This window comes from Manduca sexta, chromosome 18 (genome assembly GCF_014839805.1).
Source record: "Manduca sexta isolate Smith_Timp_Sample1 chromosome 18, JHU_Msex_v1.0, whole genome shotgun sequence".
Lineage (NCBI taxonomy): Eukaryota > Metazoa > Arthropoda > Insecta > Lepidoptera > Sphingidae > Manduca > Manduca sexta.
In genome coordinates, this window is record NC_051132.1 from 13542214 (window position 1) to 13661292 (window position 119079).

General features: G+C 40.0%; 6 protein-coding genes and 2 long non-coding RNA genes across 22 annotated transcripts; 5 read left to right on the plus strand and 3 right to left on the minus strand.

Annotated features, from left to right (window-relative positions):
* Nucleotides 1-4352: 4352 nt before the first annotated feature.
* LOC115444517 (adenosylhomocysteinase-like 1) lies at nt 4353-37644 on the minus strand. Of its 3 annotated transcripts, none has more exons than XM_037439965.1 (11): nt 29753-30237; nt 14169-14297; nt 13683-13885; nt 13328-13466; nt 12985-13155; nt 12334-12466; nt 11987-12113; nt 11411-11488; nt 11055-11234; nt 10438-10605; nt 4353-9987 (listed from the first exon to the last, which is right to left on the minus strand). In XM_037439965.1, the coding sequence occupies exons 2-11, from the start codon at nt 14263-14265 to the stop codon at nt 9829-9831; spliced, it is 1455 nt and encodes a 484-aa protein (XP_037295862.1). In that variant the 5' UTR covers nt 14266-14297; nt 29753-30237; the 3' UTR covers nt 4353-9828. The 3 variants fall into 3 exon arrangements, with proteins under 3 accessions (XP_037295862.1, XP_037295861.1, XP_037295860.1); XM_037439964.1 differs by having other exon boundaries at nt 29680-30237; XM_037439963.1 differs by lacking the exons at nt 14169-14297; nt 29753-30237 and adding an exon at nt 37113-37644.
* LOC115453438 lies at nt 30545-36743 on the plus strand. Its single transcript, XR_005112526.1, has 3 exons — nt 30545-30629; nt 30755-30843; nt 32441-36743. It is a non-coding gene; the product is annotated as an uncharacterized LOC115453438 (long non-coding RNA).
* Nucleotides 37645-38142: 498 nt separating the features above from the next.
* On the plus strand, nt 38143-50034 carry LOC115453434. Of its 4 annotated transcripts, none has more exons than XM_030182122.2 (8): nt 38143-38252; nt 40374-40516; nt 42053-42234; nt 42445-42548; nt 42747-42898; nt 42981-43055; nt 43387-43502; nt 43604-50034. In XM_030182122.2, the coding sequence occupies exons 2-8, from the start codon at nt 40384-40386 to the stop codon at nt 44738-44740; spliced, it is 1899 nt and encodes a 632-aa protein (XP_030037982.1). In that variant the 5' UTR covers nt 38143-38252; nt 40374-40383; the 3' UTR covers nt 44741-50034. The 4 variants fall into 4 exon arrangements, with proteins under 4 accessions (XP_030037982.1, XP_030037983.1, XP_037295766.1 ...); XM_030182123.2 differs by having other exon boundaries at nt 38144-38252; nt 42071-42234; XM_037439869.1 differs by lacking the exon at nt 38143-38252 and adding an exon at nt 38387-38883.
* Nucleotides 50035-50833: 799 nt separating this feature from the next.
* On the plus strand, nt 50834-53148 carry LOC115453437 (40S ribosomal protein S21). Of its 2 annotated transcripts, XM_030182126.2 has the most exons (4): nt 50837-50937; nt 51010-51068; nt 51957-52148; nt 53085-53148. In XM_030182126.2, the coding sequence occupies exons 2-4, from the start codon at nt 51019-51021 to the stop codon at nt 53092-53094; spliced, it is 252 nt and encodes an 83-aa protein (XP_030037986.1). In that variant the 5' UTR covers nt 50837-50937; nt 51010-51018; the 3' UTR covers nt 53095-53148. The 2 variants fall into 2 exon arrangements, with proteins under 2 accessions (XP_030037987.1, XP_030037986.1); XM_030182127.2 differs by lacking the exon at nt 53085-53148 and having other exon boundaries at nt 50834-50937; nt 51957-52152.
* Nucleotides 53142-57084, minus strand: LOC119189715. The gene is made up of 4 exons (XR_005112567.1): nt 55013-57084; nt 53954-54109; nt 53381-53502; nt 53142-53241 (listed from the first exon to the last, which is right to left on the minus strand). It is a non-coding gene; the product is annotated as an uncharacterized LOC119189715 (long non-coding RNA).
* An 880-nt stretch (nt 57085-57964) lies between these two features.
* LOC115453436 lies at nt 57965-60849 on the minus strand. Of its 2 annotated transcripts, none has more exons than XM_030182125.2 (8): nt 60526-60849; nt 60130-60285; nt 59735-59902; nt 59342-59621; nt 58992-59186; nt 58701-58861; nt 58464-58551; nt 57965-58243 (listed from the first exon to the last, which is right to left on the minus strand). In XM_030182125.2, the coding sequence occupies exons 2-8, from the start codon at nt 60252-60254 to the stop codon at nt 58019-58021; spliced, it is 1242 nt and encodes a 413-aa protein (XP_030037985.1). In that variant the 5' UTR covers nt 60255-60285; nt 60526-60849; the 3' UTR covers nt 57965-58018. The 2 variants fall into 2 exon arrangements, with proteins under 2 accessions (XP_030037985.1, XP_030037984.1); XM_030182124.2 differs by having other exon boundaries at nt 58965-59186; nt 60526-60846.
* A 2414-nt stretch (nt 60850-63263) lies between these two features.
* LOC115453327 (F-box/LRR-repeat protein 20) lies at nt 63264-82276 on the plus strand. 2 transcript variants are annotated; one of them, XR_005112542.1, is made up of 12 exons: nt 63264-63490; nt 74419-74532; nt 75361-75444; nt 75574-75779; nt 76000-76066; nt 76791-76893; nt 77265-77350; nt 77930-78112; nt 80190-80291; nt 81401-81514; nt 81793-81917; nt 81998-82235. XR_005112542.1 is itself a non-coding variant. In XM_037440003.1 (12 exons), the coding sequence occupies exons 1-12, from the start codon at nt 63461-63463 to the stop codon at nt 82103-82105; spliced, it is 1296 nt and encodes a 431-aa protein (XP_037295900.1). In that variant the 5' UTR covers nt 63264-63460; the 3' UTR covers nt 82106-82276. The 2 variants fall into 2 exon arrangements, 1 of the variants encoding a protein (XP_037295900.1); XM_037440003.1 differs by having other exon boundaries at nt 81427-81514; nt 81998-82276.
* Nucleotides 82277-92078: 9802 nt separating this feature from the next.
* Nucleotides 92079-114559, plus strand: LOC115453328 (protein quiver). 7 transcript variants are annotated; one of them, XM_030182023.2, is made up of 6 exons: nt 92079-92435; nt 97681-97883; nt 102470-102529; nt 103836-103883; nt 109029-109175; nt 109485-114559. In XM_030182023.2, exons 2-6 carry the CDS (start codon nt 97859-97861, stop codon nt 109697-109699), a joined length of 495 nt encoding a protein of 164 aa, XP_030037883.1. In that variant the 5' UTR covers nt 92079-92435; nt 97681-97858; the 3' UTR covers nt 109700-114559. The 7 variants fall into 7 exon arrangements, with proteins under 7 accessions (XP_030037883.1, XP_030037881.1, XP_030037887.1 ...); XM_030182021.2 differs by having other exon boundaries at nt 92079-92282; XM_030182024.2 differs by lacking the exon at nt 92079-92435 and adding an exon at nt 92454-92514.
* The last annotated feature ends 4520 nt before the right edge of the window (nt 114560-119079 follow it).

Sequence of the window (119079 nt, forward strand, 5' to 3'; positions counted from 1 at the left end):
TTATTCGTTTTTTTAACCGTTTATTATTAAAACATGGTAACAATACCCTTAATTACGCTACATTAAACTATACACATCCAGGCAGACGAGAGACGGACACTTTGTTGTTCTTAATTATAGTAGCGTCGTTTATAGTTTAAGAGAAAAAGACAATGCGTGTGCCGTTAGATGGCGCTATGTTCAAGTTGCTATAGTTAATAAAATCATTATTTATCGTTTCAAAAATCAGCTATTTCTATCTCTCAAGGCGATTACATACCGTTCCAAGCATTTCTAAATATTATTAAGATATAACTTCTGAAAATTTTCGCCTCAATGGTAAGTTATAAAAGTTAGAGATTCATGAAAACCATGTAAATTTTGAACACACAGCCGAACAGACCCCAACCAATAGCGCAACAGTTCAAAAAAGGGATAACTTATTCTGACGTGGTAATCGATAGGGCAATAGGTCAAATGCGGCAAAGCTTTTAATTACTGGTTTGGAATGTACGCTAAACAAACTCTTTACTATCTAGATTTGAGACATTTACGTAAATTATAAATTCATTTTCTTGTTTGATAAACAGCAGGAAGAGCGATAAGATAATCTAGATAACCATATAATATAGTAGACCTGCGTTTTCTGACTCACTGCCCTCTCGATTACGACGGCATGGGTTTTTATATGACCACGATCACTAGATTCATCAGAACGTCGAAGTGACTGTGAAAAGCGGTTGGAACGACATTGAAGTGCCCTACATATTCTATAGTCGTTATAAACTATACCGTTTATACATGTATATATTTGTTGGAACCTCACTATTTAGTCGGTATTTCAATTTCCAATATAGTTATCATTTTAAACGGTTCTACTAAGTGTTCATTTGAATCGACATGGTCCTGCCCGCGCCCGTAACCTGCACTGATATATACTCAAAGCTCAAACCCCAACATTCGCAGCCCTGTCTACAACACACGGTGCCGTCACCCGCCTGCCTGCACGTATTCACCTAGAATCAGCTGTTTAGGCGTTTCGCAACAATACTCACATTGTATCTAGGATGAAATTCAGACTGGGCCGTTTTAGCGACAGTTACCCTATATCCCTTTCACTTAGTCCTTCACACACTACCCTTGCTTCAGACTCGCCGCAATATCCAGTAATAAGGATAAAGTTATATAAACTTTCTTTCGAAGACGCAAAAGTAACAGGAGCGTTATATCGCAAATAAAAATTTAAACCAGCCTAATATAAGAGTATCAATGCATAATATATGTGTATAGACCAGGCGGAGGCCAAACCGGGTTTATTTTAATTATATCACACTCAATAAAACTACAAGGAATGACCTGTTTATTTTGTAACATGATAAATACGCTTTCTTAAATCTGTTGCGTTTGTCGCTAAACACGGCTCGTCATCAAATAAAGCTTGAATGCAATTCTCTAGTGGTATAATGGTGTTCACGATAAAATTTAGTCTTGAACGATATTAATACACGCACATAACATTCCGGATTTACAATGCCGCCACTGTCCAAACATGACGCTGTGTTTCAGGGTACGTTATTATAGTAATGACTAGGGGTCGCATACCGGTATCCCGGATTTCGAAAATACCGGAATGCCGGACCAAATTAAGAACTTCAAAATACCGGTATTGATTTTACGAAAACCGGGATTTTCGGTATTTTCGGTATTTTATAAAAATAAAATTCAGTACAAAATGTGTGTATAATTATTAATTTCTCGAGATTTTAATCGCAAAAATTTAAGCTGCTTGCAATTTCATTCATTCGTATAGGCGTATATTCTATAAAGAGCGACCAAAATACATGGCTTAGGTCTATATTGCTACTTTTGTTTTGTTCTAGGCATAGCGGTGTTAACTGTTAATTGTTATTTTTATAAGAACTTATTAAAAATATTTTTTGTTCTTTAAAGTCTATCCTCATTATTCAAAGACGTTATTTATCTAAGGACGGAGCATTGCTGTGATAACAAGTCTGTTTCTCAGTGCTGACGGCATGGCAGCCTTCGCAGTGCGTAGACGTAGGGCCGTTGTGATTGGCTAATATTGTGATACAACTTGAATCTAGTTGGCTGTCAGATTAACAAAGCTGAACAAACAGCAAGCTGTCAGATAAACAAAGCTGAGAAACATAACAGGGGGAATAGATGTAAAATACAACCTGTTTAAAAGCCTTGAGCTGCCTACAATGAAGGCCTGGTATTTCATGGCAATTCCGCGAGGTTTACCGAAAGGCCGAAATTTTCCTTATTTATCCTATCTACAGCTGCGGACACGCAATCGACTTGCTCCTGAGAATAAATTTGCAAATCATCAGCATACAGGTGGTACGCACATTGAAGATTTTGTGTTAAGAGGTTTATGAAGATAGTGAATAATAATGGGGAGAGTATGCCGCCTTGAGGGACGCCACGGTCTATATCGCACCAGCTAGACGAAGAATCGTCTAGGCGCACCAACTGTTGGCGTCCCTGAAGATATGACGAGAACCAATTTAGTGCCGTGGGCGAGATCATAAGGTGGAAGAGGTTTGCAAGCAGAATGTCGTGACTGACTATATTGACGGCGTTGGAGAAATCAACCAAAATCAAAACAACGACTTGGGAATCCTCCATGCCCGCCCTAATATCGCCAGTCACTTTGAGGAGTGCAGTAATAGTGCTATGGCCAGGCCTGAAGCCAAACTGGAGTAGGCACAGTAGGTTGTTTCAGTGCACATGCTCAGACAGTTGCTTGTGAGCACAGGCCTCGAGCACTTTCGAGAGAAAAGGAAGAATGGATATGGGACGGAAATGCTTAGCAAGTAATGGGTTAGAGATTTTAGGAAGAGGGATAGCAATAGCTCTCCGCCACAAAGACGGAAAGATACCAGTGCTGGGAGGCGTTAATGATATGGGACATGATTGGTAGAAGTTGGTCCAGGATAGGGATTATCATGCGACGACTGATGTTGTCACAGCCAGTGGCACTGGATTTAATGGACAGGATGACTTTTCTAATTTCACCCAATGGCACAGAAGAAAATGAAAAGTATTAATGTTAGGCCTGGATAGACCCGCTAAGAAATCCATGGTACGACGCCTAGTTTGGTGATCAATCATGGTAACAGATGTGAAATGTTTATTAATATCATCCAAACCAATAGTCGCACCGTGGAGATCTATATTTTTAACTTTGCCAATACCCAGAGTTCCGAAGAATCTCCAGATACAGGCTGACGAGGAAGAAGAAATATTACTGAGAATGTGTCGGCGTTTAGCATTACGTATCATCTGGTTACAACGATTCCTTGCAGTCTTAAAAAGGCACCAGTTCTCCTCCGAACGATAACTTCTGTACTGGCGAAAAGCCCGATCCCATCGTGTCATCGCCATCGTAACCCCATTTGTAATCCATGGTGTAGGAGGACGTTTTAATTTAATTTTCTTTAAAGGGGCATGGGTATCAAAGAGTGAAGTGACAGCGTGGTTAAAAATTGCGACTTTATCGTCAACAGAGGTGGCTGCCAATTGGTGATCCCAGTTAAAGTTAGCAGCGTCTCCTTTCAGCTTATCCGCATCAATGCGACCAAAACTACGCAAGTGCAATATCTTAGAGGGGAATTTGGGAGGTTTTAGGGCGTAAGACATGTAGATGAGATCATGGTGAGAGAAGCCAGGAGCGGAAAATTGACCGTGGGAGAAAACAGGGAAGGAGCAGAGGTGAGGATAATGTCAAGCCAAGTATCGTGACCATCCATATTATGGTGGGTGGCTTGCAGTGGTAGGACATGCAGTTTATCAGAATCAAGGACAGTAAGGAGTTTACGAGATCGGGAAGAGTGGCTGGCACGTAGATCAGTATTTAAATCACCCATGATGATGTGATGAGCATATTCTGATCTTATAGATTCCAGAACTGTTTCCAGGCTGGAGAAGTAATCAAGAGATGGGGGACAGTAAATAACAGCTAGTAAGGTTTTCACTCTCTTGACCCAAACCTCAAGAAACAGAAATTTCGCATAAGCAGAATAAGAAGCAGAGGAAGATATTACAGTTTTATATTTCAGGTCGCTACGTAAATATATAGCGACTTCGCCCCCTCTCCTGTCAACTCGATCATTTCTAATCAAAATGAAACCAGGGAGGGAGTAAAGGGTAGAAGGAAGGTGAGGTTTGAGCCAGCTCTCAAAAATCAGAACGGCGTGAACGTTGGCTTACGAAAATAATCTCTTTTCATTCAGCCTTTAACTAATTACTAAGCTGTCATTAAAATTTGACATTTAATTACTAACTTAAATGTAAGTATATTTCCTATTTTTCTAATATTTCTTCAAATACCGGAAATACCGAAAATACCGGAATACCGGAATTTATTTTAGGTCAATACCGAAAATACCGGTTTTGAAAAATGGTCCGGTATTGCGACCCCTAGTAATGACTCGTCAAACCGCGTCCTCTGTATTCCATACTTATGTACTCTGATGACAGTAAAAATAAACTTGTATTGTTTATTGTATAAAGTGTGATATACACTTAAATAATTTCTCGCACAACAGAGGCAAGAATGTTCCAGAAAATTATGGCGTACCATTCTCACTACCATTTCTTGATTAATAGAGAAAATAAAACGGATGACATAGAAACATCATTAGCACTACACGTCCACGGTATATTTTTGTCATATTCTTATCTCTGCCTTTCGAGAAAACCTTTTTGTGTAAATTAGTTTTAGTCGCAATATTTGGACAGTATCGTTATTGTTTTAATAGGATAAAATCAACGAACCAAAGAATTTAACATAAAAATATAATTATATTAAAAAATGAAACCCCGCAGCATGCTCTACCTCTGATACAGTAACAATGATGGGAGAATCACGGCGTTTTATGTAAAAAATATAAATGAAAGGATGATCTGAGACCAAAAATCCTTTTATCTGTAAAAACTTTAAATGATTTGAGCTGTTTATGTTAACCTCTATGTTTATTCTAAAGGAGTAACATACTACATTTCCCGTTCAGAGAATAAATAAATACAATTAATTCCACACACTTAGTTCTAAACCCTCAGTAACATATTTCTTACTGATGTGAAGTGAACAATAAATTCAGAGAATTTCTCATAACACTCCAACTCAAAACAATTTTTTGTGGGTTTCACAAACATATATTGTGATACAATGTAATACGTGTGTAGAGAAAGCACAGCGCGGAATCTCCTTTCACAATAAGTTGTGCTGTGAAGGCTTTCAAACTACAACGTGTTATAATTTTATTAACGTGGTATGTTCCTCCAAATAATTATGTTTTTTTTGCATCCACAATACTGTATCAGAAGCATTCTCCTGCCTCCACGCGTAGTTTCACAAATAAATATAAATCATTATTAATATAATTTATTGCCTTTTACATCAATTATCACCAATAAAAAATATAAATAAAATTATAATAACAAAATAAACTTTTTAAATTAATACTGAAATAAATATTTCAAACAATATCACAAACAAAAACACCGCTTGTCTATAAACATTTTAATCAGTGTTTTAATTTACCACTGTTTTTTCGCTGACTACGTACATTCGTCATGACAAATGCTTTCAGATAGAGAGGAACAAACTCTACACAGTTAAACACTGATTAAAAAGTCCGTAAATAAATTTTGGTATACACAAGGAACATATCTCGCAAAATAGAGACAACCACTTTACACGAAAATTGCTAGCTAGACCACATTAAAATAAAGAAGCGAGATCTATTTACTATGTGGCCTCCTTAAGGAAAAATCTCGTTATGCCCTTATCTCTATCGTGCGGAAACTTTATTTGTGTAAACCAAGCTCAAGGGTGACAATCACTCGGGAAACAGCGCTGACTAAATGAGCTACCGTGCCTACTGCGCTGTCTCACCGCGAGTAGCCGAGCGTATGCTGACGTGTAGACGACATTAGACGACCCCCTGTGCTGCGCAGCATTGTGCTCCGTCCCCCCACACCAGCGTATACTCAGCCGTATTGACAATAATATGGCAAGATTTGGTCGATTCTAACAACTTCAGTCATTCCTACGTGTTCGAGTAACGAATAATAAAATAATCGTGTTTGTCTGTAAACCCGACTATAACTCTGCACTACATTTGTCTTACATTAACAGTATTGTACATCTTTCTTAAGCATTATGCGCTGGCCGGCGGTCGGTGAACATCGAACTCTATGGCACAACATTATTTGTCATCGTAAACTTCTACCATGTTTGAAACCAATACACTGTCGAGTGAGGCGTGGGTAACAACGTAGTCACCACCCATCTGACAATATACGGGAACGACAGTGTGATGTCGATTGTACTGTAGAATCGAAGCCTCACTCGAATGGATTAATTAGACCAATACCATCAAAAAATATCACAAATTGAATCCACCATCGTCTTTTATATCCGATGGTGACTGCAATGTTAAGTACAGTTAGAAAAAGGTTTTGTATTAATCAAAACTGCACCAATGACGATGACACAAGGTCCATCCGCTGTTCACCCCCCCGCCCCCCGCCGGCCGCCCGCCGCCGCCACTACTCGCCTCACTCCCGAACACTGAAGCGGCAAGCTTTTAATCATTTACTAAAATATCTCCTCTTGCTTATTTTAACTGGACAGATATTTTAGTTCTAATATATGTTTGTGTTATAAATAATCACATAATTAATACATTTTGTGTCGAGGGACTTTAACGCCCAGATCCCACACAAATATTTGTCTTTGTCTAGGATCGAGACTGCGACCTCTCGCTTCACAGCCGCTACACACAATACACTAACAGCAAATGCCAAATGGGAATGTTATTCTTTGTTACAATAATAAATTTTGCAATAGTTTAGTAAAATTACAATTAAAATTAATAAATAAATAGCACTTATATATCGGTGGTTATATGAAAAGCATTATAGGTATTTTCCCAATTATAATCAGGCGCAGAACAAGGAAGAGTCATGGGCGCAAGTACCCTATAGTCAAAAGAAATCTTACATTATATTGGAACATAATTTGAATTATCCCTTACTCAGTATCTAGCCGCGAAATTCCTCTCTATGTCCCTTATAAATCAAGCATGCAAACTCTCCCTTAGCGTCTGATTATAACTGACGCAAAACAATGACATCACACAGGGTGCACTAGGAACGTTCACAAACCAAATATGTCCAGTTACAATAATCAATATGTGGACATCTGCGCCCTTCAAGAAACAAGACTGCGACGCCTCTACGCGATACACACAGCACTCGTGGGAACGGTGATCCTTATAATATAAACTATTCAAGGCGACTGAAATAAATTGATTAGGGTATACAAAAATCCTTGTGATGATGGTATGCTAATCTTACACTTTGGCTTCAGATCTCAAAGCCAAAATTTAAACGATAAAAATATTTATTACATTGACACAAAAACACACTTTCCAAATTACTCGTTTTCATTTCCTACATTTGTTCCTACCACAGTCCGTATGACCAGACCGCTTTACCGAGTATACAAAGTTTTACAGATTTTATAGCGAGCACTTTTATTTTTATTTTTATCCATAACAATACAACAGTTATCTCGGGTATTACAATTAGTTTTAAAATCACGTTACAATACACAATGAACGAATTTAAAACATTTTAAACTAGTAGACAGTGTAGCAAGTCGTCAAACGACGGACTCATACTATGACGTCAATGCTCTTACGGAGCATGTGTACGAGCGAGATAGGGATATATTTCCATGACGCCAATATTTAAAATATGTATCGCTGCCTCATTCAACCACTTACAATGTTATATTCGCATGGTTTCTTATCATATTGTAAGTTGTAGCAAAATAAATAATATAAAAATATTTAACTAGGGATATATAACTCCTGTCATTTGCACATTATCATTAAAATGTATCGTCGTTGTCATTTAAGAGTTGCTACGCGCCCAGGTCCTACAAATATAAAATTGACTGTGCATCGACTAGTCTAGATTCTCCGCTCTAAATCTATCAGGAATGCCGCAGGTTGTTTCTTGAAGTGAATAATGCTAGTATTAAATACTCTAGATGCGCGTCGCGCTAACGATCCGCCGCCGTTTCAACATACATCACAAATTTGACACTTGGTACGCGATATAATTAAGCAACACCTGTGACACTTATATTGTACTTATTGACAACCTGCCCTGACACTTGACACAAATACAAACTTAAGTATGACGCCATTAAGTGCCATTTTATAATATGAGATGTATTAATCAAATGACAGCTATTGTTGATGTGTTTACTCAAATTTCTCACATTCCAAAATAACACTGGTAGATGTCACGTTTTGTACATGCCTTTATTTTTGTGGATTGACTGGTGTCATAAAATATTTTTACATTACTTAAACTTGCTAATATTCGAGCAAATAATATGAATCAATTTATAGCTCTACTACTGTTATAATACTTCAAATAATATACGGCACTAGTAGTAAACATTGGCATAATATATTGTATAACGTATCATGTTCACTAAACAGCGCCTATAATGCATTTTCTGTGACTTCATATTATATCACAATCTATGGATCACTCCGCCACCCAAAATTATTATAAATAATATCAGCATGACAAATTGGAGAGCAACCCTTAGAGAGTTTGAAGCAACACTGTGTAAGGAACTACAAAAATCGGGTAAAAACTACCAATTTCGACCATTAATTCCAATTAGGGTCAGGTTGTAAAATTATTGTTGAATTCGATGTCATTTTCACAGGTTTTTTTACGAGGGGAAGCGTGAGCAGGCGAATATAGTATCACATATACATCTTGCGCAACGCTAGCAACATCTGTCATAAAAGTTGATTAAAATTTCATTCCTATTATTTAGCATTCCTTTAGGCAATAATTGAATTATTAATTTCTTTTCAAGGATGAAAATAAGATTTATAAAAATGATCATTTTTAGTCGACCTGCAACTATGGTAACGGCAGGCGGAGCGCCCTCCCCCGCACCGACAATAGTTACAGAGGCACGAGTCGTGAGCACACTCGTGATTGGTCGGTTTGATGTCCAACGCGCCGATGTCCAGTGCGATTGGTTGCCACACAGCTATTATACCCTTCGCCTAAGTTGTACGCCTGCTCACTCCCACCACTGTCCCTCTACGCTCATGACTTGTGCCATCTACTATTCATATATAATATACAAGGTATACAACAATCAGTGCGAAGCTGTGCAGTTGCAACATCATGACGGACACAAATGGATGGTGAGCGCGTACTCCCCTATTATTGTCTATGTTGCGAGGAATGTTCACAATCTTGTTATCTGTGGTTTTACTACAAAATGATTTTATTTATGTCCAAAGCTGGGTTTCCTGCGTCCACAATATTTTTGATTTTTTTTTAGTCTCTAATATATATTTTTTTGCAAAGACAAGCGTGGCCTAATAACTGCCTACAATTGGCTAATGTATTGTTAGATAAGCTTTTTTAATAAAAATATTTAGTCAAGGTATTGTCGCAGGAGACCCGGCTGTAGGCTAATTAGGCACATTTCGGAAAAAGGCATAACAATATACATGGTGTTCTGTTGCTAAAATAACATAAGTACGACACTCGAGCATCATCAATTAATACTTTTTTAATTAATTGGGAATGGTCACGAATTGTGTTGTACGCTCCGACATCGTTGCGTGATTAGTGAACTATATTACTATTATTGCTCGTAGCTGTGCATCCCCCCTCCCCCCCTCGGCTCCGCGTTTGTGGTCAAGTGTCAGGTGATCATTAGCGGCGCGTAGGTCAGCGGCGCGAGTGTCGCCGGGGCTGGTGCTAGTACCTGTAGTAGTTGGGTTTGAAGGGGCCCACCTTGTTGAGGCCGAGGTACTTGGCCTGCTCGTCGGTGAGCTCCGTGAGGTGTGCGTCGAACGTGGGCAGGTGCAGGCTCGCCACGTATTCGTCCATTTTCTTCGGCAACAGGTACACGTCCGCCTGCGGAGTTACATTCAAATATTTAGAAAATTGTTGGTGATAGGATATTTGTATCCATTTGGATAAAGACTACTGTTCACAAGATGTAAAGCCACGAGTGTATAGCGTAGAGTAGACACAGTACCTTGTACCTCTGGTGCGGCGCGTTGTAGAGCTCGATGAGTGCGAGCGCCTGCGTGGCGACTGGCGGCCGTGACCGACACCACGAGTGTATAGCGTAGAGTAGACACAGTACCTTGTACCTCTGGTGCGGCGCGTTGTAGAGCTCGATGAGTGCGAGCGCCTGCGTGGCGGCCGTGACCGACACCACGAGTGTATAGCGTAGAGTAGACACAGTACCTTGTACCTCTGGTGCGGCGCGTTGTAGAGCTCGATGAGTGCGAGCGCCTGCGTGGCGACTGGCGGCCGTGACCGACACCACGAGTGTATAGCGTAGAGTAGACACAGTACCTTGTACCTCTGGTGCGGCGCGTTGTAGAGCTCGATGAGTGCGAGCGCCTGCGTGGCGGCCGTGACCGACACCACGAAGGACGGCAGCGAGGAGCAGCACAGGTTGGCGAGGCGTCCCTCCGCTAGCAACACGATGCGCTTGCCGTGCGGCCAGATTATGTGGTCCACCTGCACACCAACAAACTTGTTTAGACTGGAGCCGGGGCGACAGGTAGGTGACCGTGTTTGCGTGTGAGTGTGTTTGAGTGTGAGTGTGAGTGAGTGTGAGTGTGTGGGTGTGAGTGTGAGTGTGTGGGTGTGAGTGTGAGTGTGAGTGTGAGTGTGTGTGTGAGTGTGTGTGAGTGTGAGTGTGAGTGTGAGTGTGAGTGTGAGTGTGAGTGTGAGTGTGAGTGTGAGTGTGAGTGTGAGTGTGAGTGTGAGTGAGAGTGTGAGTGTGAGTGTGAGTGTGAGTGTGAGTGTGAGTGTGAGTGTGAGTGTGAGTGTGAGTGTGAGTGTGAGTGTGAGTGTGAGTGTGAGTGTTTGTGTGAGTGTTTGTGTGAGTGTGTGTGAGTGAGTGAGTGTGAGTGAGTGAGTGAGTGTGAGTGAGTGTGTGTGAGTGAGTGTTAATGAGTACTGGCCTGGCTGCGCACGCGCTCCCACAGCAGGTCGGGTGTGCGCAGCGCGTGCACGTCCACCTCGGTGTTGCTGTGGCCCATGTTGCATACGACGCAGCCGTTCTTCATCCGCTCCATGTGTTCTCGCGTCACCACCCCCTTGTTACCCGTCGCTGTTATCACAATGTCCACTTGCCTTATCACCTGCAACCGCAACACACGTTATAATAAACATCATAAGAAGCTATCAATCTGTAACTGTATTGGAAACACCACCTAGAAACATTTCTGAATCAATCACACACACGAGCACAAGTTGTCGATACGTACGTATAATTGTCATTATTCTACCTTTATAAAAAATTATATAAGGCACGTACCTCGTTTAATTTGACGACTCTGAACCCGTCCATGGCGGCCTGCAGCGCGCAGATGGGGTCTATCTCCGTCACGTACACCTGCAACACGACGCAGGGACTGTTACTGTGGCTTGAGCTCGTTACTTCCGAGACGAACACCTATCTCGTACGGAACACAACCTAAGTTGGGAGTTTATAGTAGCTTAGGTTCTCAATATCACATGTGCGTATGGGCGTCAAGTGACATGTGAGGGTGTGTGTGACGAACATTTTTTTTAATCTCGATTGAAGTTATAAGTTTGAATGACATGTCATTATGCCGACAATTCTTGAAGTGTCGAAGAATCGATGGCGACTGGTAGTATAAACTAGAATGCCTCGGTTCAGGCAGCATCACACGAATTGGCTCGTGTGGAAGCAGGATTCCGGACTTTATCAGTAGTAAACAAAAAGATTAAAACTCTGGTTAAACCCGTTCAAAGCCAGAACAAACATGGACGCGTTGTTAGGGATAAAGTTAATGCACGTATGAGACAGTTTTTGAGACGCAGTCCTGGCCTTGCACGCCCGGTACAGTTCAGCTGTGGCGCAGCTCACCACGCAGCCGAGCGCCTTGAGTGCCTGGCAGCATCCCTTGCCGACCTCCCCGTAGCCGCACACCACCGACTGCTTGCCGCCGAACATCAAGTCCGTACTGCGCTTCAGCGCGTCGATGATGCTCTCCCTGCAAATCATACACCAACAGATTTGTTAGTGGAATACTTGTTATCCTCCGGATCGTTTATTTCAGACCCAGCCTGAAGGGATGTGGCTGAATGGAGACCCACAAAATCTCTTACTATCTTAGGGAACCGCATAGTCTTTAAGGGTAACACCCAAGATGATTGTGTCATTATTGATGATGAATAAGAGAATGGAAGTAGAGTAGTGTAGCGTGTGTGCACCTGCAGGAATAGAGGTTGTCGAACTTGGTCTTGGTGACGGAGTCGTTGACGTTCATGGCGGGCACGCACAGCTTGCCGGCCTTGCTGAGCTGGTACAGGCGGTGCACGCCCGTCACGCTCTCCTCCACGATGCCTGGCACCACACACCACCACCATAAATGTAAATCGTTCTGCCGCCTATTTTAGGTCAGAACTTAAAATCCTCGTCTTATATTAATATCATAATACAAGCAATTAAATAATTACATTCTTAGTATTTGAAATAATACAATGAACTCAATACAACAAGGCCACCGACTGCCCCGATAGGACTACTGCTCTGTGATATCAGGCTCGAATTCTGGGTCTGACAAAGTGATATTGAGTTTTTCTATCCAGCATCAGCCTGGAGACTAGAATTTAAGCCCGTTATGGCAAAAAGCTCGCCCCCTATCACATCTCGGAACGGAACACACATGGCAAGTAGATAAACTGATAGCACCTCTGCCTCTTTTTCGGAGATAAAGGCGCGACGTTTTTTTGTTTGTGTTTTTGTATTTGAAGTAAATTGGCGTCGTCATCATTAATAGATCTGAATAAATTACACCGCCTTGCAGGTGTTGAGACGTTGTTTATAGTAAGGTATACAACGATAGTTGAGCGAAACGGTACCTTTAATATGTTTGAATGCTGTGGCGTGTTTCTTGAGCATGAGGTGCGTGGCGTCGCCGCCGTCGTCGAGGATCATGTTGGGCTGCCAGGAGGCGGAGGGCGAGCAGCACTGGTCGATGCACCACCAGAACGCCTCCTCGCTCTCGCCGCGCCACGCGAATATCGCGTACCCTGAAACACGACCGACCACAACACGATTACAGTTACATCGTTTGGACCTATTCAAATGATGGAGAAACAAACGATAGTACTCTTTCGATAGACCGTATTTAAGTACGAGTCCTCAGGCTGTACTGTAAAATTCCTGGGTAGTTTCGAGTTTTTCCAAGTCAAGTGTGCGTACCTGCGTGCGCGAGCGCGGCGGCGACCTCGTTCTGCGTGCTGTAGATGTTGCAGGCGGCCCAGCGCACCGCCGCGCCCAGCGCCGCCAGCGTCTCGATCAGCACCGCCGTCTGCGCGTTGATGTGCGTGCACCCCACGATCTCAACACACACCACACATATTACTTAACGCTACACGTTACATGCCAAAATGATGTCGGGGACATGCATAGGTACTGTATATTTAGTGAGATAAGTCGACTCATTCTAGTGACCGTGGAAGGGATCAAGACTCGTTGGAGATTTATATTCGGAGTACATTACCTTTACGGCTGGTGTGCAATGTGCTCACTTTGGATAAAATAAAATGAATGATACCTTAGCGTCTTTAAGCGGCTTGTCATCTTTAGCACGCGCCCGCAGCGCCATGATGCCGGGCATCTCCTGCTCGGCGATCTCGATCTCGCGGCGGCCGAACGCGTTCTGCTCGATGTTGCGCACGCAGTATGGCGGGTTGGGCTGTCCCGCCGCGATCGCCTTCTCGTGCGGCTGGACTCCCTCATCCTCGTCAGACGATGACCCTGGGGACAATGGGTACATGTTAGTTAGTAAAACATATACCATCTGGCCTCGTGACTTCAACAGTTCTGTTTTCTTATATCTGGCACGACAGAGTGAGTTCACTACAGGTGAGACGTCAATGAAAAATATTTGTCCTACGAAGGAAGTTGTTGACGTCAAAGGTAAACATAATTTATTTATTTTGATCATTTTGATGTTGATTATAAAAAACAAAAGATTATAACCGCCAAATGTGAGAGTAGTAAAATAAACCTCTTCTGTTCGCTAACACAGTATACTTACAGAAGTCACTCCTGCCCGATATGACGGAGTGGCGCTTCTTCAACGACGCCTGAGCATCCTCCGGCATGGCCTTCTTCAGGATACCACTCACGGACATGTCAGCTCGAGCTTAGCGAATATAATCCTAACCTATTCGAAACTTAATATTTGAAAAGAAACATTGACATCAAACTTCTACCGTACTATATTCAGTGCCTCAACCCATAAGACTAAGTTTAAGACCACTACCCGAGTAACTAAGTAATGCGTTTGGAACCTTCAGGAGGCTACGGCATGCCTGAGGATTAGAACGGAGTGACCATTCGGACCTTCCGCGTACTCGTTGATCTTACGAAATACAACAAGACACCTGCGCCAACGGGCAGGAAGAGCTGGCTTACTTGATATGGATAAAACCACAAATATGTTAATAGTGTAGACTCTAAACGCTAAGGAATAAAAATACACGGTCGCTCTGCCATCTCTACAGCACATTTATAAGTGTTATGGCTTCAAATCAAATTTCGATGTCGATTGTCGATGTTCGTGTCATTTTAATGTACAAAATATAGATCGTTGTAGATAATACATCCTCACAGGAAGTGTGGTATCGCTGACTTTAATAAATACTTAGCGTTAAACGATAAAACGGATTAGACGACGACATGAGTTTTGAGTTTGATAACGAGTGACCGATAATGCATCAACAGCGCATTTGCACTTGTTGATACGACGGATATATGTCACGAGAGGATTATCTCGTCAGCTGCCATTCAAAACCCTGAGCTGGTTATAATAATAAAATAATAGGTTTTAATGAATACTACACCAGTTTCTCGCAAACTTATGAGTAATTGCTTCCATTTAATAACAAATGCACTTTTTATTTTATGCTTTGATAACGTGGACATCGTATATGGTCGGGATGCTAGTGTAGGGTGTATTGTGAAGGCTCGGATAACCTACATTTGCCGCGAAAGCAAAATAAGGCTAAAAACTTTTTCGAGATTATGTAATACTAGCTTTTGCCCGCGGCTCCGCCCGCGTTATAAAGTTTTTCAGGCTAAAGTTTTCCGTTATAAAAGTAGTAGTTTCCCGGGAGCCTATGTTCTTCCCAGGGTCTCAAACTGTCTCCATACCAAATTTCATCTTAATACGTTGGGTAGTTTTTGAGTTTAACACGTTCAGGCAGACAGATGCAGCGGGGGACTTTGTTTTATAATATATTTTTTAGAACTTTTTAAGAGGAACAATCCCGTCATACATCATTGTTGCATAACTTTAACCGTTTACGCAGCGCACGCAACGGAATCTCTCAAAACTAATAATTTTTCCTCGATTTGCAACATGTTTAATTACTGTTCCGCTCCTATTGGTCATAGCGTGATGATATATAGCCTATAGCACTCCAGGAACAAAGGGCTATCCAACACAAAAAGATTTTTTCAGTTCAAACCGGTAGTTCCTGAGATTAGCCATTACTGCTTCGCTCCTATTGGTCATAGCGTGATGATATATAGCCTATAGCGCTCCACAAATAAAGGGCTATCCAACACAAAACGAATTTTTCAGTTAAAACCGGTAGTTCCTGAGATTAGACATTACTGCTCCGCTCCTATTGGTCATAGCGTGATGATATATAACTTTGAGCACTCCACAAACAAAGGACTATTCAACACAAAAATATTTTTTCAGTTTGAATCGGTAGTTTCTGAGATTAGCCATTACTGCTCCGCTCCTATTGGGTATAGCGTGATGATATATATATATATATATAGCCTATAGCACTCCACGAACAAAAGGCTATCCAACGCAAAAATATTTTTTCTGTTGGGACCGGTAGTTCCTGAGTTTAGCCATTACTGCTCCGCTCCTATTGGGTATAGCGTGATGATATATAGCCTATAGCACTCCACAAACAAAGGGCTATCCAACCCAAAAAGTATTTTTCAGTTCGAACCGGTAGTTCCTGAGATAAGACAATACTGCTCCGCTCCTATTGGGTATAGCGTGATGATATATAGCCTATGGCACTCCACGAACAAAGGGCTATCCAACACAAAAAGAATTTTTCAGTTCGAACCGGTAGTTCCTGAGATTAGCGCGTTCAAACAAACAAACAAACAAACAAACAAACAAACAAACAAACTCTTCAGCTTTATATAATAGTATAGATTCTGCCGCGACTACGCCGGTATACGGACTATTTACGCCATTCATGAATTAGAGCCATTCATTTGAATTTAGAACAACTGCTTTCGTCATACGTTGGAATATTCGGCCATTAGGCAGTGACGTCACTAGACATGTCGCGACGACCGTGGGAGCCGAAGGAGGGGGGAATAATATGCTGATATTATTGGGGAACTTTATGGGTCTGGAGACGAAATGAACTCTCATGCCGAATCTATTAACATTCATTTGAGATATTAATAACTGATAATCGTAGCTCAGAAGGCAACTATTGATAATAAGTAATACCTATCTTTATATCTTTTGTGGAGATAATTAACAGAAGAACGAAACAGGTTCCAAAATATTGTAGAAAAATAGGCATGCCGGTCGCATCCAAAGTTCTCCGGACTATTTTTGAAGTTATTGCAAAGCGGATTACATCTGATATTACGGGACTATCCTGCATAATGCGCGACGTTTGGGCGCTATACTAAACATTAGATTGGAAACGTTATAAAATATTATTTAAAAGCTATCGCAGCTAGTAAATGACTGAAAGATTCATTAGTGTCCAAGCGTGACTCCCGAGTCCGGTGTCTAATGTGCCGTGTGCCCGCTCCTGCTCCGGTGCAGTCGTCACGGACGCTTTGATGCGGCCGCTGAGGGCGACAACACGTTACCTGCCTCGCTGGACACGCGCGCACATACAAATGTCACATTCTAATTTGATCTACAGCTGATATAATATTCCGTAACTGACATTTTTTATATACGCAGTCCGGTATTTGCGAACTAATCAACTGATGGTAACGTTGTTTGTAATGCGTGTGCATTAGTTAAGTTTTATCCAAATATTTTGAGGGTAAAGGCCTATGTCATGTATGCATTAAGCGAGGCCCCTACACCTCCTATCTCCGTATACAGTCGCGACACGTATTGTGACGCTGCACAGCGAGCCGCGCCGTTAGTAGGTCACTCACCATCGGCAGATAACACACATGTCTAGATTGATCGACATGTTTAATGCTGGAAACGTTACATACAATCAAGACGAAAGGAATATACAATCTGTCAATCAAACACTATTTATGTTGGACGGCACGAGTCGGTTACTGATAGTTACTGATTACGTCTACATACATGTTGTAATGGGGAAGTATAGTGGAAGCCATGTCCCGAACTATAGTGTAACAATTTGCTATTTAGAAGTTTGTTAAAGCGCAGTTTTCTAGTATTACCGCTAGGAAAAGTCAGTTCCAAAAGGAGTCTGAGAGTAAGGAATACAAAGCAGTGTCACGTATTTGGATATTGCTGCTCTAGTTGCTTCTAGTATTAGACAGAAACCGATTGGTAAGACTTTTGAGTGACGGGATCGTCTCATCGCTCTGCTGTAACACCCTGCTTACTCTTAAACATTTAATGGAATCCTATCGTTTTGTACTTATATTATATGTATTTTTTTAAAATAATACATTTTATAAATAGATATATTATGAGATTTGCGAAAGTTCGTGAAAATGTTTGTATGTTTTTTTTTAAATAAAATAAAAAATAAAATGTTTGTGTGTTTATTAGAAGCAAACGCAGACACAAGCGAACGGATTTTGATGAAATTCGATACACGGGTAGACTATGCCCTGGATTAACACATAGACTTTTTATTTATGTAATATACTCCCATGGAAATTAAAGAATTAATGCAATGGCGTAGTAGTTTTTTAGGAACTTTTGTGGCAGGCGAAGACGCGAGCAACACCTAGTACAAAATAATTATCCTGATGTATTAAAACGATATCTCTGTGATAAGCACTGCGTACTGTATAGGTACAGTACGTAAATTAATTGAATTATAATTGAACAGCTAAGCGCGAAGTTTTGTTTACTTAGTTTACTGCTTCTCGAGAAGTTGTTAGACTGAAAGATTTGTTCAATGCAACTGGTTTCAAGTTCTGTACCGTTAGAATCTTTGCTTCGACATTTATTTGCTACTGAGCGTGTAGGTATACCACTTGGGTTACCACTTAACTGAAAAAAAAAACATACATAATTTTGAACCTTCATACGTTTTCTACGGGTGATAAATAAACAAGTTCTATGCATTACAAATTCTTCCTAATGAGATGCACCGGCTTACAGACTACAAGTCGTTATGACCTCTAATTCTTTCCTAAGGGACGGCGATCTCAACTATTGCCGTCTTTCGCGATATTATAAAATAACGAGTTACTAGTTAATGTGCTACTTCATACAAAAATAATAATTTCTAAGAAAAGCGCGCAATCAATATCGAATGCACAGCAACCGCGGTCCGCGGCGTGTCACGGTCGCGGCCGCCGGGGAACACGAGTTGTGGAAGTGGCTCTATGCAACACGCTCTCACCAATACGAGCAGTAAACTTGTATGCACTTATATTTATCGCAAGGTTCAGATTATAACAGTTATAAACCGGTATCAATTGAAAGTTAAATAACAGGCGTGCCACGAATGTATCAACTATCAAATCCCTGAAGTGCTAATGTGTGCCCGTAAAATATACATAACATCACGCATTTATCCCCGAAGGGGTATGCAGAGGCGCAACTAGGGCACCCACTTTTCGCCAAGTATGTTCCGTCCCATGATGTGATAGGGGGCGAGCCTATCGCCACATCGGGCACAAATTCCAGACTCCGGGCTGATACTGAGTAGAAAAACCCAAATATCACTTTGCCCGACCCGGGATTCGAACCCAGGACCTCAGAGCGCTATTGTACCGGACATGTAATACAACTACGCCACCGAGGCAGTCAAATGCCCGTAAAATATAACCCACCAAAATAGAACTCACATAGCGGTACCGAAGTAACAACCGAAGTAAGTCACATAGCGGTAAGTCGAAAGATCTAGGGAGTGGTAACTTGCAACATATGCCTAAATTCCTGACCACGGCATTGAAATTTATTAAATATATATGTAGTGTATAACGTCTACATTTAGCAATGGAATAAAAAGATAATAATGAGTGTCACTTCCATAGTATTATAATCGCCGGTCGCGGCGGCTGCGACGAGTGCGTGCGCGAGTGTTGGACGAGTTCCTAGTCTATATCCAGGGCCATTAAACAACGATCACTCCGGATATTGGCTTCCGCGAGACGATCATGCAGTTTTATATAAAATCAGGTGTTGCTCGCAACTAAAAAATGGATTATATCCCTTGGTAGCAAATTATAGGGAAAAACGTACCCTGTGTTAACCCAGGACATGATCTACTCATGTAAGAAAAATTCCATCCAAATCTGTAGTTATTTCTGCGTTAAGTTCTAATAAACATACAGGATTTTTTACAAACTATCGCATTTATAATATTGTAAGAAGTAAGTTAATCTGTTTATTTGCTTGCATGATTTTTTTCTAATGAAAATTCACCTCACAGTCGCGTTGAGTCCTAAACACATGCCAAAAAAACCCGTTACAACACAAATTAGCAATGAATACTACCATAAAACAGTAAAACAATTATAAATCTTACGTACAGAAATACAAACAAGAAAAATATAAAAGGATAAAAAACGATGAAATGAAATGAACGTAGTCGCGAAACAAAGAGACTTGACACCTCCTCATCTCGACATGACCAACAGAACTTTGGCATCCAGAGTTTTATACCCGAAATTACTCTGTGGTTTTGTTACTGTATTTGCATGCGCGGCGCTACGATCAGAGAATGACTTACTCCTATATTCAGTTGTGCAAACACGTGGTTTAGTCAAACATTTGGCCCAAGGATGGGGCGGCGGCCTCGCCCGCAGCTGGCGCTCCGCCCGCCGCGCCGGGGCCTGCCACTATCACGAGCCACATGCGACCAGCGACTTGCCAATCTTATTGCCACGCTGGCCTGCCTATGTCAGATCTTATGTCACAATGCGGAACATTATAGTAGAAATTTAGACTATTGGATGTGAGATAGCCCTCTGATAAGGGAAAGATGTTAAAGATAATTAAACGGTACTATCCGAAAGTAAAAAGTTGCAATACTATCCTCAATAATTAATAAATAACATAAAGACGAGCTAGTTCTAAAAATATTAAGCGTCAAGTATTCATCACTAAAGGAGCATTCCCGGCGCAAAATGTGATAATGGTCTACTTTATTGTGGTTTTAAATATTCAATTGCGGCAGACACACTCCTAGCTAGATTTGTCTACAGCTCATATAGCTTCACTTGTTAAGAAGTAGGCTAAACCGAAAGATCGAACCTTAAAGTTTATCACCCTCACAGTGTTAAGCTGCTACAAGCGACTAGAGCAATAGAGCTGTAACATGATGTATCCATTACCGCACTTGTAACCGATGTCCATTATTTGTAAACTTGTGTACACAATAACACAATAGGTTATTGACAACAAGCTTCAGTTACATCGCATTGTAGTCTCCTTCACGTGGGTATAAAGCTAACGACTGACAAGCGTGTACACTATAGAGGGCAGAGTACGTAGTACTCTTCACTATTCTGAGGTACAGGCATCAGTGGATATAAAAACAAAAATATTCGTCAAATAATTTAACGCGGGAATTACAATAGATATTAACAATAGGGGACCGGACAGGTATTACCAAAAAATCTGAAATTCAGTTTAAAGTAAAGTTTGTAATATTAAAAATATTATCTCATATTTGTTTTTGTAAAAGAGTTGTGATTTGTATTTTTAAATCAATAAATAAAATACAATAATTATAATATTTTTAGTCTATTCTTTACGGCAAATGAAACACCAATCACGGCGCATGACGTCACACGTGGGTAAAATGTAAACAAACAGACGTCATCTGGATGTCATACCGCGTTGTGTTATTTTAATGCTTTAAATGTGTTTTTGACACAGAACTGCTCTAATAATTAATATTAATTTATACGGGACGTTGTTACTATCTTCCAGCTTAACGTTTACAGATTGTTTAATCGTTAATCATAATGGACCGCAAAAAATATCGTTGGTGCGTCGTACCTGAATGTAATAATACTTCTATATCTTTACCAAACAAATTATTTATTGATGTACCACGAAAAACAGATATACGAATAAAGTGGTTGCAGTTAGCAAGACGAACCTACGACGGAATGTCTGCAGACTCACCGATTTAGTTCTGTGAGGATCACTTTGATGTAAGTAAATAAAAAATAGTGTTTCGGTTTAAAATAAATCGATGAATATTTCAATTAATTAAATCATTTGTACACCCAGGGAGGTTATGGTTATGAGATGTATTTATTTATGTTTTAGCTGCCACATGATATGGAATAGAATATTTATTTATATAGAATTCTATTTGTTACACAGTAACCTGAGATTGCCTGAGATTAACACGGTCTATGCAGTGTTGCCAGATCATAATTTCTCTTTACCCCAGGATTATTTGGAATTTAAAATTTTACCCTTAAACCAATCATAAATAATTCGGTACTTTTTTTTTCTATATCCTTATCTATGCAGACGCCACTTCTTTCTTCACTTCCACTTCAATAATTATTAATTTAATTATCTCATTTTATTAGGAACAACTAGCTGTACACGAAAATTGTATTGAATAAAAAATTATAATTGTTTAATGGCCTACAATTTTTGTAGGAAACATCTTTCTCTAAGCTCAATATTTATTACAATACCGTGAAACAATAGCTTTAATACCTTAACTCGTAGAATTACCCCAAAAATTACCATAAAAAAAATACCCTGCTGATTCAGTTTTACCCTAAATCTAGGGTAAATAACCCTAATCTGGCATTATTGAATCACTGTTCAAATGACAAGACTTGTCAAGTTGCTTTATCCACGTATGACATCACACGAGACGAAATGACATAATGTAGCGTTTGCGCGGGAATTATAGCTATTTAACATTTAGGCATGGTTTTATTTACTTTTTAAGCTTTATAAACTTTATTACACTTTACTTTACTTTTTAAGCTTTATTATACGACGTCGATGATATAAAACGCGTCGGTCAACGGACAACTGGGTCTGATAGTAGACCTCGGCCGGTGATCGTCACTCTTACCCGGCGAGCGCCTCGCGACCAGCTGCTGCGCGCCGCGAGGGTCCGCCGCGGCCTCACTACTGATATGATCCAAGTACCTGGAAACTCCCGCCGTATCTATGTCAACGAGCACCTTACAAAATCTAACAGAGTCTTATTCAGTAAGGCACGCGCCTGCGGTTTGCAACTGAAATTCAAATATGTATGGACATCTAATGGCTCTGTTTTCATGAGAAGAACGGAAACTAGTTCTGTACTTCGGGTAACCTCAGAGACGATTTTAGAGAAATTAATGAACCAACAAGTAAATAACAATAATACTCGGATTGACAGTCAGTATTCCTAATAGTATGAACATTTATCTTTTTTACTATTATTTTTTGTTACGGCTGTTTGATACTATAACATTACTCTCCAGCCGTCCTGTTGTGACTTACTGTTTTCTAATATATGCAATAATTTTAATGTGGCTGTGGTTGTACAAACAAGCATACTATATTCTCTTATGCATAGTTCTTATAATGTACTATTTATTACGGAAACTTTTATTTATTATAATTGATAGGTTAACATGTTGCAGTGATTCTTGCTATGCTATCTCTTATTATTATTTTACAATTTACACTTGGTTCGGTACGGGTATAATTATTTTTTACAAATTCTCTGAATATTTTAATATCGTGCGCTATGTTATTAACTTAAAATTAAAGCATTTATTTATTGTTACTCAAGTTAGCAATTTCAGATCTCATTTTGCGATGCTTTGTTATTTAGGTTATAACGGATACTTAGTTATACTAGAGGGCGATAAGTTACATTGTTTCAATTTATTTTTATCCTCTTTATTATCTCAGTTCATAATTAATTCTTATAAAATTTTGATAAATAACTTAACTAAACACAATATTCTTCATCCATCGATTATAGCACAAAAGCTAATTCTTACTTTCGGTATGGACTTACTTATTCTTACTTATTCTCTGGGCTCTCTGTTATTTTATTTTTTAAACTCCTTTAACTCTGTTATGTCCTGCTCTTTTATAATACACATAAATTACAAATCATGGATACCATAGACTTACACACACATTTAGACAATTCTTTTCACATTAATTGCCAAAATGTGAATGCGTTAGAAGACTGTAAGGGCATTCTTACAAAACACTACAATTTTAAGATACTTACCTTCAATATCAGAAGTATTCATAAAAATTTCAACAATTTTCTTATCGCACTTTATCGTCTTAACATTAATTGTGATGTTATTGTACTAACGGAATGTTGGCTTGATTCTACTACAGTCATTAATTGTATCCCTGGTTATAACTTTTTTTTCACAAAACATAACATAAATCAAAATGGAGGTGTAGTTGTCTATGTAAGAGATTGCTGGGATGTAAATGTTTCGGAACCCTATATTACTGATGCATGTTGCCTCAGTATAGAGATCCCAAAATTTGTAGCAATCCTGGGGATTTACCGGTCCCCCTCTTTAAAAAATACTAACGATTTTATTAATTCTCTGGACAATATTCTTGAATCTTTAAAAACTTATCCTAATTTAGTTTTTGCGGGCGATATCAATATAGACATATCTAGAGATAGTCTTTCACTGAATTCCTCAGAGTACCTATGCAGAACTGCTGAGCATGGTCTGATTCCGGCTGTCACTCTTCCTACTAGGCTTGACGCATGCTTAGATCATATTTTCCTGAAATCAACATATTCAGCGCAAAGCGTGATATGCGATACAGATATAACGGATCATAAAATAGTCATTATGAGTCTGTCAACCCAAAAACACAAGTCTAAACCTTCCAGACTTAAATTTGTAACAGACTTCGAGATGGTTTGCATCGACCTGAAAGCAATCGAGTGGACCTCGGTCCTTGAATCGACAGACGTTAACGAGGCGGCAAATCTCTTTTTAGATACTTTTTCAGAGATAGTTCAAAAAAATACTAAAGAAATAAAAATAAGCAAACTAAAATACAACATTGAACCGTGGATTACTGCAGGTCTTCTGCGTTGTATAAGACATAGAGACTATCTACACATGCAAGCTCGAAAGAATCCAAATAATGAAATCATCACAACTTCATATTCTAGATACAGGAATTATTGTAACGACTTACTAAGAAGATTAAAATGCGAGTATGAAAGAAAAGAAGTAAATAAAAACCGTCATAATACTAAGGCTCTATGGAATACTCTCAGTAAAATTTGTAACTTAAAACAGAAAAGTAACTTGCCTTCTGGACTGCTCACAAAATTAGAGAACCCTACTGCGCCGCTCAATGAATTTAACAAATTTTTTTGTCTCTATCGGGCAAGAATTGGCAAATAAAATACTCAGAGATATTAATGAATCCGAAGGCAGTTTATCTTCTAAACTGAACACCGCAAATGGTCCATCAAACTCCTTATATCTTTCCCCGACTGATCACGATGAGGTTGACGCTTTAATACGTAATTTAAAAAACAATAGTGCTCCTGGTTTAGATGGTTTTTCAAATACATTGATAAAAGCAGTTAGAGCGTACATAATCATTCCACTTACTCATATCTTCAACTTGAGCTTCAGCACAGGATGCTTCCCTGAAGTTTGGAAAATTGCAGCTGTAACGCCGATTCACAAAGAAGGACCCAAAGATGCGCCCAGTAACTATCGTCCAATTTCACTTCTTAGTGTATTTTCAAAACTATTAGAAAAAATTACCAACAAACGTCTGTCGCAATTCCTAGAAGATAATGGACTGCTAGCAAATAATCAATTTGGTTTTCGAAGAGGAAAGTCCACAGAAGATGCTGCAGAAATGTTAATTAATTCCATAGCGTCACATCTGGACAACGGCCGCTTTTGCTACGGTGTCTTCCTGGACCTCGCTAAGGCGTTCGATACAGTATCAATTTCTATCTTATTGCGTAAATTAGAAAGGATGGGGATTCGAGGGATTGCTCTGGACTGGTTTTGCAGTTACCTCTCCCATAGAAAGCAACTTGTAAAACTAAATAAGCTTACTAGCTCTATTCTACCCACTACATTCGGCGTCCCCCAAGGCAGCATACTCGGTCCCTTGCTATTCATTATTTACATGAACGATATTCATGATCTTAACCTAATATCCGCTGACATAGTTTGTTACGCGGATGATACAGTCATAATTTTTCATGGTGAAGACTGGGATAGCGCACGAATTGCTGCTGAAAAGGGCATGCACCATATATCAAAATGGTTACAGTATAATCTTCTTACTCTCAATAGTAATAAGACAAAATACATATGCTTCCACAAAACAGCCAGAACACGGCCCCCGGACTTATCATATTGCAAAATCCACACATGCGACTACTCCGACCCATTTCACTGTGACTGTATTTCAATGGAGCGAACCAGGACCTTAAAATACTTGGGTCTGATCTTGGATGAGCATTTGAACTTTGAGAATCATATTACGACCTTATCGGATAGAGTTCGCAAAGTTATTGGGATTATAAAGCTGTTACGGAGATCAGTCGGAATAGACACCCTTAAACTTATTTATTACGCTCTTTGTCAGTCACTAATCGGATATTGCATTGGCGTATGGGGTAGTGCAGCCAAATCACACATGCTACTCATTGAAAGAGCGCAACGTACCGTTTTAAAAGTAATGCTCTTTAAACCTTATAGGTACCCCACTGATGCTTTATACAGTGAATTAAAGCTTCTCAGAGTTCGTCAACTATACATTCTCAAAGCGTGTCTCTCTACCCACAAAACTATTATTAATTCCGAAAATTATGATAATTTACTGTCCAGGAGAGTTTATAGGTTAGATCTCCCTTCTACTAATTCCAGTTTCGCAAAAAGATTTCCGTACTACTCACATTTGTCTATTTACAACAATATATCAAAACACTGCAACATTAAGAACTGTGGCCTAATTAAATCAAAAAAGATAATTATTACTTGGCTTGCTAATCTCGATTATGATGAAACAGAATCACTGATAGTAAGTAGGTATAAGGGCTTGAACTGATTAGCTACTTGTTAAGTTCCCTCAAATTATAATTATGTTTTACCTTTGTTGTCATACATGTTTAGATTAAAGTAATTACGTAAGGTTGGATTTAGGTAACACAGCTATGTTATGACCTATGCATAGGTCTAAAATTAGATCTCATATGTTAAGAACGTATTTAATTTAATTTTCTAAGTTATCTTGTCAATAGTTTTATTTTCTTAATTTTGATGAATGCTCAGCAATTACAAATGATACGATATTTAATTTGTAATGGTATCCCAAGGTACAGGCACGGCCTAGTTTGGATACCACTGGTAAATACTTTATTTTTGTTTTTAGAAATTTGTTTTGTTATACCACTGTTTTTTTTTTTTAACTGTAAAACACATTATGTACTTTTTAATAAAAAAACTTATTATTATTATTATTTGTGCAAAATACTATTTTTCTTGGCTATTTATATCCACAATGATCAATTTAAAACACCTTCTGAAAATTTGTCCGGTCCCCTATTGCATGATATTTTAAAGTTTATTCTTTACACTACACGCCGCTAAATTAATAAAACTTTTTTTAGTATACAAATAATAAAACGCATACATATCGGCTGCGTCTACACTGTACTTTATACTAGTCTGCACGGACGAAAATATTACGTTAGGGTGGACACGTCTCGCACCACCACTCACCACACTGCACTCTACGCCCTCATTGATTGGGAAATGAGTAGTCTAGGATCCGATAAGTAGATACTAAATTGTTGTCAGTTTATTCCCTAGATAATAACTGACGGAGGGTTCCTTAAATTAAGTATAGGAAACGAAATCACGTGGTCAGAGCCGCGAGAAAAAACAAATACATTACACAGTCATTCACATCTCACAGTGACACTGTTATAAGCCTGTCCCCGCACTTAGATACATAAAATCTTCGTAGGTATTACCTAAGAGGACTAAACACAACATCTACACCCAAAGCAAATATTAGTGAATCACACGAACTATGTCTGGTTTCAGAGCAGCAGCCTCTCGTGCCACGGCCGGATCGTCGACCGCTGCACCGCAGGGGCTCACAGAGCACGCATTTGATTAATACGCTAGATTCCTATGTGTCGGTGATAGATTTTGGGTCACGTCATTTATGGCTGTTGAGGCAATAATAAATGAATATTGTACTCAAATATATATTACTGAGTAGCCAGGTAGAGCTGCGTAGCTAGTTTTATATCGCAATAAAACCAATTTTCAGATGTTATAGTGGTTTTTTCCAACGGACGTTTCAAAGACTTTGCAGCCTCATGGTCACGAAGCGGGCTGAAGTGTTCCGAAAAGTCAAAATTACCTTAAAGATATACGAGGAGCCGTTGATATTAACTTTTTAGAACTTTCTTAATCTGTGATACCGAGCACAAACACTTTTTTGAATCCAAACGTTTGAAAAATTGCCCGGCTCGGCTCGAGCTCAGGGTGACAGATAACGTAAATGGTCACCGGTGACCACAGTAAGGAGACATCAACCCCATTCATGGACGACACTTGCTACTTACCACTAGGTGGGTGAAGTCACATGCCATGTCTTTCGATTGTAGATATTGGACGTGCCCCACGATTTTATTTTAGTTTAATCAATGCATATGTTTAAAATTTATATATTTCAAAAATGATATCTTTTGTCATATGTGTTTACATAAATGTATATTGGATTTTTAGGAATTTATGTGACCATAGATATTTCCAGAAAGTGAGTAGGTTACGAGTTACTTTATTTTGAAAATATAACAATGTATACATATTGGTACCCATGATTGTATCCATGAAATTATTTTTTAGCTTTTAGTACATTTATCTGCAATATAAAACCGTTTAACTAAAAATTTTTTTTTTACTTTTTTTTTAATATAGATGGCAGCACTTTGTAGGACTTTCTATGCCAGTGTTTGTCGGAATCGCGCGGAAGATATGGGCAAAGGGAACCCGAGCATTTTCGGCTTCACGTTAACCGACTTTTTATAGTTGTCACTTTTTACGTCCATTAAACGTCATAATTTATTATGCTACCAAGTTGCGGTGTTTGTAAATTGTCATATTCATTTTATTTTTTGATAGTTTTGTGATATGAAGTAACCAGCGCTTTGTTTATTTAGAAACTACAAGTAAATGTGTATTATAATGGAATTAACTACCTGTGATCAGTTTAATGTCTACCTTTATGTAGGTATATTATTAGTCTGTAATTTCACATATTAGTATTTAGATGGTTAAATATTAAAAATAGATCTGAAAGTTTTTGATTTTAGACACAAAATGTGTGTTAGAAGAAAATAAGTACTTACTTATTATATTTTACTGAATTTAAAACGATACAGGCAAAAGTTAACGAATAACCTTTCTTTATTGTTTGATTTCTTTGATAATTATATACGTTTATCATGAAAGTATCTTTAAACTGTTGGTCTGTTTGACGATCGTGATACCTATTTCTATATGGGGTAATTACATTTAAAGTTTTATTTTGAAAAAAAAAGAACTGATATTTATTTGGAGGTAGTGTGGTTATAATTTTAATACTTACTTTTGTTGCTTTTATAACAAATTAATTGGTAAGTACTTATATTTGTGATTAATGGAAGGAGAATTATCTACATTTATTGTTCGATTTTATAAATGTTTCAATTATTTACGCATAATAGGTAATTTAGTAGGTATGTCAATGTTAGACGATTTCGAAGCAAGACTAATGCGTTGTCTTAGTTTTTGTTTTCCCATAAATTGCTCCCGATATCTTAACTGACGCCAAATATTTCACACCGGGTTACCTTTTGAAACATTTCACCCTTCGCCACTGAGAGAGAGTCATTATTGTGTGATTCAACGCCTACCCTAAAGTGGTTACACACGAGCCGGGCACGACTAGTGCTCTCGCGCCTCCACGACCTTACTCCTGCCCATGATATAAAGGACGGTGGCCCTGTCGCCATGCTGCCTACTAATGCCGGGCTATTCACGTATGTTTCTTAAGTCGAAAAATTCACTTGTGATTGCATTTTGTGGATCGAAATCTGATTCTCAATTATTTAATTAAAAATTAAAATATTTTATGGCTTTAAAGCGACATTTGCATTTACTTCTCTGTTGTGAAACATCCAAATGATAATTAAACATTATGTAGCATTTTTGTATGTTATAATGCTACAAAATCTACCAAACTTTACGTTACACTTAAAATATGTCACCGCGAATAAATTATAATGAAACACAAACTACTGCATTAAATCAATACACAAGTGCAATAGACCGGTACTAGAGTAAAAACCGCCAAAATCGATATTCACATTCACATCACTAATTCACACGCACACTGAAGTAATATTTTTTAAAAATCGAATTCTAAATTTAAATTCCCACTTCATAAGCGCTACGCGCGTTGTGTTCGATTGGTGGACGCCTGAAGTGTGACACTCGGTTGATTTACACCAATGACAAGTTGGTATGGCACAGGCTTTTTTGCACAATACTTATTTTTCTCTGCATATTTAATATATACACGCCAATCTCGTAAATTATTTAATATATATTTTATGAATCGAATGTATTACAGTCCGCAGTACCTATTGACTCACTTAGGAGCTCCATAAATATTAGCATTTTTTGCCGTGATATGTTTGAAATGGATATTTATTAACTCCAGTCATATTACGTGCTCCCACAAAAACATATTACAAGTAAATTCTGTAAAATTGGTTCAGCCGTCTCGAAGATTGACCTAAGCAATCAGACCAAGGGAAAAATATAAAGGTTGCTTATATCTTATTATTTCATTACATAGAATTAATCACAGGATCTTAAGAAAGGCAGCGATTTGTATATTATATTATACAGATACTCTAATTGTATAAGTTTATATGTGGCGGTTTATTGTTTATTGTAGTATATGTATACTGAATTTACATTTACAGTTTGACATACTTGAATAAAACTTATTAACTTACTTACTAATATATTTATGTCTATATAAAAAAAAATCCGGAATAGCTTTATAAAAACATATATTTAGGCAGAAATTGTACAAATATTTAACGGTGTATTATGTCTGTCCAATCAAGATAACACAAGCGGAATTTGCTGGCACATGATCTCAGAGGTCACATTTCTTTCAAGTTTTAAAATGGCGTTAAATAAATATGCGTAACGTCAAGCCTCGCGGTAAAAAAAAACAGTGCCATGGTTTTCTTAACTTATATCAATCTCATGATGTAATAGGAAACAAGTTTTATACCTTATGGTAGATATATAGATTATAATACGTACAATATCGGAAAACTCGAATAATTTTAAGATCAAAAAATATAATAATAATTGTTGCCAGATCTGAAAATATTACAGTGCAGTACTTTATCTATTTCACAGGTAACGTATGCTGCAATTAACCTATGAAACGGTTCATTCTTAGTGATGAATTGTAATTCTAAAACAACGAAGCAACTACAATACACAGGGTAAGTACAGTTGATTATCTCACTGCGTTAACTCAGATCTTAGTATGCAGCACGTTGAAGATAAACCAAACTGACAACTACTTAGTACTAAGTTTTGTATAACTTGGTGATTCTGTAAAACTTCTAGGGACCTATTCTCTCTATTAGACATTGTGTGAAATTCCCTGTCTTTACGCCTCTGCATTAATATAAGAAGATAGAGTCGCAACATAGTATAGGATGGTCATTGATTACGGTATTCTATTAATGTGCCTGAATAATTATTATAGCAAAAGGCTGTAGAAAGGTTACTTAATGATAATAAGTAAGTAATCACCACTGCTCAAAACAATATATCCTTATTTAACATTATACTTAGACTGTAAAGGCCGTTTTGGACGAGAAGAAACAGAACAACAAAGAAATTCCAATTGGCACCTTAAGAGTCATTGAATACTTTAGCAAACGAAGCATCAAACGGTTGACAGCGTTGAGTGGCGCCCACACTTTGGTTACATTGAAGTAGAGCTCGATTGCTGTTTGAACAGTTATGGTACAATACATCACATATAAGTTGTAAATCGTATTTACATTTCCTTCTTCAATCCAGAAAGCAGTTAGCAAACTTACTTGACCTATGCACCTCCTGTCACTTTACGATGTTTTGATGCCGGAAACTTCTGCCTCGCCGCTCGACACATGACTAACTTCAGACCAATTGAATTTCGCGTGGAGAACCTCACTAACTAATGTCCACTATCAACTAAAGTTTATAAATTGCCGATGTGTTAACTAAGACTAATGAAATAATACACATATTGCGAGTTTGAATATAGAATAAATTTACGTGACATATTTTATTTTATATTAACTCATTGAATTATCAATTTATAATAGACGACCGACCGATCATTTTGTTGCACCAGCCTTAAAATTTATAATCTTAATTATATTGACCGAGATCTATGCCAAAATATGAAATGAAAATATTATGTTTGTAAATGTAGGCGTATGCACGCTGTACACTGTTTCATAGTTTTTAGAATTTTTTTAGTATTGTTTTTTTTCGTTAATTTTTAGTTATTGTTAAATACTTTTATGTGGATTCTCTCCGCACTTTTACGGTGATGTGCGTGTATTAGCTTATATAATTAATCAGACTTTGTATAAAAAAGTCTTATTCAAAAAATATATATTTAATAACAATATTATAAAAGAATGGACAATTGATGACAAAAATAAAGCCCGGAGTTTCTTTCTGCCTTTCTTCTTCGGGCAGTCATCGCTTAGGTAGTTAGTGAAAGGCTGGTAGGTTAGCTAGGTTAGGGCTTTTATTGTCCTCACCGGTGAGGATCGCGACGCGTTTCTCCCTTATTGCTTATTTAAAAATACATATATAGATCATTTTATTTCTTCTTCCCTGCCAGCCCGAGCTGGCTTCTTTGTTTACTAAGTATATTTTTCATTTATTTTATTTTCAATATAAATTGTCTTTGTTTATATAAGCTACTTTAATTAAGTAATAATTAAATATTCTCATGTACCTTGACTTGTCATAAGTGCAACTATGTTCGCCCACGTGATGAATAAAGCATTTTTTTTTTATTTTTTTTTTTAGAAGTCGACACTCCTGAATAAGATGACTGCCAGAAGAGAATACTTGGCAACGGAGTATTTTTTATTTTAAAATAATATAGACCAGCAGTTAAGTAAACTTTATCTAAGTTATTTTGGATACTTGACATGAGTAGTAATAAAACTTAGACGTAATACACTTGGAACGAATCCGGATAATGCGATATCTCACTAATAGCACACGTCCTACTTTCTCTCGAGGCTGGTCTGTGTCTGGTAAACTTTTAGGAATCTAAACACTCATTTAACTCTGCCGCGCAAAATTATTTAAATTCAAGATTAGTCATGTATATTAAATTAATATAATTACTAATGGTAGTGGTATCTTCGTGAACTTAATGACGCTTTCCAAGGACAAGCGAGCGATAGGCAGTAAAGAATCCAGACTCCAGAGGCTGCAGTTTATTCTCGCGTTGAAATACGTTGCACAGAAACAAAATACCGCATTCAGAAAAGTATGTCATCGCCGATACAGTAGCATGTATAGATAGATACACTAAACTAGAAAAATAGCTGTTTCCTCTATGTTGTCGTAGTGCTGCAACAGCTTACTTGAACCACTTTGAAAACACAGCCCACACTACTGCGGTCACATAGCGGTGAGAGACGGCTTGAAACTCTTCAGCGTGTATTCACAAGTCATGCTGATGTCTAGTTATATTGATAATCTAATTAATCAAGACAACGTCATCTGTATAGCTCTGCTCTGTGATTACAATTGATATTAAGCATGCAAGGACCTCAATTGTCACGTCATTATCTAGTAATTGATTTAAAAAGTGAAAGTTTTGTAAGGGTTTGAAGGGCAAACAATAAAATTTCAATGGTATTTTTAAAATTCAGCAGATACTTATTTGCGATTTGAATATAGGCTCAATACGGCTTTCCTCTCTTCCAATATTATATTGGGAGAGCAATAAGCACAACTACTAGGAGATGCGCTAATCACGTATCCGCAGACGCCGCTAGACATATTGATGTGAAGTTATGTGATGCAAGAGCCGCAGTTGTGTTAAATCATAACACATTTAATGAATAAACTTTCGTAATTGCGCTCGTCGTCGAGAGGCGTCGTATGCATCGCACACCTGTACAGCGGCCTCGTTCGTGGAGTCAAGAAAACACAAAAATCCATAAAGCTAACGGAGAATACGTCAACCTTCCTCCCGCAGCGCCCCAGACCGCTAACAGGTGGCAAAACACTGCAGCGCAGATATATCAAGTTTACACTTACAATAGCAATATCTGCAATCTTATCTTTTACCAACATAACTCTCACCACTTAAAATATACATACAACCCCTAGGAGCATGAATAAAAAACCCCCACTAAGCTACATAACGTAAACTTTACCAACACAGCTGCACGCGCTTCACACATTTAACTTTCACATAAATACAAAGTTTTCACTTAAAACACACAAATGAAAAAAATAAAGAAAAACCAAAATATAAAAGTTAGAGAAGCTGATTCCGCACTGATGTAGCGCGCCGCAGTGGCCGCTGCATGCCACTGATTGGTCAGCGAGGCAGCTCCCGCCAGCGCCAGCCGCCAGCCGCCTCCGACACAACTAGTTGCAATTATGAATACGGGAACTGTTCCCGCGCGACTGCTCGCGAGATTAATCACTCTACACGTCGGGTAGGCGCCACTTCTTCAATTAGCGGGAGGGTAAAAATGGTACAAAACTATGAGTTTTGAATAAATGAAAAAAACATAAGTAAGCCTACACCTGTAGCCATGAAGACGTGAGTAGAGATATAACAATGAGCCACAATTCAACAAACTTATTTCCCTCATGATATTAATCCTATAATAAATCACGAGAATATTTTCATATCCGTACAAATTTTCATCTCGAGCAACGAATATATATTTCGAATCAAGAGTCAGAACAGCCATCCCGACGTTTATTACCAAGTATTCAGCAGTAAAAGCGTTCTAACTACACATTGAAGTTCACATAATTCCAACTGCTCCCTATCGTTGGTTAATACGGCTTAGTGTAAGTAGTCTCGCCGAGCTTCATCGCTCGACTCATAATCCGCGCTGTCGGTTCTGGCTTACAAAAGTCGCAGAGGCAGAAGACAGGAGGATGAGTAGGATCTTATGTCTACATAATCTAAGGAATATATCGCGTTCAATAAGGTGTGAATAATGTTCCAAACTTTGGTATAGTCGTCAATTTGTTTGTCAAAATATGTGAAAACATAAGAACTCGTTACAATTATATCGTATTTTTCGATATCCTGAAAGTACAGCTCGTCCAGATGACGTGTTAGACGCGCGTTAGCAAAAGACGGCGCTTAGAGAACTCGCATTTGGTATGTTTTCGATCGGTGTTCACATGCTATACGCCACGTTTTGATAACGCGCGTCTAGCGGTTGTCATCTGACCGGGATCTAAGGCCTACCCTCGTGACACATCCCTAAATAACGGGTAAAGCATCACACGAGTTAAGCCGGCTAAATCGCGCGACCAGCTCTGAGCTAGCGATTAACAGCTTCATTAAAATCTAGAGCTCCGTGACACACATTCGGCCGGTCGAGTGGCTGCGAATGTTGCAAAACGCGACGTCACGTGACAACCCCTTCCCTAACTAATCGTTACAATATACACAATTATAATAATCTTAAGGTTACTGCGTTTGTCTGAGAGAAATCGAAAATAGCGATAACGCACTATTGCACTTGTAAATAATTTTCAGGTTGTTTTTATCTCTTGTTATTAGTTTTTAATCCTACTAAACATTTTATTACATTGTTATTGGCATCATCCCGTCCTAGTGCCAGGATCGGCTTTCTCGTTCTAATGCTACTATTTGGACCGATGTTGAGCATCGTGAGTAGTGAGATCACTAATGATCTTGTTTTCTGCTAAATTCGCTTTGCGCGTTTTAGACCGTACGCGGGAACGTCGGTGCCCGGCACAGAACGTTTTTATAATACGTATTAAATTATCTCAGGCACTTGTTACTAGATCCTTACAAGAAATTTTAATTGTGAAAGACGTGACGATAAGTTTGACGATAAAGCCCAACGCACACTAGTTACGGTTCGAATTCGCTTGTCAGGAATACTAGCGTGTTATGAGACGCGCTTACGTCTTGATTTCTTGGTATAGGACACGTTAAGAAATCAATAATTAAGCAAAAAATATTTTTCTAATATAACTTACACAATCATATAAGCGTTTTCGGTGTAATTTTCTTGTAAACTTATATTAGAATTGAAATAAATAAAACAAAATGCCGGCAGAATGAGTTTATTGTAGATACCCTAGAGGAGATAACGTTTTCTAAGAATAATATCTAACTTGAAACTTCACAGGCAGTCCAACATGATATAATGATTTTGAAATTGCATTTTAAGCCATACATGTCAAGGATGCAGTTACAACCATTCATATGATAAATTATTATAATTTCCATTATCTTGTTACAAAGCATGAAGCAATACCTAATTAATAATAGAACATTCTAGCCAGATTTATCACTATTTGTGAGTAGGTGAATACCTGCTTCTATTGTCATAAAAATATATTAACATGTAGTAGTAGTAAACATTTTAAGTATTAAATATTTTGTTTGGAAAAAAAAGGGAAATTGTTTTCATAATTATATTCTTAAGTTGAGAACTATTTTAATTGGCTATTTAATGTGTAACACAACATCAAATACTGCTAAAGAATTTATCCATACCATTTTACCATATCCATAGAGGGAAAAAGTGAAATGTACCCAAAGAATATGCTTTCATTTATTAACCTTATGTTCAAATTTGATTATAATTAATAAGTAGATACATATATATTTACCTATTTAATAAATTTTATTTTATGAAAATCACTGTATCAATTTTATTGAACCACCTAAAATGCCCTATGTTTTCTATCAGTAAGCTTTTTACTCTAAAACTAATGTGTTAGAATCACATATTAATATATGAACTTTAATTCCAACAATATTTATACATTATCAGTATCACTGAAAATAATAGTGTGGAAAATAGCAGAATCCATATGTTTAACATAGAATTGGTTCATTGCACAGTCAAATTGACAGATAGTTCAGCTGACAACCACTAATGCATACTGAGAGAGTACTAGTCACTACTCATGTCTCAGTCTGGTTCCATAGAATATGACACAGTACTGATCCACAATCACCTGCGTTTAAATCCTCTTTTGCTGGGTGCTGTATTAACGCTAATCAACATTTTGCCATCTGAACATTCCTTGAAATTTCTAAAAAGAAATATACCTCCCTACAGTGCACACATTAATATTGATTGCCGTCTACAAAAACTTCTTTAAAAATATAGCTTTCATTGAATGTGTCATTTTGAGGGAAAAAAATCATATGTGGGTAAGTTTGTCATCATTGAGGGCACCGGTCGGATGGTTTTGGTAGTACATAATATAAATATATTTTTTTATACTAATAAATATGTTAGGATATAAATTTTTATAATTGTTTATATAACTTCTAAAAGCCATAATTGTATTAATTTATTATATTTTCCATGAGTACTTGTTACCTACCAATATTTTTTCTATTCAAAATATTATTATTGTAGATATGTAATTTTTATAAGTATTATTGTACGATGCATAAAGCGAATCTTACGTAAATAAATAGTATATAGGTACTGACCGGTATAGGAGGTAGAGCTGTAGGAGTCGGCGGAGGAGGCGGACAGCGACCTGCTGCGGTAGCGCGCGGACTTCTTCAGCGCGCCGGACTTGCCGCGCGGCCCCTCGAACTTGGCCGCGCCAGCCTCGCTGTTGCCGCCGCGCACCTGCCCCGGGTCCGTCACGGGACTGTCGCTCGCCACATTCGCATTCGCCACACTTTCTTTCCTGTTCTGATTTGACTCCCCATGCCCGTCCGACATGCTGACTTCGGTCTTAATCTTTAATAATTAACGACCAACAAATAAAATAATATGGATTAATAATAAAATTAAATTAAATAGCCGGACTTGTGTTTATTTTAAATTAACACCGCAACACTACACTGCGCGTAAAAAATAATATTTTGTAAATATTATGTTATTGGTTCATCGTCTTTATATCCATAAATGATGATTTAATTAAATAATTCTGCTGAAAAACACCATTTAATTATCCGCCCGAACTGAATATCAATCCCCTTGCCCTTCACCCCTGAAACTGAAATGTCATTTTTTCGATCGGCTTTTCGCTAGTGCTTGCAAGCGATAATTTTCGAAACGGTATCTTAAAAGTACGGTAAATAAATAAACGATTATGGGATAGTATTATCACATTAGTAAAACGATTTTTTTTTACGTTCAAGAGCCCTCTATACTGTATTGGATTCTTCTTTATTACATGTGCTACATACCTATATAATTTTATATTCTGATTGATGTTCCTCAGCGATAATTTTATTGGCAATATAAATCATTATATTATGAATACTGTTCAGGAAAAAATAGTGTTAATTAAAATCCAGGATGAGTCCCAAGGGAGACTTGTAACATTAGATAAAATCTATTTTACATATTACCATCTTAGGATTTTATTTAGTATAATCTCAAATAAAATTATTTTACATAATTACTATTATTACAAAATATATTATTTTTAACAAACGTATGCATCGTAAAAGAAAATAATCGGTAAAGTACGCTGGGTAATCGATTACTATAACGTACTTTTTGTCTGTACACAATCACTAGACCAATATGGAAGTGAAACGTATTGACAAGTGGTGCACGACTAAACAATTTAGCAAATAAATAACTCTAAAATTCTTCAAACATTACATTTGGTGAGTACCAATATACACAATTCTGTTAAACATGTGGCTTATATCTGCCCTTTTATAAATGGAATAAATTTACATTCAAGTGATCAAAAAGAACCTCTTTGCGTTTCATCGATGCATTTACCGGTAGACGAGGATATTATTTTAACTTTTTCAAGTCTATAAATATTTAAATTTGCTTTCGAGAACATCATTAATAAATCATGAAAGCACCACTAGGATGTTTTCATTTATGGCTTTTCACAAAACGTGTATGATAAATAAAACGGTTTGTCGTTGTGTCAGTAACGCTATGTGCGTCGAATGTTTGTTTTTGTCAAAAATATTGTGTTCTACATGGTTACTGTTGTGTAAATGTTTGTCTCAACGGGATATCATGTATTTGCGCGTCACATTGTGTACATTGAGTGATAAATACGTACATTATTTACGTGTGACAAGCCCTGTCAAGGCTGAGCGGCTACTACGTGTTTTCGAATGAAAATCTCGTGACTGAAAAGTGTGTGTTTCCCGCGATATTGTCTGTACCCATGTGCCTATACTTGTACTATGTTCAAACCCATGTCTTTGTGTAAACACATTACTGTGGGAAGACTAGAAATCTTAATTAACTTGTAATGGAAAATTGTAACAGGTCAGGCATGTTGACATTTAAAACGAACCATCATCAATTTATCTGTTTGATGGTGGCTATAAACAACTATGTTTATTTACTCTTCTTCTTACATTTTTTATGTTTCATAAAAATAATACAAGAGATATAACTGTTAACTTGAAAGTGGTGCAGCAAACACATGAAAGTGTTGGAAGCACTGACCTCCTTGTTTATAAAGCTTATGGACAAGATTAATAACAAATTGTTTTACTGCTCATTACGTTTTAAAACCCAAGACAATAAGTAAGACACATTCGCTAGTTAAAATGCTGTGTAAAAGCACTTCTGCTGCAGGTTCATTATCAACTAAAGATATAGTAATTTTTATCAAACATCACATACTGATTGGTTATCATAAGTTAATAATTCCCATATTGAGCTCAAATCAAGTTAAAATACACTAGAAGCGCACATGCACCAATAAATATTATAACATAACCATTAGATGCATAAGGTCACTGCTATGTCCAAACTATAGAGGTGAAAAGATTCACTTTAGTATATTTTTCATTCCAACATAATTAGGAGACCGGCACAACATATTGGCTACTAACATGCATCATAAACAACACATATGTTGTAAATGTACATTGTTACTGCCCGAGCACACCACTACTAAAGCAACACGCCAGTAATATTACATGGTGTATAATTTAAAATGAATCATTGGTTATTAAAGATGCGTAGAAAGCAGGAAAACACATTTGACACACATTCAGGTTCTGAGAGAACACTTGTCACCTATGAGTCATGCATTGACCTTAAAAATTCATAACACTTCCAAATGTGATTTTACCACTATATAGCATATTTTATTAAATATATTGATGCTCCCACACTTTAGGTCATAAATCATAAAGTTTTATACTGCATGGGACCTATGATTTGTAAAGTTATATCGCAAAGTTATTTTGTTATTATAATTAACAAAAGAATGCACCAATCACAATATAATTAGAACACAATATTACTATGTATATTATATTTTCTTTTTAAGGTACACAAGTTGAATAATATTTGTTAAAACTTTATATTATACCATGTTATTCATGGATGTCCTACAATTCGAGAGTCATATTCTGTATCAAGTCCTGCTTGTAACTGGTGAAGGCCACTGAGCTCTCATGAGCAGTCAAGAAGCTCATAATATGCAAATGAGATATTGCGGTAATTAAATACAAGCACTCTATTGGATAAAAATTGCACAACATAATATAAACACAGAACTTAACCTTTTATTTATATTGAGCATGCTTAAATGAGCATAAAAACAACACAATGAACTCTAAAACAGTATAATATACAATATTAAGACTAAAGAACATTGAGATAGATATCATAGTTGCATGCATTTGAATTACGCGGACGGCGGAACTAGTCATAGTTGAAGACTTGTTGAGGCGTCAAAAAATGAACATGCTATGGTTGTTTCCCGTTTGTTGGGTACAATGTTGTGTTGTGTGTTGCAGGTGCGTGAGAATGTCGACGCAAGGCCGCGGTCGTGGCTACACGGGGCGGCACCACCTGCGCGAGCCGCGGCCCGGCGACCCCGACCTGGCCGAGGAGCTGGAGGCGGCGCGCACGCTCGCCGAGCTCAGCCCGCGCTCCACAGGTACGGGACATCACACGCCGCACACCGCACCACACACATCCTCGCGAACGCGAGCTTTACAGATGAATACATTCCATATGACCTTTTAAATACGATTTATTCTAGGGTACCTACTAAAGTAAGGCATTGTCGCCAATATCCTCAAAGGAGTAGTTTGAATTGTAAATGTCGTATTTAATCCTTTCATTGATTCACACGAATATCTACATAATGTAATTGAAATAGGGTTTAATATTATGTTGAACAATCACCTATAAGTTACAGCAGGAATTAATGTACGCGACTAGCAACCGTTACCGGTCAGCACGAGCACGTGATCTCGTCGCCATAGCGATTAGCGACGGAGTCGTGACCGTTTCCTTAGACGGCGGGTGATTCGTTTGCGAGCCTTATGCGGCGACTACAGCGAGCGCCTAATATGAGCGGGCAATCGTAATGATATAACTACACTTACAAAGGTTTCTTGTTGCCAAATCCGAGTTGTCCGACTACCGGGTAAAGAGCTCTAATTTTTCGTGTGTAGGAATTTGGGATGACTCCTCACGCCGCTTGCATACAGGTTAGTGTCGTCAGAGCCTCGTCTGTTAGGGCGTAAGCTAAGTATAGGTGAGATAGTCCTGCTTTCGAAAGATATTGGTAAGATTTCATACACTACTTATAGAAAACAATATTATACTTTCTCCATTATTTTATCAAAGGGCAAAGAGCCTATACTGAAACGGATATAACGACTATCAGCTGCTAAACGAAGCTTCGGCCACCGAGATATTGCGTCTCCCAACAGTCGCCAGAATTATGCCGGACTGCTTTGTTGAATGCACACTGATTACTTACGGAACGCGATTCGTGGGAACAAAATCACTTTGGGGGGTTTATGTGTACTGAGTACCGTGGCGGCTAACCAGCTAGTGACAAATATAAATACTTATAAATGCTTTGTACGTCTCTTCCCACAGCAACTTATGATAAAACTCTTGTATGTTCTATACAAAGTTATTTGCACTTAAATGAACAAATGTAAGTGAATTGGCCGTGAAAATGTTAACGTCAATATTGACCTGTCTTGTGAAAAATGCGCCCTGTTTAAAGTAACAATTAGTGAATAAGGAAGTCAAGTGCACGGGTCGGCGCGACGCGGGGGCCAGTGACGTCACCGGCGCTACGTCACCTCGCCTCGGCACCTGATCACCGGAGCGTGCGTAGGACTGCCATAGGTTTCCTCTAATTTGAGCTATTTTGCAAAGCATTTGAGGGGAAATCTTTCAATGGAGTTGCAGTATTTTTATGTAGTTTATTGACATGTCCAAATTAATATTTAATATCTCAGGGTGACATGTAGAATGGCTTTCAGTACTTTTTAATTTCATGCGATATTATATTAGTAAATTTTGCTGTTCTTAACAGTATGCATCGGATTTTCTGCGCATATTGCGTGCTCGGTCGCTGTACTCGTGTCTGTATGCCTCTAAATCAGCCCGTCGCGGCGGGTCGTGTGATGGTGTAGTCGCATGTAGTGTGTAAATGTAAAGGAAGCAGTGTCGCGTGTTGTTGCAGAGCCGGCGCGCGAGTACAATGAGCCGCGGGACTCGGAGCCGCGCGATGAACCCGAGAGGGGTGACAGAAGTGACAGAGGTGACAGGGGTGACCTCGCCTCCGACGACGCTGTGCTCGCCGACCTGCTCACCATTGACGAACAGTATGCGCCGCTGCTCGCGCTGGTAACATGCTTTACAGTTCTTACTATTTTATTCTGTTTGTCTTTATGTTAAGTTGACGCACCTCGAAAGGCTCGCCACTAGCGTGTTATAGAACGGGTACAATCCAGTGAACCGTCGACACACGAGTGGCTCCTTGTAGTTATAATAGCATCAGTATAATGAGTGTGCGTACGCATGTCTGAATAACACTATGTATAATTTTCGTTATAGTTGGAGCAGTTCTCGCCGGGTGAGGACGGCATACAGTTCAACAGAAAGTTGCGCCACTTCGAGACCACCGTCACCAACATGTGCCCCGACGAGACCAGGCTGCAGTGAGTACAATACATTCTAATTAGCCGTAAATTCTTGGAGTTCTCTAGTCGAGGCATCCTCGTAACATACTGGAACTCCGAACATTGTGTCAAGAATCTGCTAAAAAGTTTTGTACTTATATTATTTTACTAGAAGATGAACTATGTGTAGTAACTGAAATGTGTGTAGTATAAAATGTCGCGTGCGTGGTGTTGCAGACAGGCGTTCGCGACGTTCCGCGCGGCGGCGCTGGCGCACGCGGGCACGGCGCGGCGCCTGGCGGCCGTGGGCGCGAGCTTCACGCGCCAGCAGCGCCAGCAGCTGCTGCGCGCCGCGCTGCTCAACGTCGTCATGCAGGGCACCTTCTCCAGTACGTCCCACCGCCTCGCCACACACCGCACCTGCCTCACCATAACGCTCATTCACCTACTTCCTTGTGTGTACATTTTCAGAACTGGACGTGTTGGAGCGCGCCAACCCACAACACCTGATCAACGCAGCGAACCTCATGGGCGACTACTTCGCAGGTATAAAAAGTTACAATGTCAGTCGCTCGTAAAACATGCCTGCTCGCTCGCGCGATGCCACGCATATACCGTGATTGTGACTACCTTATTTGTAAGCGACATATCATCTTTGTTCTCTGGTGGTAGGATATATTTTATATCCGCCTGGATAGCGTCCAACGTACACGAGGTATTAAAACCGACCGTTGTAGCCCACGTAAAGTGTGTTGCATTCCAGGGTTAGTCTCTGTGTATCCGATTCCAACAGTCCAGCATAATTGTGTCGACTGCCAAGGGGTAATGATCTCTCGAAATTCGGTTAATAGAGATTCATTCACTTTCACACTTTCAGAGGCGCGTCTGTGTAACGGCAACAAGGTGCACATCCTGGCGAGTCCGCTGCTACAGTACATGAAGGCGCTGCTCGCCAGCGACGACATCCGCGCACACCGCAGCCTCGCCACACAGGTACTGTCCCAGCGCATAGCCAGCCATAGTACTCAATGTTAAGTGTACAAACAACACTATTTTACTGGACATTCTTTATTTAATTTTTTTATTTTTTGCAGTTAATGCAAAACGGAAGAGAGCTGCTCCTGGTGCTGGCACAGGAGCTGGACGAGCTGTCGATCTCGATCCGTCTGCGGCTACTGTCGCCGCCGCCGGTGAGTGTGGTGTGGCTGCTGCTGTCCGCCGACCTGTGCCTCAACAAGTTTCTACCGCTTCCCAACACGCTGCAGCAGTTCTACGCGGCGCATCTCGAGCTCACCACGGACGAGAACTACAGCGAGGTCAGCTACGGCTCCTGGAAGAAGCCCGACGAACACAAAGACGACAGCGACAAAATAGGACAAAACATATCACAGATCAGCCTCAATCATAGTGATGACACCAAACCGAAGTTAAGGCCCATCCTGGGTGCAGGAGCTGGTCTCCTGAGACAGGAACAGTCTCTCTCAGCCACACAAGACAACTACGACACATGGGCCACCCGGAACAGCCTGAGCAAGAGATACGACCTGAACTCGTGGAGGCAGGCGGATGAAGAGAAGAAGGAAGAATCAGAGCCAGTGTTCAACCCTAATGTGTTGCCACCAAATTACCAAGTAGTACCGAACTACCCACCCCCCGGTCAGTACAACTATCAAGAGAACCTCGCCAACTACCTGCAGCAGGGCGACGGCACTTACATACAGAACCAGTACAACAACGTGAACTACAGTCAGCAGGGTGACGCCTTCTACCAGGACAGGAACGTAAACGAGCGCGTGGTGTCGCAGGACAGGACGGGCGACAGGACGCAGGTGGCGGCCGCGCCCTTCCTGTCCGACAGGAACTCCGAACGCACCGCCCTGCCCGCCGCCGACCGCGCCGCCATCGACCGCGTCAACAACGAGCTGCAGAAGAACAGCGCCAGGAGACCCGTCGAGAACTGGCGGAAAGAGAAATCAGATCTCAAAGACGATCCTAATCGGAACAGGCAGCGGAACTGGACGCGACAGAAATCCAAAGACAACGTGAACGAAGACGAGGATAAGGACAGGAAGAGCAGAGACGCGCGACCGACCCGTCTGACGCGGAGGAACAGCGGCGACAGCCTCGAGTCCAGCGGGAAGACGCCGCAGCGCAGGAACGTCACGGACGTGCCGCGGAACCACAAGTACTGGGACCACGACGACCGCTGCGACAAGGACTACAACAGTTAGTTAGTGCCGAGTGGGTGGCGCTGATGCGGACGGTTCTATAGATGTAATTTGACGGTTTCAAAAACCTTAGCTTAAAAATGGAGATTATTTTCGTTATATGTCAATAAAATGTGCCCCATTGAAGTTTTCAATGTTTGTGATGAAATTATATTGTTCTTTGTGATCATTGAGCCTAGATCCAATTTTACAATTGTCGAGTAGCGTCAGTGAGAGTGGCAGTCTATCCGCAAATTCTGCGTCTCCTAGACAAGATCTCAACAGGAGCCCAAACACTTCGCCACCTTTTCACCAATTAAATGCCACAGGAATAATAAGTATGTGTGTGCTGTAGTGGCAAATGTAACTCTTAATGTAGGCACGGTTCAGAGTTTTACTTAAAATGTTACAACTCGTGCATTGTAGATGATGAACATACATTATGCATTTAAAACTAGCATGAATTATATTTTAAATAAAATTATTTATATTTGCACTAAATATTGTTTTAGAACCTACCAAAATAAATAAATTTTACTAGCCAATCTGTTGAGCGTCAATATTTTATAATTACTGGAACATCTAAAAGCAAGTGACACTATAAATAATCTCCATTTTTTCTATATAAATTGTCGAGTGGGGTATGTAGCACTCCCTCGTGTGCGGACATGTTGTAGCGCCAGCTGTCGACGGCGACAAACATTTGGACTAAGAGAATTGTGCTAGCCCAATAGTGTAGGATAATTAGTAGTACGGATTCTGGTGGAGTCCTCTGGGAACGTGGCGTGGGGCTGGAAGTCTTGTAGGTAAAAGTATCCTGTTTTATTTATTAATCTCAATGTACGGTTGTGTCGCCTGTTTGGTAAATACTCGAAGTTATATTAGTTTTCACCCCATGTTAATGTAACGACATTCTGTGCATTTGTTAAGGCTGATAACAATCGACATTATATTTCATCTGCACTTCACTGCGATGATATAAGCACCGTTTGGTCCGGTTCGTGTCTCGACGACTCCCCGACACGCTGCGCTCTCAGAATGACGCCGAGATAAGTTAGACAAATTGTAATAGACTTGATTTAATTTGTTTAAAACAATCTCAATAATTAATATTGACTAAATGGCTCATGTGCACGATGATTAGTTTTAAGTTCTTGGGGATTACTTTGAAATATTCCCAATGCGTTACCTTGCGGGCAGGTATCTCACAATATCGGTTTGAACTGCGCACACGCAGGCTCACGTTTGGGTTTTGGGTATATACACCAAATAGTGATACCACATACTGGGCCCCTTTTTAAGTTAAAGAGCAACAGTAACGTCGGTGCCCAATATGAGAGACATTAGCTCTCACAACCAATCGGAAACAATTTTCGGATCATACAATCATATTTTTCCTCTGCGAGGAAACAAACCATTATAACTGGTTTTCCCACTCAGGGTTGGCATCTTAAAACGTATTAGGCTTGCTCACGCACTGCCGAGTAAACACACTTTTATTTTGATGTGGAGGGTTGGGGTTTTGGGTCAAATGCCCCTGACCTACTTTATCTCAGCCATCGAGTTGGTGGGTCGGTCGGCAATGACGTTGGATCCTCAACACGTTCGCTGGGCCGCCATTTTAATTTGGTGATTTTACAAAATGCTGTGCAATATTGCGTGCCTTCGACATAGCATCTTCATATATTTGTATCGTGTACATGACCTAATAAACACTTTGAATGCGTGGGCCGAAGCGGTCAATGTTAAGGCCTTATCATCCGCGCCCACCTCATAATTATCGTCAGAGAATATATCAATAAGAAAAGTTTATATTACAAATATTAAATATACCATCACCCCACCATGAATGATATCTAAATATAAAATACCTCAAATATCGATACTACTTAAAATATCAAGACTCGAAAGCCTCAGTATCGATTCGTTTTGGTATCGATACTATCATTCGACACTAAAGTGAGCATTTTGGAAATGAGAATAATGATAAAATATACAGAGATATTATATTGAATATTTATCTTTTTTTGCTGAGAGTTATTTGAACGGAGATGTGTGGGTGGGTCGGTTCAGTGTTGCTGTTCGTCTGATCGCCACCTCACATTTAATAGACTATGAAAATCGAATGCAATGTAATGTATTTTTGATAATTAGTGTTAAAGACTAGTGGCGAGGCAAAGTGGTCATTTTGTAAACATTGTACGTGGATACATTTTAAGTACCAAAAAATAAGGGCCGATGCCGAACGCGCTAAAGAGTTTGCATAAAATAACATCATTGAGTTGTGTGTGCACGATGTACGTGAAATGGACCTGATTACAGATTATTTGACGACATTCGAAACATTATCTACGGATGTCCGCGTCAAACGCGATGCTATCGGAATGTCGCGTCTATTACCAAATACTACACTTTTTGCGATATTTTTACTTTTAACTAATTCAATGTTTTATGCTAACGACAAATACTGGGTACTCATATTTTGGTAATTAAAATTCAAAGGTTTATCTTAAGATAAGATTATCTTAAGATTTGTACTTGGACGAGAATAAATTATAATAATTATGTGATATTGAATGTGTTAAGGCTATGGTGTACACGTAAATATTAATGTTAGGCGAAATATTATTTAGTGGGAAATTTTTATTGGCTTAGTGAAATTATGTTATATTTTACTTGTCAGGAAGAAATTGTAAAAACGTTTATGAGCATGTTCCCCACTCTGGGTACGCGGGAATCCATGCGCACTCTGGTGACAACACTAGGAAAAACAACGTTCCTTGAGCAAGAAGTTTAATAATAAAACTAAATAAAATCTTATTCTGAAATACAAGACGCGAGGAGGCGCCATAAACCATTGCATTGTTTCTCCTGGTGACGCCGGCTGCAGCGGCCTGGCTCGACCCGCGGCTCACAATACGGCTCAGTCTTTATTTAGTAATTAAATCCTTGAATTAGTCACCGCCGGTGACTTGTGAAGTTAGATAGATTGATTGTGTACGGTGAGGGGGAAATAGCCTTACTGCTATTCGTAACATTATGGTGCGCGACACGTTCCGATCCCCGAGTATCGTGCAATGTTAAACTCTCCTCCCACATGACAATGTGCTATCACCATAATGGAATATATACTCGCAGCTTTATTTTTGAGATTTCTTTCACTCAACTGAAGCGAGGGTCCCATACAGGGCTGTCCAGATAAATACTTAACGATCAAGTAATATATGTTGAAGATATTGTGTCTGATGTGTAGCTGCTTATCGAATACGCGGAGAGTAGGAGCGTGTCGCAAGCGTTGGATCTCATCGCGTCTGCGCGGCGCGCGTGCTCGTGACCCACTTGTTCAGTTGAAGGACGGACGCTCATATAGCGACGTTTAACTATTTATCTATCGTTTAATGTAATTATATTAGAGCAGTAGACACCCTCGGTCATTGTCATCTCGCCAAACATGTTAATGATTCCTTTCTTTAACTGAACAAGCAGTAATAAAATATTTTTATCTTTGACATTTGGTAACTAAATAAAAATTTTATATTTTCATAATTAGCATTGTAATATATTAATGTAATTTGTAGTCTGATGTAAAATATAGTGAAATGTAGGGAACTGTAAAGTGACCACTTTGTAACATTCATCGCTAGACATTCTGTGCATCCATTACCGCGGACAGGTATTTCAATTGAAATAATGAGATTTCCGTTTGTTTTCTCACATCCTCTCTAGCAGAATGGTATAAAATTACGAAAACAAACATTGCGAGAGTGAGAAGGCTGTCCCTGGGTAATTATATCATACCGATACATTGAATGTTCAAGGCTATGACAAAAATTCTCAAAATACTGACATTGAATTCAGAATAATAATATTACTAGTTTTATAATATTATCTTCTGTCTGTTTTTGACGTGTAATAAATCCAACATTTTGGGAATTAAACGTCATACCTTAATCTCATTTAGTTCACCGAAAGACTGCTCCAAACAACATACTGTAATGGGCCCAGGAATAAAGCGTGGATGTCTCAGTCCAATGTTTGGGACCTCCTGCGGCCGGCCTGCGGGATGTGTCATCGGGTCCGTATTCACAAACGTTACTTAGCTAAATACGGACAAATGCTGTTATAATAATTCTGTTTCTTATTACACGATGCGATTGGCTTGTATGGAAATACAACTACATAACTTGGGTTGAAACTATGCGTTTGAACGCAGTCATAGTAATATTTGTGAATACGGGTGTCGGACATGGTCTCACGTTACTGCTTTTTTTCGTACAAACTAATAGATTGCTCAAATTTTAGTTAAATATCATCACATGACAATGACTTCAGCGTCGCAGAACATCCGCCTGTCTTCATACAATATGTCGGTATTCAAAACTCCATGTAGCATACCGACTATAATATAATTTTAGGACCTTTATAGGTTGTTTTAAGGGTCTCCGGGTTTAGATTGGGCGCAAACAAGGGAGGTAGGGCTGCCGGTGCAATTCTATCAAAGCGTTAAATCGTTCACCCTTTACCTATTTAGACAAATGTGGGCCTCCGCCCCCTGAGCTGATGTCACTCCCGCGTCCGAGCCAGGCTCCCGAAAGCAAAGCGAGTGACCCGCAACTACTGGCATTACAGTTCTCTCTAGTGACTCGTACCGCGCAAACACTGTGCTGAGAGAGAATCTAATAGAACCATTGTGCACTGTCATAATAATGTATTCTTTGATGAAGTCGCGTGCAATCGCTAATGTAATGTTAATTTAACGTTAAAAAATATTTTTCATCTACTTTAGTATAGTTTAGGGTATAGATATAATTTTTACATTAGAATTATAATGGAAAGGAACAAAATTGATGATTATGTGTGTTTTATGTGAATTCAGTTGTAAAGGGTTGGGTGCAGCTGCGCGCGAGGACGGCACGGCGTCGCTATACAAAACCACTTCTACGTTATGCCTTCTTCCTTGGTTCTCATGATAAGGGTTCCTAATAAATTGTTTTCAGTTAAGAAATGACCACGGGCCGACGTGCGGCATGTTTTTTTCAATACATTTATCCCTATGTTCTGGAATGCTAAAGCTATAACTGAGGATAGACACCGAGAGCCAATTAATTCTCTACGTTAAAGTTTGTTATATACCTAATGCTAAATATGATTGTTTCCAAGCAATACTTAACGTTGGCGTCAGCTGTACATTAAGTTGTGTTGGAAGCAGGTTGACGCTCGGCAGTAGTCGCGTGCAGTTTCATCTAAACCCGTCCGGACTCAGAACCTATGTGTACCTGTATAAATATGCACAATTAATAAATACACTTTAACTAAGAGTACTTTGTTTTAATTATAATCACGCTATCTTACCGATATTGACAATGAACGTTCTGCCTAACAATGCACAATATCGCCATAGGGTCTACGACCAAGCATCCGTATATCTTACTAAGTTGCGAGGCCCGATGAGTGTGAAATTAAATAAAGCGATTTTTTTGGTAAATAATGATTTTTTTTATTATATTTAAAAAAAAACTATATTTTTTTATTATAACTAAATTAAATGAATTTTAGGAACATCTAAAATTCCCGCCAAAGCACTTAAAATAACTCACCTATGTCGCGCCGTATCGTAACCATTATTAATTAATTCGTAATGTATCATTGTCAACGTTTGGTAGGTTCGTTTAGTATAGTTATTGTTTTTATTTAAAATCGTTAAAATAATCATATTTTTCAAAATAAAAATATATAACAAGTTAAACTCATCGTTAAATCCTTATATATCTTCACGGGGTTACAAACATATATATATTTTTTTTATTTGCGGCCATATTTCTTTGACATGATCATTGGCTAGGCTACTACGATAACTGTACAATAATAAGGATAAAAATATTTAGATTGTTATTTTTAATAACTGAATATATATACATTCATTCCAAAAACAAATAGATGATGTAAATCTATTGAATTAGAGTAAAATAAAATTTCGGGATGAATAATGTTGCAAACTGTTTTATTTTCTATTATCGGTTATAAATATTCCGTTAATACAACCCTTTTTATGCAATTGCATAAGAAAGGACGAAAAAAAATTTATATCCGATTGTAAATTTTTGGAATTTCTGTTTATGGCTGTATAATCGTACCATTCTTAAAAATGTGCTGGCATCCCTGACGACATCTTTCTTTTGCATCTGTCATTTCCGTGTTCGGTGTGGTTTCTCAATAACTTTGTAAGTAAATTATTAAAACAAGTTAGACTGCATTGTTCTAGCAAGAAATATAATTGTAATTATAAATTACAGACACACAAAATGCAGAACGACGCCGGTGAATTCGTGGACTTATACTGCCCGAGGAAATGGTGAGTGCTAATGTTTTGAGGTTATACTAGTGCGTTCACCACATTGCTTGCATGATTTCAATATAATGACACGAATCTGAACTAAATTACTTATTTTTTTTGACCTACAACAAATCATACTGCTGTTCTATACTTATTGTATGAAACAGGTTAAAGTTTTGTTTACTTCGCGCCATACTCAAAACTATGTTTTGTTACATTGTTGGCAAAAATGATGTGCTAGTTTTGTTAATACAATAATCCGGGCAATATAATTCATTTTAAATTTGTCGTTGATTCTTAAGAATCTTTTACATGATATGCACCTGTATCGCGAGTTTTAGTCGACAATTAAAGTACCTTGGAATTTTCTTCAGTAATACCCAAATCTATTTAAAATTGGAGTGACTCGTTATAGATGTTGTTTACTTATAAAGTGTCGAACATTGTCCAATTGAACTAATATACATATGAGATAGAGTATACTGGCTAAGGAGTGTATAAATATTTTTTGTAGACAAGCTCTGGAATTTCAAAAATAATTTTTATCATAACTGTATACTAAATATACCGTACAACATAGCTCAGAGATATCAGAGCAACATGCTTTGTCAAGATGTGCTAAAAATGTCTTCAATCTGTATTGTTGATTTATTGTGAACTTGACATTGGCAGAATTGTTGTATAAACGCAACAGCCAAACAAAATAAATTGGATTTGATATTATTATTATGAACTGATAAATGATATATGTAGTTTTTTTTTTGAATAAACAAATTACCTAGGCCTAGAATTTGTGGTTATTACACATACATAAAACAATAACTATTTATAATAATATGTATCAATAAGGCTCACATTGTATATATCTCTGGAAGGATACAAACATATATGATGTGTTTATTCCAGCTCGGCTAGCAACCGCCTGATCCATGCCAAGGACCACGCGTCGGTGCAGCTGGTGATCGCGGACGTGGACCCGGCCAGCGGGCGCGCCACCGACGCCGCCAAGATGTACGTCATTTGTGGCGCCATCAGACGCATGGGCGAGTCTGACGACTGTATAGTCAGGCTCACCAAGAAGGACGGCATACTGACCAAGTGAGTGCCTAACATAGACATTGTATTACCTAAGAAAAGTAGGGAATTGTCTAAGGTTAACACTATAAATATAATGTTACCCTGGCTCAAACATGCACAATACCAAGTCATGAATGTGTTGCCAGTCTTAAAGGAAATTAGAAATTCTGATGCATGGCTGAGAGTTTACACCTTTGAAAATCTTGCTTATGATACAAAAAGCAAATACAACTGAAACTCTCTTGTGAAACCTTATGCAATGCTGACTACTGATAATTATTATATAATTGCTAGTAAACCAATACTATAAGTGAATAACATTCAGGCACAATGTTAGCATATTGCAATGTAATGTATCGAATGAAATACCCATAGCAATATACTGGGTCATTTTGACACTTTAAAACCTTATACTTGTCTTGTTAAAAACAACATTATACCATAAGTTATTCTTACTATAGAGGTAACATAAATTTCTTAAATAAGTGTTAGTTTTGAACAAAATAAATATCATTAAAGACAATTTATTTAGCAATTTTACATGCCCTTAGCCACACTTATACACACAGATCATTTGTTGAACCATACCTTGTCAGAAATACATTCATGAACATGCCATATTCATACTAAACTACAAATATTTACTAAAATCCGAAAACTAGAAGTGTGTGTTTTTGGCGAATATATATACTGTTGTCCATGGATGATTTGGGGACAATGTTATCAGATATGAAGAGGAATATGTGGTTTTATATAGTTGGGTAATGTAAAAATTACCTTGTATCCTGTGCTATAAAAATGTTTGTTACTTTGCTGTTTGCTGTTTCATAAATTTGTTTCATTTTCCAAATTTAACAACTAAGTCCCATTTTCCTTTAACAAATAGTTGCCGAGATCTCTCAACATCTGTATCTAGGTTTATTTAGTTACTCACGTCTTGTGTTTGTCTTGTTTCAGGAACTACTGATGTAGTCGAGTAAGGGGCGTTATTTTATAAGGACAATAAAAAAACAGTAAAATATCGATTTTTTTTATTTACCGGATGTTACATGGAGGTGTCGATGCACAAATGGTTACGGAGTGTGTTCAGCACTGAGGTGCGGCGCTCTAACGTCTGCAACAAACAAGTGACCCAATCACTATAGTAATAGTTCAAACGTACTATATCTATGTGATTATGAATATTTTTAGCAATGGATATCTCGCAGAGTTCACCGAGTTGTCTACTTGTAGGTGTTGTAAAGGAGAGTTACCATTTGCCGCGGCCGCCGCAGCCGGGCTTGCCGCCGGGCGGCGGGCGGCAGATGGTGCGCTTCTTGCAGCCGCGCGCCGTCGCTACCAACTCCCACACCACCCACCACACCCACCACCACATCTGACAATACAAACAACTTTAAACTTTGAAAGTTTATAAATCCGCATCCGCGGGTATCTAAGATTCTGCATCCGCAACATCCCTGGTTCGTAACAAACGCCAGCCAATGAAAAAGTTTGTACAAATTTAAAACAAACTTGTAACATTAATAGAGATTTAGGTGGCTTGCAGCAACCTCATAATCATGAGTAACATGGCAATTTAAATGCAACCAACAAATCGGCTTGCGCAAAGGTAGCTTGCTAACTGAGTCGTAGTTTCCGATCATCATTCTGTGACTTGAGTCTCGTCCAATGGCCGTAAATTCTACCGTTACTTTGGCTCGGTGTAAGTTATCATTTACCTGTGTTAAAGTAATTGACCATATTTTTGACAGAACGCAGAAATTCCTCCTACGACAGGATCTTGGTACTTACGAACACTCGGCAACAAATATAGAAGTTCCTCTCACCGTAGTGTTTGAAACAGTATGGTTGAAAACTTTATAAGCTCCGAGTTGAGATGGCAGGAGTTGCGGCGCCGGTCACCAGTACTTGGGCTTGCAGCCGCCGGGACAGCGCGGCGGGCGACACGACGGTTTCTTTTTGCACGCGAAGGCGCCCACTATCTGCTCATAACAATTTATTATTAAGACTGGACTGGTAAATTTCTACACAATGGATACGAACTACTATAGACCGTACAACGGTACACGTGATAAAAACCCGTCAAAATCATAGATGTAGCTAGATTCATTTGCCAGGAGGAAGGTTAGACTATAAAAAATTACTTCCGTGACACAAATATAATAATTTCGGTCGTTTTAAAAAATTGTATAATAGTAGACAGCCTCAAAATCTTGAGGTGGACACGGAACACCCCAGGAGCTCCCTGTAGATACCTCTATTGTTATATTGAAAATGACCCACTTGACTTGCGTTCTTTGAACATGCGTGAAGCTGTGTATGTATTACACATGGGTGCCTAAGGGTTAAGATAGGCATAATGTTGGCAATGTTGAACCGGGCGTGCAAGGAGTATCATTTGATGTGATGATATCATATATCAAACAACTGTGATGTGAGATATGCTCATACGCACTCGATCAAATTAGGTTGGCAGATATGTACCTAGTCATTCTGAAACTACAACGTGAATACTGTTATATTATGTCGATTTTTTAAATTTTGGTACGCTAAGTAATGACGTCTTACTTGTAACGAATGATGAATCTCATACAGATTGCAAAAGGTAGATATCTACAGCCAGGACACCCAGAATAATTTTATTAGGTAAGTAATACTGTGATTTGACCTAAAAAAAAGAAACATTTAGTTATACCGAGTGGTCGAGAGTGAGTGCCGGTATCACGATTTATCAAGTAAACAAAGTTAACACTTCTTTGAGTTTTTACAACCACCGTATTATTGCATAAATAAAGTTTATTACCAACGTTATGCCTTTGAAAGAAATATATGAATTGTGGTGGTCGATGTGATCACGCTATCGCGTGTCGTGGGCGTCGCCTCACCTGCATCAGCAGACAAATGAGGCACCACACTCGCTCGCTCGACATGTTGCGGAGTCAGCTGGGAGTCGTGTCCGCGCTCACATCCTGCGAGACTGCGCCATGTTTCACTTTCTTCTTGTATTTCTGTACACTTACAATTTTGATCACATCACACGGGATTTTGTTTTTTTCTGTCTTCTGTCATTGATTCTTTTTTCGTTTTGTTTTCGGCTAGCTTTGATGAAAATCACATTCTGCAAAGAGTATTCACTGGTGGTCGTGTATCCGTATGAACTCAGCTTAGAAAAATACGTTTTGATTATGTAAGTATGTGATTCTCAATTTCCGTTCGTTATATTTTTGGTGTAGGTACAAATTACATAGGACCCATAAAGAATATTTTATCTATAGCTGGATATTCAGGGCTAGGCGCAGACACTTATAAACAAAAGGTTATATAGCACGGAGTGCGACGCCTACTAGTGGACAGTAGGGTGGAGCGTCAATTTTTTTTTATATTTTCGATGTTGAATAGCACTATAAAGTTGCATATCATACCCAATTTTTTTAAAAAAATATAAAAAAAAATATTGGAACCTATTTTTAGCCCTCTACCGACGATTGAAGTTCACGAAAAATCGTCAAATCGAGATATTTTGAAATATATCATATAGCAAGAAGTGATTATTTCTTATATTGTTAGGTAACTCAAAATACCTTAAATAACTATATTTATATCTATAAATAGTCCATACATTGAAAACATAACAACTAAGCAATAAAAACACAACGCGAATACGAACAAAATAAACTATAATTACGGTTACAAGAGAACATATTGCTTTAATAATGAAGCCAGGATCACCCTATTTAGGGCTTATAACTACGTTGTGTGGTACAGGAAAAGCCATAGCGAATTCAATACACTTGTTTTTTACTAAAAATCATATAAATTTGAACAATTCGTTGGCTATTGGATGCGACCGAACTGCTACAAAAACTTGTTAGAAAGGTGGGGTTAATCGTTTCCCATTTGCATAAAATAAAATACTTTATTTATCACGTAGGAAACAAAGTTAAACTTATTATACGTCAAAACAATGTATAAGAATAATTATAATTATTATTTCTAAATAACAATTAAAATTCATTATATAACTCTGATCATTTTAAATTAGGGATAAAATTTATAATGAATACAAGGTACAAACCGAAGTAACTAGCTCGGCGGGCAGGTAGGGGGGAAATAAAAAGGATAACGCGTTCCTCACGGGCGAGGACATAAGCCCTAATCTAGCTAACCTACCAGCCTTTCACTAGCTATCTAAGTGATGACTATCCGAAGAAGAATGGCAGAAAGGAACTCCGCGCTTACGTTTGTTATTAATTGTTCAGTACATCTTTTTTTATTTTGTTTCCAAGTCTTTTAGGCAGATCATCGCACTGGTTTATTTGTCTACTACATGCGAATGAACTATCCTTTCGGCAATTGTTTATAAAATTATATGGAGCAACCAGCAGCTCTCAACTCCATTCCGGGCCAATAGGGAAAGCATTGGAAAACTTGACGGATCTTCCTGTCACTGAGTTTTTTGCTATATCGTTAAACGTGCCTGTTTTTCTGAAGGAAACTGAAAATAGTCTGTTTACAGATCAGAAATACCAAATGTGTCAAGCTATAAGTAGCGGCTCATGTTCTCAAAGCTTGTCTAACAGAAATCCAGGAACAATATCTCATTCAAGATGTTTAACAACGGCTAACAGAATCTTAAAACTATACATAGCGTCATCAAACCCTTCTTCTCAATTAATTAAATTCATGTAATACATTTTAAAAGTTTATGTCCCTGTCTGGTTTTGTATAAAGAAAGAAAGTTCGTTTATACAAGGACGGACCCACATCTACAAATGAATAGAATTTTTTCGATGTTTGAGCGCTGACTTTAAAAAGATTATTGATCCTGTTATACAAAGAAGTTCTTTTTTTGGATATCCTGAAAATCTACTTTTAGCAATGCTGTACAATATCCGGCCACATATAAAATTATTGGGATTAAGGAGAATAATCGGAGCTAAAAAAATCAACAATCTGGGCTAAGAATACTTAAAGTTCCGAAGGTAAACTTTGAGTCCAAAACCATACCGATATGATTATTTGGAGCGAATCACATGTTACATATCCTCCGGTGTTAATGGATATCAGTGACATGGAATTGAAAGGTCTGGTGGTATCAAACTCCAATATAATGATGAAGTTGCCGGATTATCCTTGTCATAGGTACACAAGCAGTAGAGCGATGTGTAAAGATGGTCACTGAAGCATCAATTATGGTAGGTGGTGAAAAGGCAAGAGATGGATTTATTCGATCTAACATAAAATCGCGCGCAATTATGCCATATTTTGAAACAAAAAATACCATTTAAAAATACACAAAAAATCTGAATAATTTACGCAAATTTTCACGATTTTGTTATTTTTGACTTCCCATTTCATATTGATTTTTCATGCTTTTCCCTCAAGAAAGAATTCAGTTCATAGTATTAGTATTTTATTTTAAACTTTACGCTAAAATATAATAGATTACCAATTTTTATGTTATTTTGTACTGATTTAAAAAATATCTTATTTGGTGTATTTTTGAAAGTTTGAGCTAAGGTAGAGGGCTAAAAAATATGTCAAAAAAATAAAATAAAAATATATTTACATATAATTTTGCCATATGCAACTTTCCGCAGGTGTTCAAAAACGATTTGATGACTTTTTTTTTTCTCCATACTTTGACGCTCCACCCTAGTGGACAGTAGGACGCTGCTGGCAAATTCACGGCACAGAGACGATCGTTGTAATGTCCCTACTGGAACTAACTCCAGCCTCCTGTTACATCAGTGAATGAAACTTTTTTATCCAACAACAATAAGCTTCGAATGTAAAGAAAATGAAAGAAAAGTAGGTAATTATAAATAAAAATCTGATTACAGATGTAGCATTTAATAAAAGGCAATAGCTTGTACGTAAGCAGAAGCCCACTAAGAATTAGGGCCGGAGAGCTGCGTGCCGATGTACCGCCGCACGGCGCGCCAGTAGCCGCGGCACAGCGCGCACAGCGACGACTCGCCCGAGCCAGCTCGCTTGTCCAGTCGCTCGCCGAGCCGCTTGTCTCGTCTGCTGCCACGCGACGCCTCGTAGCCCGCGCTTTTCGAGCGACGTGTCGATGCGTGCATTGCTTGCAGGCGTTTGGCTTGCGCGTACAACTTTGTATAAAGTATCTTAAATGAGTCCCACGTGATCACCGACGCCCGACTACGTCAACCGTAGCTGACTTAATAATGGGGGATCTAAACAGTACCTTCACGTCGATTTTCTATAAGGCAGTAAACCAAATTGCCTGCAGTGTTACTCTACCACTTGCATGTAAACATAAGAAGGAAGCTAGAGAGAGCTAAAGATCGGGCAGCAGTAGGAGCGACTTACGTGCACAGGATCATCCAGGTCGAAGCCGCAGCGCGCGTCGCACCCACTCGACGCACACTCGTCGCCCGTCGAATCGCGCTCCACTATGCTGTGCATTTAAATATTTTTTCTTATTTTATTACCAAGTCCTGATAGTCACTACGACGGCTGATGCATCGGACTTCACGTAGACTACGGACACTTTCATCATCACAGAAGTCACATAATCAGAGTGTAGATAATAATACTGGGTCAGACCTCTCAGTAGTGACATTACGTCGTTCCTTGTTGCGAGTGAGGTCCTGAGGCGCGATGTCGAGCGCGTACGCATGCGTGACCGCGCGCACCGTGCGCCGCTCGCCCGCTCTCGATGCCGCCCACTCGCCGCCGCCCGTCGCACGCTCCACCTGCTTCGGCCGCTGTAACGTCATCTGCATGTACCTACTGCACTGCTATCGGAGGAGAGGACACAGACATCGGCTCACCGTATCTCACACCACATGGCATCACAACCTGACCAACCTGATTTGGTAATTTGCCGGTATTGACCTTTTCTATAGGCTCCGTGGACACAAGCTTGTCTGACACCGACACGGAACATGATGAGGGTGCGCGGCGACGGCACGCAGCCGGCGCCGGGGAGCGGCTCAGCGCGGTGGGGGGAGAGCGGCCCCGCGCCGCGAACAGACGGTTCAACTCGTCCAACTTGTTCATTATTATCTTGTACGTCTTGCACTCAGCAGCCTGAAATCGAAAAAGGCATAGGTATACCCAAATAACATATAAAAGATAATTGCCGTATCTATTGATGGTTTGGTTTGTGAAGGTACCTACATAATAAAATAAAATCTTATACGCATGGGTAGGGTGAGGAGTGAGGACTGTAAAAACTGACTGACCCGATGTTTGTCTTTTCTACGCTGGTCTCTTGTACTGCAACTACTGGAGGATATGTCGCTAGAATCCTGGGCAGCGGCTGGAGGAAGTGCTGGCGCGGTGAGTCGCTCGCACAGCTGAGTCACACGTGCCAGCTGCTGTCGCTGGTCCAGCAGCGCTCGCTCGCACACCGCGCGGAACTCGCGCAGAGAGTTGGAGGAGGCGTCGGTGCCGCGAGGCAGCCGCGTGTCCCGCGCCTCGCGGCCGCACCGACCGCCTGTGCCCTCCGCCGCACTCAGCCGTCTCCATGATTACATCGTAATATTATACTTATATCATAACGGCGTTGCATATTTAAAATCTGTTACAATATATTAGTGTATAGTTGGCGTCCTTATCGGGCATTAGCTAGATACCTGTGTGGACGCCTGACTCTCGGCGCGTAGCTCCCGTCGGAGAGACCAGAGTCGTGCGAGAAGCGCTTGTGGTGCGTACGCGCAGGCCGCCCCGCTGAGCTGCTGCTGCCCGCTGTCGGCTTCACGGCGCCGATGCCGCCGCCTCCGCCGTCCACCACCAGGCGATCTCTGATGTCACAAAATATAATATAAATCCGGCCACTATCTGGTCCCGGGAGAAAGTTATCTCTGCATATTGGCCGAAGACGAAGCGCAAAGTGCATTATGGGGTATTATAGACCTTAGTATTTACTAGAATAACTTCTCTCCCAAAACAGTTGCTACGTCCTTTCGTCCCAATCACTGTGGTCGCAACAACTGCATTGAAATAGTCTTATTAGAATACGGGCTCTCACGTGCGTCCATCGTCCGTGGTGTCGGAGGCGGAGCGTCGCACGGCGGCGCGCATGTACCGGTCCAGGTCGATGATGTCTCCAAGTCTGCCCCCCGCGCCACCCGCACCCTCCGCACCACCCGCCATCACAACTCACGCCACACCACGGCACAAACACCTGCAAATATGTTAAAGACAAAAAAATATATCTGGTAATATATTAGTGCACCAGAATATCCTAACAGAGAAATATGGCGAAAGATCGTGAGGCGCATTGCATCTGCTCCGGAAAACACTACATGTCGACCACGACCACTCTGTCAAGAGTGTTACGACTAAGAAGAAGAAGAATTTATTCATTACGAAACCAGGATAAGACTCAATATGTAAGGAGCAATTAATAATAAACAGTAGGTACTCAATGCTTGCGGATGGTGCGGTCTAACCGCGCTCAACCGCGCCGCTGTGCCCGACACATGGCGCCGCTTGTACCTCGCACGCGACCGGCGCTCTTGGCACTGTTGCCACAAAGACTACAAACACTACCAGCAGGTTGGTGGCAGACGCCACGCCACGGAACGCAGTGTTTATATCTTTTTGACGCTCTGTTTTGACACCACGAATGATGCGCGTCACGCGCTGACCGCTGCGCCAAAGATAATTATAATCAAAGAGAATTGTTTATTATATTCTCAGATTGATAACTAAGTACTCAGACTAAATATAAATAAAACATCTGAGTACAATACTACTGAGTACTAGTGGTAGGCCTCTCATATGTGAGAGTCCACCGCAATGTCTATTTGTGCCGCCAAGCAGCAGTGTGTAGTCAGTTGTGTTCATGTCTGAAGAACATTGTAGCCTGTATAAATACTGGACATAATAAAATTTAACATCTCATCAATTATATCTCAGGACAGCGAGCGCAGTGGGATGCCTAACAATACTTTGTATTTGTGTTTTTTTTTAACAAAACCAAACAGTACCGAAGTACATTAAATATGAAAATATAAACGAAACCTAACAATTTCTTCCCATATAAGGATCTTTTATAGGGAAGTACGCTTACGGTTCTTTTCAGGTCCATGGTAGGTATAGGTAAGCTTATTAAGTAATGAGTAGCCCTACTGCCTGCGACGAATTGCCTTAGTACCTGCATATTTCTATTTTTATATTTCTTTGTAACACGGAAGTAACATATTAACCTAGGTAAGTATCCTTTATCGTTTTTGTAATTTGTCAACGGTGACTTATTAATTGTATTATGAAGTAGCTTTTGCCCGCGGCTCCGCCCGCGTGATATAGTTTTTTCGGGATAAAGTTTTCCATTATAAAGGTCACACTTTATATTTTCCCGGCACAGAAAGCCTATGTTCTTCCCAAGGTCTCAAACTAATCTATATCAAATTTCATCTAAATCTGTTGGGTAGTTTTTGAGTTTCACGCGTTGAGACAGGCAGATAAATGCGGCGGGGACTTTGTTTTGTAATATATCCTTTAGAACTTTTTAAGAGGAACAATTGCGTCATACATATTTATTTAAAACTTTATCAGTTTACCTACTCAGCGCACGCAACGGAAGCCCGTAAGAGGAATAAATTTTCCCCGTTCTTCTAACATTTTTTATTGCTGCTTTGCTCCTAATAGTCATAGCGTGATGATATATACTCTATAGCTTTCCCCGATAAATTAGCTTTCCAACACTAAAATATTTTTTTATTCGAACCTATACTTAATTCCTGAGATTAGCGCGTTCATGTAAACAAAAAACAAACTCATTCTTAAGCTTTATATGATACTATAGATCCCGGAAAAAATCCCGCTATATATTTTCCAGGTATAGAAAGTAGCAAATGACCTTTCCAAGGATTTCAACTATCTCCATACCACATTTTATCGAAATAAGTACATCAGGTAGTTTTTGAGTTTACCGCGTTCAGTCAGGCAGAAATATGTGGCTGGGGTCTTTGTTTTATACTTAATTATTTTTTTAAGGGGAACATTTCCTTCGTATATAATTGTTGCATATCTTTAACCGTTTACGCACCGCACGCAACAGAAGCTCTCAAAAGTAATATATTTCCTCGTTTTTGCAAGAACTTTCATTACTGCTCCTCTCCTATTGGTCATAGCGTGATGATATAGCCTACAGCCTTCCATGAACAAAGGGATATCCAACACTAAAAGAATTTTTCAGTTCAAACCAGTTGTTCCTAAGATTACCGCGTTCAAACAAACAAACTCTTCAGCTTTATATAATAGCATAGAAATATAGACATGTAGGTAATTAAAACAAACAAAGGATATCACACTGATAATCGTATTTGGACAATGATAACATTGGCAAATAATAAACAAGTCTGCAATCCTACTGGCTAGATTGTTAGCAGAATTGTTATTTGTTAGAAAACACTTATCATGCATTATACATTTCATTATAATAATTACCCTCAAAACAATGTACCTAACTGGATAACGATGTGACAGCGGGATAGAAAATGACAATATTTATAAGTGCGACAGAGACAGGAATATAATGTTGCTAACTATATGAAAACGCAAGTGTGTAAGACTGTTGGACGAAACGATAAATGTTGCACGAACTTTAATGTATTTACCTAATTAGGGTAACATTTAATGAATAGGGCAAGCGAATTGGGTAAAATAATGTTATTATAGCTAAAACTTTGATCTAGTAAAAGTAAGATACTATAAAACAAAATTTATTCTGTAGATTATTTTAAAGCAGGTTAACTTTCTACTTTTAAGGTCAAATTTATAAATATTTTAATAGTTTTATAACGTTTGTAAATTGCTCCATGGATTTTGTAGTACACTTAATTTGAGTGGGTTCTTTTATTTATTTCTAAACAAACTTATAATTAATAAATTATTTGCTGAAATATCGTGTGAAATGTGTAATAAATTGTAACTGATTTCTTGAGCGATTATTAATTAATTTTATACTTTTTTTATTTATTTATATAATTTTTACAAAATTCAATTGTTTTATATACTACCAGAATGGGTTTTTATACAACTGATAGAGGATTATATCAGGTTTGTGAGAATTTTCTAAAAGGTATAATATCGTATGATAGTATTTTTATAGTTCTAAAATGGCATTGGGAAATAAATTGAGGTAAGATTTAGGATACATTAAATCGCGCAGTGGCAACACTAATCGCAGCTGATGAAGGACGTCGCTCTGTGTCGGTCGTTCTGCGAAAAATCAAACAAACCACCATATTTGTTTCGTACTGCGCCACCAAGGCTCAGTGTGGATTGTGTGTGAGGTGCCGGCGCGATCGCCGTACTCGTGCACTGTGGCGAAAGTAACTCCGTACCCGAACATGAGTTATTCCGGCAGGAATAAGTTCGAGGTGAGTGGATCGATGCGTCTTCATCATTGTTTGTGTTGTCGTTTTGAGGGAAACAGCTGACAGCCAAGGCAAGGGGGTGCGCTCTTTTGTTCTCCGTGGTTACGAGCCCTTTTCCGTAAATTGATAACATTTTTACTAAGTATAAATGTGCATTAACTTTTACCAAGTATAAGTCTGCACTTTTGACGATGTAAACAAAATCTATTTATAAATGCGTTTCCATCACATTAGTGTTTTAGCTGAGCTCGTTTATAATATCGCCGATGTGGTATTACGCATGTAAAGTGTTATAACTGGTGCGAGCGCGGTGCGGTGCTCGGCTGCTCGGCTGCACGGCGCACGCTTCCCTTTGTTCGCGCGAGTGCAAACGACCCGCGGCGCTGCGGCCACTCAACCCGCGCGCCGCCGCTCAGTACCGTTATGATGATTGTTTCCATGATTTATGCGATTATTTAGTGCAAATTTGAACCACTGAAGCACAATGATAATGTGTTTGCCAATGTTAACTGACAACAAAAAAATCTAAATAATTGATAAATTTATTCATAATAGGTACAAGGCTTCCTTTTATATTATAGGGTATCAAATGGTACAAATATGCTACTAGAATTGCATCTCTGAGAAAGTATAAATAGTATTTGTTGATGTAATGAGGGTTATCATAATGAAGCAATAGAAACCAAATTTATTAAAAACTGTCATGTTTCATATTATTCTTATTACATTAGGAAATTATATTATAATACCTGCCATACTGATACTTGATAAATGTATTTTTGAATAAAACAAACACCTTCATGCTTCCTCAAAAATGATTTTAATTCTGTTAGAAAAAAATTTACTCATACTCGTATTATAAAAACTTATCAGTAATAACACTACTATTAAATCCAACCATATGTATATTACAGTTTTTACTTCTAATACACAGTGTTTGGTTGTTCAACTACAGGCAAAAGTTGATAGACTTACATGCACTTGAAATTCTAATGTTATACACTTAAAAAGTTTTCTTTAGTATAAATTATTATAATTATTTACAATCTATAATAGTAGTTTAAATATGTCGACTGCTTTGTGGCCCAAGTCTTTATTATAGATACCATGCCGGTGGCAGTCTTGGACATGGTGAGGCTCATTTTAATGATATTGATACTACTACCAACCGATCATTTTGTTGAGTTTATGTCTATAATTTGTTTATTTCTCAAAGTTGATGATGGTAAATGTATGGATTTTACGTTATGCCAGTTTAGGCTAACTCCCTTCACTTAGATTTCATCCCATTTACTGGTGTTGTACATGTTCTTTAACTTACAAAACTATTGGGACTCTGTCCAAAAAAGCCTTGAAAAAAAAGTACAAAAGATAAAATAAACAATTGATGACACAAAAAACACTTCCACTCCCGAGGCTGCTTCTGTGCTGTACATTCTAGATAGCATATTTGTGAAGGTGTTTGCATCATGTGTGTGTCTTCAATATCCCCACAACTTGCCGTAAATCGCTAGGGGAAGTTGGCCGATAACTCACCATACAGGAGTGATGTGGGTCAGTGGGTCACCAAAGTCTTATCTGTTCTCCAAGTCGCAACATTAAGAATTGCATGCAGTTGAATGGTAACAACTTGGGCCATGAAGATGTGAGCAGTACTCTTAACCATTTGTCTACAAGTTACAACACATCTTATATTATAGTTGTTTTACATTACTGTTAATAAAACCACTATGACGGATCACTGTTATTTAATTTGATATCTTAAACATAAACTTAAAGAACTACATTATTGTGGCTGCTCGCCGGCAGCCCGTGACAGGAAGAAGGAAGTGGAGGCGTGTTGCCACAAAACAAATTAAATTACATATAAACAAATGTTACCCTAAACAAATATAAATGTACCCATTCAACATGCCTCCTTACATTTATATTTTAACTAAATCATATCATACACTACTCATATCAAGTATTTTAAATTAAAACAATAGCTCTATAAACATTACCTTCAGTATAACATATTAATTGTAACTTATTATTTTTTATTTTATTTTTTTAAGTTTATATTACAATTATCATCTTTTAATTAAACAATTTAAACCAATATTTATCTCAACATAATATCCATCTGAAAGATAAATTACTTTTACAACAACTTTAACATATCTCTAAATTTATTAAATTTATTACTTCCCAATGGTTTTGTTAAAATGTCAGCTATATTTTGATCAGATGCAATTTTTATAACATCAATTAAACCAATTTTAACACTTTCATGAACAAAATGATAATGAACTTCAATATGTTTTGAATTTTTTGTGAAATTACCGTATTTAGCAATAATTTGAGCTCCAATATTATCTTCATATATTTTACAGGTTTACAATCTTTCTGACAAATCTCATTAATTAAACAAACTATAAATTTAATTTCAGTAACAGCTTCTGACAGCGCAATGTATTCAGCAAATGTAGATGACTTTGTTACACAATTTTGTTTCTTTGATTTCCAAAATATTACATTCCCAAACAGTCTAATTACAAATCCTGTTGTTGATTTCCTACTGACAATATCTCCTGCAAAATCTGCATCTACATAACAATCTAACATATCAGAATTTATATTCATGTTATAAATTAATTTTATATGTTTTGTTAAGTAAAGATATTTAAGTACTCGCAAAGCATATTTAAAATGTGTCTCATTATAGCAATTTTGGAATCTACTCAAATAATTAACACTGAACGATATATCTGGTCTTGTACCTGAACTAATATATAAAAGTGCTCCAATTAAATTTCTATATTTTACATTCTCATTTATATTACAGTTTTCTAGTTTAAGATTTACTTCCATTGGTGTAGTATATAACTTTGTATTTATTATATTATAACGCTTAGCTAATGATTTTATATATGATTCCTGACTCAGTGTCATGGTCTTATTCTTTTTATAATCATAATCAATATGTATTCCAATGTATTCTTTAACTTTACCCATATCCTTCATAGTAAATTTACTTAACAGTTTGTTTTTAATATTACTCATTACCTTTTCATCTTTACAACATATTAACAAATCATCAACATATAACAAAATGTATACACTCACATTAGTATCCAATTTAAAATATAAACAAAAGTCATATTTACTTCTCTGAAATCCAAGACTAGTTAAAAACTTATTGACACATTCATACCAAGCCCGAGGGCTTTCTTTTAAACCATATAATGTTTTATTTAATTTATAAACTCTATTAGTGCCATCATCATAACCAATTGGCTGGTTTACATAAACTTCAGATAAAATTTTACCATTTAAAAAAGCAGTTTCAACATCCATCTGATGTATATTAAGATTATTTTGACAACAATAAGACAATAACAATTTTAAAGTTTGCATTTTAGCAACGGGTGAATATATATCATCAATAAAATCTTTTGTTGAAAACCTCTTACTACTAACCTAGCTTTAAATTTATTTTCGGCTTTCTTTCTGTATATCCATTTCACATCTAAAGGCTGTTTGTCTGCTGGTTTACTTACAAGTCTCCAGGTCTCATTTTTGCCAAACTGTTCATCTCACGATTCATAGCCTCAGTCCATTCTTTTGCTTCATCGCTAGTTATTGCCTCCTGAAAATTATCTGGAATCATAGCATCACAATAGTTAACAGTTATACAATAATAACCAAATTCTTCATCAAACCGAGTTGGTGGCTTGATTTTACGCCGATTTCTTGTTTCAATTACTTTATTATCATCATAACTTTCATTTGTTTCAGCATTCAAATCTTCATTAATTTTTTCATTATTTTCTTCTGCATTAGTCTCTTTCTTCTCTTCTATAATTTTCTCTTCCAATTTATTCGGCTGGCTATTACTTTTATCATTTTTCTCTTCTCTATTATCATCGAGACCAATACACATTACATCATCTTCAATTATATCACAATGTCTTGCTACAACTATTCTATTGTTTATTAATACTCTATATCCAACATCTGTATAGCCCATTAGTATGCCAAGCTCGGCTTTCCTGTCCCATTTACATTTTTCTCTTTTCCTCTGGTGTTCTAACAAATACTTTACTTCCATATATCCTTAAATTTTCAATGCTTGGCCTTTGTTTGAAAAATATCTCATAAGGCGTCTTCCTTTCTATAGTGCCATTTGTTAATGTTCTATTCTTTAAATAAGCTGCGGCCATAACCACTTCAGGCCAAAATCTTTTATGCACTTTTGCCTCTGCCAATAGACATCTTGACATATCCATTATTGATCTATTGAACCTCTCTGCTGTGCCATTTAATTCATGCACATATGGCGGACAAGATTTAATCATAATTCCCTTTGATCTTGCAAAGTCAAACACTCTTTTATTAATGTATTCCTTTCCATTATCACATCTCAATTCTTTAATATTTTTCCCAGTTAAATTTTGTATCTCATTAACATACTGCATTAAACAATTATATACTTTATCTTTTGACGGAATACAATAAACTTTTGCCAACTTACTATAGTCATCTATAAAACTTAAGAAATATTTTTCACCATTAAAACCTGTAGTTCTGTGTGGCCCATTTAAATCTGTGTGTACAATTTCTAATATATCCTGTGCTCGTTTTCTATTATTTTTAAATGGCAAGTTATGCATTTTATTTTCAATACATATAGCACATTTCATGTACTTACATTCAATCTCCTTTGGTAATCCTTTCAATAATTCACTTGTACACATAGTATTCAAATTGTTAAAGTTTATATGACCAAGCATCCTATGTAATTTCTCCTTCACTGTCATACTTGATTTCTTCACTAAATTAGCATGTAATGTACTTGCATTTATATAACCTTTTAATTTATACAGTCTATCTTCTTTCACTGCTATAGCTATAATAGTTCCATAGACGTTATATATTTTTGATTGTCGTCCCCTGGAAACAATTTTATGATTGTCTGTAATCTTTGAATAGCTCAATAAATTTGCTTTCATCTCTTTGACATAGAAAACATTGTTCAAAACTGTTGTAAATATGGTATGTGTTCTTAGTAATTAAATAAAGTTAGTAAAAAGATGTTATTGACATGAGTGTTTATTTCGGACTAAAGAGAAGTAACTATGGCAAACAAAATACAATTAGTTCTAAAAATAGAACATATAAAAAATAATAAGTCACGACGAAGGTTACAATCTCCAACAGCCGCCCTTAATCGCAGTTGTGACAGAAACAAAACAAATAAAATAATTAAGTTTCTAAACCTAAGTTAACTACACATCGTTTGTGTGCTAGAGGTCCGAGGGCCTTCGTTAGTACATCAGCAGGCATATCGTTACTTTTATATATTCTAACTTAACAATATTATTAGATACCTTTTCCTAATAAAGTGAAACCTAGTATCTATATGCTTCGTCCTGCTGTGGTGTACAGGATTTCGAACAAGATTAATGGCACTTTGGCTGTCAGAAGCTAAGTTAACTGAACAAAGTATACCTGTTATCTCGTATATAAACCGACGTAAGTAACACGCTTCCTTCGTGGCAGACGCTAATGCCATATATTCTGACTCGGCCGAACTTAACGCAACAGTAGGTTGCTTCTTGGATTCCCATGATACTGGACCTCCACTTAACTTGTAAACATAACCGGTGTATGACCTTCTGTCGATTGGACAGTTTGCCCAGTCTGCGTCACAAAAACCCTTTAAAGGTTCTCTATTCTTCCTGTAAACCAATGAATAGTTTAGGGTACCTTTTAGGTATTGCAGAATCCTTTTAGCAGCATTCCAGTGTTCTTTAGTAAAACACGTATTAAATTGACTTAAATAGCTCGTGGCGTAAGCGATGTCTGGTCGTGTGTTTACCGCTAGATACATGAGGCATCCTATTAAGTTTTGATAAGGATAAGACTCACCGACTTGACCATCCATTCTTTTTCCATATTCTTTTTAATTAATGGAGTATCCACGGCCTTACAATCCTTCATATTAAATTTTTCTAATATAGAAAGAATATAATTTCGCTGGTTCAACCTTATACTCTCGGAATCACTTTCAACTTGTAGTCCCAAATAACATTTCAGTATTCCGAGATCTTTTAATGAAAAATATTTCGACAAATCATTCTTGACAGTGTCAAATGTCAAATCAGAATTAAAGAAGACTATTATGTCATCAACAAAGATTCCTAATATTACAAGTTCTTTACCAAAAGTTTAGTATACACACAAGGTTCGGAAGGAGTTCCTATGAAACCTATTTTAGAAAGCGTTTCATTTAACTTTTTATTCCAAGCTCGCGGTGCCTGTTTAAGACCGTAAAGAGATTTCTTCAATAAACAAACTTTGTTTTCTTTACCCTTTTGAATAAAACCAAGAGGTTGCTCCATGAAAACTTCTTCTTCTAAATCTCCGTTAAGGAAAGCTGTATCGACATCTAAGTGCTTCATTCTCAACTTCATATCTGCAGCTATCGCAAACAACGTGCGGAGGGAAGAATGACGAATCACTGGTGCGAACGTCTCCTTGTAGTCTACACTTTCAACTTGATGAAAACCTTTGACGACGAGTCTCGCTTTATACTTGGTAATATTACCATAAGCATCCCTTTTAATTTTGTAAATCCATTTACATGGTATAACCTTTTGTTAGGTCTATCTACTAAATTCCATGTATGGAGTTTCCTTAAGGAACTATACTCATCAACCATAGCATGTTGCCACTTATCAGTATCATCGGCATGAGTAGCTTCGTAATATGTCGTAGGTTCATTAGAATCTACCATTGACGTATTGTAAGCTTTATAAAAATTTGTTGCTTTTCTATCTCTGGAAGGGTATCTGCGCTCAGGGTGCGATTCCTGTTCCAAATTCGCTGTCACTTCTTCCACACTAGGCAGCCTTAAGTCACTGAGAGACTCTCGCTCTTCCAGAGTCACTGACTCTTTTGCACTTTCTAGATTTACTGGTAAAGTTGCTTCAGCCGCCGGGCTGATATTCTCATCACAGTCATAGAATTGACAGTCATGATCAAACTCAGACTCAATCTCTTTTTGCTCATCAAATAACAATATAGATTCTGACTGTGCGACAGACTCAGATTGCTTCTGCTTTAGCGCTGTAAAGCAATTTTCAAAAAAGGTTGAATCTCTGGATATAATAACTTTTCGTGGGTTAGCAGGGTCCCTAAAAATATAAGTGCCTGGATTTTCAGAATAACCGACGAAAATTGCTTCCTGTGCCTTGACATCTAATTTCTTCCTGTGACACGAAGGTATATGGACTAGAGCTCTACAACCAAATACTTTTAGATGGCTAAGATCACCTTTTCGTCCATACCATTTGTCATAAGGAATTTGTCCACCTAAGGCTCGATGAGGAGACCTATTCTTAAGGTAAATGGCAACTTGGAATGCATCTTCCCAGAATGCTTTCGGTAGTGAACTTTCAGCTAGCAACGTTCTTGCCTTTTCTGTAACCGAACGATGGGTGCGTTCCGCCACTCCAACTTGTTGAGGACTATAAGGCGTCGTTGTTTGATGTTCTATACCTTTTGAAGCAAGATAATCAACAAACTCTTTATTCACGAACTCCTTACCTCCGTCAGTCCTAATTGCTTTAATTGTTTTATCTAACTGATTTTCAACAAAACATTGAAACACACAAAATATATCTTTGACTTCTGTTTTAGAAGAAATAAAATAAGCAAACACTTTTCGCGTATAATCGTCTACTATTGTCAACATATATCTATTTCCTTGAAAAGAAGTTGTAGACACCGGTCCCATCAAATCCATATGGATCAGTTCCAAAGGGGAAGTAGCCTTATTAAACACTAACTTTTTGAAAGGTTTTCTTGCTTGTTTACCTTCCACGCAAGCGATACAACTAGTTTTATCTACTCCTGTATACTTTATACCTACCTTGTGATTTTTCAGTTGGTTCATGCCTATACGACACAAATGTCCTAACCTCTTATGCCAAATTTTATAACTATCCTGACAGCCAGAGTGCACATCTTGTGTCAAAAAATTATCCGCCACATTCTCGGAAACATTTACAGTACCATCTAAAACGTACAGTCCACCACAGGGCGACGCATGAGCAACAGATTCACCTGTAAAATTAAAAGTATCAGATGTATAAAAGTTACATCCATTTTTATCAAAACACAAATAAAACCCTTTTCAACAGTTTTATATACAGATAACAAACTAGCTTTCAAATCTGGTATATAAGCAACATCACTAATATTGTTGACCACGTTCTCGGGCGTGTTTATTGAAATATTTCCAATTCCGCAGCACTTAATCTGTTCTCCATTTGCGACAGTAACAGTACCTTGATTCTGTATCGAGATATTCTGAAACCAGTCCCGTCTAGAAGTCATGTGTCTAGTACAACCTGAATCTACATAAATTATGTCCTTTCTTGGGTTTCCAGAAGTATTAAGACTTGTAAATATCGTATCATTGGTATTTACCGCATTGCCTTTCTCCTTCTTGTTTCTCTGTGGACAGTCTGGTCTCTTATGTCCAGGTGTCTTGCACTCATAACAAACTATATTCTTCTTCATTGACTTAGGCTTCTTCTTCGCATGAAAAACAGAGTCTAATGACGTAGCCACATCTTTGGACATTTCATTAAGCAGTTTTGTTTTCACCAACTCTGTAGTCACGTCTACATTGCAATTTTCTAAAGCCATAATGAGAGGTTCATACCTTGGAGTTAGACCTCCCAAAAGTATTGCAGCAATAGACTTGTCCTCTATGACTACATCAATATCCGCAAGATCCTGTGCGGTTGACATAACTGCGTTAATATATAGTTCAATATTTTTGAACTCTGATAGACTCAACCTGTACAGTCTACGCTCCAAAAATAATCTTCGTCCTATTCCCTTATCTTCAAAGGCTTTTTGCAAACAAGTCCATGCCTCAGATGCAGTTTTCGCACATCTTATATGGGTTATCGCTGCACCTTCTACTGATAAGCATATCTTTGCTAATGCCTTTGCGTCTTTGCGTACCTTTGTAGAGGCAGGGGTTGTGTCTCCATTTGGGTATCCACCGATTGTTTCCCACAGATCCTCATGCATAAGGTAATTGCGCATCTTAAATTTCCATGTAGGATATCCATCTTTATTCCTCAAACATGAAAATGTAAAAGATGAGCTCGACGACGGGAATTTTTCACACTCGAAACATCTCCAGATTCATGTGACATTTTCAGACTATTACTATTTCCTAGTCACACAAAAATATATACAACTTTATTTTACTAAATAACGTGAAAAAAAAAAAAAGAAACTAAGCGTTCGTGCTGATAACGTGTTGTAAATATGGTATGTGTTCTTAGTAATTAAATAAAGTTAGTAAAAGATGTTATTGACATGAGTGTTTATTTCGGACTAAAGAGAAGTAACTATGGCAAACAAAATACAATTAGTTCTAAAAATAGAACATATAAAAAATAATAAGTCACGACGAAGGTTACAATCTCCAACAAAAACAACTTCAGACTTTTTTCCATAGACCATAAAATAAGTTTGTATATTTCCGACCTTTGTAGCTTCGAATATTCTTCCATCACCAACTTTTACTTTAATAGGTTGTTGTAATATTTCACATGAATGATAGTACTCATCAGTATTAATTATATGATCTGTACAACCACTATCTAATAACCAAGTTAAGTGGCCAGACTGCTCAATATTATATATTTTACTTGAAGTTGAAACATTATTATTCTCAATAGTTGCAAGGAAATTATTACCACCACTCTCATTACTGGATTTATTATTATAAGTTCTTCCTCTAATATTTCTTGAATTATAATATGATCCACGTTGATGTCCACGATTATTATTAAATCTAATAAATCCATTTCCTCTACCACTGTTAACATTTCTGTGTCGACAATCTCTTTGCATGTGGCCAGGTTTTCCACAGGTAAAACATTTAAAGTTTTTATTAGGTGATGCAGAACTACTAGTGTGAGCTTTAAAAACATTTGAGTTGTCGCGTGATGGTTCATTACATTTTCAGGTTCTTTATCCAATGATTTTAACATAATTTTACTTTTCAAATAATCTACAGTTCTGTCTTTTTCTGGTAAGACGTCTATTAGATCTCCAATATGACTGTAATTACGAGGTAAGGCCTTTAACATATAATTTAATTTTTCTTGTTCACTTACCGTCGCGCCGGCTTGTTTTAACTGATTTATTGATTTCTCAAAGTCGTCAAAAAATACACTTACTTGCGAATAGTTCGATAATTTTATTGCTTCTACATTGTTGCGACATATAATCTGTAGTGCCGATGATTTCTGCAGGTACATTTCATCAAATTTTGCCAATATTTTGCATGCGGAATCTAAGTCGCATATATATTCGAGTTGCTTGTTGCTTATTGCACTATAAATGTAGTTCGTTGCCTGGATATCCATCTCTTCCCACTTTGCAACATCATCCGAATCATTTTTGATTCGTATGGCAGCTTCTTTACATTTCTTAAACTCCAAAAACTTAAGTATACGTATTTTCCAGCTACTATAATCCGATCCGTCGAATATTGGAATAACTGCGTCATTGCATTTAGTAAACGCCATTTTTGCTTATTGCATATATAGCACGTTTCCACTTTATTTGCGAAAATATCTTCTTTTCTTCTTTGTATTTGCAGGCAACCACGCTCTGCTACCATGTTAATAAAACCACTATGACGGATCACTGTTATTTAATTTGATATCTTAAACATAAACTTAAAGAACTACATTATTGTGGCTGCTCGCCGGCAGCCCGTGACAGGAAGAAGGAAGTGGAGGCGTGTTGCCACAAAAACAAATTAAATTACATATAAACAAATGTTACCCTAAACAAATATAAATGTACCCATTCAACAATTACTATAGTGTAATGATGTCTTGTTGCAGATATCTCGCTTCTCGAATGAGGATGAGAACCACATCAACAAGAAGCTGCCTAAGGAGCTCCTGCTGCGCATCCTGTCTTACCTGGACGTGGTGTCGCTGTGCCGCTGCGCGCAGGTGGCCAATTTCATTTGATGAGGATTTAACTTCCAATGAGGACATATTATGCTGGCAATATTGTGAATTATGAAAGGAAGATATATTGAACATTGCAGTTATTTAAATGATAAAAGATTATTTCCGCGTAAAGTACAGATAATGATGTTATGCACAATGCAGGTGTCGTGCCGCTCGTGACGCTTGACGTCTCTACGTTTGGCCAAACATCACGCCCAGTATTGTGGCGCGACGCTGTTATTATTGTTACAGACTAGGGTTCTGGATAGACGACAACAATACCGATTACACTTGAAAAAATAAATGATTTTACTACCACCAAAACACAAAATAAAAACATTAACACAAACACAGCAACACGTGAATTAACACTAAAACACTAAAGCACTCAAATACACTTTATCACAAACACTACGCAGTTACACAAACCACGGTGTTCGCTTCGAAGTCACTTGTAGTTCGGTTATCGCTCTTGTTCGCGTCGCAAACAAGACGGACTCGCGGCGGCCGCGCGCTTCCTTTTATACCCGGCCGCATGTACCATGGATATCTGTAGAACATTGTCGAAAGAATGGTTTATGGTATTCTCAGGGAGTACCCGTGGCCATAACATTATTAATATGTTTACGTAATTCCCGTGCAATGACAAATCTATCTCAATTATTCGCCTGTAGTGCCGTGACAGTGATGTTACAGCACGAACGCTTCATCAGTTATAATATTTATTTGAATATGTGATTTTATTTTACAGTCAATAAAATGAATTGGTAGAAATATTATATTGTCATGGATATATTACAATTTATCTATAAAATGATATTGTTCCAGGTATCAAAACTATGGAATATTCTGGCGCTGGATGGGTCCAACTGGCAACGGATAGACCTGTTCGAGTTCCAGAGAGATGTCGAGGTAATGTGCACTCGACAGGTTCCTTGTTAGGAAACCAATATTGATGTTCTAACAATAAAGAATGTAAGAAATGTGATAAATTCGCATTGTAAATGCGGTATAATATTAGGTGATGTGTTTCGTCCCCAGGGCCCGGTGATCGAGAACATATCGCAGCGATGCGGCGGGTTCCTGCGGCAGCTGTCGCTCCGCGGCTGCGAGAGTATCGGGGACGGGTCCGTGAAGACGCTGGCCCAGGCCTGCCCCAACATCGAGGACCTCAACCTCAACAAGTGCAAGAAGATCACCGACCAGACCTGCCAGGCGCTTGGCCGCCGCTGCAACAAGCTGCAGAAGTGAGACCTCTTGCTATCTGTTCACCACACGTGCGTGGTGTTAATTGATAGAAATCCTGTCCTGGATATTTAGATAAATGTCTGACGAAAATGTTTTAATAAAAATAATCGATATGTGTGAACATGTTCGCTTCGTGACCACGTGTATCCACTAGCGTCTGCGTTTTGTACGGCTGTAGATCATGTCGCGGATACTGACGTCACTTTTTGCCTGTTTCAGAATAAACCTGGACTCGTGTCCCAGCATCACGGATATATCTCTGAAGGCGTTGTCTGACGGCTGTCCCGTGAGTGAGACTCGTATTATTATTTGACAGTTCTCCACAATGCACAAAGATTTTAATTCTCTAAACCATAATACACGTTTGAAGATATAGTAGACTGTGATTTAAAATAATATCGTGCAGTGGCAAAACAGAACACGACACAACATGTAGGTACTAATATGGATAATGCTATCAGCAAATCGTTCTAAAGATAATTAGATTGTACATGTAGGGAACCGGCAGAACCGGTCGGGTTATATGAACCCTTCACCGCTGATATAGTGTATAATGTACAAACATATATTTATTATTGAATAAGTAAAATAAATTTGGTTTGTGACAAGTAACGGTACAATTCCTTCCACGTCGGACTATCGTTGTATTATCCTGTTTTTGTAGAAGGGCAGGCATCAACAATATCAGCACTAACAAGGAAGAGTGTGGTTTATAACAATGTCTATAAAGGTGTCAAACTGAAGGTGCAAGTCCGAGGCGCGCGATCATGCTCATAGTACTTCATAAAACCAGTGGTGTCGCGTGCAGCCTGCGATCTGCGGCTCGTCTCGGACTTGTACCTTTACATGTTTTTAGTTTTGATCACTCCTTTTTGCCTCTTCTTTTCAGCCTTTGGTAGTCCACTGCTGAACATGGGCTCCTTTAAGATTATTTTATTGCATACTGTAGGTAATGTTACTGTACTGTTGTGATGGAAACTCTGATATGCGTTTATTATTGTGTGGTGCAGATGCTGACGCACGTGAACGTGTCGTGGTGCCAGTCCATCAGCGAGAACGGCGTGGAGGCGCTCGCGCGCGGCTGTCCCAAGCTCAGGAGCTTCATATGCAGAGGTATCTCGCATTACTACCAAATCATATACGTACTTATTCTTTATATTCTCGGTCTATCGGGTGAAGTGCACATCAGTGGCGAAGGGTCCATATGACCCGGTTCCCTTTCGTAATTAATGTAAAATCTAACTATCATTAGAACGATTTGCAGTTCGCATTGATGCTATTATTAGTACCTATAAGTCGTGTCGGGTTCCCTTTCGAAAAATTCCATCCTTCGCCACTGTTACATATTAATTACAATACAGCTCGGGTATTGATAAAGAGGGATTTAAAATTGAAACTAGTTTAAATAATGGTTTGTCACTTAATGTTAATGATTTGTGATGCGATAACAGACAGTCGTTATCTGTTCCTGGTTCTGTTTGCAGGCTGTAAGAACGTGAACGACCGCGCGGTGTCGTGCCTCGCGACGTACTGCCCCGACCTCGAGGTGCTCAACGTGCAGGGCTGCGACGTGAGTGCCCATACCTTACTACATCTGTACAATCTAACTATAACTAAATCTGTACCAATATATTTTCTCCTTCTGGTTCGCGGAGATAATTGAATATCAAATGAGCGCTACTGCGATGCAACGAATCGTTAATAATTATGTGTTATAATAATATTCTCATAATTAACGCGAATCATGCAAAACACAATAGTTGTGATGGCGGATGTCCGTAGCGGTCAGTTGAACAAGCGTAGCGCGTAGCACGTAGCACGGTGCGGGACGCGGCGTAACCATCGAGTGCGCTACGCGAGCGCTGCTCTCGTTGACCGTAGCGCCGGCGCGGCGCTGCGACATGCGACTGCCAGTTGCCATGCGCATGAGTGGACTAGTTTTATTATTCACGATGTTGGTGTATTATCGGCAAAAATGATAAATTCAATAAATAGCAGTGATCATTACCACCTGGAGCACGTGGAGCACACGTTCTTAGCTTTTGTGACTTCCACCCCTAGTCGGCTAGTTAAGGCAAGCCTATGGACAGGCTTCACATTTAGTTGTCGCTACACACATTCGGGTGATTACTATTATTATTGTCGGCAGTCGGTGACGGACGACTCCATCTCGAAGCTGGGTGGGTCGCTGCGGCGCCTGTGTGCGTCGGGCTGCTCGCGGCTGACGGACGCGTCGCTCGCGGCGCTGGCGGCGCGCTGCCCCGAGCTCGCCACGCTCGAGCTGGCGCAGTGCGCGCAGCTCACCGACGCGGGCTTCCAGGCGCTCGCCAGGGTATGTATCATCACTGGCGGCGCGCTGCCCCGAGCTCGCCACGCTCGAGCTGGCGCAGTGCGCGCAGCTCACCGACGCGGGCTTCCAGGCGCTCGCCAGGGTATGTATCATCACTGGCGGCGCGCTGCCCCGAGCTCGCCACGCTCGAGCTGGCGCAGTGCGCGCAGCTCACCGACGCGGGCTTCCAGGCGCTCGCCAGGGTATGTATCATCACTGGCGGCGCGCTGCCCAGAGCTCGCCACGCTCGAGCTGGCGCAGTGCGCGCAGCTCACCGACGCGGGCTTCCAGGCGCTCGCCAGGGTATGTATCATCACTGGCGGCGCGCTGCCCCGAGCTCGCCACGCTCGAGCTGGCGCAGTGCGCGCAGCTCACCGACGCGGGCTTCCAGGCGCTCGCCAGGGTATGTATCATCACTGGCGGCGCGCTGCCCCGAGCTCGCCACGCTCGAGCTGGCGCAGTGCGCGCAGCTCACCGACGCGGGCTTCCAGGCGCTCGCCAGGGTATGTATCATCACTGGCGGCGCGCTGCCCCGAGCTCGCCACGCTCGAGCTGGCGCAGTGCGCGCAGCTCACCGACGCGGGCTTCCAGGCGCTCGCCAGGGTATGTATCATCACTGGCGGCCGCGCTGCCCCGAGCTCGCCACGCTCGAGCTGGCGCAGTGCGCGCAGCTCACCGACGCGGGCTTCCAGGCGCTCGCCAGGGTATGTATCATCACTGGCGGCGCGCTGCCCAGAGCTCGCCACGCTCGAGCTGGCGCAGTGCGCGCAGCTCACCGACGCGGGCTTCCAGGCGCTCGCCAGGGTATGTATCATCACTGGCGGCGCGCTGCCCCGAGCTCGCCACGCTCGAGCTGGCGCAGTGCGCGCAGCTCACCGACGCGGGCTTCCAGGCGCTCGCCAGGGTATGTATCATCACTGGCGGCGCGCTGCCCAGAGCTCGCCACGCTCGAGCTGGCGCAGTGCGCGCAGCTCACCGACGCGGGCTTCCAGGCGCTCGCCAGGGTATGTATCATCACTGGCGGCGCGCTGCCCCGAGCTCGCCACGCTCGAGCTGGCGCAGTGCGCGCAGCTCACCGACGCGGGCTTCCAGGCGCTCGCCAGGGTATGTATCATCACTGGCGGCGCGCTGCCCCGAGCTCGCCACGCTCGAGCTGGCGCAGTGCGCGCAGCTCACCGACGCGGGCTTCCAGGCGCTCGCCAGGGTATGTATCATCACTGGCGGCGCGCTGCCCCGAGCTCGCCACGCTCGAGCTGGCGCAGTGCGCGCAGCTCACCGACGCGGGCTTCCAGGCGCTCGCCAGGGTATGTATCATCACTGGCGGCGCGCTGCCCTGAGCTCGCCACGCTCGAGCTGGCGCAGTGCGCGCAGCTCACCGACGCGGGCTTCCAGGCGCTCGCCAGGGTATGTATCATCACTGGCGGCGCGCTGCCCCGAGCTCGCCACGCTCGAGCTGGCGCAGTGCGCGCAGCTCACCGACGCGGGCTTCCAGGCGCTCGCCAGGGTATGTATCATCACTGGCGGCGCGCTGCCCCGAGCTCGCCACGCTCGAGCTGGCGCAGTGCGCGCAGCTCACCGACGCGGGCTTCCAGGCGCTCGCCAGGGTATGTATCATCACTGGCGGCGCGCTGCCCAGAGCTCGCCACGCTCGAGCTGGCGCAGTGCGCGCAGCTCACCGACGCGGGCTTCCAGGCGCTCGCCAGGGTATGTATCATCACTGGCGGCGCGCTGCCCCGAGCTCGCCACGCTCGAGCTGGCGCAGTGCGCGCAGCTCACCGACGCGGGCTTCCAGGCGCTCGCCAGGGTATGTATCATCACTGGCGGCGCGCTGCCCCGAGCTCGCCACGCTCGAGCTGGCGCAGTGCGCGCAGCTCACCGACGCGGGCTTCCAGGCGCTCGCCAGGGTATGTATCATCACTGGCGGCGTGCTGCCAAGCTCGCCGATTGGCTTTCCAGATCTAGAACAGTGGATGCTTATCATCGCTTGAAGGCAATAATATTTGAACCAATGGTATCGACTACGATAGTTATTAGCATAATGTAAAATTGTACTACAGGAACGTGTTATTTTGTATTGTAGAGTTGCCGCATGCTGGAGCGGATGGACCTGGAGGAGTGCGTACTCATCACGGACGCGACGCTCGTGCACCTCTCCATGGGCTGCCCCAGGCTCGAGAAACTGGTGAGCATTTACAGGGTGTTGTTGAAACACGGTACATTACTTAAACCACAATAACAAACGATTTGAAACATACTTGTGAAGGTAACAATGATTTGAAACGTATATTGCATTAGTAAAGTGGATATTATGCGACAAATTTTGTATAAAAAAGTTTGATGTCCCCTTGTCTGTAACACTCTGTATAAGGTATCTAACATTAAAAATGTACATGTTTATTAAAATTAGAAAGCCTAAACGTAATTTCAATTATTATGTTTGTGACTATTTCTCAGTACCTATTGGTTTGCAAACATTAAAAAGTAAATATTTACTTTAAAGCTGTGCTATAGAAGTATAAACTCTGTTGAATGATATTTTACTACCGCATTACTACTGCTGCATGTAAAAGCCTAAAGAAGAGTCGTTAGTGTGTGGACAGTGCCAGTGGCGAAGCGTCGATACAAGCCGATTCCTACCGGGTTACCTTTTGTAAATTAATAAAAAATAATAAAAGATAAACATAACAATATAACTAGAATAAATATAGTATATTCAAACAAGTCATCTTATATTTATTAAATTAAATTAATACTTCGATGATATCTGTCATTCATATCAATTCGTTAAATCGTAACTCGCGCGCAGTGCTCGCGCCTTATAGGCTTCCCTCGCGATATTGTTGTCTCTTTCACACGCAGCGCGGTGTCTTTGTCTAATCTTTTGGAAGTGACGTAAAAATACATGTGTGCGTGCGTGTCTGTGTACTTCAGGGTAACCCGAGAATTTGCGGCTTCATGTTGAGCTATTGGCGCGAAATATTTTTAATAATTTAGAATGTATAAATTATTAAAAATATTTAGAATGTATAAATTATTAAAAATTATTAAAAATTAGTGTTTGTGCGTTATTAATTCTTGTTCGACTCTTTTAGGTACCTATGTTCCAAATATATGATTATTTTGTAAATTTAGACACAAGACATAATTTTTATGTTAGAAGGAAATTATTAAGGATTAAGATATTTTACTGATTTAAATTTATTGTGAACAGCGTATTATATTATGTTAACTGTAGAAAAAATATTTTGTCGGGTTCCCTTTTGAAATTGTTCACCCTTCGCCACTGGACAGTACTCTGTAGTGAGTGGTGTGCGCAGACGCTGTCGCACTGCGAGCTCATCACCGACTACGGCATCAAGCAGCTCTCCATGTCGCCCTGCGCCGCCGAACACCTCACCGTACTCGGTGAGACTCCCGCCCTCTCTTACAATAACTTGTAAATCAAACTTACTGGTAAACGGGATACACTATTTCGTTTTGCGATTTGCCACACTACAGTAAGATCAATATTTCGTTTAATTGTTTAGAAATGTTTAATTTTTGTTTTGTAATAAGTTTATAAGCAGTCTTCTGTACATAGAACTGCACGGAACTGTAACTGAACGCGTTTGTAGTTATCGTTGAGTTAGTATAGTGGTAATAACTATGGTATGAAATGACACGACGTATGCGCGTGTGTGCAGGTCTGGACAACTGTCCGCTGGTGACGGACGGCGCGCTGGAGCACCTCATCTCGTGTCACAACCTGCAGCTCATCGAGCTGTACGACTGCCAGATGGTCACCAGGAACGCCATCCGGAAACTCAGGGTAAAGTCTATTCTTGGCGGGTCGTGTGTGTGTTTGGGGGGAGGGAGTAGCAGTGAGTGACGTGCGTTTGTGTTGCGCAGAACCACCTGCCGAACATCAAGGTGCACGCGTACTTCGCGCCGGTGACGCCGCCGGCGGCGGGCGCGGGCGCGCGGCCGCGCTACTGCCGCTGCTGCAACATCATCTGAGCCGCCGTCACAGCCGCAGGCACGAGCCTCGGAGCCGCGCGCCGGTCATGATGGTGTCTGTAACGTGCGAGCTCTGGCGAGAGTTGCATTTTCCGTCTGAGAGTGAGTCGAACGGTACATTTGGCCGCGACGCGTCCGCGCGTCGGTCGGACCACGTGTGATATACCAAAATGAATCAGTTATGTTACAATATGTAATAAGTTTGTTAGACGCTGACAATAGCAATGTTTGACTTGCACGTGACTGCGTCGCGTTCCGACGCGTCGTACGTCGCGGAGTCGTGCTCGCCGCCTGTGTCGACGTTGTGTAGAAGTCGACAGTAATTAGTGAAGTAAGCTAGAATTAAGCGGAGCCGCGCCGATCGCTGCTAGAGACGAATTTAACAAGTTTAGAACTTTTGTAATTAGTTAATGGTGAAGTGACCGCGGTGTGGGGTCCTGGGGCACTCGTAGGAATCGGTGAGATAACTCACAAATTAGGACAAAACTGGTTACAGACGATCTATCACCCCATCGATGGTCGCCGAGGATGCTAGTGGTTCGGTGGAGCCAGCCGATGCGACTCGAGGGACGCTTCTGCCGGCCCGGGGGTCCTAGGATGCAGTTAACACTAGACTACAAGCGGAGTGTTGTCTGGAGAGCGTGTGACACTCGCCGGTGCATCGCTCTGTTGAAGGGGTTTTTGTTTCAGCGCTGACGTCAATGCGTTAACATGCCGAGCCGAGCTAGGAAATATCAGTCAATGGTATTGTAATATACGTGATCCGTTTCAAGGCTCTCGGCTCATATTATCTCGCTCAGTTCAGTTTAACAAAAAAAACTTTTTAATCTTAAAAGACCATTGTTTTAAGCACAAATGCTGCATTTAGCACTATTTGGACGAGTATAGAATTCCACTTGATGTTGACTGATGTTGTTGAGGTTGTATGAGAAATATATAGCAATAGAGTGCCATACGGAAGGACTAGTGAAGGAAGAGAATGTAGGAACCCCGCCCGCACTCCCCTCCCTCACACCGCGGACGATTCTGGCGTCAGCGCCGACGGACGGAGCGCAGCTCGGGGCCGAGCTCGACGACAGACAAAATGCAACCTTACCTTCTGTCTTAAAAGCATATTATTGTAACAAAAACGGAACAGCGAGCAGCTCGAAGGGGCGCGTGTCGGTTGGAATCCTGTCTCACCGCTCCGTCCGTCTGCGCCAACGCTTAAATGGAGATGATTTTATACGTGCTGCTTACGATTATATCGTAGCGTTTCGAAAGAGTAACGTCATATTCAGTAATAAAAAGAAAATTATACGTCCGTAAATCATTGTTACAAATGTGAATTACTCTTAGCTAGTAAGGGTTCAATCTATCGATCAGCAGTTGGAGTGATTGCAGTCAGGTCGAACGGCAGTCAGCACATACGTGTCCATGACAACTGTGACCGCTCCTAAACACTACATGCAGTTCACAAAGTCCCTGTTAAACTACAAAATTTACACAACACCATTAAAATCATCTCCAATGTAGTTAATTACATGATATGTAATTTTATTTTGGTATACATTATATGTATAGTGACCTTAGTAATTAAATATATTAACTATTATGTATAGTTTGGCTTTGATTATATACATGACTAGACGACGCTCGCGAAACATGATCGTTCAATATATGTATAAAGCTGCCAAATGTCAGCTTTCAACACTATTTAATAAATTTATAAACGATTATTAGTACTATTACGTGGTAAACAATTTAACCATTAAAATGTGCACGCGCACACACACACTCGGCACCGCGAGCCGTCCGCTGTGACGCGGCAGGCGGCAACACTCAGCTGTTTTTGAAAAGATTCGTAGAGCGCGGCGTCTAGAGTGTGTGTAATCAAAGGGTTTTGTTTTCTCGGTTTCTATTGTGATCTGCAATCATTTGTGAACAATATAATAATGTTAACATACCAGCCTTATTGTGTTATATCTGTGTGTGGAGTGGAGATGGTCGAGTGTCATCATCAAGCCACGTGTGCCGTGCCGCGGAACACGCCGCCTGCGGTACGCGTGCTACAGAAACTCCTATTTGATCATGTTGATAAGCATTCGCTGTCAGTTAACCACATTTTACTTAATGAGACTAGCATAACAACAACCGTCTAAAGGAACATTCATTTTCTTTAAAGTAGCACGTGTACTTGAGGCGTCACTAACAGCTTTATATAATATACAATATGACTTTATATAACGACGGTAATGTATTGTTGGCCGCCATTTTGTTTGACAGCACCTTAAACAAAATGGCGGCTCGTTGTAATAATTTTAGTGTTACAGAAGCGTTGCCTGAATGTATTGGTGCAATGTTACTAACGCCGCCACGATACGTATGTAGACTAGATAAACGAAATATACACTAATGGATACATATGTGTTTGATATTTATACATTGTGAAGACTATACATATCCCCTCTCTTTTCCCAAATCCTCTCCCTCTAGAAGGTCGCCAACCGAATCAATGCGAACGGACACAGTGGTAGGATACTAACGTAACGTCAATGAGTTCTGTAAGAGCAAATACCCGACACTTTTCTCAATAAATATTGGGATGTAACTGTGCACTTATAATCAAGTCCCTGTGATCTGTGATCGCGTCTATATCTAATCCCAAACGGCAGAAAAAGATTGTGCCGTTGTCTGTAAAAAAAATACATTGCATAATCAGCATTTTTAAGTGTTTTTCCTTTTGTTTCATTTATAGGTACTAAATTAGAATTAGCAAAACAAATCTTTTAGTTTCTCTGTTTCAGGGCTCTCGAAGCGGCTATAGCCTAGTTGGGTGTGGAACGGACTGCCGAGACGAATGTCCGCAGGTTCAAATCCCAAGGGCACACACCTCTGACTTTTCTAAAAAATCATGTGTGTATTCTTTGTGAATTTATTGTTCGCTTTAACGGTGAAGGAAACATGCATAGCTGAGAAATTATCTATAGAAATTTTCGAGGGTGTGTGAAGTCTACTAATCCGCACTAGGCCAGCGTGGTGGACTAAGGCCTAATCCCTCTCAGTAGTAGAGGAGGCCCGTGCTCAGCAGTGGGCAAGTATATAATACAGGGCTGATATTATTATTATTTTATATATACACTAGCTTTTGCCCGCGGCTCCGCCCGCGTTATAAAGTTTTTCAGGCTAAAGTTTTCCGTTATAAAAGTAGTAGTTTCCCGGGAGCCTATGTTCTTCCCAGGGTCTCAAACTGTCTCCATACCAAATTTCATCTTAATACGTTGGGTAGTTTTTGAGTTTAACACGTTCAGACAGACAGATGCAGCGGGGGACGTTGTTTTATAATATATTTTTTAGAACTTTTTAAGTGGAACAATCCCGTCATACATCATTGTTGCATAACTTTAACCGTTTACGCAGCGCAGGCAACGGAAGCTCTCAAAAGTAATAATTTTCCCCGTTTTTGCAACATGTTTCATTACTGCTTCGCTCCCTATTGGTCGTAGCGTGATGATATATAGCCTATAGCACTCCAGGAACAAAGGGCTATCCAACACAAAAAAGATTTTTTCAGTTCAAACCGGTAGTTCCTGAGATTAGCCATTACTGTTCCGCTCCTATTGGTCATAGCGTGATGATATATGACTTTGAGCACTCCACAAACAAAGGACTATTCAACACAAAAATAATTTTTCAGTTCGAATTGGTAGTTCCTGAGATTAGCCATTACTGCTCCGCTCCTATTGAATATAGCGTGATGATATATAGCTTATAGCACTCCACGAACAAAGGGCTATCCAACGCAAAAATAATTTTTCAGTTTGGACCGGTAGTTCCTGAGATTAGCCATTACTGCTCCGCTCCTATTAGGTATAGCGTGATGATATATAGCCTATAGCAATCCACGAACAAAGGGTTATCCAATGCAAAAAGAATTTTTAAGTTTGGACCGGTATTTCCTGAGATGAGCCATTACTGCTCCGCTCCTATTGGGTATAGCGTGATGATATATAGCCTATAGCACTCCACGAACAAAGGGCTATCCAACGCAAAAAGAATTATTCAGTTTGGACCGGTAGTTCCTGAGATTAGCCATTACTGCTCCGCTCCTATTAGGTATAGCGTGATGATATATAGCCTATAGCACTCCACGAACAAAGGGCTATCCAATGCAAAAAGAATTTTTAAGTTTGGACCGGTATTTCCTGAGATGAGCCATTACTGCTCCGCTCCTATTGGGTATAGCGTGATGATATATAGCCTATAGCACTCCACGAACAAAGGGCTATCCAACGCAAAAAGAATTTTTCGATTTGGACTGGTAGTTCCTGAGATTAGCGCGTTCAAACAAACAAAAACTCTTTAGCTTTATATAATAGTATAGATATAATTATCTCTCCTATTTGGAGGTATGCAGGGCACGGGCCGAAGCCAAGTGCAATTTAATAAAAAAGTGCAAGAAATTAATTTAATGGGTCGGTAATGATAAAAATTTACGAACAATACGGCAAGTGTTTAATATTGTTGCTTTTTGCAGAAGGATGTATGTGTTTTTGTGAAGGTCGAGTGTTCGAGGGCTGGTGTGTAGGGTTTTAGGGATTACTCCTGTAGAAGATATTATAATGGGTATGGTCTTGACTGTGGTGGCGTTCCATTGTGTTTGTAATTCTATAGACAAGTCGGTATATTTAGCAATTTTTTCAGTGTAGGTGGATTGTAAGTTGTGTGTGTTGCAAATAGCTATGTCGATGAGGTATACAGTTTTGATAGATTTATGAAAAATAGTTATGTCAGGGCGGTTAAAATGAATAGTTTTATCGGTTATTATGGTTCGGTCCCAGTAGAGTCTAAGTTCGTTGTTTTCTAGTACACTGTTCGGGGAGTACTTGTAATAGGGAACTTTTTCGGAAATAAACTTGAATTTATATGCTAGGTGTTGATGAATAATTGCAGCTACTTGGTCGTGACGGAGTTTATAATCTGTTTGGGCTATAGATTTACAGGCACTAGTAATGTGTTGGATAGTTTCTGGACTACTCTGGCAACGACGGCAGTTATCTGTGGGTAAGCTTGAGAGGCGGATAATGTGTTTTTGATAATTCCTAGTTTCTATGGTCTGGTCTTGTATGGCTAACATAAAGCCTTCCGTCTCGGGAAACAGCTCGCCTCGTTGCAACCATGCGTTCGACGCTATATTATTATTATTAGGGCTCTCGTGTGTAGTGATCGTCCCAAACTGAATGTCGTATCGAAGGCACAAACCTACGTCCCTTTAAAAGGACTTTTGTGGTGTTCATAATTGAGTATCGATTTGAGATTTTTATAATGAACACAAATTGCATGTGACGAGCGTGGTGGACAAATACTCAACGCGAAACGCCGGGCAGGAACAAAAGAGCGGTCTCCGATTTCAACAATTTCGTAGGTGTTGGCGACCCGCCGACCCCGTCAGCTGCGTGCCGGCCCCTCCAATGTGAAAAATAGTGACAAGTGCGCATATGTGACGTGTCTACCCTCTATCGATGATAGGGACATCATACGGACGATATAACTCAGTGAACAGTGTTAGTGAGTAAGGTAATTTGTAAATTTTTGGTCTTATTTTTGTTATAACTTATTGTAGATTTGATGTATAGCAGATATTATTAAGTTATTGGATAGTGCTCATTGTGACCTTTTAATCGATATACAACATGTACGTGTGTGATTTAAACTTAATTAAATAATTGCCGAAAATGCCAAATGCCATAGCAAAAATAGCGTAGAAATGGGGTCAATAGGTCGCGGCTCTCTCTACGGTATAGCCGCGACCCAGGTAAGCTAACTCCTTTAACGGGTTTGATATGGGTTCAAGAATTCACCTCAAGAAAGCGAAGATAACTGAAAACTGAAGACTCCTGAAAATTTTAGACTCCTCAAGAGTACCTACTCAAGACGGAAGCATACGCGAGAAGAGTCATAGGATGGGGTGGTTTAGGGACCATAGGGTGGCACTTGGCACGGCATTAAGATCTATAAATTATTGTTTCTTATTTGCCACCTTCCTATATTACACTGCACCTGCCGCTGTTCAGGTGTTACGTGCACGCACACACCCACACCTACATACGCACAGTTACACGCCTTTAAGGGGCATCACAGCGACGTGGGAAGAAACAACGGGCTGGGTACCGGCGGCTGAGTTTCTCAACTCAGTTACACGCCCAGCAGCCGCGAGTACCTGAAGGTCTCCCGGCACCCCAACAGTAGGTAAGATATGATATTACATGGAGGTGCCCTAAAAAAAGTTCTCAGCTAAATCACCCCGTGACGCCCCTTGTGTAACCTCGGCCCCCGGGCGGTTGCACTGGTCGCCCCTCTCTAAGACCGCCACTGATTATAATCGATGATTTATCCATTTTGATCTCGGCTTTTATTATTTCATGACGTGTTTAGGCCCTTATTGCTAGCCACATCTGGGAGATTTGGAAAGGTTGTGTCGTGTTCACTGGCTTTCTGACCCTCGTGTGCCTACTCTCTGGAGTCTGGATGACCGATAGATGGGTCACTACCATTTTTTTCTCTGATACAACCTCTCCAATGCATGTGAGACGGTTTCTGGGAGCCCAAATACGCCTAAATTGATATGAACACCAGCCCTGCGGTTTGCCACTCTGCGTCTTCTGTACATTGGGGCTCGAAGACACTCGAAGCCACCCCACATGCATGCATCACAAAATATTAAACAAAAGCCAACTCTATCACGACACTCGTGGCTCTCTTCAGTCGTGTTTACGGCAGGCGCTACTCCGGCACGGCGAGGTCTCCGCGGAATTAAGTATCTGTAAGTCCGTAATTTGCAGAGCGGTTTGTCTACTTTTTGTTTAAATGGATTTTTTTAATGCTTTCAATGATGAGGCGAACGGCAATCGCCTGATGGTAAGCGATATGACCGCCCATAAACGGTAGAAACAACATCCAACATCTTGAATTACGAAGTATTGCTTGGTATTCCACTGCGCTCGCTATCCTGAGTCATGAGATGTTAAGTCTTATGTCCAGTAATTATCCTGGGAACAATGATGTTCAAACCGGAACACAACGGTGACTACACAACTGCTTGGCCGCAGAAATAGACAGTGCGGTGCAGTGGCGAAAGGTGAAATTTTTCAAAAGGTAACCCGGTGTAAAAAAAATTGGCGTCAGTTAAAATATCGGGGGCAATTTATTGGAAAACAAAAACGAAGACAACGAATTAGTCTTGAATCTAAATCGACAAACATTGACATGCCTACTAAATTACCTATTATGCGTAAATAATTGAAACATCCATAAAATCGAACAATAAACGTAGATAATTCTCCTTCCATTAATCACAAATATAAGTACCTACGTATTAATTTGTTATAACAGCAAACAAAAGTAAGTATTCAAATTATAACCACACTACGTACCTATGATAATTATCTATTTATTTTCAAAATAAATTATAAGTAAATGTAATTTCTCCTTATAGAAATAGTTATCACGATAGCCAAACAGACCAACAGTTTAAATGCACCTACATGTTAAACTTATATAATTATCAATTTAAATAATCAAGAAAGGTTATTCGTTAATTTTTGCTACGTGGTGATATTTTAAATTCAGTAAAATATAATATTTATTTTCTTCTAACTAACATTTTGTGTCTGAAATCAAAAACTTTCAGATCTACTTCAAATATTTAAACCATCTAAATACTAATATGTAAATTCACATACTAATAATATACTTACGTAAAGGTAGACATTAACTGATCACAAAGTAGTTAGTTATTTCCATTATAATACACTTTTATTTGTAGTTTCTAAATAAACAAAGCGCTGGTAACTAAATATCACAGAACTATCAAAAATAAAATGTATATGACAATTTACAAACACCGCAACTTGGTAGCATAATAAATTATGACGTTTGAAGGACGTAAAAGCGACAACTATACAAAGTCGGTTAACGTGAAGCCGAACTAGCTCTGGTTACCTTTGCCCATATCTTCCGCGCGATTTCGACAAACACTGGCATAGAAAGTCATAGAAAGTACTGCCATCTATATTAAAAAACATGCTACAACATTAAGCCGCTTGACAGCGGGTTACCTTGCGCCTGTGGCGTCACAATTTCACTTTGGTAACGGAATTTCTGGGGAACTAAATACAAGGTGCGCCATCTAATGTTATTAATAAATAATCGCTATCGATTAAATTTAATAAACATCGGGCTAATGGCCGATAGATGTCATTATTAAGTTATCATTAATTAATAATTTAAGCTATTATAATTATTGTTCATTGTCTGATATGTTTTAAATTTAAATTTACCTATTAAATATATTGTTTAGTATCACCGAAAACCTAAAAGGGAAGCCGGTGGGAATCGGCTTGTATGGACGCTTCGCCACTGGTGCGGTGGTACCTACCCAGGCAGACTCACATGAGAGAGACAATATAGTATTCACACATTATTAAATATAATTACCTGTTGACCTGGTATTAATAACAAAAGATGAAGCGGCGCTCTGGCATTGGTTGCAAAATACTTGTGTGAAGCCTTATTTAACGCATGGTTACTCAAGCCAGGGCTTCTTTTGATATATTATTTAACGTAATATTTGAACGGTATAGAGACAATAGAGGCCAAAAATTAAAATACAATATACCTACAATAGTAGTGCCTGCTAGTATATTAATGAAATTATACGTACACGTACACGATAAATAATCAGTAAGTATTATAGTTTACGTGTGGCCTACATATTTATTGACATTTTAGTGACCTTGAAATGATAACCTTGATTTTCTAACGCATCGTGTCTACTAACTGCATTATGACACTAACAAGCGCCGTAATAATTAAAAAAACAAATGTACATTATCTAGAGACATTCCTTTGATTGTCTATTTCATGTCTTGAAATTTATCATCACGCATTGTGTTGTTTTTAATTTACGGTATTCACCGTACCAACCTACTATCGTAGCGTTTCATAATTCCATATTACGACTACCGCATAGCGGTGGAATACAGCCAATGCCGGGGTGCAGGTGTTGCAACATATTACCCCATCTCCTAATGTGGTAGATTTTATACTCACCACAAAAAAAAAACATACTAACAACACGAAATTATTGTACTTAATTGAAAGAAGACTATTTATTTTTGAGCATAATTTTTAAGCTTTAGTTAACTACGCTGGCATACCTATGAAATTATTTTTGGAGAATCTTAGGTAAATAGGTTTCCTCACTATCTTTTTCTGCACCGTTAAAAGAAAAGATGATTTATGTCCTGTGACGCTTCTTTAACCACCCCTTTCGGTTTTATTATTATTCATTTATTATGTACTTACCTACTGAGCGAGTACTGAGTCAGTACTCAGTACTCATTACTCGCTCACTGACACCGAGTTCTACTGTTTTATTATAATATACTGTATATTATGTTATATATGAGATAATGTCCATATAATATTATATTATTATAACGCTAGTATCTAATAAGCATGCGCTGGTTATATGTAGCCAAATCCGCATCCGATACTTACTAACGGATCTTAAACAGATTTTTCAAATTAGCAACTTTTATAACGTACTTATATTTAATTCTCCACAAAAGTAGTCTCCAAAAGGTGCCACAGTAGCAATGAAAAAGTGTCAACCGAAAATTAAATTATTAGATATTTATTACAATTCATACAGTTATATTGCAAAAAATTAGTATTTAAACATAAATCAATTGTAGTGTGTTGGCTTTATAGCATCTAAGTACATAATGATGAAATTATTTTTATAAAATATAGCTGAAATTTTTAATAATTTGTCAATTTGGGGACTTAACAAATGTTATGATTCTTTATTTACTTGCAAAATATCGCTTAAATATAAGAAAGTAATACTAGAAATTTGTTTTTTATTTATCATGATAACAAGGTAGTGTTTGGTAGAAAACAACTTTTCACCGCTAGCAACCCTCCCAGTGTCTTTTGGGCGCGCGCCTTAGAATATCGTGTTATTAACAAAAAAATGTGCATTAATTCATTACTCGCGACGAGACCGTTATAAAATATATCAAATTTAAATCCGAAATAATAATGTGTATCGAACGGTTATAACACACGGCGTGACTCCAAACAATATCATTTACAATATTCTATCGGAAATTAATAATATGAAATTCGGCCGGTAAGCTGTGTTAATTTTTTTTTGTTATGTTACTGTGAATTGTGTTTTAATTTGTCGTAAAAGCATATAATATTGTTGCACGCGGAATTATTTTTCGTGGCAGTGTTGTTGGAGTCGCTAAATACATAATCTAACGCATTATATAAAAAGAAGGTACGATATCGACACGTTATTTCATACAAAAAAATATAATTGAGTCAGTTTGTTTGAGTGTAACATCGTAAAGTGTGAAGTAAGTAGAAAAATCAATAATGTCTGCGCATTCCGCTCTCGAGCGAGTCACTGCACGACTAGTAGGGGCGGGCGACACCGCACGAGCCCCGCTCGCACCGCGCCGACACGCGCTCCTCCAGCGCGGCCGGTGCACGCCCGGCACGCCTCCCCAGTCCCGCTGCTCGCCAGCACGCCTGCCGCCGCCGCGCGCCATGTCGCGCGAGCTTGCCCCTCAGTGTCTCAGTGCATGGCGCCCGCTTCACGCTCAAGCTTCACATGTGTTGGCCTTCAGTATTCACAATCAGACGATATCACCGCTACTGAGCGACATTCTTACCATTTCTAGAACACGGTAGTTGTGTCTGAAGGTAGTTTTTTTTTATTATTATTCAAAGAGGTTGCTCGTTATTTCACGACTATGATCTGAAGGTAATACTTATATTTTTATTTAATAAAGCTTATATAAATAAAATTTGCAATATAATCAATAATTAAAATCATTTCTAATTAAATTTGAAGAGACTAATAGCAGCTGTAGACTCCTTTTTTTACAGAATGTATGCTTATTTATTTGTCCATTTAACTGTTGCGTTAGTGGATACTAATAATAAATATCCTCATTAGTCATGAGCGCTCATCACATAAATGAGGATGTTCAGCCGACACTGCTATCATAAGTGCAGTGGAGATCGTTGTATATTGCATTAGTCACTTATTCGTTTGCCGGACTCTGTTAAAGAAAGGTTTTGTAATACGTACCTTTATTTAAAACATTTTTTAAATCGCAACCCAATCTTAGGCAAGTACTTGTATCGTGCGTGCATGCGTTTGTAGTCAGTTAGTACTCCGTGCCGCCATAACAGGAATTTACCAATATAGTTTTCAAATATATTTATAAAGTTTTCCTAAAAGATGCGTTGCCGATGTATAAGGAAGGCAAGGGAAGAAAGAAAACTAAGAATTTTTTAGGCCTTTCAATATGTCAAATAAAAGCACCACGATCCTACTATCGTGGTAATGCTCCGCCGAGAGGGCGCTGATATGTCATCATATTATTAGATCACACCAAGCGAGAGTAAATGTAGACTCTAGAGCCACTACTTAAATTCATAAAGACAACGACATTGGAGATAATACTTTATTTGATCTTACATTCGAAATTTTATTTTGATTTAGTGCAGTATTTTTATATCTTATTTAAATTTTAAATAGCGCTCAGTGCGCTAACATTACGTTAGTGTGGCCCAGCAAAAGAGCGCTTCATGAAATAAATCAAGGTATGTTTATACAAAGTAGCATGTTTATACTCATACGTAGCCAGTATTATCTACCGTATAAAGTGGCGCGACTCCGCGGTGTCGGCCGCACTCGAGCCTCAAGGCTTGCGACCCGATGGACAGTGCACTTGGTACCAGTGGCGGAGGGTCCACTCTATTTCAGCCGGTTTCCCTTTCGTGATTTATATAAAATTTAATTATCTTTGAACGATTTACAAACCGTATGTATGCATATTAGTAGTATCTATATGTTGTGTCGGCTTCCTTTTTGGAAAATTTTACTCTTCGTCACTGCTCGGTACTCCCCCCAGTCAGTAGTGTTTTCGGTCAATTCATTTTAATAATACGCTCAAATCACAGCGTAGCAATCTGTCCTTTATTTATAAGCTTAAGTTCAATCCATTTATATTCAAGTGATTGGCTGTATTATTTCATTGTGGATTCTAACAGGCACTGCTCACTCGCTCTTCCTCGCTTCAATATTACACCACTAAATAAATTACATTCCTGAATTAAAACCGCTATTCGAGCTGCCACTTGTGTGACTTTACTGACTTATGTTTGAGTCGCAAACAAATTAATATGATGTGTTACATTGGAAGTCTGTATATTGAACCCGGGCTCGAGGCCAGTAGGGCGCAACTGTTCCAATGAGGACTGGCCGGTGTTCGCTGCTGATTCGTTTGTTTGTGAGGAGTACACCTTCCTACAGCGCTCACCGGTGGCCGAGGACAACTCAGGAGTAGAGAGCTACGTTGGAACCTTTCACGATCCGCATTTCCACAGAGATCACCTAATATCTAAAAGTTTAGTTAGAGCTCCTATCCACGCAGCGCAAATATCACGTGACTAAGTAGAGGTTGACGCTAGTTGCCTGACACCACGTCAACCGTCTTCCACCGCCGCACCTCTTGCAAACGAGGAACCACACCATAAAATTTATTACTTATACTGAGCTTTAAAGCGCGATGAGACAAAGCGGTAAATTAATTATATTTTTATGATTTTTGTTTAGGAATGCCTCAATTGTTTTAAAACCGGTAATTGCATTGCAAATATTGAATTCATCTCGTAAATAACGTAAGTTGCATATTTTAATATCAATATGTAGAATAATAAACGGTCCTGATGAATGACTCGTGGCGATGTAAGGCGGCTTTATGTGTCGATTTATATGTCGTTGCATGTGACGATTGTGTCCTGGTTAAAGTTCCCGCGGCCCCGCGCCGTGCGTCGGCCACTTGGCAGCCGAGACGGGCCGCCGCGGCCGCCTGCTGTCCTTCGGCGAGGCGCGGGTTCTCTGCATTGCGGACTGCTTGCTGTGTCATGTGTCGCGTCCCGCCATTACAACAATCATTCAATCATCTTGCTGTTCATTTTAATGGCACGTTTGTTATGCCTGAATGTGAATTTTGTTAATTTATATTTTGCAGGAAATAGTTGTTTGTACAGCAGAATGCCTATCTGTGTACGGAAATCCATCTACGTAATATAATTTGATAGTGAAACTTACAATAACATTAACAGACTTGTTATCACAGCAATTCTCCGTCCTTAGATAAATAAAGTCTATGAATAAGAGGGTAATAGTTTAAAAATAAACTAAACAACATTTTTTTACTTAAGGTGATAGCTTAAGGTCCATTTTCATACATTTTGTTTCACCTTTAATCTGGGTAACTAAACAAGTATTGACAAGTAAAGAATTTAAATTCACGTCTAGTTAGTGATTAGTTCTCGCAGTTGAAAGAAAAACGTAAAAATAATTAATATGCATGGATATTTCGGCCTTCAAAATTTCGTCATATTAAATTTTAAAGGCCGAAATATCCATGCATATTAATTATTTTTACGTTTTTCTTTCAACTGCTAGAACTAATCACTAACTAGACGTGAATTTAAATTCTTTACTTGTCAATACTTGTTTAGTTACCCAGATTAAAGGTGAAACAAAATGTATGAAAATGGACCTTAAGCTATCACCTTAAGGAAAAGTTACTCCCTCTCTTCCATGTTGCCGTGCCTTGCAGGGTCCACGATTATCTACCTTTCTGAATTCGTAAAACCTGTATTTTAACAATCGTTAAGTGCAATAAATTTAAAATAAAAATAAAAAAAAACAATGAAATAAAATTATAAAAAAGCAGATGGTTAATACCAGGTACACAATGGGTTTCTACAATTTGTGTGGTAACATCTATTTCTTTTATTGCTTTGAATGACAAGACGCGCTTGCTGTTCGCCTGATAGTAAGTAAGTGATACGACCGCCATAAATCATAAACAGAAGAAACACCATCCAACGCCTTGAATTACGAAGTATTGTTTGGTATTCTACCGCGCTTGCCATCCTGAAACATGAGATGTTAAGGCTTATTATGTCCAGTAGTTACATCGGTTACAATATCCTTCAAACCGGAACACAACAGTGACTAAACACTGCTGCTTGACGGTAAAAATAGACATTGCGGTGGTACCTACCCAGGCGGACTCTCTCATGTGAGAGACCTACCACCAGTACCACCAGATCTTTCCGGTCGTGTGGCCAGATGTATTATGAAAGAGCAAATCATATTCTGAAAACAATACAAGAGTAACAGTTGTAGGTAATAGGTATGACAGATAATAATGTACGTATCTACACGACCATTAAACGAAACAATATTTTTAATGAATAATAACTCATGTAAACTACCCACTGGATTATTACTTTTAGAACGGTAGTTTTGAGCGATTATAAATTCCCGCCAAAGATGTCCTTTCAAAGTATGCAGAGCCATACTTTTGCGAAGAGGTGGAATAAGGTCATTCCAGATCTTAGAAGCTAATAGAAGTAGATACATGCTCACCTATGTGTTGTAGATTTGAGGATGTAAGCAACACAGAAAACATGATATAGCGTAGTCAATAGTAAGAGACAAAGACTAGCGTCATACCAGCGTATATACAGTTGTCGTTAAATAATACCTAGATACCTACACGTTGACAGTGCTAGTTAGCAGTGGCTCGCCGCGCTCATTGCAGTTTCATCCACGCGCGCGAACTACCCGGTGTCGTAGAACGTACGGCGCTTCGGCCGCCCTTAAACAAAACACGAGTGCTATGCACATAAAATATTAGTAAACATCAGTAGGGTAACCCGTAACAGGCTGGTAGGGGGACTAGGCCGGAGCTACATACTACTTGCCGGCGAGGATCTAGACTTGAAAGTAGGTACTGTTTTTTTTTTGGGATCTTTTGATGAGGCCTTTTCTGTTAAAAACAAGACCGATCAACATGAAAATAAGAAACTAATATTATTCAACGATTGAAATTATTATAAGTAGTATTTTGTTAAGATCAAATAATACCTAATTATTATTGTATTATCTACACGAGTAATTCTCGCGACAAGCTTTTATCTTTACAAAGTTTTAAACAAAGTTCGGTTCAATTTCAAGTTTTTTTTGTAATGATATTTATTTGTTTTTTTTTTTATAATTTTATTTTACTATTAATATATACTTATATTACCTTTTTTTAGTTATAAAAATTCAGGTGCAAAATTTGACCTGAATAATTCGGCCCCAAAATCATAAACCGCGTCTCTAAAAATCCTGCAATAACAAAATTCCACACCGAATGGACTAACTATGTTCCACGGGATTTGATATAGTTCGTGGCACACTTACTAGATGGTTTGAATCAGCACGGCGTGTGACGGCGTCCTCACCTTACCCATTCATTACACATCAGTTGAATGTCTAATATTAAAATCGTCCACGCCCACGTACCAATAGATATAATAATAATATAAAAAGCCAAGTCTGGCGGAAATTCCAATTAGTTCCTATAAACTGTTACCTATTGAAGTTTTTTTTGTAACGAAGGTAATAATGTGCATTATAAAACATGAAAATGTGCACACAGGCGTACGTGTATCACAGTGTGAGTGTGCATGTACACGTACGCGTGCATGTGTGCGGGCGCGGCGTAACGACGGCGCAGCGGCGACACTCCGGCGACACTGCGGCGAGTCTGCGGCGGCACTGCGGCGCGGCATGGAGCGCAGCTGAGGCACCACCACGCCACGACAACGCACGAAAAAATGCGCTGGATATTCCCCGTCCCAGGTACATGAAATCATATGCTTATCGTTCCACGCGTACAAGCTTAAAGCAGACGGTTATAACGTTATGTGTATTGATATTCTACATTATAGTGTAGTTGAATTTCCAGGATCTATTAGGAACGAGTAACCGCTCGCGGTTTCACCCGCGCGAAACGCGTTTCCCGCTACAAAAGTCGCAACACTGTACGCCACCACAAAATCTATTTAAAACTTCAAATTAAAAATTCCATTCTTTACCATGGGAGCAAATTACCGGAATACAAAGTAGCCTATGTGTTAATCCAGGACATGGTCTACCCGTGTGCTAAACTTCATCCAAATCCGTTCAGTTGTTTCTGCGTTTACTTCTAGGAAACATACAAACATTTTCACGAACTTTCGCATTTATGAAATTAGTTAGAAGTTATAATATTACGTAGTCAGGGCACCTGCAGCTAACCTCATATAATCTCCGACACATACACGAGCTCTCCGATACTAGTTCACAAAATGTACGATGACATAAGCGAACATCTCAAGTGTCCAACTGTTCCGACTGCGCGAGTCGAGTGGCCGACCGGCGCGCACTCCAGCGACGACCATACAAATAAAAATCCATTACAAACTAACATCTAGGCTCATTCAAAAGTGTCTGTCGTATTGCATCAAGTATTGGTAATAGGATATCTAGCTAGAGCAGCCGTACCCAATCTGCTTATTCGCACGAAAAAGACGTTTCGGTTATGCTGCCTTGGCCTACAACGTAAATTTATTGACCTACTCCAATGTCTAAAAACATAAAACAAATATTTTATTTATGTTAATAGAAGACTTACGCAATTAATTTATTTTTATAAGGTTAATATTCTACAGCTCAAGTGATCTTAGAAAAAAACTCATTAGTTACTGTGAAATTGAAGTCAGGTGCGCAACTAGTAAAAGCTCAGCGGGCCGCCAGCCGAGCGGGGCTACAGTCTTACCGATTGAACGGTCTCCAAATTAGTAAAGCGACCTGCTCGTGTTTTCGGTACGACACTTATTAGCCATGCGGTAAACAACATTGTAGCCAGGAGAATATAGAAGACACTGATAATTATAAAAAATTATTTATACCAAATATAAAGTATGTATCTACGTGACTTATAAAGTGCCATCTGGTAATAATATTAATGTGGAATGTGTAATCATAACGCTCATAATCAGGCGAAAGATCTGCTCCTCTTAGCGTTTACTTGTCATTATTTATGAATTGTGTAACGACGGTGCCGCGGTGCCGCGGTGGACAGCAGCCGGCCGCCGCATCTCAAGCTCATTGTGTTTTATACGACGGCAGCGCTCATTAAACTTGTTTATAGGAAGTCAGGAGCTAACGCGGCCGTATGTCGAACCACTCGGGCTCTTAATCACTTCGCGATAACACTTAATAATGAATTGGACTATGTTTACTGGGTCGGCACCGGGCGCGACAAACGGCGCGCGGCAGCGACCAGCGATAACCTCGAATATAGCCAACAATTAATTACATTAATTATCGATAAGCAGCAGTCACAGCGTCGCCAGCAGCGGAATGGTCTGCCGAGCTGCTGCCTTTGGACTGGCATAATATAATTTTAATTTATTATTGTACCACCTATTATACAAGATCGGTATTATTGCTAATAAACTTTAATATTAGTCAAAATGATATCACAGAGAGGTTCTTAATGATATCAATATTATTTTTAATTATACCAATGAGATAAATTCCCACTTTATACAAATAAGGATACTATTATGTAAAAAAAAGCAGAGATAAATGGAGCGAGTGCATGATTGTTCATAATATACAGCGGTGCTCAGGGTGGATCGGAGCACACCAGCACGCTGTGACGCGGCTGGCGTGCGCCGACCGTCAGCGGGAACTCAGTGGGACTATACGCCGCGCCGTTAAGGCCGGCGACCTTATCCAAATTAGATATTTGCGTCAACGCAATGCGTGTAGTCGTAACCAAAGCGTAGTATGCGAGAATGAAAATAAAAATCATGGGGTAATTTTAAACATCCATTAAAAATGAATTAAAGTCGCGGATGTGGATTGTGGACGCGACGTGCAGCTGCGCGGCGCGGCGCGGCCGGTGTATACGTACAACAGTGTGTACACCGCGCTACTGGACTCGTGCTGGCATGTAGCGCATACCGGTGATAACTTGACTGCGGCGTCCCGTGCGGTGTATCGCCTGATGCCGACAAGCCAGGCGAGTTAAACGCTATCCCGTACAAGCTCCCGTGCTAGACAGCTTAGCTCGCCGCTTCCAGTCATGTCATAGCGTCAGTATGTGTTTGTCGTGGACGACGCGCTCACATGTTGCGTGCGCAGTCTGCCTCGATGAGCTCGCGTCTCGGCGCAGCCACTCGCCACGTAGAGTTGCAGAGAAAAAAATATTTTGTATGATAAAAGCAATTTGGATTCAAATCAAAATTCTTTATTGTAGTAAAAATGTTGTAGTATAAGTAATGTGTAAAAACTAATAAATGTCATATAATTTATGGATGCGGTGGGTGGGCGGCGGTCACGTGACCGGCGCGGCGCGCGCGGCCCACTTTCGAGCCGTTTATAAAATTACATTAATATGAAGTAAGAAACTTCTAATTTTACTCCCGTCAATACGCGCTAGTCGTCGGGCGCGGCATCGCTCGTGACACCTCGCTTTGGTGCAGAGGTAGGGCCGCGGCGTCGAGGCGACCACCTAATGATCGGCGATGATGCCCGTGGTGAAGCAGGTATGCGTCGCCGCCACCACGTCAACACCAGCGTGCTGCTTACATTGCTCCCGGTTGCGATATTCTGTGTTGTTCTGATATAATAGTATTATCAAGGCCTGTGCTTAATTTGTAAGACAGAGGTTGAAAAGCGACGGCGTACTCGTAAAATAGTTTATTATAACCGTCACATTTCCTGACAGTAATTTGAATGGCACAGGAAGTCTCCTGTGTCATTTTCTCCACCTGATCGAATATTATAATATCGTGAGTCGCTACAAGTCACTGCTCGTTACTGGATCGGGTTTTTGCAGATGGTGCTACAGGAGTACCTGGTGATGGTCCGTTATTGTATTATTACCATTCATACAGATTTGCACAGGATGGTGTAAACTAGGGGTGTACTTTTTAAGCGAGCGAGGCTAGTGCTGCGCGTGCGCACACCGCGCATGACAATATAAGCGGCGCCTGGAACGGTGATAGAAAAGTGTCCCGCGTCCCGAAATACTCGTCGCGTAGTGTCGGCGGCGCGAGTGACGCGGGCGCGGACCTTGCGCTACACGTGCACCGACGCTAATATCATTTTTTATACCTAACGAGCCAGCGCTCTGAATAAATGGTGTCACTGTAGAGTGTTGAGCGTAAGGACTTCGCCGACCTCAGTGGCGTAACAATAGGGTGGCACGACAGACAAACGCCAGGGGCCTTTAGGGGCCCCGAAACTTGTGGAACTATACACCAATTATCTGATATACACAGATCCTAGGGGATGTCAATTCATTCATGTGTCGGACCGCCGAGCTAAAAGGTGTCTGCCTATCTCACCCAGCGCTCCCGTGTCGGTTTTGAGATGATGTCTGTAAAATGCTCTATATGATAAACTACGATTTTTTTTATTAAGCTTACCAGCGTTTTTCACACCAATGCTTACAAACTAACGTAAAATTAATAGCATAGTAAGTATGATTTACTATTTTAGGTAATAATTTTGTGTCCAAACAAACATAAAACACTAATTGGAAACAACACGATATTATATTTTATTAATTTTTATTTTATTGTTTTATTAATTACTAGCGACCCGCCCCGGCTTCGCACGGGTGCAATGCTGATACTAAATACACTACAGATAAACTGTGAACGTTGTATATAAAAACATAGCGGCCCGCTCTGGCTTCGCACGGGTGTAACATAACAAAATAACAGTATTTCTCCACTATTTAATGGATGTTATTATACATATAAACCTTCCTCTTGAATCACTCGATCTATTAAAAAAAACCGCATCAAAATCCGTTGCGTAGTTTTAAAGATTTAAGCACACATAGGGACAGAGAAAGCGACTTTGTTTTATACTATGTAGTGATTAACCCGAATATAAAGTCAAATTATTTTTGGATTGTAGTCGCTTTAGGTGTCGCTTTTTGTTATTGTTTGTTAAAATGTTTTGTTTATAAATGTTTTGTCAATTGTAAAACACATCTAAAGGAACCCAATACATAAAGAATCACTTTCATCCGTTTTATTTTAAGAAGTTCTCTGCTGCATCGATGTTCAACGTTAAAATAAATGTTAAGTTTTATGTGATAGTATCTCGAAGCTATATTGAACTCAGTACAACAAGAATATTGAAATCACACCACGGCATCAAAATTATCGCTGAAGCAACGTAAAAAACTTTTAACGAGGTTTAGATAACGATTTCTTATTTGGAGTCGATTGAGACGCAAAACTGCCACCTTGGTCAATTTCCATCGCCAGTGATGTGGCCGGCCGCACCGGCGCGACGCGTGCCGGCGCGGCCGGTGCGGTGCAGCGGCGGGGTATAGAGTATAGACGAACACTAACGCGTCCTTTGTTTGTCCGCAGTGCTCCTCATGTCTTGGTTCGGCGTGGAACAAGTAAAGGCTAACTCGTGCATCCGGACCGGTAATGTCACTTGATAACGTGCGCTCGCTCGCAATGTGTATGTCACTGTCACTGTCACTGTCATCCGATACATGTCGATACGTGTGTAGATATTCCGCCGCGACACTTGTCGACACACGCCGACGTCGCGTCGGCGCTGCTCCCGAGTGTCCACCCTGTGCCGGCCCTCGCCGCGCTGCACACACGCGTCCTGTTTGTTCTGCATAATATGCTGGTTCATTGTACACTTGTAAAATGAATGCCTGTTAATTTCATTCCGAAGAGCAGGATTTTAAAGGTTACATATCGCATTAAAATGTTTTAACATACACGGTGTGTAGATCCATTCGCGTACAAACAGGCGCGCGTAATGACATCGCAACTCACCAAGAGAACAGACACGTCTCGGTGTGCGGTTCAGAAGGCTCGGTGAGAGCGCGTCGGCGACGAGGTGACGTCGGCGTGTGTCGATGCGTGCGGCGGCCGTGTTTGTTACTGTTTGAGTGTACGGGAATGTATGTTGTTAATGAATGACTCTGTCGCGTGAGACACAACGCCGCGCCGCCGCGCCCGCCGTACTGCCCCTTGTGCACTGCGCAGTGCCACGCCGGGCGGGGCGCGTTGTGTGTCACTCCGCGATGTGCATGTACCATTAGACGACTAGACTCTATTTAAAAATGGAGAAATGTGAAGAACTGAAGCATCCACTCCTGTGAATAACTGAGCTTCTCAGGTACAGAATTCTCCAAGCCGTAGACTTACCATTGGACTTTCTGAATCCGTAGTGGTTTTATTTCTGTTTTCCAAAAACCCAGTCTATACACCGCGATACGTTAGCGTCACTTTCAGTTATTTACAGGATTTATTTGTACTCTTCTAGACAACTGTGTGTAGTTTTTCATTTGACTCTAATTTTTCTTTTGGCGGGAACACTCGACGAGTCTGGCGCACGACGCACCCTTTACACTGCATTAAATGTGACATCTGACTTGGAATGAGCATTCGTGCGGGTGTAACGAGCGCCTGTGACGAGCGATGAGAAATGTCGATCTCTTCAGTAATCCCGCAAACATAATTATTTTTGCGTACAAATGTAAATGTGGAGTTAGATTACGACACACGCTACGAGCCCGCCGCTCAAAGTTGAAGTGTCGGTAGTACATACATGCGTGGTGTGTCGGCACTGGGCGCTCGGCACTCTGAGCCGGCGCCGCGCCGGGGCAGTCGGCAGTGTTCCCGCCGGAGCCGCCCGGCGCCGGCCCGCCCCCGGCCGGTCCCGCGGCGGCGCGTTACACTTTTTTTTACTAATTAAAGCATGGATTTTCAGCATTATGGGCTATATCTCTCAGCCCTCTTGTTGAGGCAGAATGCCAGAGTAAGTAATATTGTTTTCTGTATGTTTCACGAACGCTTGCCGTAGGTTCGATCACTCGAGTAGTTAGCGAATAGTTCATTAGCGATGCGCACGCGCACGTGCGTCCGTGACGTCACATTGCCACTCACACGTCACGATTCATGACGTCACACGGAATATTGTCGATTTTTCGTACTTTTCAAAATTGTATAATTGCAAATGCTGGCATAGACTGGGTTTTTACCATTTACAAATAGAATTGTTTTCATTTGTTCATCAGTAATAGGTACATAGTAGCATACTATATAGTTTGTACAAAGGTATCGTAAGCTACACGTGACCTGCTTCCATCAGGACAAGTCCGGGGAATCGGCTGTATTGACCCCGAGCTCTGACCGCTTCTGCCTGCTCGTGCGCCGCCTTCCCGCTCCTGGGGTCGGCGCCAGTCGCCGCACTAGGGGCACGCTTGGGTCGTCTCTGCTTACTAGTTAATTGAATGAAATGAGTGTGTACCTTGGGGCTTCATATATCATGCAGTCGACCTCGCCCCCCTCCTGCCCTCCTCTGCGTTGACTCAGGCTTGTGTACAGTCTCCGCGCGACACTGCCACTCGACTCCCTAACACACGACATTCGACATTTAACGTTAGCGGCGCAACATTATAAGTACTCTGAATATTTAATAGAACTTGCATGTTCCACAAAACGTTATATTCTAGTTTTAGGAATTGTTAATTAGTATTGATGTTATTAATAATGAATGTGTTGTTCAATAAAAGGAATATTCTAATTGAAAAAAAGTATTGTCAATGCGGTGTACTTAGTAGTGATTCACCTACAGACTCGATTGCTAGTTGTATTTGTAAATAATGTACCAAAGCGTTTGTCGCGCGGAGATGTGTGTATCATGCGGACGAGAGCACACGGCGGTGTGCCGCGCTCTCCCTACACACAGTACAGTCGCTGCTACAACACCACCGACCGCACCACGCGCACAAACGCTTCGCCTGATGACGTCACCACATGTTACCACACACATACACACACGTTGTTCGCAACCTTACGCGCGTGATCCTTTCGTCCCGGTATAAAAGTCCCCTCTTAGCACTTTTCCGAGATAGAATTCTAAACTTGGTCTATGATCTATGTACAATTGTCATCCAAAGCCATGTAGCCATTTCTTATCTCATAACATGAAAATGTCTTCACACACTCAGTCATATAATGAGAAGTTTGGTTGGCAAATTTTCAGAAGTGCATTTAAATTTTAACAATAGTGTCACTTGAACCTCATACAAATGTCAAATTCTAGACGCAACAAACTTGTTTTACACATAAACGGGGTCGCGCACATCAGACAGGGGAGTGGTGTAGGCGCCGCTGTAGAGGAACAGATGGTTGCGTCCCTCTATTGAAGGCGAGGATCTCTAGTCAGGCAGATGTTTGTGACCGGCCGCGGTTTCTCTGACGGAGATCATTCGGAGCGGGTGTAAATGCAGCGCGCCGCGTAAATTCTGCTACCGCAACTTACGATTGTCTATTGCCATCTGGTATTAGTATGGGACGTTATTTCCTAATTGACAATATCACTCATAATGAGCTGTTAGGTCTTCAGATTATCTATTTCATGTTGTAATTTCAGTGATGATAATCAGATGACGCTGTATGTTAATTGTGAAGCCACATATTATACAATATACGTATCAAGTAACACACAAACATTTCGGGAGATTACACATTTAAAACAATTACATTAGATAAAACTAAAGGTTAGTGAATTAGTAAGATAGGTAACAGTTACTAATATTTTTATTTATTCCTCTACAATGATTATAGAGTTGCACGGCCCGGATGGCGGCCGCTACTCGGAACACTGTAATTTTGGAAATGCCGAGTCCCACCTGACTTGTGGGAAACTCCTTTAATGAATCCTTCAATCTAAATTTTTAAGCTTGCTTTTCAGGTAGATTCATTACATAGATCCATTTGGCGATCGCCATATTCAAGCTCATAATCAGCGCCGAGCAAGCCTAGGAGAGTATAGTATTACTATACTCTTACTCTCAGTCCTTGGCCACCCCTCACAACACAAGGACGGGTGCAAAGTAAATAAAGTCTTCTACAATATTTATTATTTTCTGTTTATTGCATTAAGTATCGTGTTAATTAGACAAGACTCTAATGGTGGTAGGTCTCTCATATGTGAGAGTGCGCTTGGGTAGGTACCACCGCAATGTCTATTTCTGCCGCCAAGTAGCAGTGCAGCAGTCAATGTTGTGCTCGGGTTTGAAGGACATTGTAGGCAGTGTAACTACCGGACATAAAAAGACTTAACATCTCACGTCTCAGGATGGTCAGCACAGAGGAATAAAAAAATTACTTTGTAATCCAAGGCGTTAGATGATGTTTCTTCTGTTTATGGGCGGTCGCATCGTATCACTAACCATCAGGCGAATGGCAAGCTCTTCTCGTCATTGAAGCAATAAAAAAAAGACGAACGAATATGACTTTTTTTTTTCAAATATAATTTTTGTATTACTTTTCGTATGTAGATAAATACAAGTACGTAACGATACTTGTTTTTACAAGTTGCACGAAGTAAATGGTAGTCGACTCACTTGGCATCAACTTATTTACGACTCGGTGCTAGTTGACACAATTACCATAATTTAAAATACATTGTAGAAGCGAACAATTGCAAAATCACATTAAAAAATACAAAATATCTATACTTATCTTACAAAATAATCGCTAAGAGTGTAAAATATATTGAGAAAATTTACAAAAAATATAACTGTCTTTAAAAAGAACACATGGTTTCGTTCTACGCGCTCTCCTTTGTACGGGGTTTGTTTTACAGAGGTCTATACTTTGCAAAAAAGCGACGATAGCCTAGTTGGCTATGGAACGGTCTGCTGAGACGAATGTCCGCAGGTTCAAATCCCAAGGGCACACACCTCTGACTTTTCTAAAATCATGTGTGTATTCTTTGTGAATTTATCGTTCGCTTTAACGGTGAAGGAAAACATCGTGAGGAAACCTGCACATCTGAGAAGTTCCTCTATAGGAATTTCGAAGGTGTGTGAAGTCTACCAATCCGCACTAGGCCAGCGTGGTGGACTAAGGCCTAATCCCTCTCAATAGTAGAGGAGGCCCGTGCTCAGCAGTGGGCAAGTATAATATAATACAGGGCTGATATTATATATACTTTGCATCCGTCGACATAATCTCCGCTTTTGCCTAACGGTAGAGTAGTTTGAGACTGGCGAATTCCTGGTACCATATGATACCCCATCATGTATACCTAATTAGTTTATAATTATTTAAAAAAATAAAATAAATATTAGTTGCCCTACAACGAAGTTTATAGCCAATATGGTGATAAAATGATTTACATGAAAAAAATTATGAACTAAGAGTGCATTAATTGCACTCAACTCAACTACTCATGTCTGCTACAAATCAATATGCCCCTTTGCGAAGTGTTACGAGGACACGCGGCGGCGTCCAGCGCGGCTCGCGGCTCGCGTGTCCCGTCGCCCTACATACAGCACGCCGAGCCGGTCACTATATTAAAACTACCTACTGTTTTAGCGCAATTATACATAATAGGGAAATAATAGCGTGCACAAACGCGTTTCCCGGTCACATACCTACTGCAGCAAAATGCGCCATCAACTAGGCCTCACCGAGGACTGCGCTCTGAGCCCACACAGGTGACTAACGTGAACGCGTGCCCCTCCGAGCATGCATGGGGGGACATTTGCCGCGGCTCTAGGCACACAGTTCAGTGCGTATACCTCTTGGTTGTGTAACACATTTCCCTTCCCTTTCCACTCCGCCCATCCTAGTATGGGTCCTCTTGCTTCCCCCACACTTCCCTCCCTATTCTCCCCCCCTTCCCCACTTTCCTCCAGGGCTCTGGAGTAGTTAAGCCGGGGGGTACGCATCGTGTCATGTGCAGTGCTCGTGCGCTGTCGCGGCTTGCACATTGCACGAGGCTTGTTCCAGCCTGTTCGCGCGCATCTGGTGAGCGTCTTCTTAAACGATTCTACTAGCGCGTGCCATAATTATAACAGCTGTAGTATCCCGGGACCCGACGCCTGTGCGATGTGACGGGTTGCCATTCATCATCACAACATACACACAGTCGGAACACTTATATACCCTTGCACGAGCACAGTACACACATACTGACCAGTGTATGCGGCTTTGCCCGCTTTAAGTTTCTGCCTCATTACTTAAGAGATTACTCTCACCGCGACAGACTGACCGAGTCACGCCGTGACACGACGCGATTCATGCTGCACTGTCGATGTGCCGGCCGCTGTCGCCCGCAAGCACGATCAATTTTGATTTGAAATATTGAAACAATGTGCATTAATCTGTACGATGGTAGAGATGTTTCGGATCGTGTGTGGTCGCAGCGCCGCGCCGCAGTGGGTGCAGTCGTGCAGACTGCAGTGTGAGTCGCGCCGCCAGCGGACAGACTAGAGAGGGACGGCATGCTGCGCACCCGAGTATTGTGTACAACTACAACTTACACCTGAAACAATTTATATACTACTGCGAGAGCGAGTAGTGACCACCTCAGTCGATCCCGTAATTCCGTCCCATCATCGCTCTTCTTTCAACTTCGAAACTATTTGTGAGCGATTTTTTTTGTTTAAAAAACGGAAATTAATGAAATCGGGATTGATAGTCCTCGTCTTAATCTGTATTTCACACAGAACAAATCTTAATATTTCCCAGTATGCATTATATATTTAGATTTTGAACATAATTTGTGAATTTAGCAAGGTGCATGATACGCCAATGAAATTTTTACCAAACAGACAAAATAGAAAAGCTGTTGCTTTACGTTCCGTTAAGTTTGTTTCTGCTTCTCTCATAAATTTTTTAGTAACGTGACGTACGCGAATAATCTATTATTATATGTTTGTATAAATAAAAATATAGACTATTTTAAATTTTGCCATTTATTCTTGTGGTCTTATGTACATTTTTACCATCAACGTTGAACACTAACCGGTCATATGGTGTTGGACATGCGGGATCGCGCGAGGCGGGCGCGGTACCGTTGTGGTAGTACACAATACTGTGGAGAGTGTGTCGCGTGTGTGGCGCGTGTAGCGCGTGCCGAGTGTACAGTGAGCGGTGTGTGCAGCTCGCACCATCTACTGCTACGAGTGCGACAGCTGGACGGACGCGCGATGCAAGGACCCGTTCAACTACACGGCGCTGCCGCGCGACCAGCCGCCGCTGCAGACCTGCCACGGCTGCTGCGTCAAGATGGTGCGCTACTCTAAGAGCCGTGAGTGTTACCAGCCGATACCTCCGCAATAATATGTTTCCTATTCCAAAAAACAAATCCTTACTTACCTATCATTCATTCCTTTGATTCCGATTATTCTTCAGTTCTTCAAACTGTGTGTGGTTGAAGACTTAGTGACTACTTGGTATAATAAACGAAGGAATAAATTCAATAGACATTATAAAATAACGCGTCACTTATCAGTCAGTACCTTATCATCTGAGTTCTGCTCGACAAAAACATATTTTATGCCAGGCGGTGTGTGAGGTATCTGTGTAGTATGTGAGTGGTGGTGTTATCGTGTTGCAGCGTACGAGGTGGTGCGGCGCACGTGCACGTCACAGCTGCAGATCAACCTGTTCATGGTGGACCATGTGTGCATGATGGAAAGTACTGGCACGGGCCACATGTGCTTCTGCGAGGAGGACATGTGTAACGGCGCGGCGGCGCTGGCAGGCGCGGGCGCCGCGGCGGGCGCGCTCCTCGCCGCGCTGCTCGCCGCTGCATGCGCATGCATGAGGTGAAGCACGCACCGCACTCACCGCGCCGCGACTGCCGACTCCGCCCCGCTCTACCGCGCCGCCCCGAGCGCCACTCGCCTCCTTACCTCTTATACTATCACTGGAACTTACACAACAAATCCCCTTGCGTTCTACATAGGCACATGTCGCCGGTGAAACACATCACGCGATGTTGTTATTAGTGATGTGCTTTATCGTGACGGCCAGTGGTGGCGTGTTGCTAGAGAGGGGCGCGTGGTCGATAAGTCTATCGGTTCAGTGTACTAACCCTAGTTTTTATTCTTCGTCCAACGTAGCGGTAGTTTTTCTCTAAGTGCTTAGTTTTCACAAGCGCCGGCTTTGGAATCGAACTCATTAACACTTCGGCCGGAACATTATTGTTATATTGATCGAACAGACAGCGCAGACGGTGACGAGCGCCGGCCGAATGCTCGCGTGGGTAAGGGACGCGCATCGCGCGGACGCGACTCATGCGAGTGAGACGGCGCCGCGTGACGCGATCGTAAAGTTGTTCATTTATATTTAATGAGGGTTGTGATTTGGTAGAACCACTAATTTTATGCGATAAATATGTATTTATGGCTTAAAATGGATTTTAAATAAGAATATCAATCATGTGTTGCCAACGATAACATAAATGTAGATGACATGATGTTAGTGGCAACAAGTTGAACATCACCGTCTGCACTGTCGAGTTCGCGTGCCACCTAACAGATGACATCTTTTAATATATTGTTATTAAATTGTAATGTTAACATTTTCCTCGTCTAACCACCGCCATACCTGATACGAGACAACATACTGTTAAAGCTAGATATTGACTCGAAGAATTTCAGCTATTATAGTCATACTAGTCTAATAAAGGTCTTGTACCTCAATAAAGGCATTGGTAACTGTGAGCGACGCGAGTTTGTTCGCAACCAATAATGATAATATATTTAATGACGTGCTCAAATGTTAGGGAACCGACCGTCCATATGCAGAGTGGCTCTGACCAGTGTAAGCGCAAGACTGGGAAAATGTTAACCACCTGGGAATGTTACTCGCTTAGACAAAGAGAAGCTTCAATAATGTTTAAACTAAGCACGTCTCATCAAAGTTTATCATTTAAGTGACGTGTCGTGTTGGGCGACAGCACTGGCCACGCCGCATGCCCCGCGCGTCCCGGTAGCACGGTGTGTGGCCGCGTCGCGGTGTCAGTGAGGTTCGCGCAACACGACGCTCTTCGCTACTAAGTAACATCATAAGTTTGAAATAGCATGTAAATAATGCTCAGATTTAGTAATGCGACTAGATCGATAATAAACATTTATCGAAGGGATATAGCTTCGGATCGGTTCATATTTCGACCAAGTCGATAAACGCACTTTACTAGACGTGGGGCACTTTAGATAGCCGTTAGGAACAGCAGCGCGTGCGACACGCGCACCGCCGCCGCGCGACCGACTCGGTTCGGCTTCGTTTTTACTAAAATATTACATTTATACTGAAACATTTTTCAGGTCTTTGAAACTAATGCTTTCCGTTCAAATATAATAAGTTTATAACAAAGTGCACTCGTAGGCGGCAGCGCGTTGCGTGTAGCGATCATGCACGCGGCGTGAGCGTGCCCCGCGGCACGGCCGGCGAGCCTCCCCGGATAGATTGTACAAGAGTTCCTATAGTTAGCAAACACGACTTGGCATTCTTTCTCTTTCTCTCTCTCTCTCTGTTTGTCTCTCTTTCGATAGTAATCCTCTAGGAGGTAAAATTATAACGAGTGAAAATAGTTTAACGATGCTAGCGTGTAGTGCGATACAAAATAATGGATTTTGTTAGAATGTAATATAGAATATATAATTTAATGAAATAAACACCAAATAATTATAATTGTTAAGTTTAACGCTTAGAGTTTGATATGGAAGTTGAGTTCGGGTTTGTTTTATAGTATACAGAGTATAGACGTGTGAGTTAGCGTAACCGTCCGCGACCGACGGTCAGCGACAGTCGACAGAGCGTCGCCGTGATGTCGCCGTGACGACGCCGTGACGACACGGCCGGGACGAATGTTATTTTTAATATAAAAGTATATATGAAGCAATAGACTACAGACGATATATTTTCAGTAACAATTTATGAGGCGCGGAGGGTGGGCCCGGGGGCCGCACCGCGCGCTGTACTCCTCCAAATTGTGTCACTTGGTTTTTTTTACATTTAATATTACCGTATTCCAAGCACAATAAACTGTGACTGTGTCCTTGTGACTTGTAAGAATTATTTACGATACTTAGGTACCATGGTATGCCTCATTTTGGTGTAAGAAAATGTCTCAAAGTAACAAATTCGATTATTAATCATTATTTTACTTTAATTTTTGTTAGAATGGAAGAAAGAAAGAAAATATTTATTTGTTACGGAAAATCAAATAAATTATGATAAGTCATACGGCGTAGATCTGATCAATTTGAGTTATAAAGCTGTGGTCTAGTGTACGCAATGCGTGGCAATGCGTGCGAGTACAGTGTCGCGGGCGCGGCGTCGCCTCGGCGACTGCGGGCCGCGGGGGATCATCGCCCATCGCATGCTCCCATTCGTAGCGTAGGACAGAGCATGCACCACTAGCGGTACCCAGTACTACCAACACCCGACACCCGACATTCGACACCCGCCCACGCTCTGAGTTAGCTGTCGCTCCTGCTGACCTGCCGAGCCGCGGCGAGCTGCGTGAGTCCGCTATGAGTTTCACGTTTAAATTTCCTACAAAAAATTTGAGTTTACTGAACTGTGACACTTGTATAATATTCTTGTTATCTCTGTGTTTCAAAAAACAAACTCTTCAGATGTGATCTTGTCATAACCGACAGCTTACTCAGAGCCGATATTATAATAAATAGAGTTTTATTATATTATTATAATGCTGTTGATAAGACTTAACTAATAACGTTTTACCTTGATCGCTTTAATTTAATATCTAATTAGAATTAAGAATGCTCTGTAGTGTCCAATTGTACATTAGAATGATGCCACTTCCATGCGACACGGCCGTTAGATGTGCCACGTAGCACATTCGGTACCTGTAGCAACAACCTATCGATCAATCAGCTCTCGGCAGTGTACGGCATGTACAATTGGGCACGGGATAAAACATTAAAGTTTCTTCTTTCTCCACGTTTCTAATCTTTCGCATATCACGCATTATAGAAGGATCTACTCGTAGCCGCTCAGTTAACGAACTTATAGTCAATTAGTTATTACTGACGCGTGCGGTGTTGTCGTCCGAATGAGTCGCGCGAGTCAAGTGATTCGAATGGGACGAGTGGCTCGCGCGCCGCTCCCGCACGCGTCGCAGCTTCGACGACTTGTGTAATGCGCACCCGAGCACGGCGCGGCGCCGAGCCGACGCCGGGCGTGTGGTGCCCGTCGTGCGCTCGGTGTCGGTTCGCGCCGCCGTGTTATGGACTTGAGTTAAGACAAACCTTTTTGGGAGCATGTAATAATTGATTCTGTTGGTGTGGACAGCCTTACTGGATTGTCGGAATTACTTTTTAATCTGATATCTTGTAGTTGACTCAGATTTTCCACTGTTTCAATACTTTGTGTTGAGATTGGTTCAGTAAGACTGTTGCATACAAACATAGATTTGCACTTTTTTTCCAAATTTCACTAAAAAGCTGATGGCTTTGCAAATTTAACTAATTGGCCTCCATTGAAGTCCTATACTCGGTGACGAGTACGAGTGGCGATCACACGATAGTCGACAAGAGCAAAAGCACGGTTCGGGTGCATGCGCGGTGCAGCATGTTGCGCGCCACACACGTCTCTCCGCGTCGTGTGCTCGCTCGCTCGCCGGTGGAAACATACTGTGGCCCGTTTGACAAATTTTCCTCATTTTACACTGGTGACGCCAATAGTTTTTTGTAAAATTTTTTGCCCTTGATCGATCATCAAACCGAGTGACGGTGAGGTGTCAACGGCAGAAAGTTCGGCTCAAACGTTTCGCAACTGTGTTAATATAGCTACGTATAAGATATATAATGAATACACATGTACCTGTTATGTAAATGTTCAATATACATACCTACATAATAATATTATGAGTTACATGATAGCTGATATGAGCTGATAGATTTTATGTATGTATGTATGTACATGATAGCGGCAGGCGGTCGCAGCGGTTCCGGCGCTCACTCTGTACTGAGAACTGATATCAACTGTTCACAACATTAGATAATCTTTCACTTTTTACGAGCTTTGATACTCAGGCTTAAAGCTGTGTCCGTATAAGTAATACATAAAATCCGTGCAACTGTTGTGATGTTACGCACGATATCAGTAATTTCTAGTAGGCAAAATGATGTTGAGAATATATGAAATTGGTGCACGTGGCGATCTGCGTGGCGCAGTATCACTATGGTGTCTCGGAACCACTGCCTTGTTCTGCTCATATTACAGAGTTCTAATGATATTATATGGAATACATATTTAGATAGCGCTCATCGGTGGTACTCGCGTGAGAGCGATGTTACCCTGGCGGACTGTGGCGACACGTGTGCAGTGTACGCGTGCGTCTAGCATCACACCACGACACTACCACGTTAATACTATACAATCTGAGAGTTGATAACTATTGAGTAATGACAGTAACAGACCAACAGGAACTATGATTGACAACTCAGTGGTGTGGTGACTGGTATGATTTCCCATCGCCTCGGTCCGCCAGCGGGCAGTCGGGGACCGGTGGCGCTCCTGCACCCGTGAACTAGATAGGACAATAAAGATGAGCCAGTATTATTGTTCTTGATTAAATGTGTTTAGCTTCAAATTAAGTGGACAGCGTTTATTTTTGTCAATCAAAGTGCCATAATTATAGAGACATTGTTATAACTTGTGCGTTTTATTTTGCTTCCTCCTCTTTGGACCTATAGCGTTGGGCTTAATGTGACGACTGGCGACTTGCAACGGCGCGGCGTGCGCATTCCACGTGTACTATGACGATTCTCACTAACACTTAACAACAATAAATGAGCAGAATAATATTATTATAGAAGGGGTTAAGCTCAGGTTTACTTTGGAGGGATGTAGGTAAGTCTTCTTACGAACAATGTGGGTTACCTATTTCTTTTTACTTGGAATCACTGTACCAGCAGTAAGTATCTCCTAAGGTCTCTTAAAAAAAAACACTACAAACCAATATAGGTAATGTTAAATATTTTTTTGGTTTTTAATGGTTTTTGAAAATTTTATGTTCAAAAGTTTTTATATTTTGCTTTTTTGTGTTAGCAAAAATCAGTATACGTTGACATCATAATTGACGACATAATTTTAAGTTTTCTGATGAATCTCTGAAGTCAAGTTCCAACAAGAGTGAAATTTATATAGGACCACACGGGAGGCACTAGCTTTCAAATAAAAAAAGAATCATCAAAATCGGTACACCCAGTCAAGAGTTCCGAGGTAACACACATAAGTCGGTTAAAAAGAGATAAAATCCTAGAACCCGAGTACAGCGCCAACGGTCCAACACTTTAGGGGTATTTTAATGAAATGTACACACGTGGCGAAGGGTGAAATTTTTCAAAAGACATCCCGAGGAAATAGATATTTGCCACAGTATTATATAATGTGCTGTTCACGGTATAGGTCAGTTTAACAAAAAACTACAAGCAGGTTAGTCTTAACTCTAAAATCAACCATTATTAATATAAGTACTAATAAGACTTAAACGTTCGTAGAATCGAAGAATAATACGCACCTACCGATAACAAATTAACAACAAAATAATATACTAATTTTACCAGAACTATTAAAATTATAATCACGGACCGAATATTATATCTAATGCACATTAGTTTATTCTCAAAAATTAACTTTGGGAATCTAATATCCGCTACCAAATGCATAATTCGTCAAAGAGAGAAGCACTATATTCGAGTGTACTATTATTATTTAAGTTATATTAAGTTTTTCTTTTATTATTTTTAATTAATATGCGAAAGATAGGTAGCTCGGTAGGATTGGCTTATGTATTATGTCGTGAATCGAAATTTTGTACTTTCTGGTCAAAGTCCGTAAGCTGCGGATATCGGTATAGTTGGAACCGCTATGTCCAGGCTTAGAAATGTGTACTATAATCATCTATTATTAAAAAAAAAGTAATTAAAAAATATATATTTAAAAAAGTCGTAATGTAACACGTAGGTAGTACATCAGCTGACGGGTCAAAGATCGCGGCCAGCTGGCCAGGCCGGGCAGTGCAAATGCAACGCGGCATGGCGAGACCGCCGCCGTTTAGTCAGCATTTGCTTTGTAGTATGTACCCAGTACCTAAGTACCGCAATAACAATGCGGCTGACAGTGGCGATTTCTAATTCTCGCCCGAGTAATAACGAATAAAACGTTAATCTGGCTTTGTCTACTAACTACTTTATTTTTTTTTATGCGACTAACTACCATTACTATTCGTAAGATACTTACCATCTGAGTACCTTTTATCTTCTTACAAATATTTTTTATAATTAATTAATGGAATGGCTTTGTTAAAGTAAGTATGTATAAGTTACAGAATCTTCCAAAAGCAATTCACTGATATCGACAGTTTAAAACACAATTGCAACTAGCACGATGAAATTTATACTTTAATCTAAAATAAAATGTTACTTGTCGCTTCTTTGCAGAAAGAAATGATTTAGGTAAATTATTTTTCTATTCACGTGGCCTTGAGTTCAAATGCACATATCGGGAATTGTTAATACATGTGCACTTATGCTCAACTTACTGAAGTTCGATTGCAAGTTCTTTCCCCATATTAGGGGCTACCAATGTTTTATTAGTACCTAGCCATTTAGGGCGCATGACGTAGACGAACAGACATTTTAAACAGAAGACTGCATGGAAGACTCCAGTATGATGCCCAGTCTTTACGAGGAGAAGCAATCTCGAGCCCAGTCCGTATTTGTCTAGAACTGAATAGGTCAAAGTTTAAGCCACAACTTATAATACATATAACGCGTAGAACCTGGTAAGTTGTTTTAACTTGTATATCTACGGTTGTTCTTTACGAAAAATAAAGTATATGGAAGCCGGATTTTAAAAATAAACAAAAAAAAAAATTTGGTCAAATATTTTTCAAAGTTTAGACTTTTATAATCTGTTTTACAAATTTGCGAAACGAGTGCCGCCATGACATGACGTCATCAAGACTGTAAATAAACTACTTGAAGTGTCAAGATTATTCAAGAAGTTTACATACATTATAAAAAGTGCCATCTGTTGCCGAATAGCTTTACTATTTCTGAGTAGCGATTTGATGCGAGTTGTGACATTAATCAATTTAAGTTATCGATATTTTTATTCTTATGTTAAAACAAGGACCTCCAAGAGTCCACTGTTTACATTCAATATATACAAATTACGAATTTAATTTTTACACTAATAGGATTTAAATAAATAATATGCATACTAAATATCATTATAGATTTCTACTAATAAGAATATTCGTTCATAAGAAATGGGTTTGCTTGGTCGATTCACTCACTGTATAGTAAAAATTATCTGGAGCATGTCAGTACCACTTAAGCTCTATAGAAACACAAACAAAACCGACTATCGTTGTTTTTACACCTTTTATGTTCATTTAATATTTACAAAACGAATTTCTGAAATTAAATGTAGGTAATTTTTTATTTCGGTCTGTAAGGGAAACGCCGAGACATTTAATAAAAAAATCCACAAGTATTGAATAGACATAAAATAGGAGTTATTCAGTTTAATAGCTATTGAATGATACACCCGACATAAAGTTTGTTAAATTTATTTGTAGCTTATGAGTTTCATAAATTAGTTTCAATTTTGATATACAGGGTCATTTTGTAACCCTAGACTTAAATTTAACTGCGAGAAAGTCATCTTGAAAGAAGCAGTTTACTATAAGTTACTCTAACCTAAGGTCAAAAACAAAAAAGTAAAATTTTCAAACAAAATAAATATTCAAATAGTCATTTTATTTTTACACACCCTTTTGCCGCTACTACTATACTAGAATTCGTCGGAGCGGCAACATCGCACGCAGTCATTGATAATATTATGCTCACGCACACGAACAAGTGATGCACACTCGGAGCGCAAGGGTAGTTCGTCGCACCGCGCGCGCCGCGCCGCAACCGAACAGCTGATGTCGGCGCTTTAACTACCTAGGGTTTTGTGTCGTGCCACATCACTCAATCAACAATTAGATCAGCAGCGACGACCCTACGCCAACGTTACAAAAAGACACATACCTAAACATCATTATCATCATCAGCCACATAAAGTCCAGTGTTGAACATAGGCCTCCCCTAAAGATTTCCAGACGGACCTGTCGAAAGCTGCCTGCATCCAATGTGTTCCCGCGACGTTTATCCAGTCGTCTGTCCACCTTGCAGGTGGACATCCAACGCCAACATAAACATCACGCACTAATCATCACATTTCATTAGAACAATATTTTCTACGCTCAAACTATCATCATAAGCAAACGACATTAATCAAACCACAACTGCATAAGTTAGGTACACATAACACATGATTTTTGTAATTTTAAAGTGGTTTCAATCTTTTAAATCCAAACACACACATTCTAATGTCGGTAGTTCATCCATTTTAGTAGATAAGTAGGTATAATAAATACGTTTAACGGTTAGATTTATAACACTCATAACAATAAAATATCATTCTGCAAGTCTGGCAATTCACACGAACAATTAATAACGAAGTTACAATGTTGATGATAATTAGGTAATGTGATAGTTTGAGGTAAAAATGTCGAGCGACGGGATGCGTCACGGCGCGGCGCGGCGTCCCAATAGGTATCTTAACATGTTTTCAAAATAGTAAATGCGTTTACCAATACCTAATGAAGATTTGTAGATTGCTTGTTCCTTTAAAAGTTGTTTCATACTTCAAAGTATTTTTAATACAGTTAATTTGTAACTGCCTCGGTGCCGCAGTTGTTGTACAGATGCTTTGCTAAGGTCACGGGATCGAATCCCGGGTCCGACAAAATGATATTGGATTTTTCCATTCAATACCTATCGCAAATTCATAAATCCACATTAAAATCGTAATGACAGCCTCCGATAGAAACATAATCAATAGATTGTGATACGTTCAGTTTTGCGTACGCGTCAACGATGCAACTTCGCGATCGTAAAATATTCAAAATGACAAAAATATTTCTAAAAATAGACTCTATTTTATACGTGTTAAGGTCGCATTTAGGGGACCACTTTAAATTTCTTTGTGCCTGACCGACCAACACGCGACACACGAGTTTAGCGAATTCCACAAAGTAGCGGCAAGGGTCAAGTAGTGTTGCCTGATGTCCGGATTTGCGCGGGACGTCCCGATTTTCAGAGTTCTGGGGACGT

Excerpts from the sequence above, each read along its gene's own strand:
- LOC115453327 (XM_037440003.1), top strand. The coding sequence starts at position 63,461 with ATGAGTTATTCCGGCAGGAATAAGTTCGAG. Across the intron at positions 74,533-75,360 it reads CGCTGTGCCGCTGCGCGCAG|GTATCAAAACTATGGAATAT; the intron begins GTGGCCAATTTC and ends ATATTGTTCCAG. Across the intron at positions 76,894-77,264 it reads CAGGAGCTTCATATGCAGAG|GCTGTAAGAACGTGAACGAC; the intron begins GTATCTCGCATT and ends TTCTGTTTGCAG.
- LOC115453328 (XM_030182023.2), top strand. The coding sequence starts at position 97,859 with ATGCGCTGGATATTCCCCGTCCCAG. Across the intron at positions 102,530-103,835 it reads TAACTCGTGCATCCGGACCG|CATTATGGGCTATATCTCTC; the intron begins GTAATGTCACTT and ends ATGGATTTTCAG. Across the intron at positions 103,884-109,028 it reads TGTTGAGGCAGAATGCCAGA|CTCGCACCATCTACTGCTAC; the intron begins GTAAGTAATATT and ends CGGTGTGTGCAG.
- LOC115453437 (XM_030182126.2), top strand. The coding sequence starts at position 51,019 with ATGCAGAACGACGCCGGTGAATTCGTGGACTTATACTGCCCGAGGAAA. Across the intron at positions 51,069-51,956 it reads TTATACTGCCCGAGGAAATG|CTCGGCTAGCAACCGCCTGA; the intron begins GTGAGTGCTAAT and ends TGTTTATTCCAG.
- LOC115453434 (XM_037439869.1), top strand. Across the intron at positions 42,899-42,980 it reads CATGCAGGGCACCTTCTCCA|AACTGGACGTGTTGGAGCGC; the intron begins GTACGTCCCACC and ends GTACATTTTCAG. Across the intron at positions 43,056-43,386 it reads CATGGGCGACTACTTCGCAG|AGGCGCGTCTGTGTAACGGC; the intron begins GTATAAAAAGTT and ends TCACACTTTCAG.
- LOC115453436 (XM_030182124.2), bottom strand. The coding sequence starts at position 60,254 with ATGGCGGGTGGTGCGGAGGGTGCGGGTGGCGCGGGGGGCAGACTTGGA. Across the intron at positions 59,903-60,129 it reads ACCACGGACGATGGACGCAC|AGATCGCCTGGTGGTGGACG; the intron begins GTGAGAGCCCGT and ends TTGTGACATCAG. Across the intron at positions 58,244-58,463 it reads ACCTGGATGATCCTGTGCAC|TTGTACGCGCAAGCCAAACG; the intron begins GTAAGTCGCTCC and ends CTTTATACAAAG.
- LOC115444517 (XM_037439963.1), bottom strand. The coding sequence starts at position 37,353 with ATGTCGGACGGGCATGGGGAGTCAAATCAGAACAGGAAAGAAAGTGTG. Across the intron at positions 11,489-11,986 it reads TCAAGGCGCTCGGCTGCGTG|GTGTACGTGACGGAGATAGA; the intron begins GTGAGCTGCGCC and ends GTCGTGTTGCAG. Across the intron at positions 11,235-11,410 it reads GAGTCGTCAAATTAAACGAG|GTGATAAGGCAAGTGGACAT; the intron begins GTACGTGCCTTA and ends TTGCGGTTGCAG.